The 129275-nt window shown below is 44.3% G+C and overlaps 2 protein-coding genes across 2 annotated transcripts; both read right to left on the reverse strand.

Annotated features, from left to right (window-relative positions):
• Nucleotides 1–5267: 5267 nt before the first annotated feature.
• LOC141107814 (4-galactosyl-N-acetylglucosaminide 3-alpha-L-fucosyltransferase 9-like) lies at nt 5268–82272 on the reverse strand. The gene is made up of 2 exons (XM_073598803.1): nt 81623–82272; nt 5268–6892 (listed from the first exon to the last, which is right to left on the reverse strand). Exon 2 carries the CDS (start codon nt 6883–6885, stop codon nt 5794–5796), a length of 1092 nt encoding a protein of 363 aa, XP_073454904.1. The 5' UTR covers nt 6886–6892; nt 81623–82272; the 3' UTR covers nt 5268–5793.
• A 4240-nt stretch (nt 82273–86512) lies between these two features.
• Nucleotides 86513–119949, reverse strand: LOC141107179 (4-galactosyl-N-acetylglucosaminide 3-alpha-L-fucosyltransferase 9-like). Its single transcript, XM_073597918.1, has 2 exons — nt 119801–119949; nt 86513–88260 (listed from the first exon to the last, which is right to left on the reverse strand). Exon 2 carries the CDS (start codon nt 88251–88253, stop codon nt 87162–87164), a length of 1092 nt encoding a protein of 363 aa, XP_073454019.1. The 5' UTR covers nt 88254–88260; nt 119801–119949; the 3' UTR covers nt 86513–87161.
• Nucleotides 119950–129275: the final 9326 nt, after the last annotated feature.

A 129275-nucleotide genomic window follows, 5' to 3' on the forward strand; every position in this document is an offset into this window, starting at 1 on the left:
AAAAAATGATACTCGGATGAGCATTGCAACGTAAGTATCTATATCCTAATCCTAATCCCACTAGTCCCAAATCCCTAACCCTAATCCCGCTCCCACTAGTCCCAAATCCCTAACCCTAATCCCAACCCTAATCCCCCTCCCACTAGTCCCAAATCCCTAACCCTATTCCCGCTCCCACTAGTCCCAAATCCCTAACCCTATTCCCGCTCCCACTAGTCCCTAATCCCAACCCTAATCTCGCTCCCACTAGTCCCTAATCCCAACCCTAATCCCGCTCCAACTAGTTCCAAATACCTAAGGCCCCTTTCACACTGGGGCGGTTTTCAGGCATTATTGCGCTAAAAATAGCGCCTGCAAACCACCCCTAAACAGCCTCCGCTGTTTGTTCAGTGTGAAAGCCCGTCACACTGAAGCAGTGCGCTGGCAGGAGAAGAAAAAATCTCCTGTCAGCCGCATCTTTGGAGCGGTGAAGGAGCGGTGTATTCACCGCTCCTAAACCGCTCCTGCCCATTGAAATCAATGGGACAGCGCGGCTATATCGCGGTAATACCGCGGCTATAGCCGCGCTATACGAGGGGTTTTAACCCTTTTTCGACCACCAGCGGGGGGTTAAAACCGCACCGCTAGTGGCCGAATACCGCGGTAAAACAGCGCTAAAAATAGCGCTGTTTTACCGCCGACGCCCCCTACCGCCCCAGTGTGAAAGGGGCCTAAGACCCCTTTCACACCAAGGCGTTTTTGCAGCATTTTAGCGCTAAAAACAACACTCATAAAACGCTCATAATACGCTCCCCATGCATCTCAATGGACCCTTTCACACCGAGGCGTTGCGCTGGCGGGGCGTTGAGAAAAGTCCTGCAAGCAACATCTTTGGAGCAGCTTTTGGGCGTTGAAAAAAGCGCTTCAAAAACGCCCCTCTCCATTGAAATGAATTGAAAACGCTGTAAAAACGCCTGAAAAATGCCTATAATCCGCCCTGAGCTGTAGAAAAGTCACATGATCTCACAAAAAGGTAAACATTGCAAGCAGAAATGAGAGCATCTACAGCAACAGGACTGAAATTGTGGGAAGGTCAGAATGATTAAACAGACCATCAAAGGGATTTGGGACTAGTGGGAGCGGGATTAGGGTTCTGGTTTTGGGACTAGTGGAAGTGGGATTAGGGTTAGGGATTTGGGACTAGTGGGAGAGGGATTAGGGTTGGGATTAGGGTTAGGGATTTGGGACTAGTGGGAACGGGGTTAGGAATGTGGGAGTGGGATTAGGATATAGATACTTACGTTGCAATGCTCATCCGAGTATAATTTTTGAACTTGTCTGGGTGCACTCTCAAGTCCTTGTATAGCAATGCAAATTGTCCAATTGAGGTGTGCGCTTGGAGGACACGGTGCTGCCTCTGTTGGTGGATATTCTCCCAATAGAGTAGCACAAATAACAAAAACAGCTCCATCAACTCCATCTTCTTTATGTACCCTCTTTCACGTTAACGAGATACCAGGAAGTACACAGGAAGTGATGTAGGGAGGTGGAGTTGTCCTTTGACGCCGATGCTTCAATAACACTTGAAAAACGCTGTTAAAATGCCTGCAGCGTTGCGTTAATTTTACTCCCCTAAAACACGGTAATAACGCTATGGCGTTTTTAGGGTGTTTTTGAAGCGCCTTGGTGTGAAAGGGGTCTAACCCTAATCCTGCACCCACTAGTCCCAAATCCCTAACCCTAATCCTACTTCCACTAGTCCCAAAACTAGTCCCAAATCCCTTTGATGGTCTGTTTAATCATTCTGACCTTCCCACAATTTCAGTCCTGTTGTTGTAGATGCTCTCATTTCTGCTTGCAATGTTTACCTTTTTGTGAGATCATGTGACTTTTCTACAGCTCAGGGCGGATTATAGGCATTTTTCAGGTGTTTTTACAGCGTTTTCAATTCATTTCAATGGAGAGGGGCGTTTTTGAAGCGCTTTTTTTAACGCCCAAAAGCTGCTCCAAAGATGCTGCTTGCAGGGCTTTTCTCAACGCGCCGCCAGCGCAACGCCTCGGTGTGAAAGGGTCCATTGAGATGCATGGGGAGCGTATTATGAGTGTTTTATGAGCGTTATTTTTAGTGCTAAAATGCTGCAAAAACGCCTTGGTGTGAAAGGGGTCTAAATAAGCCTCTGTGACTCAGGCAAACTATGTTAATCAACTTTTTAAAATGTTGCTGTCTGTGCGGCTCTGTTTAGCAGAACAGCTACTACCTAATTCAGGCAGACCTTCAACTGCTAACAATAGTATATACTATATTTCAAAGGTATTAAATTATAATTCAGTCAGTAAAATTTTCTTCCAGCAGAGGTCCATATCACATGTTTGTGCGATAACTCAGATCCTTCACATCATCCCCCCCAAATTTTACTTCACACTCCCCACCTTCACATCAGTGTCCTCCGCCCCCCTTCACATCAAAGTCTCCCTTCACATCAGTCCCCCCCCCCCTTTACATCACCCCCCCATGTTATAGTTTCCCCACTTTACTTCACAATATCCCCTTTGTGTCATAGGTTACCCCACCATGTCAAAGTCCCCACCCCCACATCACAGTTTCCCCCACTTTACATCACACCCCCCCTTTACGTCACAGTTCCCCCACTCATAGCAGTGTCCTTAGCCCCCTTCACCCTCCCCCCCCATAGCAGTGTCCTTAGCCCCCTTCACCCCCCTTATTAACAGTGCCCTTAGCCACCCTTAACCTCCCTTCATAACAGTGTCCTTATCTCCCTTCAACCCCCCTTCTTAGCAGTATCCTTAGCCACCCTTAACCCACCTTCATAACAGTGTCCTTGTCCTTAGCCCCCTTCATCCCCCTTAATAGCAGTGTTCTTAGCCCCCCCCCTTCATAACAGTGTCCTTAGCCCCCTTCACCCCCCCTTCATAACAGTGTCCTTAGCCTCCTTCATAACAGTATCCTTAGCCCCCTTCACAACCCCCCTTTATAACAGTGTCCTTATCCCCCTTCACACCCCCCTACATAACAGTGTCCTTAGCCCCCTTCATAACAGTGTTCTTAGCCCCCTTCACACCGGTGTCCTTAGCCCCTTTCACCCCCCCTTCATAACTGTGTCCTTAGCCCCCACCATAACAGTGTCCTTAGCCCCCACCATATCAGTGTCCTTAGCCCCCTTCACACCCCCCTTCATAACGGTGGCCTTAGCCCCCTTCATAACAGTTTCCTCACCACTCCTTACATTTTACGGCACTGTTTGAAGCCACACATGCAATCCTTACTTATACAGGGCAAACTTTTCTTGTTAACAAGTTAGTGACTGGCTGAAACAAAAAAAGCCGCTCCAGGTGAGTGAATCTCTGGGTAATCCCCACACACACTAGTCAGGTTCTAGCCCAGCTCACATGCTGCGTAACATAAGGAAATTATTTTGGACGGCTGCACTTCTAATAATCCTTTTTATTGAAGCTTCATAGGACAAGTGGTTGACAGATGGAGCAGGGGACAAAGAGGTAGATATGTTTCGTGCAAATGTTAACGCTTAGTCATTACCTATTGGAACTAGTCACCACAATCACCTATATTCTGCTCTAATGTGTCATCATTAGGTTACAGGTGAACTAACCAATTAAAATCAGGACTCAGCCGGTATCACAGGGAAAACCAGGCTGCAGTACACAGTACATACCTTCAAATCTTATGTGAAGAGTTCGGTCCACATCCACTGCCAGAAAAGATCTGACACACCAAATGAACTCGGAGCAAACTCAACACATCATTCAATATCATTGTATAGTAGCAACAACATATACAAAATAAAAAAAATAGAAATATATTATATATATTCATACACACATCAAGTTGATCTTAAGAAACAAATGATTTTAAAAGCAAAGTGTTAGAACATCATGAGGACCAATACTGAAATATTCTCAAAATGTATATATATGTGTATAGCCTTGAATGAATGTCTCACACTATATAAAACTGCAGGAGATCCATTGAGACACAGGAAGGGAAACATGCACTAATAGGTTGCAAGAGATGCACTAGAGGAAGGTTTAAAAAAAAAAAAAGTGACTGGCTTCTAGGACCGCTCAGTGTCCTAAGCCAGTGGTCATCAACCCTGTCCTCAGGGCCCACTAATAGGCCAGGTTTTATGTATTACCTTGGGGAGATGTGGACTAGAATACTTCAATCACTGAGCAGTAAATGATATCACCTGAGATGTATTTCAGTTGTCTTGCAAACCTGGCCCGTTAGTGGGCCTTGAGGAAGGGCTGTCTATTCGCATGGGCATGCTGGGCAGTTACCTGGGGGCCCCACTTGCCTGGGGGGCCCCACCTGCCCAGCAACCCCAGCACTGGGCCCTGTAGTTCTGCCAATTCAGGGGGGCCCGCCACCCTCCCGTTTGCCCGTGTGAGGGGCCCGCCTGACTGGCTTACTGTCCTGTCACTGTGTGTCCACAGTCCACTGTGGCTGCTGTTTGTCCGCCGCGGGAAGGGGGGCTTTCGCCCGCTGAAGGGAGACGGAGAAGGCAGAGGCAGCGCTGAGACTGTGGACCGCTCTGCCCCACCTATCCAGAGACATAGTGAATGTAGGGAGGCGGGGCGGACACTAAAAAATTAAGTCAGCAGACCTGCTGACACAAAATGAGAGAAGGTGGGGGAGGAGCTCTCCCCTCTGCGGCTGCATGGAGTACCTGTACCGGCGTCTACCCATGAGGCAAGGCATCCTGGCGAGAGAAGGCACGGTGACGGAATTCCTAGGGAATAGATTGATTGACGGTAAGTCATTCAAGTGACATTTTGCAGAGCTGAGCAATTGATCCCAACCTCCACCACCTGTGCCTCTTACTGATCCTATCCCCCCACCACTGATCTCATCCCTATCACCCCCCATCACCTCTGTTGTAGAAGTGATGGGGGGGATAGGGATGAGATCAGTGGTGGGGGATAGGATCAGTAAGAGGCACAGGTGGTGGTGGGAGAGGATGGCACCACCACTGCCACCCCCCATCAAGTTCCACCCCTGTCACCCCTCCTCGAGTACCACCACTGGCCACCCCCCCAAGTACCACAGTTGCCACCCCCCCAAGTACCACTGCTGCCAACCCCCCAAGTACCACTGCTGCCACCCCCCCAGTACCACCGCTTGCCACCCTCCCAAGTACCACCGCTGCCACTCCCTCAAGTACCACCGCTGCCACCCCCTCAAGTACCACCGCTTGCCACCCCCCTCAAGTACCACTACTGCCACCCCCCTCAACATCACCGTTGCCACCCTCCCTCAAGTACCACTGCTGTCACAACCCCTCAACATCACCGCTGCCACCCCCCTCAACTACCGCCGTTGGTAGGGCCCCAGTGCACTGTATTGCCCGGGGGCCTATAATGCTCTTAAGATGGCAGTGCCTTGAGGACAGGGTTGATGACCACTGTCCTAAGCAACCAATCAACTGCTTGCAGCTCCTGCCCTATTACCTCCCAGCCTGCCGCTTCTCCTGTCCTTGGCCATACTGTGAGGATGACAGTGCGGCAGCTGGGGAAAAGTAACATGAGCTGGACCTACAAGGTGGCCAGGCAAGGAAGAAAGAGTCCAGGCTCCTAAGTAGTGTGACTGCTGTGGTCCGGGTGGGACTGTCACAGTCCACCATTTAGTGATGCCTGCTATATTCATGCAGTACTGTAAATAAGAAAGAAAAACTATTTTTTGGTAGTGAAAGTAATAAAGAAAATAAATGAAAAGTATATATAAATAACCATCTTGCAGGCATTTTTTTTCCTACATACTAGAGCCTGCAACTAGTTTCAAAATTCCTTCATAAACCATTTGGCCACACTGTGAATGATCTGGTATTTTGGTGCTTTTCTTATTACTTCACAAGCTTGACAGTATCTATATTTCCAATCAATCAGTATATTTACACGGTAGTGAGACCTCCAATTGAAATACTTGTGGTACTTCTCGTCGTCTTTGTCTAACTCAAGGAGATAGGCAGCCAGCTCTTTAGCACTTGGAAAGTCATCGACATGAATGAAGGCATCACCTGGGATAAAACGTTCATAGTTTTCCCGCGAAGTCCCCAACACAACTGGCACAGCCCAGGAGCCAAAAGCATTTGACCACAATTTCTCAGTGATGTAATCCTTGTAATTAGAATTTTCAAAGGCCAAATAAAATTTGTACTGAAATATAGTGGAATGGAAATTGTCCCAGCTGAGCTTTGTATGTTTAGCCCCATAAACATCAATAGGAATATATTTTTGTAGTTCCTCATAATAAGCAATTCTTCGGACACCTGGATACCACTTGCTGACCACCCAAGCCACTAGTTTGGACTTTTCAGGAATGGTAAAGGTTTGCGGCTCCTTTAGTGTTTCGATTTGACCATATGGGACAAAAACATCTGAATCCTGACGAAACGTTAATGTCATGTTGAATAAGTTGTCCAACATGTCCACATTTTTAATAATCATTGGTGGCTCCACATTGGCCCACACCCAGTATTGGAAAACAGGTCGTGGCTGTTGAGGCAATAGGTTTTTGTTATACATTATCTCTGCATGATGTATAATAACACCATCAGCAATGCTATATAGACTCCTGTCTGTTGTCATCTTGCAGCCTGGGATACCAAAATCTTGGTAGCACCTGTCTAATGGGAATGTATATCCCCAAGGCCAGTGCCAAATCAGGATAAGAACCTCTTTCTCTTTCTTTAGATTGGGAATGATCTCTTTCTCTTTTATATTCTGGGTCGTTTTTTCTTGTATCACCGTCTTTTCTGCACATATTGTATTTCTTCTAGTTATATCCACAAAATTCCAGAAAAAGGACAGCAGAATAAGAAGCAACAGGAATATTATTAGGGTTTTCTGATTGAGACAAGCCAAATTCATTATGGTTCTGAAAGAAAGTAAAAAAGACATGATATTGGCTGTAATTTAAGCAACATAATAAATCACATTTTCTGACATAGTCCCTTTATTTTCTATTTATTCTGACATATAGTATAGGGATGGGAGTAGGCGTGAAATAATTATAACTCCACAGAGGCACTGTCCCTGGAAAATGCTAAATCTAAACTAGAAGTAGAGTAGAATGGGACTTTAAATGTGCCTCGGTGGGGTTTAAATAACAATCTGTACCACACTTTTAAAACAATGTATAAAAACTTTTTTTGCCATCCATGGATGGGAGATTTAAAACATGTCACAGTCTGAAAAAATGTACAGTTTACTGTCCCTTTGGTTCAGGGTGTGCAGGTCCTGGTATGAAGAGTCAGAGGTATGGCCTACATGTTTCGTGGGAAACCCTGCTTCGTCAGGGCCTTTAAAGTAGCACAAAAAACATATAAGTATTGAAAATAACCAAAAAATACAGTATTGACAACATTATGGAATAATAATTACTGAATATTGACATTTCATATACAACATGTAAAAAATCTTTTTCTCAATAAAAACACTGTCATTATGGGGCATTTGTGATTGCCCACTGATGAAATTCAAACACATCAACCTAAAACTTTAACAGAAATGCAGTTGCATATCATTCTATTTGGTGTTCAGTGGTGTCTCACAAACGCAAGTTTGGTCAAAAGAATGAAATGAACTGATTATACGCATAAGTAGTACATTTATTTTGAGTGACTACATTCATTTATAGTTTACCTTCAGACTGTGCAGCTAGCGTGTCGGGTCCAGAAGGAACAGTAAGCCTGGGAAGCCCGTTGGGATAACCTCCCGAGCCTTGCCAGAGAGACCAGGGCAGACCCCTATATATAAATGGTAGTACTGTGAGTGTTTATATTAACATTATACTGGTAGTGATGCTTAGATAGTGTAACAGTGTCAAGAAGGAGGGAGAGGGAGAGGAAAAGTGAGGAATGGGGGATGGAAGGGGGAAGGGGAGGGAAGGGGGAGGGGGGAAAGAAAAAGGGGGGGGGAGGATGAGAAACAGAAGCAAGGAAGCAAGAAATATAAAAGATTGACTAAATCTAAACTCTTATCTAATTCTTAGTAACAAAGTGCAAGTATGGTTACAGTTTAAGCATGGACTACTGATGCATTCAAGATTGTGTTCGATAGCAAATGGTATGTAACAAGCCAGTATATCCTTGAGGTTCAAATTGGACCCAGCAAGGCACTGTATGCATGGGCCTTGGTGGGGCCTGATGAAAGAGCCCTAAAAAGCACAGTCAAAGAAGGGGAAGAGAGATGAAAGAAAAATTCCTTCCTTAAAATAGAATGCAATAGACCAAAGCTATGATTGGATATGTAGTAGAAAGGAAAACATTTTACCTGTTTCCCTGTGTATTTTTGTCCCCTTCAGCGTCTCCGACATGGAGAGATGGACCGCCAAGGGGAGCCTTGTAATAAATGTGCTATATATAAGGAAGGGTCCGCCATGATCTGCCCGGGGAGGCGGTGGGGAGGGGTCCCTAAGGCCGCCCGGATCGTGGATCCAGAATGGATCCAAAGGATCTGGAGGGACGGGGGCAGGCTCATCTGTCCACTGACAGGCCGTGGGGATCACATGCTAGGGGTCCTGTGTATGCATCCCCAGGATCCATTACATGTGTCTGCGGAGTCCCGAAATGGAATGGGAGGCGGCCCCCCATCCCTCAGCTGTAATTGGCAGCTGAGGGAAGGAAAGGGCTAAATGGTAGAGAGGGGGCAGATCCAGATCACATAATGTGCATCATAGGTGCTGCGTTCCAAACAGGCAGGCATACGGGAACCGGAAGTGAGGCGACCCTCCCTCCCACTCTCTTCCTTCCCCCTCCCCTTTTTCTCACCCTCCCATTTCCCTTTTGTCCCTTCTCTCGTACCCCCCCTCCCTCCAGCCCCCTCCCCCCTTTCCCTCTCCCTCCTTCTTGACACTGTTATGCCCCGTACACACAGTCGGACTTTGTTCGGACATTCCGACAACAAAATCCTAGGATTTTTTCCGACGGATGTTGGCTCAAACTTGTTTTGCTTACACACGGTCGCACAAAGTTGTCGGAATTTCCGATCGACAACCACGCGGTCACGTACACCACGTACGACGAGACTAGAAAAGGCCGGTTCAGAACCAAGCGCGGCACCCTTTGGGCTCCTTTTGCTAATCTCGTGTTAGTAAAAGTTTGGTGAGAGACGATTCACGCTTTTTCAGACTCGTGGCTTTCAGATCGTTTTCTGCTGTTCAGTTTGTGCTTGTGGGTTTGTATCTGCTCTTCAGTGCGTGCAGTCAGTTCGTATCAGAGTTTTCTGTGTGATCTTGCCTGCTCGTTACTGTTTTTCAGGTCGCTCTTCACAGGCCTTGCTGTTCTTCAGTGCGTTCTGTTACTTCGTTCTGAGCAGCCGACCGTTTTCTAGCCATGTTTCGTATGCGTACTCCTCGTACAGTTCGTGCTGTGCGGGGGCTTGGTGTTGGGGTCCTGACCTTGACACAAGTCCAGTCCATGAACAGGGTGGGGAGGAGTTCATGGACCAAGAATTGGTTGCTCCAGCGTGACCAGTTCTCTCATATGCCTTTGCTCCGTGAGATCCGTGAGAATAATTCTGATGATTTCAGGAACTTTCTCAGGATGACGGACCCCGTGTTTCACTGTTTGTTGGCTTTGCTGACCCCTTATATTAGCAGGCAGGATACCTGCATGAGGCAAGCCATTACTGCGGAGCAGAGGTTGGTCGCTACCTTGCGGTATTTGGCCACAGGGAGAAGCCTGCAGGACCTCAAGTTCTCGACAGGCATCTCCCCCCAGGCTCTTCTTTGTGGACATTTACTGCTTGTGTTTGTTTGAGCTGACCCTGACAGAAATGTGTGGAGTCCAGAAAATGTCGTGATTGTGTAACCTTATACAAAGCACTGTTGGCTGTTATTTACTAAATGCAAAGACACTTTTCACTACAAGTGCACTTGCAACTGCACTGAAACTGCACTTGTAGTGCAAAGTGGATTTCCCCTTAGGAAATAACCCCCATTTTCTCATAAAACAACAATTACATCACCCCAAAAGTGTTGTAGCGTTGAGACAATAATCCACACATTCTTGATGAACAATCTTTTTAATACCTGCACAATCACATGTGCATTTACCAAAGGTTTTTCTGACAAACCAACATGTTTGTTGTATAACAATTTTTGTGGTGTCATTATCCAAAATCAAAATGTCCATTTTATAGAAAACAGGCCTGTGTAAAACCAACAAGAAAGACACAAATCTTTTGATTTTACAAAGTTCACATTTGGTAGAACTTGAAGGCAATATCAGACATGAGTATTTATAAACTGTGTTTGATATTGCGTTCAGAGGGGGGAAATCACCCCTGGAAAAGCCAAATTTGGAAGATGCACACAAATTTCCCAATGTCAACGTGTGCTATCTGCCATCAGGGGGGATCAAGGGACGTGTTTTGGGGGAGAAAGCCCTTCCTCACCGCTACTTTATTATTGAGGAAGGGGTTGCACCCCCAAAACGCGTCCATTGATCTCCCGTGATGGCAGATAGCACATGTTGACACACTGTGTGCATCCTCCAAATTTGGCTTTGGAAAAAATCACAAAAACATTTAGCACATTGTAGCACACAAAAGAAGAAAGTGATTTGGAGGGGTTTTAAACTCGCCCCAAAACATCAATGATGTTTTTATATTTTGGAATAACATCATTGATGTTTTGCTTGATGTTTTCCAATTGTAAATTACACCCCATGATCTCCCCGATCACGATCTGGGCACTTTCGGATGTGAAAGGATCTGGATCCACAACCTCACGATCACCTAAAAAGAGAGGAACCCCAAAATAAATTAGGTTTCAAAAAAATGCCGCAATCCATCTCTTATCTGAGCCTGTGGTCGCAGACACTCACCTGTTGTGGTGACTAGTTCCACCACATCTTCATCCTCCTGCTCATCTTGTGTTGGGTGGATTTCCCCTTCTTCCAGAGGGGGGAGGGCTCTGGTCTCCTGGGATGAGGGGTGTCCTCCGAGTCTTTTCTCCCCTATGTAAAACCAAAATGGTATAATTAGCACACAGATATTTAATGTCAGAACTATAAAGATGAAACATTGCTTGGAAGTGGGGTACAATTGTCTATTTTAGCAGAGTTCCAAGATGTAGCTTTTTTAGTGTCCTTTGTCAAGCTGCAATACTTTACCTGTTTGGTAAAAGCTTCACAGATGTAGCCCCCCCATAGTATACACTGGAGCACCTGTGTGGCCCCCATAATAAAAATGGTGTTCTTGTGTCCCACACTAGTGCTCCAGTGTCCAGATGTGAAAACAGCTGCTGAGTGTCCTCTCCTTACACACAATCTAGTTTGCATTTCATTCTAGTAACAAAGCCATTTACGCAACCCAATTCTTTGAAGACAAGTATAGGGCGTCAAAATGGTGGCCAAATGCATATGGCCTAAACAATGGTATTTTATCGTCCGAAATAGCAATGTGTGATCCGAACGAATAATGTGCCCATGAACATGAAAGTTGCCATTTTAAACTGTACAACAGTTCCTAAAAGCACATGGAGCAGCACGAACGTAATAAACACAAAAAGAATAGGAACACAGCACAAATACTTACTTTTTTGCAGCACTCTCCGGATCTTTCTGTACTGCTCGTGTTCTCGTAATTTCAGGTCCGACCACCGCTTCCTGAGCTGATCTTTCGATCGTCGTACCCCGAATTTCCGGTGCAGACTCCTGACCACTTTCGCCATGATCTTGGCCTTTCTGACATTGGGGTTGGGGTAAGGCCCATACTTTCCATCATAGTCGGCCTTCTTCAGGATGTCCACCATCTCCAACATCTCCCCAAAGGACATATTTGAGTCCTTTAATCTCCTTCTGGATCGGGACGTTTCAGGCTCCAGCCTTTCCTCCTCCTCCTCCTCGTTGGTACAATTAGCACGATCCTGCTGTCTATCTGCCATGTGCTCTTCCCCCACTGCGCCGAACGAAAAGGGGTGGGGAATAGACTAGAAAGAACGTCAGGGGCGGGCGGAGTTATACGCATGCGCAGTGTGTATAAATCGTAACGCGCGCGTCTTACGTACGATCTGTGAGCGGAGGAAGGAGCATCGGAGACGCCGAGCGTGCTAACGAAGGTAGGATCTAAACTTGGGCCTATACTGCTTCGAAATGGAAGCCTATATTGTAACAAGATTAGGGGAGTTTGGCCTGACATTAGGCTTTGTCTTGTGTTGTGTCTTGCAGAGAAAATGGATGGGTTCAACGACCACAATTTCCTGCCCCTGTTCATAGACAAGTACAGGGAGCTGCCCTGTCTGTGGCAAGTGAGACACCCCCACTATAATCACAAACAGAAGAGGCAGGCAGCGCTGGAGAAACTGCTGGAGTTGGTGAAGCCGGTGGTCCCCACAGCAACCATCCCTTATTTGAAAGCTAAAATTGGTGGCCTGAGGAGCACTTATCTTAGGGAGCGCAAGAAGGTCACAGATTCCCAGAGGTCCGGAGCTGCAGCAGATGACATTTATGTCCCCAGGCTGTGGTACTATGAGAGACTGCGATTTCTGTCAGACCACACTGAAGTCAGGGAATCCCTCTCCACTCTTCCTTCCACCCCAGCTGAGGCTTCCGATGTCCAACCTGGGCCTTCCAGCCAGGAAGAAGTGGAGGAGCCCAGCTGGAGTCAGGTATAGCATTTTTCAACAGATTTCTGGGCAATAAAGAAATAATGTTTACTAGATGTTATTATTGATCACTAATTGCTGATTGAAAGTGTTTTACATATCAATAGACAGTAGTGGGCACCCAAAATTGGTAAAAGAATGAAAACTGCTGGGCTCAGAAGGATAGTCTGTTATATTTGTTAACATTCAATTTGCAGCAGTCAGGAGGTGAAAATTGTGTGTGATTGATGAATAAAAAACTAAAACTATGTCCCTTTTTCATACACAGGAAGACCTCAGCCAGAAGGAGGCTGTGGAATGTGGCAGTGAGGAGGAGGCGGGGATTATTAGTGTCAGCCAGGAGGAGGCGGGGATTAGTGGCAGCCAGGAGGAGGCGGGGCTAAGTGGCAGCCAAGAGAAGCCTGGGACAAGTCGCAGCCTGACTGAGTCTCAGGTCCCTCCCCTCCGCCTGCCATACAAAAGAGCCAGGAAGGCCACTCCGAGTCCCGTGCAGGATTCAGCGTACAGGCTGATCCAGGAGGCTTCTGCGTCCCTCAGAGCCTTCCCCAGTCCTGAAGAAGCCTTTGCCTGCATGGCTGCCACAAAATTGCAGGGCATGCAGGAGGGTCAACGCAAGATCTCTGAGGACCTGGTTTATAAAGTCCTTCGTAAGGGGGAGAGTGGGGAACTGACACACAAGACGGATGTCATTGAGAGGGACGATCCTCCTCCTCCTCCTCCTCCTCCTGCTGCCACAACTCCACCACCACAGCCAAAGCCTGTAAGGAAGCGTGGAAGGAAGACCAAAGAGTGATGACCCTGGGTTCAGTCTGGTCTGACAGAAGATGCAGTCTCTCGTATGACCACAGCCTGGGGACACAGATGTCATCTGCTGCTTTCCAGATCTCTGGGACTTCTGGACCAGACTGCCCTCCCTTATGATATGGACTCCTCAGGCCACCAATTTTGCTTTTAAATAATTGATGTCTGCCCTGGGGGTCCCAGGCTTCACCCACTTCTGCAGTTTCTCCAGCGTTGCCTCCCTCTTTGTTTAGTTGTGAGCCCTTACTAAAATTTTTTTGGGTAAATTATACTCTCCTGTGTGTGTTTTCATCCAAAAAGGACAGTTTGTTGGTGACGATTCAGGTACATTTCTAAAGTACAATGTGAAATTAACAAGGGACAACAACACCAAACAATCTCCTACAGATTAAATAGAACAACATATTAGTGGTGTTGTGGGAACTTGTCACCAAAAACACACACAAACATTTTCGGGAATACAAATCAAAATCACCAAAAAAAAATAAAAAAGAGAAACACAAAAAAAGAATCTACATTAAAGTCCAAAAAAAATAAAAAATTTTGTTGTCAGATGTGAGAAATCAAAATATATTGAGGGAATCCCGATAAATAGTAACAAAATAAGTTTGTGAGAAGTGTATGTGAATACGAGCAGCAAAACTACTTAATTCTTGTCACATTATAAAGAAGAAGAGAGTGCGCTGTATTAAACCATTTTGAACATTGCAGCGTGACGAAAGTGCTGTATCCATTCCGAACGCTACGTTTAATAGAACGAGCTGTCCCGTGTCGGAATTTCTTCTGAGCATGCGTGGCACTTTGTGCGTCGGAACAGGCCACACACGGTCGGAATTGACGCGATCGGATTTTGTTGTCGGAAAATTTTATCTCCTGCTGTCCAACTTTGTGTGTCGGAAAATCCGATGGAAAATGTCCGATGGCGCCCACACACGGTCGGAATTTCCGACAACACGCTCCGATCGGACATTGTCCATCGGAAAATCCGACCGTGTGTACGGGGCATTACACTATCTAAGCATCACTACTAGTATAATGTTAATATAAACACTCGCAGTGCTACCATTTATATATAGGGGTCCGCCCTGGTCTCTCTGGCAAGGCTCGGGAGATTATCCCTACGGGCTCCCCAGGCTTACTGTTCCTTCTGGACCCGACACGCTAGCTGCACAGTCTGAAGGTAAACTATAAATGAATGTAGTCACTCAAAATAAATGTACTACTTATGCGTATAATAAGTTAATTTCATTCTTTTGACCAACTTTGCGTTTGTAAGGCACTGCTGAACACCAAATAGAATGATATGCAACTGCATTTCTGTTAAAGTTTTAGGTTGATGTGTTTGAATTTCATCAGTGGCCGATCACAAATGCCCCATAATGACAGTGTTTTTGAGAAAAAGATTTTTTACATGTTGTATATGAAATGTCAATATTCAGTAATTATTATTCCATAATGTTGTCAATACTGTATTTTTTGGTTATTTTCAATACTTATATGTTTTTTGTGCTACTTTAAAGGCCCTGACGAAGCTGGGTTTCCCACGAAATGCATAGGCCATACCTCTGACGCTTCATACCAGGACCTGCACACCCTGAACCAAAGAGACAGTAGACTGAAATTTTTTCAGACTGTAACATGTTTTAAATCTCCCATCCATGGATGGCAAACAAAGTTTTTCTACATTGTTAGATATAGATATACAGTGTAAAAAAACTGTCCTTTTATTCTCAAAGTAATACTATGCTATCACAACTTAAAAGTTGTCATGTAGTTCTCATGTTTACAATGAATACTACAGCATACAAAGACATTAGTTCACTTATTTACGATAAATGCTAATGCTACAGTGTACAAATACATTTTAGAAAACCGGGTGCTGTTCCAACTCTTTATTGTTGAAAAATGACTGTGCCCCTGTGCACAAAGCCAGCTCCAAAAAATCCATGGTTTTACAAGTTTGGTGTGTAGGAACTCAAGAAAGCTGCACAGAGCTCTGACCTTAACCCTACTGGACACCTTTGGGATAAATTGCAAATTCTGAATGCAATCCAGGTCTTCCTGTCCAACATTAGTACCTGATCTCACAAATTATCTTTTGGCTGAATGGGGGCAATTTCTCATTGACCCTGTCCAACATCCTTTGAAAATCTCTATAGTAATTCCTATGGCTTTGGAATTTAATGCTCAACAAACTCATATAGGTCTGATTGTGAAACTTCCTCGGTGCCTTGGAGCCCTAAATCTTGAAGTGTCCAATTATACAACCCTGGAATTCAGCTCATAAAGTCATGTTCTGGTTCCCCACCTCCAATCTCCTGCATGGGGGAACTAGGGGTTCCATAGTTTAATAGACGGGTTCACTAATCGATAATGTAGTTTGAGGGGTGTTCAACCTTCTGTGCTGGAATTAGGATTTTCCTTAATGCATGCCTGGATTTCATGGATCTAAGGGTACTCGTAAACATACAAGCAGGCACATTTAGGTGTCAAATTTTTATTCATGACAGGCATCTAAGGTAAGAACAAGTTTACATTAGTAAAGAACTGTAAGAAAAGCATAAAACGCAAGATTAAATGCATAAAATGTAAAAAAGAAAAAAAATTGGTTTTGCATTTTCTTTGGATGCACTGACATTTCAGAACAGTAGCAAGGAATGAAACAGGTCTATTCATTTTTATTACATTGAAAGCCGCACACTTGCAGAGACCTGATGTGTAACCTTCAGTACAGATTTTGTTGAATCTCACAATAAAAGTGGACTTAAAGTGGTTCTAATTCACCTTAATGCATTAAGGTGAAAAACCTGTGCTGCAGCTCCCCACATACCTCCCCTTTTTCTTATCTGAGCCCGATCCGATCCAGCTATGTGCACAAGCGCAGTGGCTCCAGCCACTGTCTCTCTTCTCATTGGACAGATTGATAGTAGCGGGAGCTGGGGGCCAAGTCCCGCTGTCTGTGTTAATGGACGCAGCAGTGGGGCTCTGGAGCGCACACGCACGGGTGTCCCCATGGAAAGCGGCTTTCCATGGGGGCATCCAATGAAGAGGAGGGGCCTGGAGTGCTGGCGGGGAACCCCAGAAGAAGAGGATTGGGGCTGCTTTGTGCAAAATAATTGCATAGACCAAGTAAGTATAGATATGTTTGTTATTTTAGAACAAAAAGCTTTACAACCACTCTAACATGACAGAGTGTAGTCTTCCTATAATATGGTCAGCAAAATAGACAGGTGTATAACATCTAAATGCAAGACAAAGCGTTAACCCTTAGTTAACGTGTATCTATACCCAAAACTTTTGCACCAGCAAAACAGACAATAAAAAAAGCTGAGAGAGGTTCTAGCACCCCTCTACTTAACATAAAGAAGTATTTTTACTTGTGTCTGTGTTGCTGTTAGAGAAGTTTCTCTTCACTTCCCAACCCATGGTCAGGAAGTGAAGGAATCTCTTCAATAGTCTCTTCAAGCAGAAAAACCTGTCAGGAGCTTGAATCTTCTTCCACTTTATCTAAGACCCTCTTTAATTATAGCTAGTTACCTGTAAATTAGACATGATAATTACCCTATTACCATAGCTCCCAACTGTCCCTGATTTCGAGGGACTGTCCCTGATTTGGAGCAATGTCCCTCTGTCCCTCGTTCCCCCTCATTTGTCCCTCATTTTGGTCTGACCCTTATTTGTATATAAAATGCACTTTTTATCTTTCAAAAAGTGTTTCCCAGTGCTAAACCTTTCATCCAAATTCTAAATTGGTGCATTTGTAAATTTTAAAAGCCAATATAAAAGAATAGTAGTGGTAAAAAAAAAGTTCTTGTGGATTTAATTAACCTTTTGTTTTGGTTAATTCTCCTTTAAGAGGGTGTGGCAGGGGGCGTGTCCTATGCCTACATGCCTTTGCTAGTAGGTGTCCCTCATTCACATCTCAAAATGTTGGGAGGTATGCTACTACATCCTTAGGGCTCGTTTACACATGCTTTAAAACATGGCAGTGGACACACTTTTACAAAGAACTCTGAATGCCAATCAAAGCCCCTGTCACTAAATAAAATGGTTAGCTTACAGTCCTGTACACACATTGCATTTGCTTTGCTTCAAAAATGATACCCCATGTCGCTTTAGTGGTGACTGAGAAAAGGGGGTAGTCTCTAAGTATGTCCAATGAATATGACATCAGGAAAAAGAAGTAGCAGTGAGTGCCTCAGGCAGTTCTGCTCTGCCTGTATGGAGTGTTACATAGTCAGGTTGAAAAAAGAGACAAGTCCATCTAGTTCAACTAATAGAAAAAAAAAAACAAAAAACAAAAAAAAAACCCCACACACGCACCCCCCCCTCCATATACTGTACATGTTGTGCGGGCTGGAACAGCTGTGTGATCCCCCACTCACCCCCACCTGCCACCATAAGCAGTGCCAGAGTGACTGTTCAGCACTGGGACTCTGTATCTGCAGGCTTTGTGTGGAGCGGGCTGAGGACTTGTGTGTGTGTGTGCTCAATTTTCCCCTTTGTCCCACACCCTCTGCTAGCTGAGAGCGGGCAACTGCTGCAGGAGCTGGATCTGTGTACAATCCCCCGCCAATCAAAGGGCATGGGAGTCAGAGCCAATGGGAACATCAGAGAAAGAGCCTTGCTGTGCAGAAGGGCATCTGTAACATCTACAGTAGTACCCGGGCTGCATTATGAAGTGGAAGTGAATGATTTCAAGAACTACAGGAGCCAAAATCCCTGCAGAAGGAGGAGAGACATGAGTTTTTCACAGACATTCTGGAAAGATCAGGGCTTTTGGCAGGTGGAAGCCGAGCTGCACAGGTGTGTTGCCTTTGCTGAGCTTGTCCTGAGATGGGATGCTCATGCTGTGTCCATAAGAACCTAAGGACTGAGTTGCTGAAGGATCACTTGCTATGCCTTGGGACCAGAACTAAAAGACCCATTGCCATGCATGCCTACACTAGAGCTGAAAGACTGAGCCTTCTGAGGATCTGTACTTACATACTGAGCCCTGTGGGACTTGACTTCAGAGGACTGTAGATGGCCTAGTGATCTGAATCAGATCCTTTTGTACCAGAATGGGTGAGCCTAACATCCGTACATATCTAAACACTGATGCAGTGAATGCAGGAGAGAATCCCCCTTGTTTAGTAGCCCACTACCCATCCGCTGCACACTCTTAAAGGGACAGCTACATGTGCACCCCCTACAGAACAGCCCCAATGAAAACCAGCTAACACTGACAGGCACTGGGTGCTTGCAGTCACCTCCAGGGGTTCCCTTTAGTAAGAAATGCTTACACCCACCTGCTATTGGAGCTACAGTATCTCACAAAAGTGAGTACACCCCTCACATTTTTGTAAATATTTTATTATATCTTTTCGTGTGACAACACTGAAGAAATTAAACTTTGCTACAATGTAAAGTAGTGAGTGTACAGCTTGTATAACAGTGTAAATTTGCTGTCCCCTCAAAATAACTCAACACACAGCCATTAATGTCTAAACTGTTGGCAACAAAAATGAGTACACCCCTAAGTGAAAATGTCCAAATTGGGCCCAATTAGCAATTTTCTCTCCCCGATGTCATGTGATCTTGTGTTTTGTTACAAGGTCTTAGGTGTGAATGGGGAGCAGGTGTGTTAAATTTGGTGTTATCGCTCTCACTCTCTCAGCCCGGGTTCACATCTATGTGAATTAGATGCGGCTTACACCGCATCTAATTCGCAGGACATTTTAAAATACATTCATATGAATGCATCTGGTTCACATATGTGCGTTGCATTCGCACTGCGCATTGCACAAAAAACGTGTGCGTTTTCTGGGCATTGCGGTGCAAATTACGAGCCCCTTATCGTCTATGGGAACGCATCTGCTTCGCAGATGCATTGCGTTCTGAACATGGATTTTCTACTTCTCCTCACTACACCTCCCCCTCTCCCCCCCTCTCCCTCCCTCTCTCCCTCCCTCTCCCTCCCCCTCTCCCTGCTCACTGATCCTGAGCTAAAACGCAGTGATTCCTTTGAACAGGAGATTTTTATCTCCCCAGTGAAACCTGAGCTTCAATTCGCACATGTGTGAAACCGGGCTTATACTGGTCACTGGAAGTTCAACATGGCACCTCATGGCAAAAGCACTCTCTGAGGATCTGAAAAAAAGAATTGTTGCTCTACATAAAGATGGCCTGGGCTATAAGAAGGTTGCCAAGACCCTGAAACTGAGCGGCAGCACGGTGGTCAAGACCATACATCGGTTTCAAAAGAAGAAATGGCCGCACTCTGTACTCGATCAAAATTCTTTTATTCAGAACATTTCAAAGTGTTGACAGAAAGCTGGTCTACCAGCTTTCTGTCAACACTTTGGGATGTTCTGAATAAAAGAATTTTGATCGAGTACAGAGTGCAGCCATTTCTTCATTTGATTATATGCGGGGGCGAGCCGAGGTGGGCACCTGTCCAGATCATCAGGCTTTCAAAACCTCACCTGGAACAGCAAGTCTTCTTGTTTGGATACCATACAGCGGTTTAACAGGACAGGTTCCACTCAGAACAGGCCTCACCATGGTCGACTAAAGAAGTTGAGTGCACGTGCTCAGCGTCATATTGAGAGGTTGGCTTTGGGAAATTGACGTATGAGTGCTGCCAGCATCGCTGCAGAGATTGAAGGGGTGCGGGTCAGCCTGTCAGTGCTCAGACCATACGCCGCACACTGCATCACATTAGTCTGCATGGCTGTACTCCCAGAAGGAAGCCTCTTCTAAAGATGATGCACAAGAAGGCCTGCAAACAGTTTGCTGAAGACAAGCAGACTAAGGACGTGGATTACTGGAACCGTGTCCTGTGGTCTGATGAGACCAAGATAAACTCATTTGGTTCAGATAGTGTCAAGCGTGTGTCATGGCAACCAGGTGCGGAGTACAAAGACAAGTGTGTCTTGCCTACAGTCAAGCATGGTGGTGGGAGTGTCATGGTCTGAGTGCTGCCGGCACTGGGTAGCTACAGTTCATTGAGGGAACCATGAATGCCAAGATGTACTGTGACCTACTGAAGCAGAGCATGATCCCCTCCCTTCGAAGACTGGGCCGCAGGGCAGTATTCCAACATGGTAACGACCCCAAATACACCTCCAAGACGACCACTGCCTTGCTAAAGAAGCTGAGGGTAAAGGTGATGTACTGGCCAAGCATGTCTCCAGACCTAAACCCTATTGAGCATCTGTGGAGCATCCTCAAACGGAAGGTGGAGGAGCACGAGGTCTCTAACATCCAGCTCCACAATGTCATCATGGAGCAGTGGAAGTGGACTCCAGTGGCAACCTGTGAAGCTCTGGTGAACTCCATGCCCAAGAGGGTTAAGGCAGTGCTGCAAAATAATGGTGTCCACACAAAATTCACACTTTGGGCCCAATTTGGACATTTTCACTTAGAGGTGTACTCACTTTTGTTGCCAACGGTTTAGACACTAATGGCTGTGTGTTGCGTTATTTTGAGGGGAAAGAAAATGTACACTGTTATACAAGCTGTACACTCACTACTTTACATTGTAGCAAAGTGTAATTTCTTCAGTGCTGTCACATGAAAGTATACTGTATATGAGTAGTGTGCACACAAGGACCTTTGTCCAGGGTTTTTTTCTCCCCATAGCAGCTGTCAGATTTAAAATTGGCTCCTCCGGCACAGCCTGATCAAATTACAAGTCTCCTTTGCCACTGCAGCAGACAGATTTGTACTTCTTAGTTGAATATAAGTGTGATGGTCATTGTACTCCTAGGCCATTGCACCCGCAATCCACTAATTATATGGTTGCAATGCCTTACAGGCTCATTTTCAAAAGATAAATAAATGCAGAAATGCATTAATTATTTGTTTGCAAAAGGTGGAGTTAGCCTTTTGTATATTTAGTTACTGTGAGCTAGGTCAATAGGTCACAACCTTGGCACACCCAAGTAAGACTGACCAGATAAACAGGTCTGCTGGATGGCCAAGAAAATAAAGTGTATTGTGAGGATACTTTTCTAGCTACAGGGTGACGTGACACAGTACATCTTTTCAACTGTAGCTTGTCAACATGACAAAAAGGCTAATCCTGTTTGTTCTTTACTAAGAACTGAATTTGCATATAGATCACGCCAATATAAAATAGATCCATTATCAGTAAAAAAAAAAAAAGTCAGGAGGGGTTAACTAGTCCAAGTTAAAGATAAAAGGTGTGGGAAGTAAAAGTTAGTCAGATTCAGCTGGACTAGTTCTGTAATGGTAAAGAAATCTCATTACACATCAAAGAGGCTTCCTCAGTCCAAACGAGTGTCAGAATCATACCCCAGCATTTATAGCCACACAATATTCCAATCACCATGGTGTCATAAAATGTGGCTAGGCAATGTGGAAATCAAAAGACATCATATGCCCCCTGAGTCTTCGCTCCCTGAGAACCCCTTCTGCAATGGGCATCCCAATGGGCATCTGTTGTGCTGTGCTGTCCAAGGGCTGGTTTGCTGATATCACTGGTTCTTTCTTTTCTCTTTATGCCTTACATAATGATATGTACAGTGCAGTAGTACTCTCATCTCAGACTGTGTAATGATGTCACCCCCAAGGGGCATGTCTATGACAGTCTGGGGTCAGAGGAAATGGGATAAACCATGCTGGCCATCATTCAACTAGGAAGACTGGTGATATCTAGTGGCAGGAAAGGAATAACTGCAGAGGGAAATTATGGATTGGAGGTTAGTATTGCAGCAAAAGCTTCTTTTTTTTTTTCACTATTACTGGGCTAATATTTTTTTTATTTTCAGCAGGAGTTCTGCTTTAACTACTGCTATCTATACCCTGACCTGGATAAGTGTAAACCTTCAGAGACATATTTATAGTTAGTTACTATGCTACAGTCATTACAAACCTTGTATTGGGGAACCAAATTTAAAAGGTTATGTATTATGGTTCTTTATATAATTTTTAAGTTTTGTATTTTTTTTCTTTATATACTATTCTTTATTTATTATATTCAAAACCAAAAACACATTTTTTCTGAGATCTGTATACAATGTTGCATATGACCAGGGCTTTTTGTCTCAGAGAATAGGTGCAGGTACTCATCCCCTCTCCCTAGTCACCCTTTGTCTCCATCCCCAATCCACCTCCCTGTACACACAAGGTGTATTCCGTTCTGATCAGCAGGGGATCTGTGAGCTGTTCTCCTCTATGGGTGGCCGGGAGTAGAAGGACTCCACTGTCCTTTTACACCCAGCTGCTGCTGATCTGCTCCACCAAAACGAAAGAGGATAGAGTCCTCTTCTGTATTTTTCAGTGGACTTGATCAGACCTGGAGGTACGCTGGTATAAGCAAACACAAGTCCATGTACACCCACCTGTCCATAAGAATGCATAAACTTTTCGAACGGGTCTGCCTGAAAAACTGATAGATGGATCTGATTGGAATGCCCATCTAAAAGGGGCCTTATGGTTTTTAACCACTTGCCGACCGCTGCACGCCGATATACGTCGGCACAATGGCAGCGGTGGGCAAATGGGCTTACCTGTACGTCCCTTTTAAGTGGCGGGGACAGCAGGTGCGCGCACCTGCCGCATACAGCGTGACCATGCCCGTGGGACCGGCGATCATGTCACGGAGCCGCAGAATGGGGAAGTGCCTATGTAAACAATGCATTTCCCTGTTCTGGCTTGTGTCATGACAGAGATCACTGCTCCCTGTCATCGGTTGAAGCCCACCCCCACCCCACAGTTAGAATCACTCCCTAGAACACACTTAACCCCTTCATCGCCCCCTAGTGGATAACCCCTTCCCTGCCAGTGTCATTTACACAGTAATCAGTGCATTTTTATAGCACTGATCGCTGTATAAATGACAATGGTCCTAAAATAGTGTCAAAAGTGTCCGCCATAATGTCGCAATCCCAATAAAAAAAATAAAAAAAAATCGCAGATAGCCACCATTACTAATAAAAAAAAAAAAAAACTAATAAAAATGCCATAAAACTAACCCCTATTTTGTAGATGCTATAACTTTTGCGGAAACCAAATCAATATACGCTTATTTCAATTTTTTTAACCAAATATATGTAGAAGAATACATATCGGCCTAAACTGAGGAAAAAAATAGTTTTTTTTATATATTTTTTGGGAATATTTATTATAGCAAAAAGTAAACAATATATAATATATATAAATAAAAATAATATTTTTTTTTTTTTTTCAAAATTGTCGCTCTTTTTTTGTTTATAGCGCAAAAAATAAAAACCACAGAGGTGATCAAATACCACCAAAAGAAAGCTCTATTTGTGTGAAATAAAAGACATCAACTTTGTGTGAGTGCAATGTCACACGACCGTGCAATTGTCAGTTAAAGTGACGCAGTGCTGAATCGCAAAAAGTGCTCTGGTCAGGAAGGGGGTAAAATCTTCCGGCGCTGAAGCATTTAATGTGACTTCTCTATAAAATTATGGTAGAACATTATCTTATCACAATAAATGCTCTTCTATTTAATAACAAAAATTGAGATTGAGCACAACTAACATTTATAGATACTCTCTATATGGTAGCATATTTTCACCTTTTTGGTTCAGGTTCGCTTTATTTGTGAGACATTTTTTAATACAAAGTACCAAACCTGATAATTTTAATATAGGGTTAACAAGACAGGACCTGTTAAATAAAAATCTTAGATAATTCATCTAATTGTTGAATTGTATCTGAGTCTACTACAACCAGGCTATTAAATGCATTCAAAACTTTTTTCAATTAACTGCATCTAGAATTTTGCAGAGAAATAATATGATCTTGTATTTAGCGTCTGATCTTGTATATTTAAATACTTTGTTTTGATGGCAGTCTCAGAGCCTAACATAAAGAAATATGTGCAGTATACCAACAATTTTAATAAATTAAAAACACGCGCTTCCAAAGTGAACCAGAAAAAATATACTATACAGGATAATATAATAAACTAATTTAGATAAATAAAATAAACAGTATATGCTGGTGCTTACCAGATGGTGAGACCTTGTTGCTATAGAAGTCAAACTGTGCATAGGGGTAAGCTGCCTTGGAGTTTCTGGTTGCCAATATACAGTCTTGTCTCACTTGAAGTGTCCTCATTCATTATTACAAGCAACAAATGGACACACCTTTCCTCCAGAAACCAGCTCAGTCACTAGATTATATCTACAGTTAAATCTGATGTCTGGCGCAACTTAAATTCTTTACACACATGTTAAAATCACCTTTTTCTGCTAAACAATGACTTCGAACCCCCAAACATAATATATTTTCTGAAAACTGAGGCCCTGGTGAATAAATTGGTGGGTGTTGCTATTTTATACAGTATGTCACACAATATTTGTGCAGCCATTTATCAAACGCAAATTTCCAGGAAAAACACACTAAAATTAATCTTTGTACACACAAACACAGTATAATGCCCAATTTTTTTGTAAAATTTACAAGATGATGTTGCGTTAAGTAAATAGATACCAAACATATCAATATTTAAAGTAGTGCACACTCATGAAATTAAAAAAACGACGGTAACTAAAATTGTCCTTAAAAGCCTTTACAGATTATCAGTTTAAAGTTGATCGTAAATTATGGTGCTTTAACATTTTTTAAATGTATTTTTATTTATTTTACTTTTTAAACACTTTTTTGTTTTACTTTATTGCTATCACAAGGGAGCCAACGCCCCGTTGTGATAACTTTGTGCAGTAGACAGGAATTCTTTAACCACTTCAGCCCTGGAGGATTTAGCTGCTCAATGACCAGAGCACTTTTTACAGTTTGGCACTGCACTGATTTAACTGGTAATTGAGCGGTCATGCAATGTTGTACCCAAACATAATTTATGTCCTTTTTTTCCCACAATTAGAGCTTTCTTTTGATGGTATTTGATTGCCTCTGCAATTTTTATTTTTTGCGATATAAACGGAAAAAAACGAAAATCTTGAAAAAAAAAATGATATTTTCTACTTTTTATTATAAGAAAAATCCAATGAACTTCATTTTAGTCATACATTTAGGCCAAAATGTATTCAGCCACATGTCTTTGGTAAAAAAAAAAAAATGTCAATAAGCGTATATTTATTGGTTTGCGCAAAAGTTATAGCGTCTACAAACTAGGGTACATTTTCTGGAATTTAGGCAGCTTTTAGAATATGACTGCCTATCTCATTTCTTGAGGTGCTAAAATGGCAGGGCAGTACAACCCCCCCCCCAAATGGTAGACACCTCAAGCTATTTGCTGAGAGGCATTTGGTATCCTTGTACTCAGGAGAAGAAGCAGAATGTATGAGCAATGTTTGAGCAATATATCATTAAGACCCCTTTCACACCAAGGCGTTTTTGCAGCGTTTTAGCGCTAAAAATAACTCTATTAAAATGCTCATAAAACGCTCCCCATGCATCTCAATGGACCCTTTCACACTGAGGCGTTGCGCTGGCGGGGCGGCTTTTGGGCGTTGAAAAAAGCGCTTCAAAAACGCCCCTCTCCATTGAAATGAATTGAAAATGCTGTAAAAGCGCCTGAATGATGCCTATAATCCGCCCTGAGCTGTAGAAAATTCACATGATCTCACAAAAAGGTAAAAATGCAAGCAGAAAAGAGAGATCTACAACAACAGGACTGAACTTGTGGGAAGGTCAGAATGATTAAACAGACCATCAAAGTGCCAAAAAAACAAAATTAACCACTTACCAACCGGCCCATAGCCGAATGACGGCTGCAGGGCGGTTGGATAACTCTGGGAGGACGTCATATGACGTCCTCCCGGAATTCCCCTCTCGCGCGCCCCCTGGGGCGCGCACCCGAACACATCCGTGACCGCCGGGTCCAGAGGACCCGGCGCATCACGGATCCCGGTAAATGGCCGCTGATCGCGGCCGTTTACCATGTGATCGCGCCGTCAAATGACGGCGCGATCACATGTAAACAGACCGGCGTCATCTGATGACGCCAGTTCCTCTCCTCCCCTCCTGTGTACCGATCGGTACACAGTGAGCGGGGAGGGGGATGGATGGATGTCTGTAGGCTGGATGTGTAGTGCCCACAGCGCTGCACAGAGACATCCATCCATCCATCCATGCTCAGCCATCCCTAACGCTCTGCAATGCTGTGTAATACTCTGCAATACCCCCACAATACTCTGCAATGCTGTGCAATACTCTGCAATACCCCCACAATACTCTGCAATGCTGTGCAATACCCCCACAATACTCTGCAATGCTGTGCAATACTCTGCAATACCCCCACAATACTCTGCAATGCTGTGCAATACTCTGCAATGCTGTGCAATACTCTGCAATGCTGTGCAATACTCTGCAATGCCCCCACAATACTCTGCAATGCCCCCACAATACTCTGCAATGCTGTGCAATACTCTGCAATACCCCCACAATACTCTCCAATGCTGTGCAATACTCTGCCATGCCCCCGCCATACTCTGCCATGCCCCCGCCATACTCTGCCATGCCCCCGCCATACTCCGCCATACCCCGCCATACTCCGCCATACCCCGCAATACCCCGCCATACTCCGCAATACCCCGCCATACTCCGCAATACCCCGCCATACCCTGCCATGCTGAGCCATGCTCAGCTGTACTCGCCCTCTGTATGTGGCCAGGCTGTGGAAGTCTCACACATGTGGTATCGCCGTACTCAGGAGGAGCAGGAGAATCTATTTTGGGGTGTCATTTTTGGTATGTACATGTTATGTGGTAGAAATATTGTATAAATGGACAACTTTGTGTTAAAAAAAAAAAGCGTTTTAACCACTTCCCGCCCGTCGGCCGTCATACAATGTCCTTGACTTTGTGCGGGGATATCTGAATGATGGGTGCAGCTACAGGCATCATTCAGATATCAGCTTTTTCAGCCGGCGATTCCCTACACCATAGGAATGATCATAGCGGCTGTTCCACTGCTTGATCGTTCTTACAGGAGGCGAGAGGGGATGTCCCCCCCCCACGCTTCTACCGATTCACCGCTACGATCGAAGCCAGGATCGTTTTTTTTTTTTTTTTATTTCAGGCTTCCCAGCCTAGAGGTGAGATGTGGGGTCTTATTGACCCCATATCTCACTGTAAAGAGGACCTGTCATGCCATATTCCTATTACAAGGATGTTTATATTCCTTGTAATAGGAATAAAAGTGGTCAAAAATTTTTTTTTTTGGAAAAAAGCATCAAACTAAAATAAATAAAGTAAAATGAACAATAAAAAAAAAAAATTTTTTTAAAGCGCCCCTGTCCCTGTGTGCTCACATGCAGAAGCGAACGCATACGTAAGTCCCGCCCACATATGAAAACGGTGTTCAAACCACACATGTGAGGTATCGCTGCGATCGGTAGAGCGAGAGCAATAATTTTGGCCCTAGACTTCCTCTGTAACTCAAAACATGTAACCAGTAAAAAATTTTAAAGCGTCGCCTATGGGGATTTTTGAGTAGCAAAGTTTGGCGCCATTCCACAAGCGCGTGCAATTTTTAAAGGTGACATGTTGGGTATCTATTTACTCGGCGTAACTTCATCTTTCACATTATGCAAAAACATTAGGCTAACTTTACTGTTTTGGTTTTTGTAAAGCACAAAACAGTTTTTTTTCCAAAAAAACGCGTTTAAAAAATTGCTGCGCAAATACCGTGTGAGATAAAAAGTTGCAACGACCGCCATTGTATTCTCTAGGGTCTTTGCTAAAAAAACATATATAATGTTTTGGGGTTCTATGTAATTTTCTAGCTAATAAATGATGATTTTTACATGTAGGAGAGAAATGTCAGAATTGGCCTGGGTGCTCCAGAACGCCTGAAGGTGCTCCCCTGCATGTTGGGCCTCTGTATGTGGCCACGATGTGTAAAAGTCTCACACATGTGGTATCGCCGTACTCGGGAGTAATAGCAAAATGTGTTTTGGGGTGTAATTTGTGCTATGCATATGCGGTGTGTGAGAAATAACCTGCTAATATGACAATTTTGTGGGAAAAAAAAAAGTAAAAAAAAAAACCTTGATTTTGCAAAGAATTGTGGGAAAAAATGACAACTTCAAAAAACTCACCATGCATCTTTCTAAATACCTTGGAATGTCTTCTTTCCAAAAAGGGGTCATTTGGGGGGTATTTGTACTTTTCTGGAATGCTAGGGTCTCAAGAAATTAGATAGGCCGTCAGTACTTCAGGTGTGATCAATTTTCAGATATTCGCACCATAGCTTTTGGACTCTATAACTTTCACAAAGACCAAATAATATCCACCGATTTGGGTTAATTTTACCAAAGATATGTAGCGGTATAAATTTTGGCCAAAATATATGAAGAAAAATTACTAATTTGCAAAATATTATAACAGAAATAAAGAAAAATGTATTTTTTTACAGATTTTTCGGTCTTTTTTCTTTTACGGCGCAAAAAATAAAGAACCCAGCGGTGATTAAATACCACCAAAAGAAAGCTCCATTTGTGTGAAAAAAAGGACAAAAATTTCATATGAGTACAGTGTTGCATGACTGAGTAATTGTCATTCAAAATGTGAGAGCACCAAAAGCTGAAAATTGGTCTGGTTAGGAAGGGGGTTTAAGTGCCCAGTGGTCAAGTGGTTAAAGTGCCAAAAAAAAAGAATTAATCCCAGAAAAATGAAGATTTGAAGTAAAACAAGACACTGCTTGTTACTTTACAAGACACTGCTTGTTTTACATGATATCACAAAAGGATAAACATGCAAGCAGAAAGATAGCATCAATAACACATGCTTCAATAACGCTTGAAAAACGCTGTTAAAACACCTGCAGCGTTGCGTTAATTTTAACACTAACGCCCCTAAAACGCTGTAAAAACGCGGTAATAACGCTAAGGCGTTTTAGGGCGTTTTTGAAGCGCATGATGACTTTGTGTAAAAAAATTTTTAAAAATTGTCATTTTCCCGCAACTTGTGGCAAAATATAAAATATTCCATGGACTCAACATACCTATCAGCAAATAGCCTGGGGTGTCTACTTTCCAAAAAGGGGTCATTTGGGGGGGGGGGGGTTGAACTGTCCTGGCATTTTATGCACAACATTCAGAAGCTTATGTCACACATCACCCACTCTTCTAACCACTTGAAGACAAAGGCCTTTCTGACACTTTTTGTTTACATTAAAAAAATTTATTTTTTTGCATGAAAATTACTTTGAACCCCAAAAAATTATATATTTTTTTAAAGGAAAGGACCTACAAATTAAAATGGTGGGTGTTGCAATTTTTTATTTCACACAGTATGTGCGCAGCGATTTTTCAAACGCAATTTTTTGGGAAAAAACACACTTTTTTAAAATTTTAATGCACTACAATACAGTATATTACCCAAATGTTTGACGAAATAAAAAAGATTATCTTATGCCAAGTACATGGATACCAAACACAACATGCTTTAAAATTGCGCACAAACCTGCACCAGCGACAAAATACATACATTTTTAAAAGCCTTTAAAAGCTTTTGCAGGTTACCACTTTAGATTTACAGAGGAGGTCTACTGCTAAAATTACTGCTCTCGATCTGACCTTCGCGGTGATACCTCACATGCATGGTGCAATTGCTGTTTACATACAACACCAGACTGACGCTTGCATTCGCCTTTGCGCGTAAGCACGGGGGGGACAGGGGTGCTTTTTTTTTTTGTATTATTTATTTTGCTTTTTTAATTTATATTTAAACTGCTCCTTTTTTTTAGATCATTTTTATTGTTATCTCAGAGAATGTAAATATCCCCTATGATAACAATAGGTAGTGACAGGTACTCTTTTTTAAAAAAATTGGGGTCTATTAGACCCTAGATCTCTCCTCTGCCCTCAAAGCATCTGACCACACCAAGATCGGTGTGATAAAATGCTTTCCAAATGTCCCAATGGCGCTGTTTATATACGGCAAAACCTAAGTCATGAAATGCTCAAAGAAGTTTACAGTCTTCAGAACAGGCACAGAACATTCCGGAATGGGATTAGGCAGGAATGATAGATGGTACCCACAGTTGGCAAAGAAAGAGGTTTGTTTTATGGTGGATTGGGTAGAGTTGTTGTAAGCAAACTCAGCTACGGGAGCAGGGAGATCCAGTCGTCTTGAGAACAGGAAGAAAAAACAACGTAGGTACTGTTAGAGGGTCTGGTTGGTCCTCTCCGTCTGCCCGTTTGTCTGTGGGTGGTAGGCTGAGGAAAATTATAATTCAATGCCAAGGGACTCGCATAATGCTTTCCAGAACCTGGAGGTGAACTGTACTCCCTTGTCTGAGATGATGTTAGCCACCACTCTGTGAAATTGAACAATTTCCCTGATGAAGACTTGCACTGTTTCGGGGGCTGAAGGTGTTCCTTTCATTGGAATGAAGTGTGCCATCTTGGACAGCCGATCCACCACCACAAAGATGGCGGTATGGCCCTCTGCAGGGGGAAGTTCTACAATGAAGTCCATGTATATCAGTTTTCAAGGCCTATCTGAAACAGATAATGGTTAAACCAAGCCCCAGGCCTTGGTTCTATAACTCTTGCTTCAGATACAGGTGGTGTAAGATTCCACATATTTTTTACAGTCTTTTGCTACTTGAGGCCACCAGAATGTGCGTTGTACCAGATCAGATGTCTTGGATGTGCCAAAGTGACACATGGTCATGACAGAGTTCAAGTATGGTGACCTGGAGACTCTCAGGTATGAAGATTTTGTCTCGTGCCAAAACAGGCCATCTTTTGCTAGCAACTTTGCTTCAGGGGAGGAGGAACTTTAACGGAAGCCTGTTTGACCCGGGATAGTAGATCTTCCTGTATTAAAAGAAAATTTTCCGTGGGCAGAATGGTATCTGGGGATACAGTTGTTTTAGAGTCATTGAACATGTGAGACAAGGCGTCTGGTTTCGTGTTCTTCGAGCCGGGCCGGTAGGTGACATGGAAGGAGAATCTGGAAAAGAATAATGCCCACCTGGCTTGATGTGGCCCTAATCTTTTTGCAGTTCTCAGGTATTCCAGATTCTTAAGGCCAGTATAAATCAGAATCGGGTGAGTTGCCTCTTCCAACAGAAATCACCACTCCTCCAATGCGGCTTTTATCACCAACAGTTCTCGGTCCCCCATGTCATAATTCGTCTCAGCGGCAGATAGCTTGCGGGAAAAGAAGGCAATGGGGAACAGAAAAGCCTTGGATCCCTGTTATTGCAAGAGCACAGCACCAACAGCAACTTCAGAAGTATCAACTTCCAGAACAAATGGTAAGGTAGAGTCAGGGTGTTTTAACACAGAAGCAGAGGTGAACAGTCTTTTGAGGGCATCAAAGACAACTTGAGCCTCAGGAGTCTAGTGGAACTGGACTCCCTGCTTGGTCAACTGCATAATAGGGGAGATGATGGCTGAGAACTAGGGATGAGCCGAACACCTCCCGGTTCGGTTCGCACCAGAACCTGCGAACGGACCGAAAGTTCGCGTGAACTTTAGAACCCCGTTAAAGTCTATGGGACTCGAACGTTCAAAATTAAAAGTGCTAATTGTAAAGGCTAATATGCAAGTTATTGTCCTAAAAAGGGTTTGGGGACCCGGGTCCTGCCCCAGGGGACATGTATCAATGCAAAAAAAAGTTTAAAAAACTGACGTTTTTTCAGGAGCAGTGATTTTAATGATGCTTAAAGTGAAAAAAAAAGTGAAATATTCCTTTAAATATGGTATCTGGGGGGTGTCTATAGTATGCCTGTAAAGTGGCGCGTGTTTCCCGTGCTTAGAACAGTCCCTGCACAAAATGACATTTTTAAAGGAATAAAAGTCATTTAAAACTGCTTGCGGCTTTAATGTAATGTCGGGTCCTGGCAATATGGATGAAAATCAGTAAGACAAACGGCATGGGTACCCCCCCAGTCCATTACCAGGCCCTTTGGGTCTCGTATGGATATTATGGGGAACCCCGCACCCACATTAAAAAAAGGAAAGGCGTGGGGCCCCCAGGCCCTATATACTCTGAACAGCAGTATACAGACGGTGCAAACAAGACAGGGACTGTAGGTTTGTTGTTAAGTAGAATCTGTTTGTAATTTTGAACTGGTACATTTTTAAAGTGTAGCTCCACCCAATCTATTTTTAAGCTTTTTGGAAAACATAGGGAAGGGTTATCACCCCTGTGACATTTGTTTTGCTGTCTGTGCTCCTCTTCAGAAGATTTCACCTCACTTTCTGTCCCAATGAAAAATGTTTTTTGAAAATTTGGGCTTTTTAGTGAAACAAGGATTGGTGATAAACAGAGACCTTCAAATGCCACATTGCCATAATAAAATGCCAATTTTGCCCATTTTTCGGTGAAATGCCATATTTCGCCAATTTTCGGGAAAATGCCACATTTTGTGCCATATTGTGCCTTATTTGGGCCATGAAAAAAATAAAAATATTCTATTATTCTTCAAGTGGGACAGTAATATTTGTCAGCAATGTCTTCATACAGAAATATGAAGATTTAATACCACCTTACACAGTGGGGGTCGTTTACTATAGAGCTGCGGCGCTAATTAGCGCGAATAATCGCTAATTTGCAATAGTTTGCGGTAATTAGCGCGAAAACGGTATTCACTATTGCGCTGGTGAGAAAATACTCCCAAAATCGAATTTACTATAGTTCCCTGAAACCAAATAACGCCCAAACCCTTACTCTGCTAAAACCTGGAGTAGTGCACATGGAAATAATGTTTAGAGCATGATATAATTGCCTAAATGGTACTGAAATATACGGTATATTTTTTAAAGATAATCTGCTTTTAAACTGTGTGAAAAAGTGATTTCTACACTGAAATATCTTTAAAAGTCTGAGAAGTGAAAAATTCCTCGGTTTGGACAACTAGGTGCCAAAACAACTGAGCATGCTCAGACCTGAAAATAACTCTCATTTTAACTCAAGTGTCTTTTTTAGCCAGCGCTATAGTAAATACCAAAATGAGAGCTAATTAGAGAGCATTTTTTAAAAATGAAAATCTGCCCTATTTTAGTCAAAATGAAGTTTCAGTTATTGATTCTAATGGAACAATTCTAACTTTCACAAAAAAAAACTTTTAATGTTGAGATAAAATGTATCTTTCTGTGAAATAAATTTTCCTTTGCAACATTGTTGCCTCTACTTAAAATATTTTGTTTTTAAGAATACTAGAATGTGGAATGTTTTGATGTTTTGGTAAAATATATTTTTCTTTGTCACTTTCACTTGTTACTCTCAATCTCACAACCATCTTTACCCCAAACTCACACAGGTGTCTTTATAATCCACAAACAATACCATTGCTGATGCACATTTAAAATTAATCACAATTTTTTGTGCTTTTTCTTATTTCCAAATATTCATAATTTGAGGCCAAAAAATGTGATATGTGTACCAACATCAGAAAGCAAAATTTAATTCCCCAAAATTTAAGGGTGATATTCTACTCTCACCCACAAAAAAAACACCAAATATCACAGAATAAATCAAGAAGAATAACTTTTGAGTAATGTAATTCCATCACTTGTATGTCCAAAGAAATGCAGTATTTATATATATATATATATATTTACGTGTAGGAGGTTCTCACACTGTGGCTTAGAGGTTAGAACTTCTGCTTAGTTATCCCTGAGGGTCTGGGTTCAAATCCCAACCATGTTACTTCATGTAGAGAAGTTGTCTCATCTCCCAGGTCCTATAACTATGTCTAAATGTAGTATTTATGTGTAGGAGGGTTCCACCACCATTGTAAGTCTTTTCCAGATACACTATTTAGCCAAAAGTATTGGGACGCCTGCCTTTACACACACATGAACTTTAATGGCAGCCCAGTCTTAATCCGTAGGGTTAAAATTTGATTTGGTCCACCCTTTGCAGCTAGAACAGCTTCTGGGAAGGCTGTCCACAAGGTTTAGTGTGCCTATGGGAATGTTTGTATTCTTCCAGAAGTGCATTTGTGAGGCCAGGTACTGATGTTGTATGAGAAGGCCTGGCTTGCAGTCTCTACTCTAATTCAGCCAAAGGGTGTTCTATCGGGTTGAGGCCAGGACTCTGTGCAGGCCAGTCAAGTTTTTCCACCCCAAACTTGCTCATCCATGTCTTTATGGACCTTGCTTTGTGCACTGGTGTGCAGTCATGTTGGAACAGGAAGGGGCTTTCCCCAAACTGTTCCCACAAAGTTGGGAGCATGAAATTGTCCAAAATGTCTTGGTATGCTGATGCCTTAAGAGTTCCCTTAACTGGAACTAAGAGGCCAAGCCCAACCCCTGAAAAACAACCCCACATCATAATCCCCCCTCCACCAAATCATTTGGACCAGTGCACAAAGCAAGGTCCATAAAGACATGGATGAGGGAGTTTGGGGTGGAGGAATTTGACTGGCCTGGACAGAGTCCTGACCTCAACACAACAGAACACCTTGGGGATGAATTAGAGAGGAGACAGTAGGTCAGGCCTTCTCGTCCAACATCAGTGCCTGACCTCACAAATGCACTTGGAAGAATGGTCAAACATTCCCATAGACACACTCCTAAACCTTCTGGACAAGAAGAGTTGAAGCTGTTATAGCTGCAAAGGGTGGGCTAAATGAGTTTTGAACCCAATACAATATACTGTATATTGCTTGTGACACTGAGCATGGCTATGGACTTAGGGCTGGTTCACAATACAGAGGTGCAGAGAACACATGTGGGGCTACCTGGTGGCTAAGTGGGTAGCAGTTCTGTCTAGCAGCACTTGGGATGTTGGTTTAATTCCCCAACATGCTAAGCCTTGTGTTGAAGTTTATATGTTCTTCCTGTGTAGGTTTCTCACCACAATCCAAAGACATGCTGGCAACCTATTTGTCTCCTGTCAAAATAGGTTCTAATGTAAGAAAGTTAATTTTGGAAGCTCATTGCTGCCAGGGACTGATGTTAATGTTTATTAGAACTAATCATGCCCAGGGACATTTCAAATTTTAGGGTTTACACTGCACGGGTACATATGCTTAGAAAACTGTTGCTTTGTTTATGTGGAGGCAAATGGACTTTGATCTTTGTCCTGTAGTTGGAGATTTGATGCACATAGCCAAGGGCTAACACAGTTGCAAATACTATTATGTGTTCCTGCCCATCAGGTGTAATCACTTACATGAAGAGACAGATTGAAAGATACTGGTGGACGTGTCAGTGTGCTAACAATACAACCTCTCTTATATAAAGGCCTGCAGTAGGGGGGTTCGTTTGGCCTGAGAAGGTCAGGTTTTTTGCTGGGATTTGTGGGGGAGAAGGAATGATATTGGGAGATTTGATGAAATGCTTGTGCATTTTTTCAATCAAAAGTGGGTTTATGTGGCCATGCTGTCAATGTTGTGCGTGTATTGTTCCTGTCTGATCATGTAAACATCGTTTGGAAGCATCTGCTGACCTACTCTTTTTGATCTCGTTTAATTGTGTACACCGAAATGCAGCTTCCAGCGGAACATGGTCACCAACGTATGTATGTGTGGATTGTGGGTTGGTGGTGGGTGTTTTGAATAAGTCTTTTAATATTATGTTGGAATACTTTGTAAGAATGACTGTTAAGTATGTTTCTATAATCTTGCAGATAAAAATGTGATGTGTTGCCCATTATACACTGAAATTAAAGCTGTGTCCACTCTAAGGTATTGTCAAATTTTAGATTGTAAGCTCGTATGAGCAGGGCCCTTAAAATCCCATTGCTAAATGTAGCACCATATATCCTGTCCAAAATTTTTTGAAGCTAGTAAATGAATGTAATTTTTTTTTTTTTTTGTTTTGCCCTTGGCATTTATACAGTATCCCAGCATGCATTAAGGCACTTTCCTCAGCCAATAGCCAGGGCTGTGACAACACATATGCCCTCACTTGCCAGGTCCCCTTCCACTGTACAATATGCCTCCCTATTGGAAACTATTAGATAAGCACCTGATCGACCACAACATACAGGGATATACAAGGTAATACTGACATATAATCACACACATAGGTTGGACTTGTGTCTTTTTTCGACCTCACCTACTATGTAACTATTGGACCAGTGTGGGACATTCAGACAAGCTGAGCTGCACCTGAGCACAATGACATATAATCACACACATAGGTTGGACTTGATGGACTTGTGTCTTTTTTCAACCTCACCTACTGTGTAACTATGTTTTTTGTTTTTCTGCTGGTAAAAATAAAAGTACATTATTGAGCTTTGTTGTGGTGTTTTTTTTTTTCTTCTACTTTTCTTTCTCTTTAGTTTTTGTGGGTGGTGGTTTTGCAATATCTCTTATATTTTATTTCAATATGTATTTGTGCACCAAAAAACTAATCTCTTTGCCCTGGTTCATATTGATGCTACTTTGAAATCGCGCTACTTCACTTGAAGTAGCACTATTTCAAAGTAGCAAGGTCAGCGTGATTTCAGGTGTGACTTGATAGACATCCATGCGGCTTCATACACAAATGTCTATTGAAGTTGCACCTGAAATCGGCAAAAGTAGTGCAGGAACTACTTTAGCAAATTGGTGCGCCACAAAAAAAATGTGGCATCGAGTGGAACAGTGCCATTGCTGCCAATAGTCATGCGATTTGATCTCTCAAAACGCATGACAAATCGCTCCAATGTAAACCTAGGCTTCTGCACACCTGTAAGTTAATGATAAAGGTGATAGATAGATGTGGAGAATTGCAGGTAATTAATTCAGCTGGTGGATAGGCAGTGTTGTATGTGTCAGCTTTAGTTCAGATTGGTGCGATTTGACATGTCAAAGCGGTGGCAATTGCACTGTTTTAATTGGTGCAACTTTGGGGTGCAATTTGTATTGATATCAGTGCAGAAACCTGCACCGATGTCTCTGAATTTCCCCCTGCAGTCGGGACTGACATGCGGGAATGAAAGTGTGTGATTTCAGCTGAACGATTTCCTCCCTCTGTCAGTGTGAACCAGGGCTCAAACTAGGCTTTTTGTTTTTATCATTCACCTGCTGCTAACCCAGGAACACCATTTCTTATCGAACACCTTTAAATATCATAAGTAGAAATACAAATTTGCATATCTGCAAATAAACAAAAATAATAAAATTCTAATAGTGGTTGCGATCAAAAGAGTGTGGTTTTGCCTTCTGACCCAGAAATAAGTAATTGTAATCACCCGGAAGTCCCTGTGCTGGTCAAGATCTCCATCTAAGTGGACATGGCGAGGTCCCTCTTTAGCAAAGAGGAGGTGCTGCTCATTTACCGGATAAGGGAATGATATGTACTTAATGTGGGGTGGATTGAGTAGTTAGATTTGGTGTGGGTGAGGTTCATTGATTTGTTTGGCATCTCCACACATTTGCTTCTGGCCCATGTGCACACATCACTTCCTGCATTTGTTCTGCTTATGTAAATGAAAGTATAAATGAGAGCTACTTTCTATTAAAATATATATGACTTGTTTCACAGTTGGGCGACTTTGGACCTCCGAGTTGCTGACAAGTTGTACCCCGTGATTCTCAATGATAACTAGGGATGAGCCGAACATCCCCCCTGTTCAGTTCGCAGCAGAACATTCGAACAGACAAAAAATTTGTGCTAACACCGTTAAAGTCTATGGGACACGAACATGAATAATCAAAAGTGCTAATTTTAAAGGTTAATATGCAAGTTATTGTCATAAAAAGTGTTTGGGGACCCGGGTCCTGCCCCAGGGGACATGTATCAATGCAAAAAAGTTTTAAAAATGGCTGTTTTTTAGGAGCAGTGATTTTAATAATGCTTAAAGTGAAACAATAAAAGTGTAATATTCCTTTAAATTTCGTACCTGGGGGGTGTCTATAGTATGCCTGTAAAGGGGCTCCTGTTTCCCATGTTTACAACAGTCTGACAGCAAAATGACATTTCAAAGGAAAAAAAAGTCATTTAAAACTACTCGCGGCTATTAATGAATTGCCGGTCCAACAATACACATAAAAGTTCATTGATAAAAACGGCATGGGAATTCCCCACAGGGGAACCCCGAACCAAAATTTAAAAAAAAAATGGCGTGGGGGTCCCCCTAAATTCCATACCAGGCCCTTCAGGTCTGGTATGGATTTTAAGGGAAACCCCGCGCCAAAAAAAAAGGCTTGGGGTCCCCCCAAAAATCCATACCAGACCCTTATCAGAGCACGCAACCTGGCAGGCCGCAGGAAAAGAGGGGGGATGAGAGAGGGCCCCCCTGAACTGCACCAGGCTGCATGCCCTCAACATTGGGAGGGTGCTTTGGGGTAGCCCCCCAAAACACCTTGTCTTGGCCTCATCCCCACAACCCTTCCCCGGTGGTTGCGGGGGGCTTATCAGAATCTGGAAGCCCCCTTTAACAAGGAGACCCCCAGATCCCGGCCCTCCCCCTGTGTGAAATGGTACCCCTACCATTTCACAAAAAAAGTGTCAAAAATGTTAAAAATGACAAGAGACAGTTTTTGACAATTCCTTTATTTAAATGCTTCTTCTTTCTTCTATCTTCTATCTTCCTTCGGTTTCTTCCTCCATCTTCTTCTTCTGGTTCTTCCTCTGGTGTTCTCGTCCGGCATCTTCTTCAGCGGCGTCTTCTTCCCTTCTTCTCCTCGGGCCGCTGCGCATCCATGATGGCATAGTGGGAGGCTCCCGCTGTGTGACGCTTCTCCTCTTCTGACGGTTCTTAAATAACAGAGGGTGGGGCCACCCGGTGACCCCGCCCCCTCTGATGTCATGGGGAATGCCACAGGGAAGTCCCTGTGCGTCAGAGGGGGCGGGGTCACCGGGTGGCCCCGCCCTCCATTATTTAAGAACCGTCAGAAGACAAGAAGCGTCACACAGCGGGAGCCTCCCACCATGCCATCATGGATGCGGAGCGGCCCAAGGAGAAGAAGGGAAGAAGACGACGCTAAAGAAGATGCCGGACGAGAACACCGGAGGAAGTACCAGAAGAAGATGGAGGAAGAAACCGAAGGAAGATAGAAGATAGAAGAAGCATTTAAATAAAGGAATTGTCAAAAACTGTCTCTTGTCATTTTTAACATTTTGGACACTTTTTTTGTGAAATGGTAGGGGTACAAAAGTACCCCCTTACCATTACACACAGGGGGGAGGGCCAGGATCTGGGGGTCCCCTTGTTAAAGGGGGCTTCCAGATTCCGATAAGCCCCCCACCTGCAGACCCCCACAACCACCGGGCAAGGGTTGTGGGGATGAGGCCCTTGTCCCCATCAACATGGGGACAAGGTGTTTTTGGGGGCTACCCCAAAGCACCCTCCCAATGTTGAGGGCATGCGGCCTGGTATGGTTCAGGAGGGGGGGCGCTCTCTAGCTCCCCCTCTTTTCCTGCGGCCTGCCTGGTTGCGTGCTCGGATAAGGGTCTGGTATGGATTTTTGGGGGGACCCCACGCCATTTTTTAAAAAATTTTGGCGCAGGGTTCCCCTTAAAATGCATACCAGACCTGAAGGGCCTGGTATGGAATTTGGGGGGACCCCCCACATCATTTTTTTTTAAATTTTGGTTCGGGGTTCCCCTGTGGGGAATTCCCATGCCGTTTTTATCAATGAACTTTTATGTGTATTGTCGGACCGGCAATTCATTAATAGCCGCGAGTAGTTTTAAATTACTTTTTTTCCTTTGAAATGTCATTTTGCTGTCAGACTGTTCTAAACACGGGAAACATGTGCCCCTTTACAAGCATACTATAGACACCCTGCAGGTGTGAAATTTAAAGGAATATTACACTTTTATTGTTTCACTCAAAGCATTATTAAAATCACTGCTCCCGAATAAATGGCCGTATAAAAAAAAAAAAATGGCATTGATCCATGTCCTCTGGGGCAGGACCTGGGTCTCCAAACACTTTTTATGGCACAGAACTTGCATATAAGCCTTCAGTGAGAACTTTGGATTTTGCAGGTTCGAGCCCCATTGACTTCCACTATTCCAGCATATGTGATCTGACAGACATTATTGCCACAATAGCGCTGCTTTCCATTTGCATTAGCGCTGACTTTCTGAGAGTTGAAGTCTTTCTGGCCTCTTTTGAGAATTTATTTTTGGTACTGCAGGAGAATTTTTTGGAGCTATAGTAAATGACCCCCAGTGTATTCCATGTGCTTGTCTGTGAGAGACACACACAGGGGGTCATTTACTAAGATGAATGTGCTGCGCCAGTTCATACCTTAATTGGTACGCCGGATAAATCCTTAATTGAGCGTGTGAACCGGCGCACGCACAGCAGTACCTGCCCGTGAGAATGTTTCCAGCACAATCCCATCGCGCTGGTTCTCGGCGAGGTACATCACGCGCTCGCTGCAATAGGAAAAACACATCTTCCTATTAAAGCAGCGCGAGAAAAACCGGCATGGGTTCCCCCTCCAGGGGTATACCAGGCCCTTCGGTCTGGTGTGAATTTTAAGGGGAACCCCCTACGCCGAAAAAACGGTGTAAGGGTCCCCCCAAAATCCCCTTATCCGAGCACGCAGCCCAGCCAGTCAGGTGGGGACGAGCGAGCGCTCCCCCTCCTGAACCGTACCAGGCCGCATGCCCTCAACATGGGGGATGGGTGCTTTGGGGAAGGGGGTGCGCTGCGGCCCACCCACCCCAAAGCACCCTGTCCCCACATTGATGAGGACAAGGGCCTCTTCCCGACAACCCTGGCCGTTGGTTGTCGGGGTCTGCGGGCGGGAGGCTTATCAGAATCCGGGAGCCCCCTTTAATAAGGGGGCCCCCAACCTATGTGAATGAGTATGGGGTACATGGTACCCCTACCCATTCATCTGGGAAAAAAAAGTCAAGAAAAAAAAACACACTAGACAGGTTTTTAAAGTAATTTATTAGGCAGCTCTGGGGGTCTTCTTCGGACTTCGGGGGTCTCTTCCACGCTCTCCGGCCTCTTCTCCGCATCTTCTCCTGGTGTCCGGTTCTTCTCCTGCTCTCCGGTCTCTTTTCCGCTCTCCAGTATCTTCTGCCGGACTCCCCCGCTCTCTTCTTCCAGCTCTTTTGCTAGCGGTGGCCCGGTCTTCTCCCACTGTCCAGTTCTTCTGACGCTCTCCGGTATCTTCTGCTGGACTCCCCCCGCATCATGCCCCGGGGCATGATGGGACTGTGCCGTCATAAGGGGCGGCGACCACACCCCATGCCTATATAAGTCGGCACACACCTCGCAGACAGCATTACAGCGGAAGAGAGCGCCGTGTCAACATCGGAAGAAGAGTCCGGCAGAAGATACCAGAGAGCGGAAAAGAACTGGACAGCGACAAAAGGGCCGGACAGCGGGAGAAGGCCGGGCCACTGCTAGCAAAAGAGCTGGAAGAAGATAGCGTGGGAGTCCGGCAGAAGATACTGGAGAGCGGAAAAGAACCGGACAGCGACAGAAGAACTGGACAGCAGGAGAAGACCAGGCCACCGCTAGCAAAAGAGCGGCAAAAGAGCAGAAGATAGCGGAGAAGCCCGGCAGAAGAACCGGAGGCCTGGAGAAGTGGCCGGAGAGCAGGAGAAGAACTGGACACCGGGAGAAGATGCGGGGAAGAGGCCGAAGAGCGCGGAAGAGACCCCCGAAGTCAGAAGAAGACCCCCAGAGCTGCCTAATAAATTACTTTAAAAACCTGTCTAGTGTGTTTTTTCTTTTGACACTTTTTTTTTACACTTTTCCCAGGTGAATGGGTAGGGGTACCATGTACCCCATACTCATTCACATAGGGTGAGGGGCCGGGATCTGGGAGTCCCCTTATTAAAGGGGGCTCCCGGATTCTGATAAGCCCCCACCCGCAAACCCCAACAACCAACGGCCAGGGTTGTCAGGAAGAGGCCCTTGTCCTCATCAACAAGGGGACAAGGTGCTTTGGGGTGGGGGGGGCCTCAACGCACCCCCTTCCCCAAAGCACCCATCCCCCATGTTGAGGGCATGTAGCCTGGTACGGTTCAGGGGGGGGGGGGGCGCTCGCTCGTCCCCACCCCCTTTCCTGACCGGCTGAGCTGCGTGCTCGGATAAGGGTCTGGTATGGATTTTGGGGGGACCCCCACGCCGTTTTTTCGGCTTAGGGTATTCCCCTTAAAACCCATACCAGACCAAAGGGCCTGGTATGCTCTTGGAGGGGAACCCATGCCGGTTTTTTAAAATTTGGCGTGGAGTTCTCCCAAGATTCATACCACAGTGCCTGGCATTGGCAGGGATTCAAGTCGGATCCCTGTGCTTGTCGCTCATTGGGAAAGGAAAAAACATTTTTTTCTTTCCTGATAAGCAAGCCAGCTCGGCGCTGCTATCTGCAGCTGACACAGTGCACTGTGATTAGAAAATAGCTGCGCTAAATCGCTCCTGGACGCAGTCAATTCTATTTTTTCTATCCGCACCTAACCGCATGTAATCAAAATGCAGCTAAACGCAGTGTGTGAATGTGGCCATAGGAAAGCATTGTGTGCGTTTAGCTGCGGTAGAAAACGCAGCTAAAAGCACAATTCTATCCGTCCGTTTGAAAGGGCCCTAAGGCCCCTTTCACACTGGTGCATTTTTCAGGCGCTATAATCGCTAAAAATAGCCTAAGGCCCCTTTCACATGGACATACTGTGGGTCGGATGTCAGTGGTGACATGTCCGCTGACATCCAACCCACTCCAATCCGAAAAAGTGTAATGCCCCGTACACACGGTCGGATTTTCCGATGGACAATGTCCGATCGGAGCGTGTTGTCGGAAATTCCGACCGTGTGTGGGCTCCATTGGACATTTTCCATCAGATTTTCCGACATACAAAGTTGGACAGCAGGAGATAAAATTTTCCGACAACAAAATCCGTCAATTCCGACCGTGTGTGGCCTGTTCCGACGCACAAAGTGCCACGCATGCTCAGAAGAAATTCCGACACGGGACAGCTCGTTCTGGTAAACTTAGCGTTCGCAATGGATACAGCACTTTCGTCATGCTGCAATGTTCAAAATGGTTTAATACAGTGCACTCTCTTCTTCTTTATAATGTGACAAGAATTAAGTCGTTTTGCTGCTCATATTCACACACACTTCTCACAAACTTCTTTCGTTACTATTTATCGGGATTCCCTCAATATATTTTGATTTCTCACATCTGACAACATATTTTTTTTTTTTTTTTTTACTTTAATGTAGAATCTTTTTTTGTGTTTCTCTTTTTTAATTTTTTTCTTTGGTGATTTTGATTTGTACTCCCGAAAATGTTTGTGTGTTTTTTTGTGACAAGTTCCCACAACACCATTGATATGTTGTTCTATTTAATCTGTAGGAGATTGTTTAGTGTTGTTGTCCCTTGTTAATTTCACATTTTATGTTAGAAATGTACCTGAATCGTTACCAACAAACTGTCCTTTTTGGATGAAAACACACACAGGAGAGTAGAATTTACCTAAAAATATTTTATTAAGGGGTCACAACTATAAACAAAGAGGGAGGCAACGCTGGAGAAACTGCAGAAGTGGGCGAAGCCTTGGACCCCCAGGGCAGACATCAATTATTTAAAAGCAAAATTGGTGGCCTGAGGAGTCCTTATCTAAGGGAGGGCAGTCTGGTCCAGAAGTCCCAGAGATCCGGAAAGCAGCAGATGACATCTGTGTCCCCAGGCTGTGGTCATACGAGAGACTGCATCTTCTGTCAGACCAGACTGAACCCAGGGTCATCACTCTTTGGTCTTCCTTCCACGCCTCCTTCCACGCTGTGGCTGTGGTGGTGGAGGTGCGGCAGCAGGAGGAGGAGGAGGATCGTCGATCTCAATGACATCCGTCTTGTGTGTCAGTTCCTCACTCTCCCCCTTACGAAGGACTTTATAAATCAGGTCCTCAGAGATCTTGCGTTGGCCCTCCTGCATGCCCAGCAATTTGGTGGCAGCCATGCAGGCAAAGGCCTCTTCAGGACTGGGGAAAGCTCTGAGGGACGCCGAAGCCTCCTGGATCAGCCTGTATGGTGAATCCTGCACAGGACTGGGAGTGGCCTTCCTGGCTCGTTTATGTGGCAGGCGGAGGGGAGGAACCTGAGACTCAGTCAGGCTGCGACTTGTCCCAGGCTTCTCTTGGCTGACACTTAGCCCCGCCTCCTCCTGGCTGCCACTAATCCCCGCCTCCTCCTGGCTGACACTAATAATCCCCGCCTCCTCCTGGCTGCCACTAATCCCCGCCTCCTCCTGGCTGACACTAATAATCCCCGCCTCCTCCTGGCTGAGGTCTTCCTGTGTATGAAAAAGGGACATAGTTTTAGTATTGTTTTCATCAATCACACACAATTTTCACCTACTGACTGCTGCAAATTCAATGTTAACAAATATAACAGACTATCCTTCTGAGCCCAGCATTTTGCATTCTTGTCCCAATTTTGGGTGCCCACTACTGTCTATTGATATGTAAAACACTTTTTTTAATCAGCAATTAATGATCAATAATAACATCTAGTAAATATCATTTATTTATTGCCCAGAAATCTGTCGAAGAATGCTATACCTGACTCCAGCTGGGCTCCTCCACTTCTTCCTGGCTGGAAGGCCCAGGTTGGACATCGGAAGCCTCAGCTGGGGTGGAAGGAAGCGTGGAAGGAAGAGTAGAGAGGGATTCCCTGACTTCAGTGTGGTCTGACAGAAATCGCAGTCTCTCATAGTACCACAGCCTGGGGACATAAATGTCATCTGCTGCAGCTCCGGACCTCTGGGAATCTGTGACCTTCTTGCGCTCCCTAAGATAAGTGCTCCTCAGGCCACCAATTTTAGCTTTTAAATAAGGGATGGTTGCTGTGGGGACCACCGGCTTCACCAACTCCAGCAGTTTCTCCAGCGCTGCCTGCCTCTTCTGTTTGTGATTATAGTGGGGGTGTCTCACTTGCCACAGACAGGGCAGCTCCCTGTACTTGTCAATAAACAGGGGCAGGAAATTGTGGTCGTTGAACCCATCCATTTTCTCTGCAAGACACAACACAAGACAAACCCTAATGTCAGGCCAAACTCCCCTAATCTTGTTACAATATAGGCTTCCATTTCGAAGCAGTATAGGCCCAAGTTTAGATCCTACCTTCGTTAGCACGATCGGCGTCTCTGATGCTCCTTCCTCCGCTCACAGATCGTACGTAAGACGCGCGCGTTACGATTTATACACACTGCGCATGCGTATAACTCCGCCCGCCCCTGACGTTCTTTCTATTCTATTCCCCGCCTCTTTTCGTTCGGCGCAGTGGAGGAAGAGCACATGGCGGATAGACAGCAGGATCGTGCTAATTACAGCAATGAGGAGGAGGAGGAGGAGGAGGAGGAAAGGCCAGAGCCTGAAACATCCCGATCCAGAAAGAGATTAAAGGACTCAAATATGTCCTTTGGGGAGATGTTGGAGATGGTGGACATCCTGAAGAAGGCCGACTATGATGGAAAGTATGGGCCTTACCCCAACCACAATGTCCGAAAGGCCAAGATCATGGCGAAAGTGGTCAGAAGTCTGCACCGGAAATTCAGGGTACGACGATCGAAAGATCAGCTCAGGAAGCGGTGGTCGGACCTGAAATTACGAGAACATGAGCAGTACAGAAAGATCCGGAGAGTGCTGCAAAAAAGTAAGTAGTTGTGCTGTGTTCCTATTCTTTTTGTGTTTATTACGTTCGTGCTGCTCCATGTGCTTTTAGGAACTGTTGTACAGTTTAAAATGGCAACTTTCATGTTCATGGGCACATTATTCGTTCGGATCACACATTTTTATTTCGGACGATAAAATACCATTGTTTAGGCCATATGCATTTGGCCAGCATTTTGAGGCCCTATACTTGTCTTCAAAGAATCTGGTTGTGTAGATGGCTTTGTTACTAGAATGAAATGCAAACTAGATTCTGTGTAAGGAGAGGACACTCAGCAGCTGTTTACACATCTGGACGCTGGAGCACTAGTGTGGGACACAAAAACGCCATTTTTATTAGGGGGCCACACAGGTGCTCCAGTGTATATCTGTGAAGCTTGTACTAAACAGGTAAAGTATTGCAGCTTGACAAAGGACACTAAAAAAGCTACATCTTGGAACTCGGCTAAAATAGACAATTGTACCCCACTTTCAAGCAATGTTTCATCTTTATAGTTCTGCCATCAAATATCTGTGTGCTAAGTATACCATTTTTGTTTTACATAGGGGAGAAAAGACTCGGAGGACACCCCTCATCCGAGGAGACCAGAGCCCCCCCCCCTCTGGAAGAAGGGGAAATCCCCCCAACACAAGATGAGCAGGAGGAAGAAGACGTGGTGGAAGTAGTCACCACAACAGGTGAGTGTCTGCGACCACAGGCTCAGATAAGAGATGGATGGCGGCATTTTTTTTAGACCTAATTTATTTTGGGGTTCCTCTCTTTTTAGGTGATCGTGAGGTTGTGGATGAAGATCCTTTCACATCCGAAAGTGCCCAGATCCTGATCGGGGAGATCATGGGGTGTAATTTACAATTGGAAAACATCAAGCAAAACATCAATGATGTTATTCCAAAATATAAAAACATCATTGATGTTTTGGGGCGAGTTTAAAGCCCCTCCAAATCACTTTCTTCTTTTGTGTGCTACAATGTGCTAAATGTTTTTGTGATTTTTCCCAAAGCCAAATTTCTCTCACCAAACTTTTACTAACACGAGATTAGCAAAAGGAGCCCAAAGGGTGCCGCGCTTGGTTCTGAACCGGCCTTTTCTAGTCTCGTCGTACGTGACCGCGTGGTTGTCGATCGGAAATTCCGACAACTTTGTGCGACCGTGTGTAGGCAAAACAAGTTTGAGCCAACATCCGTCGGAAAAAATCCTAGGATTTTGTTGTCGGAATGTCCGAACAAAGTCCGACCGTGTGTACGTGGCATAACAGAGGAAAAACCTATTTTTCCATCCGTCTGCGCATCGGATCGGGTGACGACAGACTCTACGGTCCGTCATCATCCGATCCCCCATAGAGGAGAGCGGCACTCTGACAGGTCTGTCCCTGCACAGTGTGCAGAGACAGACCTGTCATCTGCCTGCTCAGTGGGGATCGACGAAGTGATCCCCCGCTGAGCAGAGCGGGCTCCGTACACGGACACGTCTGTGTGAAAGAACCCTAAGGCCAACACCCTTTGTACAAAAATCTACGGGAAAATTTGTACAAAGTCCCATCATGTGTATGAGGCTTAAACACCAGAAATTCAAGTTGTCATATCTTTAAAGGTCACCATACACTGGCCAATCAGTTAGATCTTCCATAAATTAGACTCAGTGCAAGAGCCTGTTTGATTTTCTACAATTAGAAGTAATTCTTACAGTGCATCTTCCTATTACCACTTTAGCCTAATGCTCTGTTTCCACTATTTCAACCCCAAAGTTGCGTGATTTACAATGTGCTTTTTCGGCTTGTTTTCCACTATTGCGACATGTCATGCCACTAGGGACTGAAAAGTTGCATCACAAGTTCTACCCCATGATTTACAATGAGTACCATTCATATGTGTGCGACTTCAAGTCGCAGCAACTTCAAAGTAGTCCCTGCGCTACTTTGGTCCCACTTTGATGCGACTTGAGGTCCATAGACCTAAAAAATACACAGGCATTGCTTCAAGTTTAGGCAAAAAGTTGCGTGAAACTGGCGGCAAAAAACACGCAACTTTGGGCTTGCAATAGTGGAAACCGAGCCTTAATGCCATGTCATGCGACTAGTTCAAAACATCTGAGAAAAAGTCGCACGGAAGTTGGAACAAAGTAGTGCAAGAACTTTTTTTTGGAGTTGCACCAATTAGAACGGGGGAACATTGAAATATATGTGTTTTGACTTGTCCTGCGACTTCACAAGTGTCAAGTCGCACAACAACTCGCAGTAGTGGAAAGAGAGCCTAAGGCCACTTGGGACTGAAAAGTTGCATCACAAGTTGTACCCCATGATTTACAATGAGTACCGTTCATATGTGTGCGACTTGCTTACGCCCATGCTGTATACACAGCGGGCACACATCTTTATTACAGAAATCCATATTTGGCATGGAATTTGTGCAGACCAATTTTCAGTGCTGTTGCACTTTGAATGACAATTGCGCGGTCATACTTAGCCAAATGTTTTTTGTTTTTTTTTGTTTTTTTTTAAAGTTCCCACAAATAGAGCATTCTTTTGGTGGTATTTGATCACCTCTGTGGTTTTTATCTTTTGTTCAAATAAAAAAAAAAAGAAGAAAAGACAGGCTTTTTATAAATAATTTTGTATATTTTTGTATATTTTGATATTAACTTTTGCAAACAGGTAATTTTTATCCTTCATTGATGTACACCGAGAGGCAGCACTGCTTGGGACCACAGGTGGGCATTGATAGGTGGCACTGGCAGGTGGTACTGGTGGGCACAGATGAGGCAGAATTGCCTCTTCATGACCAGTGTCCCTTGCACCTAAGCCGGTTATTTTTATCCTCATACTGTCAGCGTGAGGAGAAAAAATAAACAATTACCGAGCTTTAGTTTACATCATGTGATCAGCCATCATTGGCTGATAGCTAATCGCGTGATAAGGGGCCGGCCCTTATTTCGATCTGTGATCACCTGAGTCTCGGTGACTTAGTGCGCCCTGCAGGAAGCACACGGGGAGCCCGTCCTATGACAGCCTCCCAGAAATTCAGGTCCATGCTGTGGCCGTCGTTTGGCTATAGCACAGAACCAAGTGGTTAATAGAAAAACATATGCAGATTTTTAGGATTGGCCAAAAATAATGTTTAGAGTCAAAGGCAACTGATGACTTTCTATTAAAGGTCTAAATGGGCCATTAACATGCATCACAATTGAACTTAGGAATGTGTCTTTGCAAAGTTAAACTAATTAAAATCCTTTCTTATTTTTGCTTGGGGATAGATTGCAGAGGGATTAGAAGTTTTGTCAGATGTCTACACCCCTGATAAGTTGAAGACACCTCCCAAATTTTGCCAATTTCTCATTCAAAATTATTCACTTCCTGTCACATAGCCAAACAGGACGTGAGGGTAAAACCCTACCAATGTATGTCCTTGGGGACACACAGGTCAATCTAAATAGTTTCCCCATTCGGGAAATTGCACTCTAGCATTTTGCCATGTACATCTCAAATTATTATGTATCTTGGGGTTTATTTACTAAAAGGTAAATCCACTTTGTACTAAAAGTGCACTTAGAAGTGCAGTTGCTGGAAATCTGAGGGGGACATGCAAGGAAAAGAAAAAAAACAGCATCTTTGCCTCTACATGCTTGGATGATAAAATCACCAGTACTACCCCTCAGATTTTCATCAACTATACTTGTATTGCAGAAAGGATTTGCCTTTAATAAACCCCAAAATACCTAATAATTTGGGGTGTACACAACAAAGTGCTAGAATGCAATTTGCATAGTGGGGGCACTAGTTAGATTGACCTGTGTCTCCCCAAGGAAAAATATTGTTAGGGTTTTACTCTCACTTCCTGTTTGGCTATGTGACAGGAAGCAAAGCCTATTTTAAGAAAAGGGACGGACACAAAACCCAACCTTAAAAAAAAGTAAAAATAAATAAATAAAAAATAAAAATCTTGATTTCCCTCAAATGTCCACAATTAGAATAGGATTGTCTTCAGCTTGATTTTAGTTCAGTGCTCTAAATCGGTGCTTCTCAACCCTGTCCTCAAGTATCCCCCAACAGGCCATGTTTGCAGGTTTTCCTTCATCTTGCACAGGTGCTTTAAATCAAAGTCAATGGCTTTGTATTTTGGACAGCTATTTTAGATAAGATAACATTTCCTAAACATGTCCTGTTGGGGGGGTACTTGAGGACTGAGGCTGAAAACCACTGCTCAAAAAAAAAAAAAAAAAATTGAATACTTACCACTCTGAAATGTTACTTTCCTGGTCACTATCCATGGCAGCATATGCACAATCCATGCATGTGCTACCATGACGGCACCAGGAAAGTAACTTAAAACTAAAGAAACATAAAAAAGAGATTTGTCTAAGACATGCCAATCAGCCTAGTTAAAGTGGTGTTCCACCAAAAAAAAAAAAAAAAAACATGAATGTGCCTAAAAAAATAAAAAAAAAACATTTGGAAATTTTTTTTTTTACTCACCTCTAAATGTCTGTTGCTAGGGGGTCCCTCGTAGTCTGCCTCTTTCAGTGCCTGGGCTAGTGACATCACTTCCCCTCACAGGAAGGACTCAGTTCTGCTCCCTTCCTCTTGTCAATCATCTGGGACCCATTACAGGTCCCAGATGACTGAGTGGCCAATCACGGTGCGCAGCGCCGCTCGCGCATGCGCAGTGGGTGCCCGGCTGTGAAGCCACAGCCTGGCGCCCACAGTTGCAATACCGGCACTGTCGAACGGTGGGGGAGACGAGCGGGGCTTCGATCCCCCGCATCGCTGGACCCTGGGACAGGTAAGTGTCCAATTAAAAGTCAGCAGCTGCAGTATTTGTAGCTGCTGACTTTTAATTTTTTTTTTTTTTTTAAATGGGAACTCCTCTTTAAGCTGCAGCTGGGAAATCAGTTGCATGAAAAGAACACACATAAAACCTAAAAAATTTGAAACAATGTTATTGGTCCAAAAAAAAACAAGGCTTGGAAAAGAAGCAAGGAAAGCAAAATACACACATGTATGTTAATTTGAGACACTAACAGAATATGTTTGAGGTTTGACCCTTTTGCAGTGTAAATTAACTGGAGTTAAAAGGAGTGCACCCACAAATGGACATCTATTAAGGATTAAAACAACATTAGGCACAACATCTTGAAAAAGAATTTTAAAAATAATGCAGCACAGACAGTTAAATCAAAGTGAACAACGTAAAACGGAAACTTGTATCATACTTACCGTAATTTTACTTTCCTGACGCCAATCCATGGCAGCATGCTAGTGATAGGCTCCGCCTTTCTCCCCTCCCTCAGGACCAATGAAATAGCATAAATTAAAGGCCAGTTAGGCCCCGCCCCATTCTTTGTAATTAGCTAGATACCGAAACGAAAAAAAAAAATAAAGTGATTTTGCGCAAATATTAATAATAATAAGTAAATATTGTCAAATTCATACGTTTAAGTATTTCAGGAGAGTAATTATTTGTTGCTGTAAAAATTAAAACAAGTGATGCATCCAGTGTCTATCTACAATAATAAAATGAAAAAAGTTTTTTTGCGGTAATAGTATCCTTATATAAAATCACAGTGTTCTTCATAAATTAATGACAGTGATGAGTAAATAAATATACCTTAGTGAAGAAATAATATACGCGTTACGTTGTTTCACACAACTTCATCTGTTTTTCCCCAGATGAAGTTGTGTGAAACAACGTAACGCATAGGGATTGGCCGGATAGAGCCGTGACCGGAAGTGACGTGAGAAGGCGAGGAACAACGCCTAATTTGTTTCCTGTGATTTTAAACTTTGCCTTGTGTAAGAGTATATGCTTTTTAAATCACTTAATATACTGCACTATCGGAGGTCCCTTCTTCTTTCTGTCCCCTCTCCATTGAGGTACCGCCCCACACTACATAAGCACAGATCGCAATCATCGGAAAGACAACAGAGTTGTATTACATCATCCAGAGGAGGCACGATCAGAACACAGAGAAACGAAAGGATCCCCCCTGTGGAGACGGCGGGTACTGCATGTTACAGCCAGCATCGAGGAAACAGAGCTTGAATGCATCAATCAGAGGAGGTATGACCACGATGTAAGAAAACTAAAGGATCCACCCAGCGGTGACGGCCGGTACTGCATGTCATAGCCAGAATTGAGGTAAGAGTCCTGTGAGACCTGACAGCTAAAGGAGCCACAATAGGAATATTGAGAACAACTACCTATACCTGGTCTAATACACACAGAACTTGATAATCCTCCATCCAAAACTATCCTTTGGACTTCCTGTTATTGTTCCCTAATTTTGTCTCCGTTTTATACCATTTAAAGTGAACCTGCATTGAGCACAGTCACATAAGGTTATTTGTACTCCACCTATATATATTATTTCTTCACTAAGTTATATTTATTTACTCATCACTGTCATTAATTTATGAAGAACACTGTGATTTTATATAAGGATACTATTACCGCAAAAAAACTTTCCCTTCCCGTCTTTCAGGACAGCCACATTGAGAGACCTTGGCTCCTCCTCTTCCAGGGAAACACTGCGCCAGCCCCCATAAATTTTCACCTCCCCCTGCCAGCCTCAGTTGTTTGTGTTTCCCCTGGGTGGGGAGACACTGCGTCTGGAACCAGGCCTAAGCAGTCAGGGAGACTGGGGGCTATATTACTAAAATCCCTAACTAAAGAGACAGGGGTCTCGGGGTCAGCGGCAGGCTACATACCGGCCGCATCTCGTCCGCCTCCTCCACTTTACCGAGTGCTGGTGGAAGTCTGGGGGGGTCCTCTTTCACAGCCACAGGGCTGTTAGCAGGATACACCTCTGTTCCCCCTGTACAGGGTACAGGCCGCAGTGGAGCCGAGCGGGCCGGACGGCGGGTGACGTCATTTCCGGCGGGGGGGGGCGGAAGTGTGTCCTTTGACCCGCGGCTTCTGGTTCCGGGTCGTGCGGCGCTGATAGAGGGCCGGGCACAGGCTGGAGAGGAGTTGTTCACTGCACAGGCAGTGTAAAGACTCCACAGGCCGCCCACCAGCATGTCGGAAGCAGATGCTCAGACGGCGCTCAGCGATGCCAGCTCCAGCCAGCCTAAGGTAAGGGTACCCTGGGGAAGGGTTCCCCCTCTACCTAGGCTTCCCGTCCCCCCTTAGGGTTCCTGTATGGGGGGGTGGGGAAGAAACCCCTCTAGGTGGGCAGAGGGGGGGAGACCAGGTCCCTCAGTTGTAAAGGAGGGACTTGAATCTCCCCAGGATTGTATTGCTGTGTCAGGCTGTGTGGGGATATTGATTGGTATTTGTTTTTTTTCTATGTTTTTCAGAAAGCTTCTGAGAAAAAGCCCCCACATAGCTCTAAGAGAAAGTGTGCCTCCTGTAGGGACACCCTGGGGGAGGCTTGGAAAAAGGTCTTATGTAAAAACTGTATAGATGCTCTTGTTGACGAAAGAACTTCTGAACAGGAGTCAGGGTTAGCAGCATCAGTTAAGGAATTATCTTCAACCTTCCAATCATTTAAGACCCTGTTTGAAGGGTTACAGGTTCCCCTTAAACCCTCACCTGCATCGCAGAATACAATCCCATGTTTAGCACAGGACTCTGCATCTTCCCAACCAGGGACCGCCACCTCAGCTGAAGTGGCAGGCACTTCCAGAGAGGAAGCAAGGGAGGAACCTGACAGTGCTACCTCAGGGTCTCAGGACGACTCGGAGGAGGAGAGTAGGGAGGGGGAGTGCAGGAAGCCCTCAAGGTACAAGTTGTCCCTTGATGAGGTAGAGGACCTCTTAGGGGCTATCCACACTACCCTGGGTATCCAGGAGGATAAAAGGACCCTATCTCTCCATGACCAAATGTATAGGGGCTTGAAAGAACAGAAAAGAAAGGTATTTCCTGTTCATGAAGTCCTAGTAGAAACGGTCAAAAAAGAATGGCAGGATCCCGAACGAAAACCCTTCTTTTCTGGGGCCCTAAAAAGAAGATTCCCTTTTTCGGACGATCCTGCCTCAGTCTGGAACAAAAACCCCAGATTGGACGCAGCATTCTCGCAGGTGTCCAGACACACAGATCTGGCCTTCGAGGATCTGGGAGCTCTGACAGATACCATGGACAAGAGAATAGATTCCCTGTTAAAAAAGACCTGGGAATCAACTCTAGGTAATCTGAAACCAGAGATGGTGGCCCGAAACCTCGAGCACTGGCTTACGCAAATCCAGGCTCATATTGAGGCAGGTACGGCTAAGGAGACTATTTTAGCGTCCTTTCCAACTATACTGAGAGGCGTAGCATACATAGCGGATGCTTCGGCAGAGTCAGTGCGCATGTCAGCCAGGACTGCGGCACTTGCCAACTCAGCCAGAAGAGCTCTCTGGCTCAAAACGTGGCCAGGCGACAATGCATCAAAGGTCAAGCTGTGTGGCATTCCGCTGACCGGTGATCTGGTCTTCGGCCCAGGTCTAGAGACAGTATTAGACCGTACCGCTGATAAAAACAAAGCATTCCCAGTTAAACGGAAATCCCCAAATCAACCCAGGAAAGGGTTTCGTCCACAAAAGAGTAGGCCTCCCAAGTCACAGGGGAAAAAGACAAAGGGGTAAGGGCAAAGAAGGTGCAATTTTTCGCCCTCCTGAACAGCCCAATAACTCAGGGGTCACAGTGGGGGGAAGATTGGGAGCCTTCCTTCCACAATGGGAAGTAATCTCCCCCAATCAATTTATACTGGGGATCATACGAAGGGGGTATTGTCTGGAATTTACAAAGCACCCTCCACGTCGAAGCTTAATAACGCTTCTCCCCAAGTGTTTGGCAAAAGCAGAGGCCCTCCTAGGGGCATTAAGGGAACTAGAACATCAGAATGTGGTGTGCAGAGTTCCAAAGGAAGAAGAAGGGACAGGCTTTTATTCACACGTTTTCGTGGTGAGAAAGCCTTCGGGGAGTTACAGGTTAATTCTAAACCTGAAACCTCTGAACAAAGTGATTGTTTACAAAAGATTCCGGATGGAATCAATATTCACTGTCAGGGCGTTACTTCCCCAGGACTGTTACATGGTGTCGCTAGATTTGAAGGACGCCTACCTCCACATCCCCATTGCGGAGGCCTTTCAAAAATTCCTACGCCTGGCAGTAAAGGTGGAAGACGAAACTATTCACCTACAGTTTCAGGCGCTGCCATTTGGCCTATCCTCGTCACCCCGAGTATTTACGAAAGTCATGGCGGAGGCCATGGCCTTTTTGCGAATCAGGGGGGTATCAATTATTGCCTACCTAGACGATCTTCTTCTCTTCGCACCATCCTCAGAACAACTAATCAGGGATTTGGAACTCACAAAGACAACCCTGAAAGAGCTAGGATGGCTGCTAAATCTGGAAAAGTCCAGCCTTATTCCAGCTCAACAGATTTCCTATCTGGGATACCTGCTGGATTCTACTCGGCTAAGAGTTTTTCTCCCACCAGAAAAAATTCGGAAGCTAGATCAAGCAGTAGCATGCCTTCAGAGCAGTCGGCAGGTAACAATACGGGTGGCTATGTCAACCCTCGGCCTGCTGACTTCTGCCATCCCGGCAGTCCAGTGGGCAGGCCTTCACTTCCGTCCCCTGCAGGCACTGATTCTAAAGGTGTGGGACCACAGCCAGCAGTCTTTAGACACGCTGCTTTCTATCCCTCCTCGGGTCAAAAGGTCCCTCTGGTGGTGGAGGAAGCAGATAAATCTGTCTCAGGGGCGCCTGTGGATCATTCCAGTCTCCAGAGTGATTACTACGGACGCAAGTGGCAGAGGCTGGGGGGCACATCTGGGATCCCAGTTGGCGCAGGGGACATGGAAGGAAGAGGAGCTCAAAAGGTCCTCCAACTGGAAAGAACTAAAAGCAGTAGGACTGGCACTCACAGCTTTCAGGGAAGACCTACTGGGACAACATATCCAGGTACGGTCCGACAACTCTTCGGCCATTGCTTATATAAACAAGCAAGGTGGCACGAGAAGCGGGGGGCTGTTAAGCCTAGCCACAGAGGTTCTAGGCTGAGCAGAGGCCAATGCTCTGTCCCTTTCAGCAGTGTACTTAAAGGGGAAGGAGAATGTAGTGGCCGATTTTCTCAGCCGAACACAGCTGAGAGAGGCGGACTGGGTACTCAATCAGGAGGTGTTCGACCTCATAGTCAGGAGATGGGGCCTCCCAGAGGTAGACCTATTTGCCTCAGGAAGCAATACAAAGTCCCCATACTTCTTTTCTCTCAGCAGATGGGAGAACGCGTTAGGAGTAGACGCTCTGACACAAAGTTGGCACTTCAGAGTTTGCTACGCCTTCCCACCCCCGGTGCTTCTGCCAGCAGTTCTAAGAAAATTCCAGGTAGAAAACACCACACTAATTTTAGTGGCTCCGTACTGGCCCAAGAGAGCTTGGTTCTCGATTCTCGGGCAGTATGCGGCGGAACCGCCCTGGCTCCTTCCGTCCAGGAGGGATCTCCTGTCGCAGGGCCCAGTTCTCTGCCCCCAGGTAGCCCGCTGGAACTTAGCTGCTTGGCTTCTGAAGAAGAGATTCTAAGAAGCAAGGGCTTTTGAGATCAACTGGTAGCCACCCTCCTCGATAGTAAAAAGGAGGAGACGCGCCAAATCTACCAAAAGGTTTGGGGGCGTTTTAAGGCTTGGTGCCTAGAAAACTCCTTTAAGGTGCAGAGCCCTATAGCAGTCCTGGAGTTTCTGCAGTGCGGGGCTGTTAAGGGGTTAGCCATCAGTACCCTTAAGAGCCAGGTTTCAGCACTTAGCACATATCTTGAAAAATCCCTGGCCACCAACGCTTGGGTGGTCAGGTTTTTCAGAGCCCTGGCAAGACAAAGACCAGTGCAGGGTCCTTCCTTCCTTCCTTTCCCTGGTCTTGCAGGTTTTGACTGAACCCCCGTTCGAACCTTTAGAGGAGTGTACTCTAAAGGACCTAACATATAAAGCTGTTTTTTTGGTGGCTGTAACCACAGCCAGGAGGGTCAGTGAGTTAGAGGCTCTTTCAATTAGACCCCCCTTTTGTGTTGTATTTCTGGATAGAGTCGTTTTTAAGACTGACCCGGCTTTTCTACCGAAGGTGGCTTCAAAATACCATAGAAGCCAAGAGGTAACTTTACCAACCTTTTGTCCTAATCCCTCAAGTGAAAGGGAATTCAGGTTTCACACTTTAGACGTCAGGAGATGTATCCTACGTTATTTGGAACTGACAAAGAATTTTAGAAAGTCAGATTCTCTCTTTATTTCTTTTTGCGGAGCAAGAAAGGGACAGAAGGCGTCTAGACGCACCATTGCCAGGTGGCTCAGAATAGCTATTAGTCAGGCCTACAGGCTAGCGGGTAGAGAGGCCCCCATGGGAATTAAAGTACACTCTACCAGAGCTATGGCGGCTTCACAGGCGGAAAGAGCTGGAGCAACGCCAGAGCAGATTTGCAAAGCAGCCGTATGGTCTAGTTTCACTACTTTTGTGAAACACTACAGAGTGGATCTGGTATCAGCAAGTGAGCAATCCTTTGGGCGAAAGGTATTGCAAGCTGTTGAAAGGAATTGATTAGGGGTGGATGGCGCTACCTTATCAGGGTACCTTGATTTATAATTTAATGAACCTCAAAAGGAACCAGAAACTATATAATAATAAATACACACCTTTATCCCTCATTAGGTAGTGGATCTAGAGGAGACATTGCTGGAAGAAGTAGCAGAGGAGGATACACTGAAGGAGACCTCACAGCTTTAGCGGTGGACCCTGATGACCCATACACATCTTACTGGTGCCTACTATTACATGCCTATTACCCCTGCAGGGGTGCAGGGAGCTGGTGAGTGGGGATCTTTGAGGGGGAGCACCGCAAGTCACTGGATTTGATCAGCTGTTTTCGCGAAAGTCACCGATTACAGACGTTTTCATTTCCTGCTATTGGACTTTATTATACTTTTTACACTATATATATATATATATATATATTCTTTTCATCAAAAAAAAATTTTCCACTAAGTTGTTCATCAATTTTCATTATTTTTCCATCAGTTTTATATTATTTAATGTGCAACCCTGCACTATATGTCTAATGTTGGGACTATTCAAATTCACCTTTTTGCTTATAAGCACATTTGGACACATTTGGGGATTAATATAAGTTTGTACTGTGGTGTTTTATTTAACTTTATTTTGTCTGGTTGTCACTATTGATTTTTTTATCAATTGTCACTTATTTTTGTATCAATTGTCACCTATTTAATTTGTGTTGATTAATCACATGGTGTACACCTGCATGTAGGTATGAGACTGACCTGCTATTACAGTCCACTCAGGTAACGGTGGACATTTAGATCCACTACCTAATGAGGGATAAAGGTGTGTATTTATTATTATATAGTTTCTGGTTCCTTTTGAGGTTCATTAAATTATAAATCAAGGTACCCTGATAAGGTAGCGCCATCCACCCCTAATCAATTCCTTTCATTATTTAACTCACCCCTTCGGGGGTAAGTGCAAGGGGAGGCTGCAAGCCTCTAGGTCCGTGAGCGCGGAAACCCTTCCCTTATTTTTATTGCAAGCTGTTGTCCCACCCTAACTGGTAAGTGCTCGTCTATCCTCTCAATGTGGCTGTCCTGAAAGACGGGAAGGGAAAATTAAAGTTACGCTTACCGGTAACGTCTTTTCCAGTAGTCTTTCAGGACAGCCCTAGTACCCACCCGAGGTTTTGGGGGGTCTTGAGGAAGACCTAAAAGAAAAAAGGGCACAATAGTAATATGTGATAGTATGTTATTAATGTGTGCTTGTGTCTCCCCAGCTAACCAGAGGTGCTCTAGAAAAAACTGAGGCTGGCAGGGGGAGGTGAAAATTTATGGGGGCTGGCGCAGTGTTTCCCAGGAAGAGGAGGAGCCAAGGTCTCTCAATGTGGCTGTCCTGAAAGACTACTGGAAAAGACGTTACCGGTAAGCGTAACTTTAATTTTTTTCATTTTATTATTGTAGATAGACAATGGATGCATCACTTGTTTTAATTTTTACAGCAACAACTAATTACTCTCCTGTAATACTTAAACGTATAAATTTGACACTATTTCCTTATTATTATTAATATTTGAGCGAAATCACTTTATTTATTTTTATTTCTACTGATTAGTGATTTGTGGTACACTATAGATTTTGCTGCATTTATATTCATATATATTGATTTATATATCACTTATTACATTTACTTATCCATAGTAGCGCAAAAGCAATTTTTTCACTATTTAGATACCGAAACGCACAAGGGTGGGTCTGTATGCTGCCACGGATTGGCGTCAGGAAAGGAAAATTACGGTAAGCATGATACAATTTTCCGTTTTCCTGACGCCACCATGGCAGCATACTAGTGATACATATCCTAGCTGACAGGGTGGGTTCTACTTAACAAACCAAAATAATAATTTTATATATATTATATACATATATTTTTAAATGGGATAGAAGTCTGAACAGTCATTCCTCCGAAGCCCACTGATGACAAGGCACCCAGATGTATTCTGTAAAGGTTGAAAAGGTATGCTGGGAAAAGCATGCCACTTTCCTGTAGAATGGATCCATGGATGCTTTTAACTGGGCCGCCTATAAATACTGGTTAGAAAGCGATGTCTTAAACTGAACACTGCCCTGTTGGAGTAAGCAGTTGAAATAAACCCCAACAGCATCGAAAGATTTTAATTGTGAAAGATTCTCTCTCATGGTTGACAAAACCTCCTGACTGTCTTCAAAATTTTGCAAACTAAAGGGCCTTTGGCTAAATTAAACCTTAAAAGAGTATAGGGTAAGGTTCATGTCCCATCTGACCTACAAGAAGACCAGAACAGCTGCCACCAGAGGTGCAGTAAGAATAATATCTTGCCATGCAAAATAGAAAAAAAAGACAAGTTTGTTCCAGATCTTGGCATAGAAGTTAGTAGAGTGCCTTTCGCACCCCCAAAGTAGAGCTCGCTCTTGGAGCAACACTGGAGCAATCTAGGTTCTGTGGCTTCCCCATCCCGCCATTATGCTTGCATCTCTAGTGTGTGAGTGTGTGAGGGGGAATCGACTTCTGTATTCTGAAGTAGATAGCCAGGAAGCACTGAAACCTCTGTGAATATTCTTAGAGATATTCATAGGCTAAAAGGTAGGCTGATAAAGCGGAGATGTGTCCAACCAATTGCCAAATTTACTTACTTTCGGAATAAAAAAGAAAAGAAAAAAATTTGGGGATGTAAGGCTAAGAATCCTGACGATCTAGCGAAAGCCTCCAGCCATCTGCTGCAAGCGAATGCTTCTCTCCAATCCCTGCTACCTACAAACAGGGGTGGGTAGAAAACCTACAATCTCTCCTGTGAGATGGGACCAGGATAGCTCTCCTCTGAGTCTGAAGTGTCTGTAAGTATTGTAACTGCCGTGGTTGCAGTGGATCTGGCAGCTCCAAGGGGGAGAAAAAGGTCCGGAGAAGGAACTGTGAGGAATCCACCGAAGTGACCATGAGTGCCTGTCCTCCAAGGATCTTCACAATCCGCTGTCCAGTAACCCGTGATGCGTGCCCACTGGGACTTACCTTAAAAGTCTGGGCATGCGCCCGGTAAAAGGGTTTTGTGGGTACCTGTGGTACACCCAAAGATTTTCATTTATGGACCTTATGAAAGGTTGCCCCTAGAGGAGCGGAACCTAGCACCAGGTTGAAACTATTGCTGCTTCCGCAGTGAAATTTGCTGATACATCTTGGCCGGGTCACAAGATTTTTATCAGCCCTAAGGATTTCCTCCCCAACCATATCCTGGGAGCAGAAACCCAAAGTACCCGTCACCAAGGTAAGGGCCTCTGTTGAGTGGCAGGCCCTTCCCAGCCGCCACCCTATTGGACAACAGCGGGTCCCACTGTAGGCATGGATTTCAGCTATGCTATATCTGCCTTGAATGAAACCAGTTTCCTAATGGAAAAGTGATTGCTCATTGAAAGGGTAAATATGACTTTGTCTTTTAACCCATGTAATGGTCTGCATGACTGCCTGGATACACAGTTCTCCAAAGAAAAACTGACACCAAGTAGCTCCAGATCTTCCTCTGGTGCAAGGGAGCTAAAATCATTTGCAGGCTGTGCCCCCTCATCAGGAGTACTGAGAGGATGAGTGATCCATGAGGCAGGCTGTTCTGCTAATGGCTAGACCTGAAACAAGGGGGCTGACTAGCTAGAGTAATTACAGTGAGTTTAAAACAGAAGTTTTGTGCCACCTTATAAGTAATAAAGACATTCGGTATTACCTGTGAGCTGCAAACTTCAACCAGGCCGACTTCACTCACCAGCCTCCTGGGCATAGGCACTGCTCCACAGGTCCAGCAAGACTCTTGTTGGGGTGCGGGGTCTGGGAAAGAAGAGCTAAGACGTTTTCCTTGGAACCTCTCTCCTGAGTGGGAGCGGCATCCGAGCTATGCTTCTCTGAAGAACGTCCGCCTTTCTTTGGCCTCTGGCTCTGGCCTTTGAGAGCGTGGGCGCGCGGAGCTGAAGCAAATCAAAGCAATCCGCATGAGAGCGAAAACTTACCGACACGTTGGCCCCCACCCTAAGTGTTGAGGGTCTTTTGTATGGGTGGTGACTGATACTCGAACCGTGGAGAAATGGGACGACCAGCTGAGAAACGGACAGCCGCAGAACGATTGAGAAGAGGAAAAATAGATAAGGCAACTGCGACTTCGCTTCTCCCTCTATTAATGTATATCTAAATATATACATACACATATATACATCTACACACTCTCTCCTTTCTCTCTCTCTTTTTTTTTTTTTTTAAATAATATGCATGTATATATAAATATATGCACATACCGCTCCATATAACACCCCCCCCCCACATACATACATACCAACCAACAAAAGAACAAACACATGTATACACAAACATATATATATATATATATATATATATATATATATATATATATACTGCAGAGGGTCAGCCGGGGGCAGGGTCAAGAAAGGGTTAATCGAAGAGGGCAGATATTTCCCCTTCAGACCTGCTAATTGTCAGCTGGGCTGAAAGACTCAGAGAGGAGCTGTTTGAGTAGGAGAGAGAGAGACACAGCCGCATGCTGTGAAAATGTCCATTGCTGGATGGTGTGCTGGGTGAGCTTAACCACAAAGACTGTAGCTCTGATTGGAGCCATGAACTATTATCTATAAGCCTGTGTGCTGCTGAACTGTGAGCTGTACCTGTGTGCACAACCGTGTGACAAGACAAGTCTGTCTTATCTTATGTTTATTTTGCCATTTTGCTGAATAAAGCCACTTTTGTTTTAATGGACTGTCTATGAGGCAGTTGTCCACCCCTCTGATCCCCTACAATACACATATATATATATATATATACACATATACACACACACACACATACATATACACACATACACAACCTACAAACATAAGCTATACCTACAGCTGGCCCTGGACAGCAAAGGACAGAGAACCTGTCTAGGGGGAGTAATGTACTCAGACCAGTGCCACTGCAGGAGGAAAAGAATCGGAGGTGCAGAAAATGACAGGAGACAAACAAAGGCAAAAGGTAAGAAGGATGCAAAGCTGGCCTCCCCAAACCCAACAAGCGTTGCAGACACCAACCTTAAAGGCAGATTTCATTCCTAAATAGGAAAAACAGCTCAGCTCCATCGAGACCCACAGAAGGAGCTCCCAAGCTACTCTGGCGCTTTTAGCAGCCTGATAGTGGGACTTCGCACTGGGAGAGGCTTAAAGCGGGGGTCCACCTATCTATCTTTTTTTTTTTGAGTTCATTCACAAACTTTTCTTCTCAGCATTACATACTCACATATTGTGTGTAATATGTCCGCCTGTGTCAGATTTCGTCAGAAAGAATAACTTATATTATTCACTGCAGGCGGTTTCCATCTTCATTGTGGGCATTTGAAGCCCACAAGCATTTATTTCCTGGATGCGGTGAATGCTGTGCTCCCAGCATTCACCGCTCATTCCCGCACATGCTCAGTGGCATCCTGGGAAGCTTGAGACTAGCTCCCAGGAGTCTGGGAGAGGCTAGAAACACGCCTACTCCCACGGGAGGAGAACCAGGAAGTGCAAAGAAGAATAGAAAAATAAAAGGTAATTACGGCGATTTAAATTTTTTTAAACGGCATGTCAGCATCTAGGCAAGGAAGAGAATACATACAGATATTGTTCAAAATGTGGGTGGAACCCCACTTTAACCCAGGAAGCAGAGGGGGGAACATAGTACTGCTTACTCTTCACTGGTGCGTGGAGGTATGAGGACAAAAAGAAGAATGGGGCGGGGCCTAACTGGCCTTTAATTTATGCTATTTCATTGGTCCTGAGGGAGGGGAGAAAGGCGGAGCCTATCACTAGTATGCTGCCATGGTGGCGTCAGGAAAAAAGATTTCATGGTAAAATAACCACCACCACCCAAAGAAATACAACAAACCAAAGTAACAAATAAATTGCATAGAAACACATCTGTTTTGCAACAACATAACAAACAATATAAAAAAAGAAAATACATGTGTTAGAGACTCAATAAGGACACCCAAATGTACTTTCCTGGTGCCTCCATGGCAGCATACCAATGGTTGTTTGCTCCGCCCCCTACCAACCCACAGGACCACTTTAACTCTATAAAAAAGAGTTGCTCTCCTCAGTCAGTATTTTTTTCTCTGTCCTCATCCCAGCAGGATCATTATCAGCCTTACCTCACCGCTTTATGGTGTGACCGTTGCAGGTTCATGCTCTCCTGCAGTATGGAGTCCCATTGCTTGGGCTGCTAAATGCGCCAGATAAGGATGGGAGGCCGTTTTTTCTGTGGATCTTTTTTTGGCCTATTTGGGAAGATGAACAGGAGCCTGTCCTTCTCCTCTATTTCCTTCCCTGATGGCATGCCTCATAGCTGTGTGTGAGCAGGCTGTTACCTGCTTTTCAGCGTTCCTCCGTGGCTATTGTCCCTTCCTCCTGTAGCAGCGTGCGGCGCCTCGCGCGCGCCGATCTGCTCTGTTTTACTCGGCGGGGGGGCGGAGTCACGGCGTGACGTCATGTGACGCTACGGCGCATGCGCCGTAGCGGATTGAGGCCGTGGGCGGCCATCTTGGTACTCCCAAAGCGCTCGCAGCATAAATGGAGAGCCTGGGATTCAGTACACAGCCAGCTATCAAGGAGAAGACATCTCCCTAAGTGTCTTCTCTACTGTGTAAAGCAATGGAGCCTGGCCAATTATTTGGGGGGCATTACTGGCTGGATTGAGTATACATATATATATATGTATGTGTGTATGTAGAGAGATAAAATATATTAATATATATATATATATATATATATATATATATATATATATATATTTGAAAAAAAAATCTCTATCCTTTTTTTCTTTGTTCCAGCTGCCCCTAATGTCTTTATGCCGCAACAAAAAGATCCTCATCATACCACTAGGTAAGGGGTGCAACAAATCAGGTAAGTTTTTTCTTTTTGGGAACAAAAAAAAAAAAAAGAGCACTCCGGGCAACTTAGAGCATATTTTTTGTTTCTACAGCCCGCACCGGGGATCATCCCGCAGATCATCCCACCGAAGCTCTCCAGATAGGAGATCAAAGGGTCATAGGAGCTCGGGTCACTCACATTCATCCTCAGCTCATGCCTCTCGCAGTGGCCAGAGGTCACCCCGACATACCCCTAGCAGACACGAATCCCACAGACCGGTGCATCCAAGAGAAAAAACCTGTTGGGTATGTGGAGGACCAGATTACCAGAGTCACAAGGGGAAAAAGTGGTTTAATTCCCCAGGACAGGGGCAGGAGGAAGAGATTCGCTACTCACCCAGCGGGCCAGCTAAGAGGGAAGGATTCCAGATCCTACCGCCCAGGAAAAGAGTACAGAAGGGGCTGGAAAGGTTCACAAGCTACTTTTCTGAGGTCAGCAAAACCAAAAGCCTTTACATCCATGGTTGAGAGCCAGAAGTCCTTTTGACGCCTTCCCCACCCAGGCTGGTCCGGTGGGAGCCCGTCTAAAGGCATTTGCCCAAGTTTGGGTGGAAGATTGCGTAGACCAGTGGGCAGTGTCCTGGATCAGTCAAGGCCATTTCTGGAAATTCAAAAGGCAGCCCCCCTCTATTCCTTTCAACCCACCAAGATTCCAACCTCCAGAGAAAAGAAGGAGGCCCTTCTGCAATATGTCAAAATGCTGGTTCTCCAGCAGGCAGTGGTACCAGTTCCAGATTCGGAGAAACACTTAGGCTTCTATTCCACGGTCTTCTTGGTCCCCAAAAAATCGGGGGGTTGGAGGCCGGTGCTAGACCTGAAGAGACTGAACAGGCATATCTGTGTGGAACATTTCAAGATGGAGTCCTAAAACACGGTCATTCTATCCGTTCAGCCAGGAGATTGGATGGCATCCATAGACCTTCAGGATATGTATCTTCATATACCTATCCACCCTCAGTTTCAGCCTTTTCTTCAGTTCAGGATAAGCGACTTACATCTTCAATTCCAATGCCTTCCCTTCTGAATTTCAACAGCACCCAGAACCTTCCCCAAAGTGCTAGTAGCGATCTTAGCTCCTCTTCGAGAGAAGGGGATTCGAGTACTACACTATTTGGACGATATTCTAATTCTATCCCAGCACAGACAGACCTTGGTGATACATGTACAATTGGTTCTAGACACACTGATAAAGTTTGGTTGGCTAATCAACTACACCAAAAGTCAACTTACGCCCACACAGGAGATAACTTACTTAGGAGCATTCTTCAACACTCCAGGAAGAGCAGTCTCACTCCCGTCAGAAAAGATCCCTTCATTGATAGGGAAGGTGAAAAGGGCACTAGCGAGCCATTCCATGTCAGCGTCAGACTGATCCTGCTCAGTTCCCTCTCTTCATGCATACCCATGGTCAAATGGGCCAGATGGCATCTACAGACTTTCCAGGTGGGCTTTCTATCACAGTGGAGCAAAAATCGCCTAGATCAGAGGATATCAATTATGCCTGCAATGAAATACAGCCTTTGGTGGTGGACAAGGCCATCCAACCTTCTGCTTCACTGTCCCCTTGGCCCCCTCCCATGGAGTGTTCTGACGACAGACACGAGTCAGTTAGGATGGGGGGCACATTACCAAGACCAGTTGGTACAGGGCAGATGGCAATTCAATGCAACAGAAGTAGTGTCAAACACCTTGGAGCTAAGGGCGGCTTGGTTGGCAATCTTGTCTCTGGCCACCTTCCTCAGGGGCAAATCCATCCTTCTCCAGATGGACAACAGCGGCAGTGGCTTATGTTCAGAATCAAGGGGGAACGCACAGCAAGTCCCTCCTGAACGAAGTGACACCCATTCTGACATGGGCAGGGAGGAATTTAGTCAACCTTCGGGCCTCATATATCCCAGGGCCAGAGAATCAGTTAGCCGATCAGCTTTCAAGATCTTTCAGCCACAACAACGAGTGGTCTCTGAATCCGAGGGTCTTCCTCTGGATATGCCAGCAATGGGGCACTCCCCAAATAGACCTATTTGCCTCCCCGCTCAATGCAAAGACACTGCTTTTTTTTGAGATCCCCATCTCCGAAGTCAGCAGGGGTGGATGCTCTAACCCAACCATGGAACTTTCAGATGGCATACGCATAACCCCCAACTCCACTGATACCGAGGTTTCTCCAACGCCTAACAACAGAAGCGATCACAATTTTGGCAGTGATTCCATACTGGCCCAAGAGAGACCGTGGTTCACGCTGCTAGTCAAGATGGCCTTGTGTAAACCGCTTCCCCTTCCACGCATAGACAACCTTCTGTCTCGGGGCAAGTTCTGTCACCCGCACCTGGAGATCCTAGACTTGAGGGTTTGGAAGTTGAACGGAAAAGGTTGGGCGAGTTAGGGTGTTCGCATAATGTCATTCAAACACTACTGCAGGCCAGAAAAGCATCTACGAATTCCACATACAGTAGAATTTGGAGAAAGTTTACAGAATTGGCAGAGACTAACTATTTCGATCCTCTAAACCCCGGAATCCAGAACATACTCCTCTTTTTACAGAGTGGATTGGACTTAGGACTTAGGTTTAGGCCTCAATACGCTTAAGGTCCAGGTTTCAGCCCTTTCCGCTCTAACAGATACCCGGTGGGCACTAGACCCTCTCGTGGAACGTTTTCTAAAAGCAGTTCTAAGATTGAGACCTCCCAGAAAGACGCTATACCCCAAATGGGATTTGACTGTCGTGCTTACTGTCCTTTCAAAACCTCCGTTTGCTCCCACAGAAGAATGCACCTTGGAGGATATTTCTCTGAAGGCAGTCTTTCTAGTCGCCATCACTTCAGGTCGCAGGGTATCAGAGATCCAAGCATTAGAGTATCAAGAACTCTACATTACCTTCTTCCCAGACAGGGTGGTGTTGCAGCCTATTCAACAGTTCATTCCTAAAGTACCTTCAGTCTTCCATCTGAACCAAGAGTGGGTTCTTCCAGCATTCGGGGAGGATCCAGCCTCCTCAAAACTGCATGAGTTGGATATAGCCAGAGCCTAAGTCACTACCTAAGTTTGACGCAGCAGTTCAGGAAGGATCAGCGGCTATTTGTCATCCCAAAAGGTGCCAGGAAGGGAATGGCAGCATCCAAGATGACCTTGGCAAGCTGGATTGTAAGGTTAATCCAAAGAGCATATCGGGCTAGTGGTCTTCTATTTCCAGATGCGGTCAATGCGCACTCAACCCGTGGAATAGCCTCCTCCTGGGCAGCTTTGGCGTGGGTCTCCCGGCCAGCTGGTCGTCCTTCAGCACGTTCATGTCCCACTATAGTGTAGACCCAGCAGTCCTTACTTCCCGAGAGTTTGGGGAAAGGACCTTGCAGTCAACTGTACTGTAGTTTTTCTTATTAAATTTCTTTATTGCAGTACCCTCCCTGTAAGCGAGTTATTTACCATTGGTATGCTGCCATGGAGGCACCAGGAAAATGGAAAATTGAATACTTACTTTTCCGCAATTTTCCTTTCCTGGTGCCTGCCCATGGCAGCATACACCCTCCCTTCAATGATCCTTAACGTTATGAGATCTAGTTACAAGAATACTGACTGAGGGGAGCAACTCTTTTTTATAGAGTTAAAGTGGTCCTGTGGGTTGGTAGGGGGCGGAGCAACCAACCATGGGTATGCTGCCATGGGCAGGCACCAGGAAAGGAAAATTACGGAAAGGTAAGTATTAAATTTTTCGTTCTCTTGCCGGCCCCACACATACAATCTTGGCTCTTTTCAGGGCAAAGTAAAGAATGCTGTCTGCAAGCTTTATATAATATAGGTTTGTGTGCTATCTAATGAGGCAATTTCAAACACATGGACAGACCATGAAACACACAAAATGCAAGTTCACCCAATGTAGAGAGAACTTCAAAGTGGGTACACCTGTTAAGGATGTCCTTAAATTACAAACCCAAAAAAACACACTCTGAGCATGCCCAGAAACATCCAAGTGCTGTTCACACACAAAAAGCACCACCAAAAAAAAACAGTCCCTGAGCATGCCCAGACCAACCCAAATGCATTTCACACACCAAAAGGCACAGGAAAAAAACAAAGTCCCTGAGCATGCCCAGAACAACCCAAATTCAGCTAGCACAAAATAAGCCACCCCCCTGTCCAAAATGAAGCACATCATCCAGCATGCACCAAAATTACATATGGGACAAAACACCCCCCAGTCCAGGGGGGCAACTAAAGAGCCTAACGTGCAAAAGTTATACAACAAATACCATTGCAGTCTAAGGGAACTGACTTGGCAATTTTACTAGTCCCCACTTGGCTGGCTTATCTTCTAGTTATTGGCCTTAAAATGGGCATGGGGCCTAGGTCCCACCCTAAGGGACATATATCAATGTCACCAATTGGACAACCCCAAAAACGAAACAAGGAGAAATGCCTTTAAATATGCCAAATTGCTTAAGGGCCAGTTCACACCAATGCAGTCCAGTGCATATTTTATGTATCAAAAATGCATGGAAATTTGATTATGTTTTTCAATGGCATGGTTCACACCAGTGCTTGCAGTTCCAGTTCCAGAAAAAAAAAGTAGAACATGCTTCATTTTTTCTGCACTGGACTGTACTGGAAAGCTGTAAAACGCATCAAAAACGCACTGGAATGCACTTGTCCTTATTTAAGGTTAAGAAAAAAGAGGGGGGAAAAAAAGCACTGGACTGCATCAAAAATGCACCAAAAATGCACTGGAACGCATCAAAAACGTGCATGCAAAAAAGCATCTGGAACGCGTCCGGACTGCATTTCTATGATGTGAACTGGCCCTAAGGGCCCTAAGGGCCAGATCACACCATAGAAACGCAGTCTGGATGCGTCCCAGGTGCTTTTCTGCATGCACGTTTTTGATGCGTTCCAGTGCGTTTTTGGTACGTTTTTGATGCAGTCCAGTGCTTGTTTCCCCCCTCTTTTTTCTTAAGCTTAAATAAGGACAAGTGTGTTGCAGTGCGTTTTTGGTGCATTTACGTGAGTTCCAGTGCATTTTTGATGCATTTTACAGTGTTCCAGTACAGTCCAGTGCATAAAAAATGCAGCATGTTCTACATTTTTTCTGGAACTGGAAACCCACTGGAACTGCAAGCACTGGTGTGAACTATTCCATTGAAAACCATATAACCTACTTTCCGTGCGTTTTTGATGCAGAAAAAAACGCAGTGGACTGCATGTGGTGTGAACTGGCCCTTAAGGAATAAAAGTTATTTAAAACTACTCGCGGCTATAATGAAATGTCGTTCCGGCAATACACATAAAAGTTCATTGATAAAAACAGCATTAAGACAAAAAACAAAATAAAAAAAAAAAAAAAAAAAGTGTGGGGGTTCCCCCAAAATTCCATACCAGGCCCTTCAGGTCTGGTATGGATATTAAGGGGAACCCCGCACCAAAATAAAACAAAAAATGGCGTGGGGGTCCCCCTCAAAATCAATACCAGGCCCTTCAGGTCTGGTATGGATTTTAAGGGGAACCCCGTGCCAAAATTTAAAAAAAAAATATGGCGTGGGGGTCCCCCTCAAAATCCATACCAGGCCCTTCAGGTCTGGCATGGATTTTAAGGGGAACCCCATGCCAAAATAAAAAAAAAATGGCGTGCGGTCCCCCCAAAAATCCATACCAGACCCTTATCCAAGCATGCAACATGGCAGGCCTCTGGAAAAGAGGGGGGGACGAGAGAGCGCCCCCCCCTCCTTACCCGTACCAGGCCACATGCCCTCAACATTGGGAGGGTGCTTTGGGGTAGCACCCCAAAGCACCTTGTCCCCATGTTGATGAGGACAAGGGCCTCATCCCCACAACCCTTGCCCGGTGGTTGTGGGGGTCTGCGGGCGGGGGGCTTATCGGAATCTGGAAGCCCCCTTTAACAAGATCCCACCCCCACCTGTGTGAAATGGTAAGGGGGTACCTAACATTTCACAAAAAAAGTGTCAAAAATGTTAAAAATGACAAAAGACAGTTTTTGACAATTCCTTTTTTTAAATGCTTTTCCTTTCCATCTTCTATCTTCTTTCTTCTATCTTCTATCTTCCTTCAGTTTCTTCCTCCATCTTCTTCTTCCTCCGATCCTCTGCTTCTTGCTCTCGTGTTCTCGTCCGGCATCATCCTCTGCGTCGTCTTCTTCCCTTCTTCGTTCTCGGGCCGCTCCGCATCCATGATGGGAGGCTCCCGCTGTGTGACGCTTCTCGTCTTCCGACGGTTCTTAAATAACGGAGGGCGGGGCCACCTGGTGACCCCGCCCCCTCTGACGCACGGGGACTTCCCCAAAGCTTTCCCCGTGATGTCAGAGGGGGCGGACAGGGAAGTCCCCGTGTGTCAGAGGGGGCGGGGTCACCGGGTGGCCGCCCTCCGTTATTTAAAAACCGTCAGAAGACAAGAAGCGTCACACAGTGGGAGCCTCCCATGGATGCGGAGCGGCCCGAGAACGAAGAAGACGCCACGGAGGAGGTTGCCGGACGAGAACACTGTCTCTTGTAATTTTTAACATCTTTGACACTTTTTTTGTGAAAAGGTAGGGGTACAATGTTACCATTTCACACGGGGGGGGCGGGATCTGGTGGTCCCCTTGTTAAGGGGGCTTCCAGATTCCGATAAGCCCCCCGCCCGCAGACCCCCACAACCACTGGGCAAAGGTTGTGGGGATGAGGCCCTTGTCCTCATCAACATGGGGACAAGGTGCTTTGGGGAGCTACCCCAAAGCACCCTCCCAATGTTGAGGGCATGTGGCCTGGTACGGTTCAGGAGAGGGGGTGCTCTCTCGTCCCCCCTCTTTTCCTGTGGTCTGCCAGGTTGTGTGCTCGGATAAGGGTCTGGTATGGATTTTTAGGGGGACCCCACGCCATTTTTTAAAAAAATTTTGGCACGGGGTTCCCCTTAAAATCCATACCAGACCTGAAGGGCCTGGTATGGATTTTGGGGGGCGCCCCCACGCCATTTTTTTTTTTGCGTGGAGTTCCCCTTAATATCCATACCAGACCTGAAGGGTCCACTGTGCCCGCAGATTGTGGGTGGTAGACACAGTGGTTTTTCTAGGTCAATATTGTACCATTTACCAATTTGTTGTATTGTTCGGTATACAAAATGGGAGCCGTTGTCACTGTAAATCACAGAGGGGATCCCTTGACGTGGAATCACCTCTTTGATTAGTACTTTGGCTACTGACTGCCCATCTGAGTGTGTCATAGGAAGAGCTTCCACCCATTTTATAAACATGTCAACAATAATCAGACAGAACTTTTTATTCTCACATTTGTTCTATTCAATAAAATCCATGCATATCGTGTGAAAGGGATAATGGGGGTTGTGGGAAATGCCCCCTTAAGGGTCTTAGGGCACCTTGGGCATGGTATCTGTTACAAAGCGGACATGTGAGGCAAAAATTTCTAGAGTAGTTCGGAAACCCATATGTTGTGAACACCTTGTTGATGACCTGTACCATCCCTCCTTTTGAGACATGGGCTTGCCCATGGCTCAATAACGCAGCATATCTAAATAATGATGTGGATAAGATGGGTTTACCTTCTGTACTTGTGTATAAACCATTGACCAGCATTGCCCCTTTAGATAACCACTTTTGTTTTTTATCTGCCGGTGAAGTTTTCTGCATTTCTGATAACCATGTTTTATCAATAGCTTTACGTACCTCACCATTTTCTTGGGAACCTGTATAGTACTGTATATGTGTCTTATTTGCTGTCCTTTAGCAGCTTCCTTTGCGGTCTTGTCTGCTAGTGCGTTCCCTAGAGTAACTGGATCTGGTCCCTTTCTGTGTGCTGTATATTTACAAATAGCCACTTGTGCTGGTTTTTGTACATTTTCTCTATGTGAGATTGGTTTACCTGTGGACGTGATAATACTCCTATTTTTCCATTGCTGGGCAAATATGTTTATAGTAAAGAAAGCGTATTGGCTGTCTGTATAATTTTTTTTTTTTCCTCTAGACTACAGGCCCTGGATAGGGCAATAATTTCAGCTTGTTGTGTAGAGTAAGAACTGGGAAGGGTTCTGGCTTCAATGACCTGGTCATGAGTTACTATAGCGTAAGCAGTTTGATTTACCCCTTTATCATCCTTTTTACAAGACACATCAACAAAAAAGGTAATGTCAGCAATGTCAGGTAATGTCAACATCAGTGAGATCCTTCCTAGGGAGTACCCGTTCATCAATTTGAGCTATACAATCATGTGGATCCCCGTCACTAGGTGTTGGTATCAGTGTGGCTGGGTTCAATGTGGTACACCTCTCGATTGTAATATGCGGCTGTCCCACAAGAGTAGTCATACATGATAGATGCCTGGCTGGAGATAAATAGGAGATTTTGTCCTGTAGTAAGATTACTGAAATGGCATGTGGGACCTTAAGTACCAGGGGGTGAAACAGTACTATCAATGCAGAGGACCGTATGGCCAATGAGGCTGCTACTACGGCTTGTACACAGTGGGGCAAACTCTGGGCCACTGGATCTAATTTAGTTGAATAGAATGCAATTGGTTTGTGCTTGTCCCCATAAACCTGTGTGAGAACAGAAGTCATATACCCTTCCTTACAATCTACAGTCTAATAAAAGATTTTACTGTAATTGGGAAGGCCAAGCACAGAGGAACCCACAATGAGATGCTTTACCTTCGTAAATGCATCCTCTGCTTGAACATTCCACTGGATGGGATCTTTTGCAGACATTAGTGAACCATAGATGAGATCAGAAAGAGGCGCCACCTCTGTAGCATAATTTTCTATCCATGCTCTACAGAAATTTGCCATGCCAAGAAATGGCATAGTTTATTTTTTGGTAAGTGGTTTGGGGGCTTGAAGGATGGCCTCTTTTCGCATCTCATCCAAATGCCTGCTTTCTTGAGATAAAATATAACCCAGGTATTTCACCTTTTCTTTCCACAGTTGTAATTTGTCTTTGCTGACCTTGTGACCTTGTTCTGCGAGGAAATGCATCAGAGCCAAGGTATCAATTTTACATTATCGCTCCGAAGGAGCCGCTACCAGAATGTCATCCACATACAAGACAATTTGGCTCCCACTGGGAGGTACAAACCGAGACAAATTATTGGACACTTCTCGTGAGAAGATAGTTGGACTTTCACAATATCCCTGGGATAACCTAGTGTATGTGTACTTTTTTTTTTCTTTTTCCTTGTACATAAATGCAAACCAGAACTGACTGTCTTTGTGTAACGGAATGGAAAAGAAGTATTACTGATATCGATGACAGAAAATACCTTGTTCTATGGGTAGAGGTCGTTCAGCTCCCTCTGTGCTGACACTCTGTGCTGACACTCTGTTGAGCAGACCTCTGTCTAGCAGCTCCGTGAAGAGCTCCGTGAAGAGCTCGGCCACTGGCCGCCCCTTCCTCGGCTCCCCCCTCCCCCCTTCCAACCCACCCCCCCCTCCTATCCCCCTACCGTCAGATCTACTTCAGACGCCGTTCTTAGTCGGCCGGCCGCTCAGGACACCCCGCGGCTCCGGCCCAGCCCCCCCTGGACCACCACGCCAGTCCCTCTCCCCTCTGACTCTCCGGCGGCCACCTTCAGCAGCCGGTCGGCCGCTCAGGACACTTCGCGGCTCCGGCCGCCCCCGGCAGGCTAGCCCGCACCTCTCCACTTCTCCCCCTGCAGCATTCTGCCGGTCCCCCCTACCCATCCGGTCGCCGCCTAGTCAGCTGCTGTTCTGCCTAGTCAGCCGGCCGGCCGCTCGGGACCCTCCGCAGGTACAGCACTTACCGTCCCCCTCTACTGACCAGCCGCTCCGGCGGATCCGCACCCCTCCCTACTGACCATCTTCACCGGACGGGTCGGGCAACAACGCCAGGACAGCCCGCGGCTCGGGCCTAGCCGGCGGCCATCTTGGTACTCCCTCTACCGGCCAGCCACGGCTTGGGCCCAGCCGGCGGCCATATTGGTACACCCAGTGCCAACGGTGCAGCATCCGAGGACCCCCTCCTGAGGCCATCAGCCCCCAGCCACACCACCGCCCGATTGGACCTACTACCCCCTAGTCCATCCACTCAGCAGACCCCCCCCCCTCTGTTGGCCCCACCGCAGCCCCGGTCTCAATCACCACGTTCTAGCCGCTAGAGTCGGTGAGACAGACCACGGCTGCAGCCTAGCCCAGTCAGCTTGCCACCACAACCCCCTCACTGTTGTTCAACAGAGCCCCGTCCCCCTCTGCACCGGGAATCACCCCTCCTGCTACTGGACCACACTGCGGGGGCACTAGAGATTCACCGGGGGCCAGTCTACCTCAAATCGCCTGAGACCCAGCCACTGCACCACCTACCGCACCAGGTCCCCCTCCTTCACCCTCGGGACTTTCAGCACAGGTAAGCTCCGGGGGCACTCGAGAAGTTGATCCAGGGGCCCTTGTCCGATCGCCCCTCGGGGGGGTCAGGAAGGAATTTTTTCCTCGACTGCACTATTGGCCTACGCAGCCAGGGGTTTTTTTTGCCTTCCTCTGGATCAACGAGAGGGAGGTGGGCAGCCCACCGCCCTCTAGTACCTCCGCTCCAACACTCAGCCGTCACTCTCACCACTCCAGAGCAGTGGTCAGCCATCCGATCCCTCCATCCCCCTGCAAGGCTATCATCGCCACACCAGTGCCTTCGTCATACAAATTTCTTTTCTAGCAACGCCGCCTTCAGCATCATGTGCAACTTCAAGTACACAGCAGACACCCTCCACAGGCTAAGAAACACGGCCGCAACTTTACCAACCACCACGCAAAAAAGACTAAAAAAAGAACAATTACTAAGGACCAACCCACAATCAACCATCAAAGGCAGAGAGACACCGATCCAACCACAACAACTATCATGCGCCCTGATCAACACCAGATCTGCAGTCAAGCACAGGCTGGAAATCCGCGATTTCATCATCGAAAACAACATAGACTGCCTCTTTATTACAGAAAGCTGGCTAACTTCCGACTGCAACACCATCCTGACTGAATTGGTGCCCAAGAACTACAGTATCATATCTGAGCATAGAATTGGAAAAAAAGGAGGAGGTCTTGCAGTGATTTTCAAATCGCACCTGGGGTTCACCAAACCAAACTTACAGAACTCAGTGCCTTTCATGGAAACACTCTCACTGCATCTTCAAACAACACCTCAAGACACCATTCACATACTACTATGCTACAGACCACCAGGACCAAAGACCAATCTCCTCACACCGCTCACTGAATTCTTCTCAATGCACACCTTGAAAACCAAAAACCTTCTGGTACTTGGGGATTTCAATCTGTGGGCAAACTCCGCCCAAGACCCTATTGCAACCGCCTGCGTTAACCAAATGGAAGAACTTGGCCTGCAACAACTGATAAATGCTCCTACGCATGGTTCAGGACACACTTTAGATCTCATCTTCAAACAGAATATGGACATCGACGTATTGAACAACACCCCACTACCATGGACGGACCACCATGCTATCAAATTCAAAATCACCACTAACACCACCCTCCAAAAACAGAAACGGGCAATAGCAACACACTGGAAAAGATCTCAGAAGAAACTACACTCTGAACTCTTCAAAACTACATTGTCGAGCAAAATTCTTCTGCTAAACCCAAACCTCTCAACGGAACAAACACTCAACTCCCTAAACAATGTTTTACTACAAACAGCAGACTCCGTGGCGCCAAAACGCAGAACACCCGTCCGCACAAAAAACTCGAATTGGTTTAATGGCACTCTCACCCTACTCAAGCAAGAACGCAGAAGATCTGAGAGAACTTGGAGAAGAAATCCCACCAAGGAAAACCATGCTAACTACAAAGCACTCACGGTGAAATACCACAAGGCAATCTTCAAAGCCAAAAAAGAACATTTTGCAGACACCATCTCATCCGCCTTAAACCGCCCACGTGAACTTTTCAAAATAGTTGCTCAATCAATGAACCCGACCTGCCTAGAGCCCCCTGCAAACGATACCCAAGAATTCTGCAATGAGTTATCAGATTTCTTCATCGACAAAATCGACAACATTCGGAAAGCAATTCATCAGAAAATAACAACCAACCTCACCCAACCAATGCAAAAAGAGGATATCGACACGAACATCACTCAACCACCGAAGTTCTTTTTGGCCCCAATCACCACGGACACGACTAAAAACATCATCGGAAGCCTTCGCGACAGCACATCACCGAACGACATCATCCCCACCAAATTGTTCAAAGAATGTTCCGACATCCTGGCCCCCACCCTAACACATCTCATAAATCAATCATTCAAAGAAGGGACTGTGCCAACCTCCCTCAAGCAAGGCATCGTCAAACCCCTGCTAAAGAAACCTAATCTCGACCCTAAAGACCCTAACTGCCGCAGACCAATAACAAGCCTCAACACCATCTCCAAGATTATAGAGAAAACAGTAGTACAGCAGCTACAACACCACCTGGAGACACACCACCTCCTGGACCCTCTGCAATCAGGCTTCCGCCCAGGCCATGGCACAGAAACAGCACTTCTCAAAATATGGGACGACGCCCTCGAAGCAGCAGATGACGGGGAACCGAGTCTTCTGGTACTGTTAGACCTCAGTGCAGCATTCGATACAGTGGACCACAATACTCTACTTGTCCGCCTCTCAGAAGTTGCAGGAGCCACAGATTCTGCCCTAAAATGGTTTACATCCTTCTTAGAGAATCGCTCTCAGACAGTGAAACTGGGAACATTCACCTCGGAATCTCGGGCAGTCTCCTGTGGAGTCCCTCAGGGCTCACCCTTGTCACCAGTGCTATTTAACATCTACATCCGCCCGCTTCTCAATATCATCAGGAAAACGGACCTCTGCTTCCACTCATACGCAGACGACACCCAACTCTACCTTCGCATTAATGGACAAAAAGATCATCATCAGCAACTACAGAAATGCCTCACTTTAATCTATGACTGGATGACCGCTAGCTCCCTCAAACTTAACGAATCAAAAACAGAACTTCTTCTCCTGCAAGCCAACAAAAATTCCAAAATTAAGACTCCGTGGACACCACCCCCCATCCTCGGACAGACCATCTCGCCCAGCACCAAAGTCAAGAGTCTCGGAGTCATCTTTGACTCAGGAATGACAATGGATGCACAAATAGGATCGGTGGTGAGCGGATCCCACCACCTCCTCCGCCTGCTTCGCAGACTCATCCCCTTCATCCCAGAAGAGGACAAAGCGGCAGTTGTGGGAACGATCATCAATTCCCGACTCGACTACGCAAATTCCCTCTACGTAGGTCTACCCCAATATCAGCTTGCGCGCTTGCAACTCATGCAGAACACGGCGGCAAGACTGTTAACAGGAAAAAAGCCCTGGGAATCCATCTCCCCATCCCTAAAAAGCCTACATTGGCTAACTGTGAAGAACCGGATCATATTCAAGACCCTCTGCCTCACCCATAAATGCATACAAGGAAACGCTCCGCAATATCTCCGGGAAAAAATAAAACACTACACACCGATTCGCAGTCTTCGATCAGCTAACCAAAACCTCCTCCTCATTCCCAAATACCGCTACAAAGCAAAGGGAGAACGTAGATTTGCAGTCCAAGGACCTCGCCTATGGAATGCTCTCCCAACCAACCTCCGCATGGAAGAAAACCACCAGGCCTTCAGGAAAAAACTAAAGACCTTCCTTTTCTAGAAGCTGGCTACAGAGAATACATCTAGCGCCTTGAGGCGATTCAGTTCGCAATTGCAGCGCTCTACAAATCATTCATTCATTCATTCATTCAGGAGGACATGCGGGTCTGGGACCACCGGGGCCCTCGGTAATACAGCCCTATTGACCACCTGTAAATCCTGCATGAGTCTCCACCCATCTTTCCCTCCCTTATGCTTCCTATACCTCCGAATCCGTCAGGATTTTAGTTTCTCATCCGTCAGTTGTACCCAGTTCGTGATAAGTTCTCCTAGCTCATGCTATGATACCTTGGGGTTCCGGGTGACCGAAACACGAGGTACAGTATCCTGCCTGTATATTTGCAGAATAGGCTGTGATAGGAGACAAGTAGCCACGCTTTTTCCTTCCTGATCACAGTCCAGGCTTTTTAAGAGCACTTCAGTGTTAGCGAGACTCAATAACTGTTTCTCATAGGACTTATCTGGCCCAGAGATCCTTCTGTAGTACATGGTGCAATAGAGGTTTGTCTGGACAGTATACCCTTTTCTCACAGGCTCTTCTTCAATTATTTCTGCCTGGGTTTTGGGTATATTTAATCCCTCAGTTTGCAAATCCAGGCTGTACCAGTATCGGGGCTTATTATCCATAGCTGTGATTTGTTTTTCACACAGCCGATGGGCTCTGAGAACTCCCTCCACTGGTACGACAGAAATATCAAGAGCATGTAACATGTCTCTACCCATCAAATTCACAGGACATTTAGTCGAAATTACAATTTTACACTGAGCCTTTTTACCTGTCTGTGGATCTTCCACAGTAAGGCCTTCAGACACGGCCTCCTGGTGCATCAACCCATTTGCAGATTTTACATATACTACACCTTTTTTCTTTACCCCTAGGGGCATATCCAGCGGGTGTATTAGGATCCTACAAGCCCCAGTATCACAGAGAAATGTTACCCATCTACCCTTCACAACCAAGGTTATTTCTGGCTTGACTTCAGCATGCAAACAAGTTTCAACAGTGCACACATCCAAAATTTCAGATTCTTTCTCATCATTTTCTTCTGTATCTCTCTCTCTGCAGACATACCAACATCTTCTAGTCATGCTTCTTCCTCTCTGTTTGACCTGCATTCTTTTGCCAAATGCCCTCTTTTACTACACAGGAAACACTCCCCCCTCTTCTTTTCCCCCCTCATAATCCTAAATTCGGGGCCTTGTTCGAGTGTTTCCCATCCTTCTTTTCTCCTTCTCAATGACATACACATCATTACCTTCACCTACCATAAACACCTTCCCTTGCTTTACTTTCTTTTTTGATTGGAAGTGCCGTTCAGCATGGCTCGCATCAGCTCCTGAAGTCTACAGATCCTATGGTTGATCATGTGTTTGGTAACAAAACTTGATATAGGGGCAAGCAGCCCCTTCAGATTGCATTCATTAGCTGTTGCTCATATGGGCTATCGTTCATTTGATTTACTGGGACTTCTATCCCAGAGTGATTATTGAATATCTCCCCCATCCTAACAATGAAATTGCCCACTGTTTCCTCTTCTCCCTGCACACACTGATTTATAATGGACCAGTCGGCTCGACGTATCCATCTATTCTCTATCCTTGCTATAAGGGCATTTCACCTGTTTTCGAGTGCTGTATCATCATGAGGCAACACCACTCCCTGTTTGTTCAATCCACTCCAATCTCCCACTACATGATGCCAGTCGGGACCCAAGATCTGTCTGATAACCTGCTCTATTTCCCTCCCATTGAGATGATAGCTAGCAATAATTCCCATGATACCATCCCTGAATTGAGCTATGTTGACCTTGGGATGTGGCATCCCTTCAGTAGCTTTTTTAACATCCTCGGGGGTCCAGGGGCAATAGACCATCATATTGTTAGGGACTTCTACACCACCTACATCTTGTCCTGCCCTAGAGTTGGAAACTTCAATTAGTGGAAACTCTTCCTCTCCACATCCTGTTAGTTCCCCAGCTGAGGTGGTTATCAATTTGTTCACCAGGTCCCCGAAAAGTTTTTGTAACCGTTGCGGTAAGGGGGGTCCCTTGTGGACTTCTCTGGACAGCAAGAGTCATCTTGAGAGGGGGGTTAGCTGCAGCCATAGGAGAGTCGGGTGCATCTGAGGGGGACCCAGGTGACCACGGGGGAACAACAAACAAACAGTGGAGAGGCAGGTTGCATGGTAAAATTGTTATTCGTCGATAGTCGGGGGGTCAGTGGGGGTGGCTTATTGCATGCCTACGTCCCAAACAGTCGTGGGGACTGCAGGTCTGCGATAGGATATAGGGAGTTAGGAGCGGGTGCTGAAGTCAGAGGAGGAGCAGCGACTGTCGGTGGGGTTGGAGAGTTCTCCAAAGTATGTGCGGGGGCTGTCGGGTGCATTTGGTTTGTTGCGTTTTGTTCAGCCAATACTTGCTGAACTAAACTTCGGAGGACGGTCATATTATTGTCCTCCTCTTTGTCCAAAAACATAGTCTTTTTATGGTTTTCTGAATTTAACCTACAGTTAGCCTCCTCAAGGAATTTCTTTGCCTGGGGAAGACCTCATTTCTTCTGTTTCCTTATTTTCGTGCCGGCATAATTTTTAAGTTTTCTACATAGTATTACACAACAATCCTTACTTAAAAATGCAAGAAAATCATACTTTGTTTTCCACATCTTAAGAAATTTCACATTCTTTTTGTCTAGACTACACATATACTTAGCATCTTCATTCATACCAACAGATTTTCCATGGCTCATACCTATTTCGTTTATTGTGCACACAGAACTCTTTTTTTGTCAATGTCTTTTCACAATGACACAACACACGCACACAGTATCTTATCACTTGCAGTCACTCAAAGACTTTGTAGCCGTGATATATCACTTCTAGATTATTGATCACATGTCCTGCTAAAACACTGGTGTCTTGTTACTTAATACTTCACTAACTTGTAGAGAGCATTTACAGAATTGCAAGGAGACTGAGTTCACCTAACTGTTCTTTCATGCTATCAAAACATTAAATATTTCAGTCCTTGATCCAAGGGTATTTATGTGCCTGCTCAGGGTTTTTACAACATATGAGGCTGGTTTGGACGCTGGGGTCCACCAAAATGTCCTCTGTTACCTGGAAATCTATCAGGCCACACCCTTGTATCAACAGGGGAATCTTTAGGTTTTGATCTAGGAGTATTTATGTGTCCCCATGGGAATTTTCTGCAGCTTACAAGGCTGTCAGGATCTAAGATCCAATCGCCAAATTTCCTTTATCTACACCTGGATATTAGTATGGGACCAGACCCCTATATCAAATGACAATAAACCAGGAGAAATAAACAAGAACACACAAGAGAGAAAAAACCCGCAGTGCTCGACTGCCCTAAGCGCGTCTTCCCAAAACGTGGGCTAGTCACTAGGTCTGCCCATCCAGGATGGCCACAGACGGATCTATATGGGGAATACGTGACCATTTATTTCCCCTCAACAAGGGTAAAGCAGATAGAACAAAACAGATAAACATTTGATCAATCTCTATATTGTATGTATGTATTAAAATCCATTATTCATTAAATTCCTAATCAAGTCTAACCCAAAAGGTTAATAATAAAATAAAAAACTTACCTTGTCCCGAGAGCGGTCTCTTGTGCTGATCCGATAAGTCGCTGCCCGGGAGGCACTAGTTTAGCAGGCCGGCCTCTCTTTAACCTCTAATTTGAGACAGAGGACTTAAAGTTTTGCCGTACAGTCATCGGTCACTGAGTTGATCCAGTGCGGCTCGGGAACTTGGACTTCCGGCTCTCGAAGGACCAAATTGGTACGGAAATACGTCACTGTCTCAGGAATCAAGATAACATTTATTGCATATGCAAGAGAAATTAATTACATTTGCATTACAGAATCATGAGGTGTCATTTCATTTCTGAGGAAAATATTGTAGTACATGTCTTTTTTATAGGCCCTGGACACCCCCCCTTTCATGTTAGAAAAATGTCCAGTCATATGTTATTTTCAACTTTATTCTGAACACAACAGGAAAGGTGGAAGTATCTGTCACAGACTTTTACATTCACAATTGTTATACAGGATACTGACTTGGAAACTCCCTAAGCCATTTGCAAACAACAGGATGTTTCAAATAATGCAAGTCTAAGCATATTATAACTACAGCTATAAGGTCATATTCATATCAAATGACGTTTTCATAGAGGACATTTAAAGTATAATTTCTCTAACACACCCCCCTTCATAACAGTGTCCTTAGCCCCCTTCAACCCCCCTTCATAACAGTGTCCTTAGCCCCTTTCACCCCCCATTCATAACAGTGTCCTTAGCCCCCTTCATAACAGTGTCCTTAGCCCTCTTCACCCCCCCTTCATAAGTGTCCTTAGCCCCCTTAATTCCCCCTTCACCCCCCTTCATAACAGTGTCCTTAGTCCTTCACCCCCCTTCATAACAGTGCCTTAGCCCCCTTCACCCCCCTTCATAACAGTGTCCTTGGCCCCCTTCACTCCCCATTCATAACAGTGTCCCTAGCCCCCTTCACCCCCCCTCATAACAGTGTCCTTAGTTCCCTTTACCCCCCCCTTCATAACAGTGTCCTTAGCCCCCCTATCATAACAGTGTCCTCACCACTCCTTACATTTTATGGCACTGTTTGAAGCCACACGTGCAATCCTTAGTTAAAGGGCAGGAGCTGCCAAACTTTTCTTGTTAACAAGTTAGTGACTGGCTGAAACAAAAAAATCCGCTCCAGGTGAGTGAGTCTCTGGGTAATCCCCACACACACTAGTCAGGTTTTAGCCCAGCTCACATGCTGCGTAACATAAGGAAATTATTTTGGACGGCTGCACTTCTAATAATCCTTTTTATTGAAGCTTCATAGGACAAGTGGTTGACAGATGGAGCAGGGGACAAAGAGGTAGATACTAGGGAAGAGCCCGATGTTCGAGTAGAATGTCGTAAGTTCGACTTAAACATCGGATATTTGCCTGTTCACCGAATAGCGAACAATTTGGGGCGTTCGCGGAAATTTCGAAAGCCGCGGCACACCCTTTAAAAGTCTATGGGAGAAATCAAAAGAGCTAATTTTAAAGGCTTATATGCATGGTATTGTCATAAAAAGTGTTTGGGGACCTGGGTCCTGCCCCAGGGGACATGCATCAATGCAAAAAAAGTTTTAAAAACTGATGTTTTTTCGGTAGCCGTGATTTTAATAATGCTTAAAGTGAAACAATAAAAGTGAAATATTCCTTTAAATTTCGTACCTGGGGGGTGTCTATAGTATGCCTGTAAAGTGGCGCATGTTTCCCATTTTTACAACAGTACCTACACAAAATGACATTCCTAAAGGAAAAAAAAGTCATTTAAAAGTACTCACGGCTATAATGAATTGTCGATCCCGGCAATACACATAAAAGTCATTGAAAAAAAACGGCATGGGATTCCCCCACAGTCCATTACCAGGCCCTTTGGGTCTGGTATGAATATTAAGGGGAACTCCGAACCAAAATTAAAAAAAAAAAAAAAAATTGCGTGGGGGTCCCCCCAAATTTCATACCAGGCCCTTCAGGTCTGGTATGGATATTAAGGGGAACCCCATGCCAAATTTTTTTTTTTAAAAAATGGCGTGGGTGTCCCCCTCAAAACCCATACCAGACCCTTCAGGTCTGGTATGGATTTTAAGGGGAACCCCGCACCAAAATTTAAAAAAAAAATGGCGTGGGGATCCCCCCAAAAAGCCATACCAGACCCTTATCCGAGCACGCAACCTGGCAGCCACAGGAAAAGGGGGGGACGAGAGAGCGCCCCCCCTCCTGAACCATACCAGGCCACATGCCCTCAACATGGGTAGGGTGCTTTGGGGTAGCCAAAGCACTGTGTCCTCATGTTGATGGGGACAATGGCCTCATCCCCACAACCCTTGCCCGGTGGTTGTGGGGGTCTGCGGGTGGGGGGCTTATCGGAATCTGGAAGCCCCGTTTAACAAGGGTACCCCCAGATCCCGGCCTCCCCCCTGTGTGAAATGGTAATGGGGTACAAATGTACCCCTACCATTTCACAAAAGTGTGAAAATGGTAAAAATGACATGACACGGCTTGGGGACAAGTCCTTTATTAAAAAAATTTAAAAATAACCGGGTGGCCCCACCCCCTCTGACGCTACAGGGAAGCCATAGGGATGTCCCTGTGCGTCAGAGGGGGCGTGTGGCCCCACCCTCAGTTATAAAAGAGCTGTCACCTGAGAAGGAGAGCAAGAGCAAGAGAAGAAGAAGACTTTGTGAGACAGTTTTATTTTTACATTTTCTATTAAAGGACTTGTCCCCAAGCCGTATCATGTCATTTTTACCATTTTCACACTTTTTTTGTGAAATGGTAGGGGTACTGACTTATGTGTATTGCTGGGACCGACAATTCATTATAGCCACGAGTACTTTTAAATGACTTTTTTTCCTTTAGAAATGTCATTTTGTGCAGGGACTGTTGTAAACACGGGAAACATGCGCCACTTTACAGGCATACTATAGACACCCCCCAGGTACAAAATTTAAAGGAAAATTTCACTTTTATTGTTTCACTTTAAGCATTAATAAAATCACTGCTCCTCCAAAAAACGACCATTTAAAAAAAATTTTTTTTTTTGCATTGATACATGTCCCCTAGGGCAGGACCCAGGTCCCAAACACTTTTTATGACAATAACTTGCATATAAGCCTTTAAAATTAGCACTTCTGATTTTTCATGTTCGTGTCCCATAGACTTTAACAGTATTCCCGTGTTCGAACAAATTTTTTGCCTGTTCGCATGTTCTGCTGCGAACCAAACCGGGGAGTGTTCGGCTCATCCCTAGTAGATAAGTTTTTGTGCAAATCTGCTCTAATGTGTCATCATTAGGTTACAGGTGAACTAACCAATTAAAAACAGGACTCAGCCGGTATCACAGGGAAAGCCAGGCTGCAGTGCACAGTACATACCTTCAAATCTTATGTGAAGAGTTCGGTCCGCATCCACTGCCAGAAAAGATCTGACACACCAATTGAACTCGGAGCAAACTTGACACATCATTCAATATCATTGTATAGTAGCAACAACATATACAAAATGATAGAAAAAAAAATATGTATGCATACACACAATCACTTTGCTTTTAACCACTTAAGGACCAGCCTCGTTTTGGATTTTAGGTGTTTACATGATTAAAACAGGTTTTTCTGCTAGAAAATTACTTAGAACCCCCAAACGTTATATATGGTTTTTCTTCTAACACCCTAGAGAATACAATGGCGGTCATTGCAATACTTTTTTTTGCACCGTATTTGCGCAGCGGTCCTATAAGCGCACTTTTTTTGGAAAAAATTCACTTTTTTGAATAAAAAAATAAAACAACAGTAAAGTTATCCCAATTTTTTTTTATATTGTGAAATATAATGTTACGCCAAGTAAATTGATACCCAACATGTCATGCTTGAAAATTGCGCCCGCTTGTGGAATGGTGTCAAACTTTTACCCTCAAAAATCTCCATAGGCGACGTTTAAAAAATTCTACAGGTTGCATATTTTGCGCTACAGAGGAGGTCTAGGGCTAGAATTATTGCTCTCGCTCTACCGGTCGCGGCGATACCTCACATGTGTGGTTTGACCACCGTTTTCATATGCGGGTGCTACTCGCGTATGCGTTCGCTTCTGCGCGCGAGCTCGTCGGGACAGGGGGGTTTTAAACATTTTTTTTTTTTATTTTTATTATTTATTTTACAATATTTTATTTATTTTTACACTGTTTAAAAAAAAAAAAAATTGTGTCACTTTTATTCCTATTACAAGGAATGTAAACATCCCTTGTAATAGAAAAAAGCATGGCAGGACCTCTTAAATATGAGATCTGGGGTCAAAAAGACCTCAGATCTCATATTTACACTAAAATGCAATAAAAAAAAAAAAAAAAAAAAAAAAGTCATTTAGAAAAATGACATTTGAAAAAATATGCCTTTAAGAGGCGTGGACGGAAGTGACGTTTTGACGTCGCTTCCGCCCAGCAGTGTCATGGAGACGAGTGAGCGCCATCTTGGCCTCACTCGTCTCCAGACACACCACGGCACAGGACGCGATCGCCTCCGCCGCTACCGACTGCTCCGGTAAGCGGCGGAGGGCACCGGATCGCGGCGGGAGGGGGGGGCCCCCTCTACCGCCACCGATAAAAGTGATCTCGCGGCGAATCCGCCGCAGGGACCACTTTTATCTGAAAGCCGGCCGCCGCACGAAAGCAGGGATACCGGGGTTATGGCAACTAGCTGCTGCCATAACAACGATATCCCCGTTCAAACTTAGGACGTACATAGTCGTGCGGCGGTCGGGAAGTGGTTAAAATCATTTGTTCTTAACATCAACTTGATTGTGTGTATGTATGCATACACACAATCAAGTTGATGTTAAGAACAAATGATTTTAAAAGCAAAGTGTTAGAAGATCATGAGGACCAACACTGACATATATATATATATATATATATATATATATATATATATATATATATATATATATATATATATATATATTCTCTCTCTCTCTCTCTGTCTATACACACACCCATATACATATACACATACATACATACATACATGTGTATAGCCTCGGATGAACATCACTCGCTATATAAAGCTGCAGGAGATCCATTGAGACACAGGAAGGGAAACATGCACTAATAGGTTGCAGGAGATGCACTAAAGGAAGGTTGCAAAAATCGGGAAAAAAAAGTGACTGGCTTCTAGGACCGCTCAATGTCCTAAGCAACTAATCACCCCCTTGCAGCTCCTGCCCTAGGACCTCCCAGCCTGCTGCTTCTCCTGTCCTTGGCCATGCTGCAAGGATGACATTGTGGCAGCTGGGGAAATGTAACAGGAGCTGGACCTACAGGGCGGCCAGGCAAGAAAGAAAGAGTCCAGGTTCCTAAGTAGTGTGATTGCTGCGGTTCGGGTGGGACTGTCACGGTCCACCATTTAGTGATTCCTGCTATATTCCTGCAGTACTGTAAATGGTCCTGATTTAAAAAGAAAGACAAACTATTTTTTGGTAGTGAAAGTAATAAATAAAGAAAATAAATGAAAAGTATATATAAATAACATCTTGCAGGCATTTTTTTTCCTACATACTAGAGCCTGCAACTAGCTTCAAAATTCCTTCATAAACCATTTGGCCACACTGTGAAGGATCTGGTATTTTGGTGCTTTTCTTATTACTTCACAAGCTTGACAGTATCTATATTGCCAAGCAATCAGTATATTTACACGATAGTGAGACCTCCAATTGAAATACTTGTGATACTTCTCGTCGTCTTTGTCTAACTCAAGGAGATAGGCAGCCAGCTCCTTGGCACTTGGAAAGTCATCGACATGAATGAAGGCATCACCTGGGATAAAACGTTCATAGTTTTCCCGCGAAGTCCCCAACACAACTGGCACAGCCCAGGAGCCAAAAGCATTTGACCACAATTTCTCAGTGATGTAATCTTTGTAATTAGAATTTTCAAAGGCCAAGTAAAATTTGTACTGAGATATAGTGGAATGGAAATTGTCCCAGCTGAGCTTTGTATGTTTAGCCCCATAAACATCAATAGGAATATATTTTTGTAGTTCCTCATAATAAGCAATTCTTCGGACACCTGGATACCACTTGCTGACCACCCAAGCCACTAGTTTGGACTTTTCAGGAATGGTAAAGTTTTGCGGCTCCTTTAGTGTTTCGATCTGACCATATGGGACAAAAACATCTGAATCCTGACGAAACGTTAATGTCATGTTGAATAAGTTGTCCAACATGTCCACATTTTTAATAATCATTGGTGGCTCCACATTGGCCCACACCCAGTATTGGAAAATAGGTCGTGGCTGTTGAGGCAATAGGTTTTTGTTATACATTATCTCCACATGATGTATAATAACACCATCAGCAATGCTATATAGACTCCTGTCTGTTGTCATCTTGCAGCCTGGGATACCAAAATCTTGGTAGCACCTGTCTAATGGGAATGTATATCCCCAAGGCCAGTGCCAAATCAGGATGAGAACCTCTTTCTCTTTCTTTAGATTGGGAATGATCTCTTTCTCTTTTATATTCTGGGTCGTTTTTTCCTGTATCACTGTCTTTTCTGCACATATTGTATTTCTTCTAGTTATATCCACAAAATTCCAGAAAAAGGACAGCAGAATAAGAAGCAACAGGAATATTATTAGGGTTTTCTGATTGAGACAAGCCAAATTCATTATGGTTCTGAAAGAAAGTAAAAAAGACATGATACTGGCTGTAATTTAAGCAACATAATAAATCACATTTTCTGACATAGTCCCTTCATTTTCTATTTATTCTGACATATAGTATAGTAATGGGAGTAGGCGTGAAATAATTATAACTCCACAGAGGCACCATCTTTGGAAAATGCAAAATTCAGACTAGAAGTAGGGTAGAATGGGACTTTAAATGTGCCTCGGTGGGGTTTAAATAACAATCTGTACCACAATTTTAAAACGATGTAAAAAAACTTTATTTGCTATCCATGGATGGGAGATTTAAAACATGTTACAGTCTGAAAAAAAGTACAGTTTACTGTCCCTTTGGTCCAGGGTGTGCAGGTCCTGTATAAGGCGTCAGAGGTATGGCCTACACGTTTCGTGGGAAACCCTGCTTCGCCAGGGCCTTTAAAGTAGCAAAAAGGAAAAACATATAAGTATTGAAAATAACCAAAAAATACAGTATTGACAACATTATGGAATAATTACTGAATATTGACATTTCATATACAACATGTAAAAAAATCTTTTTCTCAATAAAAAACAGTGTCATTATGGGGCATTTGTGATTGCCCACTGATGAAATTCAAACACGTCAACCTAAAGCTTTAACAGAAATGCACTTACTAGTATAATGTTAATATAAACACTCACAGTACTACCGTTTATATATAGGACTCCGCCCTGGTCTCTCTGGCAAGTCTCGGGAGGTTATCCCTATGGGCTCCCCAGGCTTACTGTTCCTTCTGGACCGACACGCTAGCTGCACAGTCTGAAGGTAAACTATAAATGAATGTAGTCACTCAAAATAAATGTACTACTTATGCGTATAATCAGTTAATTTCATTCTTTTGACCAACCTTGCATTTGTGAGACACCACTGAACACCAAATAGAATGATATGCAACTGCATTTCTGTTAAAGCTTTAGGTTGATGTGTTTGAATTTCATCAGTGGGCAATCAGAAATGCCCCATAATGTCAGTGTTTTTATTGAGAAAAAAGATTTTTTTATATGTTGTATATGAAATGTCAATATTCCGTAATTATTATTCCATAATGTTGTCAATACTGTATTTTTTAGTTTTTTTTAATACTTATGTTTTTTTGTGCTACTTTAAAGGCCCTGACGAAGCGGGGTTTCCCCGCGAAACGTGTAAGCCATACCTCTGACGCTTCATACCAGGACCTGCATACCCTGGACCAAAGAGACAGTAAACTGTACTTTTTTCAGACTGTAACATGTTTTAAATCTCCCATCCATGGATGGCAAATAAAGTTTTTCTACATTGTTTTAACTCCTTTAGATCCCTGCTATAGCCGAATGATGGCTACAGTGCAGATCTGCTTTGCTGGGAGGGCATCAATAGATGTCCTCCCCTTTGCATACTCACCACACCCCCCTGAAGGGCGCGCGCTGTGGATGATCACAGATCGGAGTAAGAGGTTGATCCCGACCCCTTACCATGTGATCCGCTGTCAGCCAATGACAGCTGATCACGTGATGTAAACAGAAGATCGGCAATAGTTTTTATTTTCTTCTCACACTAATAGCGTGAGGAGAAAAAGAAGCAGATCACCAGCTTCTGTTGAACGGACATTGATCCCGAAGAAGAAGAGGTGAAGCCGCCTCATATGTGCCCACCAGTACCATGAAACGGTGCCCAAAGTGCCCACCAGTACATGAGGTGCCAGCAATCAGTGCCACCTATCAGTGCCCACAAGTGCCACCTATCAATGCCCACCGGTGGTGCCAATCAGTGCCACCTAGCAGTGCTGCTTATCAGTGTCACCTACCAGTGCTCATCACTGCCACCCATCAGTGCCCACCAGTGCCACCTCATCAGTGCCCACAAGTGACACCTCATCAGTGCCCACCAGTGACACCTCATCAGTGCAGCCTATCGGTGCCCATCAGTGTAGCCTCATCAGCGTATATCAATGAAGGAGAAAAATTACCTGTTTGCAAAATTTATTAACAAATAGATAAAATTTAATTTTTTAAAATAAATGTGATCTTAATTTTTTTTTAACAAAAAATAAAAAACCCAGAGGTGATCAAATACCACCAAAAGAAAGCTCTATTTGTGGGGAAAAAATGATAAAAATTTCATTTGGGTACAGTGTTGTATGACCTCGCTATTGTCATTGAAAGAGTGACGGTGCTTAAAGCTGAAAATTGGTCTGGGCAGGAGGGGGGTTTAGGTGCCCAGTAAGCAAGTGGTTAAAATTGTGGTACAGATTGTTTTTTAAACCCCACGAGGCACATTTAAAGTCCCATTCTACCCTTCTTCTATTCTGACATATAGATATACAGTGTAAAAAAAACCTGTCCTTTTATTCTCAAAGCAATAATATGCTATCACGACTTAAAAGTTGGCATGTAGTTCACGTGTTTACAATGAATGCTACTGCTAATACTACAGCATACAAAGACATTAGTTCACTTATTTGCAATGAATGCTAATGCTACAGTGTACAAATACATTTTAGAAAACTGGGTGCTGTTCCTACTTTTTTTTTGTTGAAAAATGACTGTGCCCCTGTGCACAAAGCCAGCTCCATAAATGCATGGTTTGACAAGTTTGGTGTGGAGGAACTCAAGAAAGCTGCACAGAGCCCTGACCTTAACCCTACTGAACACCTTTGGGATACATTGTAAATTCTGAATGTGATCCAGGTCTTCCTGTCCAACATTAGTACCTGATCTCACAAATTATCTTTTGGCTGAATGGGGGCAATTTCTCACTGACCCTATCCAACATCCTTTGGAAATCTCTATATTAATTCCTATGGCTTTGGAATTTAATGCCCAACAAACTCATATAGGTCTGATTGTGAAACTTCCTCAGTGCCTTGGAGCCCTAAATCTTGAAGTGTCCAATTATACAACCCTGGAATTCAGCTCATAAAGTCATGTTCTGGTTCCCCACCTCCAATCTCCTGCATGGGGGAACTAGGGGTTCCATAGTTTAATAGACAGGTTCACTAATCGATAATGTAGTCTGAGGGGTGTTCAACCTTCTGTGCTGGAATTAGGAATTTCCTTAATGAATGCCTGGATTTCATGGATCTAAGGGTACTCATAAAAGATACAAGCAGGCACATTTAGATGTCAATTTTTTTTTTTTTAATCAAATCCTTTTTATTATTTTATATGAAAACAACACTGACACGATACAGATAAAACCACAAAAAATAGAAATCACAACAAACCCCACTATCCCTCCAACCCAAACTGAAGCCCCCCCCCCCCCCCGCTCACTCGGAGTATATATGACACAAAAAAAAAGAAGAGGAAAAAAAAAAAAAGAATAACAATAATTGCAAAGTACACAGTACCCATTGGTTGACATTATACCCAAGACATAGATTGAAGCCATCTAGACCAGATAACATGAAACTTATTCAGGGAGTTCCTTAGGGAACATGTATGCCTTTCAAAGAGAATAATCCTATTGAGATCTACAATCCAATCAGACACGGTCGGTGGATGTGGAGAGGTCCACTTAAGAGCAATCTGTCTACGGGCAACAAAAAGTGCCCGCCTTATAGTGTTACCAGTAGGGGAGGTGTAGATAGAGGTATCACAGTAACCCAATATACATATAAGCGGTTCAACCAGAATGTTAATATCCAGTACCCTATTTAAAGTACCAATCGCCTCCACCCAGTATCTTTGGAGTTTCAGACATCACCAAGCCCGAATTTATCAAGAATGGCCCACAGATATGGCAATTCGAAGGCCTTGATTGCGTCTAATGCTAAAAAGGCATGGTTTGAATGGCCCGGCGCCAGAACCTGCATATTTAAATATACACGTCTGATATTAAGTGCGGTTGATTTGTTGGACATAAATCCTACCTGATCTGGATGAATAATACTGTTAATAACCTTATTTAATCTAGTTGCAAGCATCTTCGCAAGAATTTTTACAACTGTAGATAATAGAGAAATTGGTCTATAAGATTTAGGGTGTAGCAAATTTTTATCCTTTTTGGGTATGACTACTATTACGGATTGTCCCATAGAGTCTGAGAGCCGACCCATATGAAAAGCCTCATTTAGTGTGAAGAAGAGTGGGAAGCAATACTTTATTATATTTTTTATAGGTCTCAATGGGGAGACTATTGGTCCCTGGGGCCTTGGCATTGGGAAAACTATCCACCGCATTTTCCATTTCCATTAAAGTAAGTGGAGCTTTGAGAATTTCTCTCTTCTATTGAAATAGCAGGGAGATCAATACTGGCCAAGTAACTAGATAGCTCTGCAAGGGTGAAATCCACCCTGGAAGTATATAAATCTTGACAATAAGACTTAAAGATAGATATAATTGAACTAGTCTGGTTACAAACCTCTCCCTCTACATTTATTAAAGATGAAACATGTGTAGGGTTAGATTGGGACCTTACTATCTGAGCCAATAATCTACTGTTCGCTTCTCCCTCCGCCCAGCTAAGTTGCTTCTGAAAAAAAGAGTTTATTCCTGGCCCTAGATTCCAATAGTTCATTCAGCTTATTTTGAGTTGAAAGCCATTCCTGTTGAATATCTGGAGAGGGATTTTGAATATACAGTATATGGCTTCCGCCGCGGAGGTGTCATCCTTCACCAGCTCGAGCCCTCTACGGGAAGTACTTTTGATGATACTTATATTCTGGATTAACAATCCCCGAAGATAGGCCTTTAAAACATCACATACAACTTGTATGGAAGCAGATCCTAAGTTGAGGGACCAAAAATCCAGGATACGGGTAGGAATGACATCCTCCTTGGGGAATAATTCCAACCAAAAGGGATTCAAGACATATTAGACGCCTGATGCCCTGATGTTAAAGTAACTAACAGAGGAGAATGGTCTGAGATACCTCGAGGTTCGATATTCACATCCAGCACATATGGTATAAAATCAGCTGAGCACAGAGCCAGATCTATTCTTGATAGTGTGTTATGTGTTTTAGAATAGTATGTATAGGCATTTCTTCAGGGTGTAGCTTCCTCCATATATCATACAGTCCCACTTCCCGACATAGTCGTCCAAAGGGGGAGAGACACCCATTGGTCATTGACCTTGGAGCTGGACTTCTGTCACACCTCATATCGACAACACTATTGAAATCTCCAAGAACCAATAATGGTATCTGAGGAGAGACCCCTGCAAAAGAAAAAAAACTGACAAATTATTTCTGAATTATATTGGGGGGGGGGTATATAAATAGCAGCAAGGATCAACTCAAGATCACCCAGCTTGCATTGTAAAAAAATATATTTGCCATCATCGTCTACCATAGTCCGACTGCAGGAGAATACAACACCAGCATAGACCAGGATTGTAACCTCCCTTGAGTGAGAGGTATATATTACGAGTAAGTCTCTCTAACCGATCGGCGCTTCAGAAACTTGGTCATGTTGGATGTGGCATGTGTCTCCTGCAGACAGACGAGGGCAGGATAAAAAGAAGCAATATAGTCAAATACAGATTGTCTTTTTAACCACATGCTGACCGGGCCATAGCCGAAAGACAGCTACAGCGCGGTCGGCTTATTCTGGGTGGACGTCCTCCCAGAATCCTGCTCTGGGGCGCGCACCCGAGAACATCCGTGACCGCTGGCTGATTGCGGCCGTTTATCATGTGATCGCGCCGTCAAATGACGAAGCGATCACATGTAAACAAACAGGCGTCATGTCATGACGCCGGTTCCTCCCTCCCCTCTCTTTACCGATCGGTACAGAGGGGGAGGAGAGAGGGAGGGATCGGATGACAGCAGCGTTGTGGGCTGCATCTGTAGTGCCCACAGCACTGCTCAGTGACAAATACAGTCACATCCAGCCATCCATCCATGCTCAGCCATCCCTCCATACTCTAATGCCCTGCAATACCCTGCAATACTCTGCAACACCCTGCAAAACCCTGCACTACTCCGCACTACCCTGCAATACTCCGCAACACCCTGCAGTACTCTGCAATACCCTGCACTACCCTGCACTACCCAGCCATTACCAGTCATACTCAGCCATACTCGGCTATACTCGGCCTCTGTATGTGGCCAGGCTGTGGAAGTCTCACACATGAATGATGCTTGCAGCTACAGGCATCATTCAGAAAATACAATGGAGATTTGGGACTTTAAATGAGGCCATAGACAGTGTGGAGGTAGATAGAAATGGAAGTACATATACTTTATTCATGAAACAGCGTACAAACATAATCAATACCAGAAACCACGTAAATGAAAAGCATTGTAGTGAATGACAATTCATCAATATTTACACTCACATATGTATGTGTATGTGCAATACAAGCATCCAGGGTACATAATGTATAGTAACCATGAGCCCCATGGCAATCTGATTGGATAAGTGGACACATATTACAAGTAAATTCATATATGTACATATGATATAAAACAACACTAGCCGGAATAAAAGTCACAAAAACAATAAGACCATAATTAGTAGTTAGACTAACTCGGGTAGTCACCATCGGCATACTATCCAGTCTCTTCAGATTTACTAACAACTTGTTTGCCAAATCCTGGGGAGGCCTTTCCACTCTGCACCTTGTTAGCGCACTGCCTTTTCTTACCTCAGCTCCCGGTAGAGACCATGTGGCCCTGGCTCCATACTCAATACATCTCAGCACAAATGACCTTCTGTAAGTATCCAGGGCAGGCTTATTTTGTCCTTCCCTGTCATGTTTTATTACATTCCCATTAATTACGTTTCGTTATCCCCTGTAGATGTCCCCAAGCATCCGCCCCTGATGAGTGTGTCATCACACGAAACGCGTCGGGCATTGTGGGGATGCAGACACATGCCCCCCATCCAACCACCTATTCTGGGTCCTTGGGAATTGTCATACATCTTGTTTCAGCTATCTACTTTGAATACTATCCTTCTACTAATTATGGTCTTATTGTTTTTGTGACTTTTATTCCAGCTAGTGTTGTTTTATATCATATGTACATATATGAATTTACTTGTAATATGTGTCCACTTATCCAATCAGATTGCCATGGGGCTCATGGTTACTATACATTATGTACCCTGGATGCTTGTATTGCACATGCACATACATATGTGAGTGTAAATATTGATGAATTGTCATTCACTACAATGCTTTTCATTTACGTGGTTTCTGGTATTGATTATGTTTGTACGCTGTTTCATGAATAAAGTATATGTACTTCCATTTCTATCTACCTCCACACTGTCTATGGCCTCATTTAAAGTCCCAAATCTCCATTGTATTTCCTGCATTAGGGATGGAGGCACATATATACACAATATATACACACATATATATATATATATATATATATATATATATATATATATATATATATATATGTGCCTCATTTAAAGTCCCAAACTCCCCCCTCTCTCAGGCATCATTCAGAGATCAGCTTTTTCAGCCAGCGATTCCCTACACCATAAGAACAATCATAGCGGCTGTTCCACTGCTTGATCGTTCTTATGGGAGGCGAGAGGGGACGTCCCCCCTTCCCGCCGCCCTCCGGTGCTTCTATCGACTCACCGCTACGATCGAAACCAGGATCGTTTTTTTTTTTTTTTAATTTCAGGCTTCCCAGCCTAGAGGTGAGATGTGGGGTCTTTTTGACCCCATATCTCACTGTAAAGAGGACCTGTCATGCCATATTCCTATTACAAGGTATGTTTACAGGCTCATTGAAGTATTTCCAGTTACTGTACTGTGTACCCCGCACAGTCTCACCTAGAGTATAGCTACCTGCAGCCAGGTGCTTGTGTAGGCTCATTGAAGTATTTCCAGCTACTGTACTGTGTACCCTGCACAGTCTCACTTACAGTATAGCAACCTGCAGCCAGGTGCTTGTGTAGGCCCATTGAAGTATTTCCGTCTACTGTACTGTGTACCCTGCACAGTCTCACCTACAGTAACGCTACCTGCAGCCAGGTGCTTTTGTAGGCTCTTGATGTATTTCAAGTTACTGTACTGTGTACCCTGCACAGTTGCACCTACAGTATAGCTACCTAAAGACAAGTGCAGGTGTTATCATACTAATAATACTACAGGCAGGCAGTTGATTCTGCTAGCTGCAGTATAATTATATATATATATATATATATATATATATATATATATATCCCAGTTTTGTGCAGCTCACTGCAGGCCAATAGTATGTCTGGAAGGCAGACAGTCACAAGCCAATAAAAGAGGGCATGCAGGCTCTGTGTCTAGAGGCAACAGTGCTGGTCATGGACACGGTGCATCCTCATCAGCACGTGGCCATGGGACACGCTTGGCCTGTTTTTCGGCAGCTGGCCATGTTGAGCTGCAACATGTGGAAGACTTGGTCGAGTGGATGACCAAGCCGTCCTCATCCTCTCTCACCCAGGCTCAGGGTTCTTTGGCAAAGCAGCTGCCAATGTGGCCTCTTCTCTCGGCTCAATGGCATCAGTGACTTCTTCCCTAGCCCCACCATGTCCTCCTGAGGAGTCCCTCAAAACTGTTTGACCACAGTGTTGGGTACATGCTCCAGGAGGATGCCCAGCGTTTTGAAGGCTCTGATGATTACACTGAGCTAGATGAAGGCAGTAATGTGAGCACGGACAAAGGGGGTGCCCAAGAAGGACAGCAATCTGGCAGTCATGTTCTCCCTGCTGCAGCATACTGCCAGGTTTGTTCCAGTGATGAGGAGGGAGGGGATGATGAGGTCACTGACTCAACATGGGTGCCTGATAGGAGAGAGGAGGAGGAGGAGGCACATCACCAACGAGGCAGGATGCCCTCCAGGGGCCAGCCTAAGGGCAGCACACTGACTGCATCACACCGCAGAGCTCCGCATGTGCAGGGCACTGCTGTCTCTGCGCGCTATTCCAAAAGTTCTTTGGTGTGGGCCATTTTTGAGACGAGTGCATCAGATCGCACCGCTGCTATTTGCAACATAAGTCTCAAGCGTATCTTGCATAGCCAAAACATCTCCCGCTTGGGCTACCACATGCTTGACCAGACATATGTTGACCTGCCATGCAGTTCGTTGGCAAGCGTACCTAAAAGACCCACACCAAAGAACAAAGAGGACCTCTCCTTGCTCCTCATCAGCTGGGATCTCCAACCCCACTATACCTTCAGTCCTCTCTGAGACCTGCACTGAGAGGAATGAAGGTGTAGAATTAGGTGTGTCACAGCCAAGTACTTGCGGGCAATCTGCTATCAGTACATCGACATCAGATTGTACCAGGCAAAATTTCCCTGACCCAGCTGCTGCACCAAAGAAAGAAGTTCGCTCCCAGCCATCCACATGCCCAGCGGTTGAATGCTAGCTTGGCAAAATTGCTAGCACTTCAACTGCTACCTTTTTCAGTTGGTAGACTCTGCCTCCTTCCGTGAGTTTGTGGAATGTGCGGTTCTTCAGTGGCAGGTTCCCAAACGCCACTTTTTTTCACGGAAGGCTTTTCTGGCTCTCTACCGGCATGTGGAAGGCAATGTCTTGGCTTCGCTGGACAGGGCGGTCAGCGGTAAGGTGCATATTACTGCTGGCTCATGGTCCAGCAGGCATGGACAGGAACATTACCCAAGTTTCAGGGTGCATTGGGTGACTCTGCTGGCAGCTGGGAAGGATGCAGGACAAGGTGCAGTAGTGTTGGAGGTTGTTCCACCACCACGCCTCCAAAATGCCACTACTGGTGATTCTGACACACCTCTCTCCTCCACCCCCTCCTCTTCTTCTTCTTCCATGGCCTCTTCCTGTGCTTTGTCCTCGGAACCAGCGCTGCTCCGTAGGCGTTCAAGGGGCTACGCAAGTACGCAGGCCAAAAGATGCCATGCAGCGCTTGAGCTGGTGTGCTTGGGGGACAGGAGCCACACTGGGGCAAAGGTTCTGTCAGCTCTGCAGGGGCAGGTTCAGAGGTGGTTGATGCCATGCCAACTTAAGGCAGGAATGGTGGTTTGCGACAATGGCACCAACCTCCTCTCCGCCCTCCGACAGGGACAAATGACCCATGTGCCCTGTTTGGCTCACGTCCTTAACTTGGTGGTGCAGCGGTTCATGGGCAGGTACCCGGGCTTACAGGATGTCCTGAGGCAGGCCAGGAAAGTCTGTGTGCATTTCCGCCGGTCATATAATGCCAGTGCTCAGCTGGCAGACCTCCAAAAGGAATTTAACCTGCCCAAGAACCGCCTAATCTGTGACATGCCCACCAGGTGGAACTCAACGTTGGCCATGCTGCAGCGGCTGCACACGCAGAAGAGGGCCATCAATGAGTACCTGTGCGACTATGGCACCAGGACAGGGGAGCTTGTTTTTTTTACCCAAAGCCAGTGGGCCATGATCAGGGATGCATGCACTGTCCTGTCACCATTTGAGGAGGCCACGAGGATGGTGAGCAGTGACAGTGCATGCATCAGTGACACTGTCCCCCTTGTCCACCTGTTGGAGCACACTCTGCGTGGAATAATGGACAGGGTACTTGAGGCAGAACAGAGGCAGAAAGAGGAGGACTTCCTTAGCTCTCAAGGCCCCCTTTATCCAGACAGTGTTCCTGCGTGCCTGCCGATCACACAGGAAGAGGACGAGGAGGAGGACGAGGAGGATTGTGTCAGCATGGAGGTGGAGCCTGGCACTCAGCATCAGCAGCAGTCTTTAAGGGATCATTTACAGTCCCAAGAAACCCATGGACTTGTACGTGGCTTGGAGGAGGTGGCTGCGGATCATGTCGTCCTTAGTGACCCAGAGGACTCCGGACCGAATGCCTCAGCAAACCTACGCTGCATGGCCTCCCTGATCCTGCAAAGCCTGCGGAAGGATCCTCGTATTCGTGGTATCAAGGAGAGGGATCAATACTGGCTGGCAACCCTCCTTGATCCACGTTACAAGGGTAAGGTTGCGGACCTTATCTTGCCGTCGCAGAGGGAGCAGAGGATGAAACATCTTCGGGAGGCCTTGCAGAAAGATCTGTGCAACGCGTTCCCAGAGACTGGGAGGTTACAAACTCCTGTCCCTGGACAACGTGTTGCTGAGGCTTCGGTCAGTCAAAGAAGGAGCGGTGGAGAAGGTGGCCGTCTGACCGATGCTTTCAGACAATTTTTTACTCCGCAGCCCCAAGGTATGATCGGTTCCAGCAACCATTACCAGCGTCTGTTTTACATGGTGCAGGAATACCTAGGGGCAAGATCTGACTTGGACACCTTTCCCACCAAAAATCCTCTGGGTTACTGGGTCTTGAGGATGGATCACTGGCCAGAGCTTGCACAGTATGCAGTTGAGCTACTGGCCTGTCCTGCATCCAGCGTTCTTTTGGAATGCACATTCAGTGCTGCTGGTGGCTTTGTAACCAATCACAGGGTGCGTCTGTCCACCAGCTACCAGGCACCTGATGCTGATGTAACCAAAAAATTTTTTTTGAAATGTCAGATCCCTTCAAAGACTGCCTATGCTGATGCTGAGTGACTATCCTGTTATGCTGAGTAATTATCCTCTTCCTCCTCAATGATCATACTGATAGCTTGTAAGAACATTTTTGGTTCTGGGCGCCGCCACCAGTGCCCAAGGCCCAATTTTTCAGTGCCTGTTTAACAGGGGCGTGTAATTACAATTTTTGATGCAATTCTTTGCAGCAGGGCTAGTTCCTGCGCTCCAACTAGAGTATCTGTGAGGGGTTGCAGTGTTGTGGCACCAGCACCAGTGCCTAAGGCCCAATTTTTCAGCCCCTGTTTAACAGGGGCATGTAATTACAATGTTTGATGCAATTCTTTGCAGCAGGGCTAGTTCCTGCGCTCCAACTAAAGTATCTGTGAGGGGTTGCAATGTTGTGGCACCAGTGCCTAAGGCCCAATTTTTCTGCCCCTGTTCAACAGGGACATGTAATTAGAATTCTTGATCTAATATTTCACAGCAGGGCCCGTTTCTGCGCCCACCAAGAGTAACTGTGAGGACTTACAGTGTTGTGGCACCAGCACCACCACCAAAGGCCCAATTTTTCTGCCCCTGTTCAACAGGGGCATGTAATTACAATTCTTGATGTAATATTTCACAGCAGGGCCCATTGAGGGCTTACAGTGTTGTGGCAACACCAACACCTAAGGCCCAAATTTCTGCTGAGTATATAAAGGGCAGGCCCCTACTTTCAAACATCCAACTTACAAACGACTCCTACTTGGAAAAGGAAGGAGACAACAGGAAGTGAGATGAAATCTACCCCTAGGAAGGGAAATTCTCTCCTGTAAGAGTTAATATGGGAAAAACGTTTCTCCTTTCCACTGATGCTTTATAACCAATCCTTGTTTCACTAAAAACCCCAAATTTTCAAAAAACATTTGTCATTGGGACAAAAAGTGAGGTGAAATCTTCTGAAGAGGAGCACAGACAGCAAAACAAACGTCACAGGGGTGATAACCCTTCCCTATGTTTTCCAAAAAAGCTTAAAATAGATTTTTTTGCTGGATCTAAACACGTTAAAAATGTACCAGTTCAAAATTACAAACAGATTCTACTTAACAAATCTACAGTCCCTGTCTTGTTTGCACCACCTGTATACTGCTGTTCAGAGTATATAGGGCCTGGTGGCCCCATACCTTTCCTTTTTTTAATTTGGGTGCGGGGTTCTCCTTAATATCCATACAAGACCCAAAGGGCCTGGTAATGGACTGGGGGGTACCCATGCCATTTGTCTCACTGATTTTCATCCATATTGCCAGGACCCGACATTACATTAAAGCCGCAAGCAGTTTTAAATGACTTTTATTCCTTTAAAAATGTCATTTTGTGCAGGGACTGTTCTAAGCACGGGAAACACGCCCCATTTTACAGGCATACTATAGACACCCCCCAGGTACGATATTTAAAGGAATATTTCACACTTTTTTTTTTTAACTTTAAGCATCATTAAATTCACTGCTCCCGAAAAAACGGCCGTTTTTAAAACTTTTTTTTGCATTGATATATGTCCCCTGGGGCAGGACCCGGGTCCCCAAACCCTTTTTAGGACAATACCATGCAAATTAGCCTTTAAAATTAGCACTTTTGATTTTGAACGTTCGAGTCCCATAGACGTCAATGGGGTTCTAACGTTCTTGCGAATTTTCGGTCCGTTCGCAGGTTCTGGTGCGAACCGAACCGGGGGGTGTTCGGCTCATCCCTACTGACCATCAAGCCAGTCCTGTGCATCCTGTGGTGTTTGGAATATTTGTACATTGACTTCGTAATTCACTCTCAGACGGGCAGGGTATAGCATTGAATATTTAAGCCCTTGGAGTAACAAACGTTTCTTCACTTCTAGAAAATTTTCCCTCCGTTTCGGAACCTCTGATGAAGAGTAAAAAAAAAAAAAAAACATAAATCTGGCTCCATTATATTTTATATCGTTTAGGACTCGTGCCTGCCGCAAAATATTTTCTTTATCTCTATAATTTAGAAGACGTATTAAAAAAGGTCGAGGTGTTTTTCCCATTTTCTGAAAATGGGAAGGGATCCGGTGGGCACGTTCTATTACAAGTAGTGAAGAGAAATGTTCCTTGCGGAAAATTTCAATGAGCCATCGTTCAGCAAAGCTAACTGGGTCATTACCCTTGGCATTCTCTAGTATGCCCAGCACTTGGACATTATTAGCGTGTAAACGGTTCTCCATGTCTTCAATTTTAGAGATAGTAGTATTTAACTTGCGGGTATCTGCCTTCATCTCTGTTATCATGGGAGGAAAAGTATCCTCTATGCCACTAACCCTGTTTTCTAGGATCTTAGTGTGTTCTTGTACTTTTTGGAGGTCCCGACGTATAAAGACAACTTCTTCCCGTATGGCCTGAACCTGGCCTGTGAGCACAGAGAGGGAGGAAGAGCAGTGTTGTATCAAAGAATAAACATTTCTTAACAACTTCAGCCCCGGAAGGATTTACCCCCTTCTTGACCAGAGCACTTTTTGCGATTCGGCACTGCGTCGTTTTAACTGACAATTGCGCGGTCGTGCGACATGGCTCCGAAACAAAATTGACGTCCTTTTTTCCCCACAAATAGAGCTTTCTTTTGGTGGTATTTAATCACCTCTGTGATTTTTATTTTTCCTCAGTTTAGGCCAATACCTATTCTTCTACATATTTTTGGTATAAAAAAAAAAAAAAAAAAATCGCAATAAGCGTTTATTGATTTGTTTGCGCAAAAGTTATAACGTTTACAAAATAGGGGATAGTTTTATGGCATTTTTATTAATAATTTTTTTTTTTACTAGTAATGGCGGTGATCGGCGATTTTTATTGTGACTGCAATGTTATGGCGGACATTTCTCACATTTTTGACACATTTTTGGGACCATTGTCATTTATACAGCAATCAGTGCTATAAAAATGCATTGATTCCTGTATAAATGACACTGGCAGTGAAGGGGTTAACCACTAGGGGGCGGGGAGGGGTTAAATCAGTACTAGGGAGTGTTTTCTAACTGTAGGGGGGAGGGGCTGTGTGTGTCACTACACTGATCTCTGCTCCGATGACAGGGAGCAGAGATCCAGTGACATTGTCACTAGGTAGAACGGGGAGATGCTGTTTACATCAGCATCTCCCCGTTCGTCCTCTCCATGACCCGACTCACGGAGTTCGCAGCAGGCGTGCGCACACGGCGGCAAATTCAAAGTAACGTACGGGTACGTTACTTTGCGCAGCCGTGCCATTCTGCCGACGTAAATGTACAGGAGGCGGTCGGGAACCAGTTAATGTGGGTTCAAAAGACACTATGCCGAAATCAGGAGATAGGGTCTCCTCCAGCCTCTCCCACTTCACATTACTCACCAGTCAGCTGACCTCTAGTCTCTGCCCCCCACCCATGCCGTGAACTGAATGGGCGGCAGCGAAGAGGCTGAGTGGGCGGCCGCGGGCTCCAGGAACAGCCCAGCTGGGGGGCCACAGGTTCTAGGGACAGCCCTGCTGGGCGGCCGCGAAAAGGCTGGGAGGGCAGTGCGGGCTTCAGGAACAGCCCAGGATTGGGTGACCCCTGGCAAATCGTCTTTTGACCCCCAGGTTGAGAACCACTGGCGTAGAAGAAGATGAACTCAAGGGGGGGCATTCATTGTCACCACAGGGATACGGCGTAGGCTGGGGATCCATCTTGATGGTTTGCATGGAGGGCGCTTCTGTGCGAGAGACCATCCTGCAGTCCTCCAGTTGTCCATCGGAGATAGGAGATATCGCACCCACAGGTAGTTACTCTCCAAAAAAAAAAATTAGGAATTTTAAACAATCTGTAGGTCTCAGCTTCTCTGCGACTCTGCTTTGTAAACTTTGGTATCAGCTCAGTAGGAAACAGTACCCAACTCCCCCATACAGCACCCGGTCAGCAACCACAACTGTCCAAAGTGTGGAGGAGGGGGTGTGGGCGGCAAAGGGTGAGGAAAAAAAAGGGAAAGCCGACCAGTCAACCAGCCAGCTAGCTAGTCATTCCAGTGGGATATTTATCACAATGTCTATCTCTCAGCAAAAATCACAAACTTCACGGCTGCAGATGGATTGAAGAGGGAAAACCACCCATCACAGTCATCCACGAGTCCTCTGGAGACCCTCCGAAAAGCAATAAGGCAAAAAGCCAGCAGCCAACTACTCACAGCCCCAACACAGCACAAGAGGCACAAGGACAGCGCAGGCACAGGAAGCCAGCGTAGCACAAACACAAGCAGGACAAACCGTTCAGGCGTGCAGGTTCAGGTATGCAGTGGGGATGGACATGAGAATGAGGACACGAACACCGCCTCGGTCACAGCTTTATCGCAGCCCCCACGCCTCTCTCCTGTTTCTCCCGCCAGTCCAGTCAGTGCAGTAGGCAAGGCAGCAAAAGAAGCGACTCAAACAGCGGCTCGATCAGCGGCTGAGTCAGCCTTTCGGTTTCGCTCAATATGCCTCAGACAGCCTAATATGGCTCAGAGAGCATGCGGCACTCGATATGCTCATTTTATGGAGGTATCACAGGGATAGAACACGGCATGAGACACGAGGACAGAGCACTAAACAATGATCAGTCAGCCAGGCATCAGAGCTCAATCAGCTGTGAGTGCTCACAGCTGCACACATCCTCCTCCCTCTGTCAAATTTTTATTCATGACAGGCGTCTAAGTTAAGAACAAGTTTACGTTAGTAAAGAACTCTAAGCAAAGCATAAAACTCAAGAATAAAATGTAAAAAAACAATTATTGGCTTTTGCATTTTCTTTGTATACACTGACATTTCAGAACAGTAGCAAGGAATGAAACAGGTCTATTCATTTTTATTACATTGAAAGCCACACACTTGCAGAGAACTGATGTGTAACCTTCAGTACAGATTTTGTTGAATCTCACAATAAAAGTGGTTCTGAAGCCTTAAGGTTTTTCACTTTAATGCAATCTATGCATTATGGTGAAAAACCTTCTGTGCTGCAGCTCCCCCATAGATCCCCCCTTTTTCTTACCTGAGCCTGATCCAATCCAGCGATGTGCATGAGCGCAGTGGCTCCAGCCGCTGTCTGTCTTCTCATTGGGCAGTTTAATAGTAGCGGGAGCTGGGGGCCAAGTCCCGCTGTCTGTGTTAATGGACGCATGCACGCATGGGTGTTCCCATGGAAAGCGGCTTTCCATGGGGGCATTCTATGAAGAGGAGGGGCCTGGAGTGCTGGCGGGGGACCCCAGAAGAAGAGGATTGGGGCTGCTCTATGCAAAATAATCGCACAGACCAAGTAAGTATAGATATGTTTGTTATTTTAGAACAAAAAGCTTTACAACCACTTTAACATGACAGAGTATAGTCTTCCTATTATATTAACCCTTAGTTAACGTGTATCTGTACCCAAAACTTTTGCTCCAGCAAAACAGACAACAATAAAAAATCAGAGATTCTAGCACCCCTCTACTTAATATAAAAAAGTATTTTTACTTGTGTCTGTGTTGCTGTTAGAGAAGTTTCTATTCACTACCCAACCCATGGTCAGGAAGTGAAGGAATCTCTTCAACAGTCTCTGCCAGCAGAAAAACCTGTCAGGAGCTGAATCTTCTTCCACTTTATCCAAGCCCCCCTTTAATTATAGCTAGTTACCTGTAAATTAGACATGACAATTATCCTATTAAATCCTTAGGGTTCGTTTACACTTGCTTCAAAACATGACAGTGGGTGCACTTTTTTAAAGCACTCTGAATGCCAATCAAAGCCCGTCACTAAATAAAATGGTTAGCTTATGCCTCATTTCCACTGAGCGGATCAGTTCGGGTCGGTACAGTTTGAATGGCCTAGAATGGTCCGGTCTATTCTGGTGAGCGCTTCCACTGCAAGTGGGACCACAAGGGGCCATACAGGGTTTAGAAAAAATGCCTCAGCATAGCACAGCAGAGGGTTTTTTGTCAGCCAATCAGTGGAATGTATCATAGCTCCGCCCTAACCGAACCGTTCCATTTTCTATGGCCCCACATCTGAAGCAGGACCCTGAATGGAGCGGTACGGTTCGGTTGTATGGGCCGCTTTCATAATAGAAACACCCAAAATAGCGTACCGTAACGAACCGAACCGATCCGCTCAGTGGAAACGAGGCATTACAGTCCTGTTCACACATTGCGTTTGCTTTGCTTCAAAAATGATACCCCATGTCGCTTTAGTGGTGCTTCAAAGCATCTTCAAAGCCTCCATAGAAGTCTATGAAAAAGCTCGCTTGAAGCACCTGCAGCTTTTGAGAGGCTTTTATTCAGTTTTAGCATCACTTTGTTTTGAAGGTATTGCAGGTATGAGATATCAACACACACATAGGGCATCTGCCAAGCTTCAGTAAAACTTAAAAAAAAGCATAATCGAAGCATCATCAAAGCATCAAAAACACATAAAAAAAGCATGTTGAAGCAGTAGGAGCTTTATTGTGTGTTGAAGTCAAAGCAAATGTAAATGAGCCCCAAAAGAAACTTGTCCCTTATTGCAAACTTAAAAGATTGCTCGTAAAAATGCAGAACGATCAAATATTTTAAATGCTTACTTGCAACTTTTTCTTTTCCATAAAATATTTTTTATACAATAAAAATGTGTCTCTTTCTAAGGAATTCATAAAGATTGGAATCCCTAGTATAGCCGCAGTTCCACCTTCCTCCTGATATATCATAACCATACCTGGAAACTTTGGAAAATTGTAATTCCTGAAACTGGGGGTGGAATAGGAACAGTAGACTTAGTGTAGGTGGCAGCCAGGTGCGCTGTCATTGAAATGGTGAATAAGTTGGAGACAGGTGCACTGTGTGTACACCATTCCAGTGACACTTACAGTGTACCTACCTACCCCCCCCCCCTCCAATATTTAGTGACATATCCAGTGTATCAGTCTGCCATCAGGTTAGTGATCCATTTACCTAGGTCCCTTGCTGGTTAGCCCAGGTTCTTCACTTGTCCACTATGACACCCCCTTGGGCCACAGACACACAGCACTGTAGGTCTTCCTAACTTGCTGAGCTCTTACCCTGTTTCTCTGGCAGCGCCCATGTTCACCCCGATCAGGAAGGGCCATAGGTGGTTGTGTACACAAGGACTTCAAGCCACTCTGTCCTCTGCAAAGCGCTCCATCCTTCTCCCTAGGCAGCCTCTCAATGCACACTGATTGCCACCATAACAGACAGAGAATTGTTTCCAGCCAGTGCAATGACAGGATAGTGAGAGCCTCCAGCCAATAAGATTGCAGCTAAAGAAACTTAAGCCATATAATATTGACATATAATCACACACATAGGTTGGACTTGTGTCTTTTTTCAACCTCACCAACTATGTATATGTACTATGAATAACTTGTTGCACTCTGTCTTCCCTGTTCAACCAGTGATAAACCTGTAAAGGCTGACTGAGAAAAGGGGGTAGTCTCTAAGTATGTCCAATGAATATGACATCAGGAAAAAGGGAGTAGCAGTGAGTGCCTCAGGCAGTTCTGCTCTGCCTCTATGGAGTGTTACATAGTCAGGTTGAAAAAAAAGAGAGTCCATCTAGTTCAAGCAATAGAAAAAAAGCATGCACGTGCAAACGCATGCGCACACACACCCTCCATATACTGTACATGTTGTTGTGGCGACTGGAACAGCTGTGTGATCCCCCACTCATCCCCCCTGCCACCATAAGCAGTGCCAGAGTGACTGTTCAGCGCTGAGATTGTGTATCTGCAGGCTCTGTGTGGAGCGGGCTGAGGACTTGTGTGTGTGTGCTCAATTCCCCCTTCGTCCCACGCCCTCTGTTGGCTGAGAGTGGGCAACTGCTGCAGGAGCTGGATCTGTGTAAAATCCCCCGCCAATCAAAGGGCATGGGAGTCAGAGCCAATGGGAACATCAGAGAAAGAGCCTTGCTGTGCAGAAGGGCATCATGGAACATCTACAGTAGTGCCCGGGCGGCATTATGAAGTGGAAGTGAATGATTTCAAAAACTACAGGAGCCAAAATTCCTGCACAAGGAGGAGAGACACAAGAGAGTTTTTCAAGGACATTCTAGAAAGATCAGGGCTTTTGGCAGGTGGAAGCCGAGCTGCACAGGTGTGTTGCCTTTGCTGAGCTTGTCCTGAGATGGGATGCTCATGCTATGCCCATAAGAACCTAAGGTCTGAGTTGCAGAGGGATCGCTTGCTATGCCTTGGGACCAGAGCTAAGAGACCCGTTGCCATGCATGCCTACACTTGAGCTAAAAGACTGAGCCTTCTGAGGATCAGTGCTTACAGACTGAGCCTTGTGGGACTTGATTTCAGAGGACTGCAGACGGCCTAGTGATCTGAATCAGATTCATGTGTACCAGGATGGGTGAGCCTAACATCCGTACATATCTAAACACTGATGCAGTGAATGCAGGAGAGAGCCCCCCTTGTTTAGTAGCCCACTACCCATCCGCTGCATACTCCTAAAGGGACAGCTACATGTGCACCCCCTACAGAACAGCCCCAATGAAAACCAGCTAACGCTGACAGGCACTGTGTGCTTGCAGTCACCTCCAGGGGTTCCCTTTAGTTAGAAATGCTTACACCCACCTGCTATTGGAGCTATATGCGTAGTGTGCACACAAGGACCTTTGTCCAGGGTTTTTTTTTTCTCCCCATAGCAGCTGTCAGATTTGAAATTGGCTCCACCGGCACAGCCTGATCATTCATTCAAAATCTGTAAATGAATAAATTAAAAGTCTCCTTTGCCACTGCAGCAGACAGATTTGTACTTCTTAGTTAAATATAAGTGTAATCGTCACTGTACCCTGAGGCCATTGCACCCGCAATCCACTAATCATGGTTGCAATGCCTTACAGGCTCATTTTCAAAAGATAAATGAATGCAGAAATGCATTTATTATTTGTTTTTCAAAAGGTGGAGTTAGCCTTTCGTATGTCACAACCTTGGCACACCCAAGTAATATTAACCAGATAAACAGTGCTACTGGTTGGCCAAGAATATAAAGTGTATTGTGAGGATACTTGTTTATCTTCAGTGTGACATGACAAAGTACATAGAAAAAACAAAGCATTTTTTCAACTGTAGCTTGTCAACATGAAAAATAGACTAATCCTGTTTGTTCTTTACTAAGAACTGAGTTTGCATATGGATCACGGCAATATCCATTGTCAGTAAAAAAACAAATCTCATTCCGTTCTCCGGGAGGGGTTAAAAACAGACTAGTCCAAGTGAAAGATGAAAGGTGTGGGACGTAAAAGTTAGTCAGATTCAGCTGGACTAGTTCTGTAATGGTAAAGAAATCTCATCACTCATCAAAGAGGCTTCCTCAGTCCAAATGAGTGTCAGAATCATACCCCAGCATTTATAGCCACACAATATTCCAATCACCATGGTGTCATAAAATGTGGCTAGGCAATGTGGAAATCAAAAGACATCATATGCCCCCTGAGTCTTCGCTCCCTGAGACCCCCTTCTGCAATGGGCATCTCAATGGGCATCTGGTGTGCTGTGCTGTCCAAGGGCTGGTTTGCTGATATCACTGGTTCTTTCTCTTCTACTTATGCCTTACATAATGATATGTACAGTGCAGTAGTACTCTCATCTCAGACTGTGTAATAATGTCACCCCCAGGGGGCATGTCTATGACAGTCTGGGGTCAGAGGAAATGGGATAAACCATGCTGGCTGTCATTTAACTAGGAAGACTGGTAATATCTAGTGGCAGGAAAGGAATAACTGCAGAGGAAAATTATGGATTGGAGGTTAGTATTGCAGCAAAAGCTTCTTATTTTATTTTTACTATTACTGGGCTAATATATATATTTTTTTTTTCCAGCAGGAGTTCTGCTTTAACTACTGCTAGCTATACCCTGACCTGGATAAGTGTAAACCTTCAGAGATATATTTATAGTCAGTTACTATGCTACAGTCATTACAAATCTTGTATTGGGGAACCAAATTTAAAGGTTATGTATTATGGTTCTTTATATAATTTTTACGGTTTTGTATTTTTTTTCTTTATATACTATTCTTTATTTATTATATTCAAAACCCCAAATAATTTTTTTGTCTGAGATCTGTATACAATGTTGCATATGACCAGGGCTTTTTGTCTCAGAGAATAGGTGCAGGTACTCATCCCCTCTCCCTAGTCACCCTTTGTCTCCATCCCCAATCCACCTCCCTGTACACACAAGGTGTATTCCGTTCTGATCAGCAGGGGATCTGTAAGCTGTTCTGCTCTATGGGTGGCCGGGAGTAGAAGGACTCCACTGTCCTTTTACACCCGGTTGCTGCTGATCTGCTCCACCAAAACGAAAGAGGATAGAGTCCTCTTCTGTATTTTTCACGGGACCTGATCAGACCCAGAGGTATGCGGGTATAAGTGAACACAAGTCCATGTACACCCACCTGTTCATAGGAATGCATAAACTTTTTGAACAGGTCTGCCTGAAAAACTGACAGACGGACCTGATTGGAATGCCCATCTAAAAAGGGGCCTTATGGTTTTCCTTTAATATGACTTCTCTATAAAAATATGGTAGAATATTATCTTATCACAATAAATGCTCTTCTATTCTTCAGGAGAAATTAAAAACAAAAATTAAGGTTGAGCACAACTAACATTTATAGATGCTCTCTATATGGTAGCATATTTTCAATTTTTCGGTTCAGGTTCGCTTTATTTGTGAGACATTTTTTAATACAAAGTACCAAACCTTCTGATAAATTTTGACATAGGGTTAACAAGACAGGACCCGTTAACAAATAAAAATCTTAGATAATTCATCTAATTGTTGAATTGTATTTGAGTCTACTACAACCAGGCTATTACATGCATTCAAAACTTTCTTCAATTAAAGGGGTTGTAAACCCCCGTGTTTTTTCACCTTAATGCATCCTATGCATTGAGGTGAAAAAACACCTGGCAGATACCGGCCCCCCAGTCCCCCCATTTTACTTACCTGAGCCCCTTCATCTCTTCGGCGGGGACGCGCTCTCCCTCTCTTCACAGGGTTCCCGCGTCTTGATTGGATAGATTGATAGCAGCGCAGCCATTGGCTCCTGCTGCTGTCAATCAAATCCAATGACGTGGGGGGCGGGGCCGAGTCCGGCATTTGTGTTTATGGGCACAAATGCTGGACTCAGGAGCGCGCCCGCAAGGTAACCCCCTCGGGAGAGCGCTTCTCCTAGCAGGTTATCTGATGCGGGGAGGAGCCGCAAGAGCCGCCGGGGGACCCCAGAAGAGGATGTTCGAGGCCACTTTGTGCAAAATGAGCTGCACAGTGGAGGTAAGTATAATATGTTTGTTATTTAAAAAAACAAAAAAAAAAAAAACACCACGATCCTTTACAATCACTTTAACTGCATCTAGAATTTTGCAGAGAAATAATATGATCTTGTATTTAGTGTCTGATCTTGTATATTTAAATACTTTATTTTGATGGCAGTCTCAGAGCCTAACAAAGAAATATGTGCAGTATACAAACAATTTTAAAAAATTAAAAACATGCGCTTCCAAAACGAACCAGAAAAAATATACTATACAGGATAATATAATAAACTAATTTAGATAAATAAAAATAAACAGTAAATGCTGGTGCCTACCAGATGGTGAAACCTTGTCGCAGGGCATCCTTGTGGCGCTATGTTTCCGGTGGTGTGTCGCTGTTCGGTGGACACACTGGGGAGATGATTTGGCGCTAATCGCTGCCCAGGTGAAAGTGCTCCACTCTCAGGTGTTGTCTGTTGACTTGATGTGGGGGGCTGGGCCATGATGGAACACCTATATAGGCATCTCCAAGGCTGGCCTTCACACACTCCACTTTCCTTCCTGTTCAGTAGGGATGAGCTTCGAGTTCGAGTCGAACTCATGTTCAACTCGAACATGGGCTGTTCACCGAACAGCGAACAATTTGGCAATTCGAATGCCGAGGAACACCCTTTAAAAGTCTATGGGAGAAATCAAAAGTGCTAATTTTAAAGGCTTATATGCATGGTATTGTCATAAAAAGTGTTTGGGGACCTGGGTCCTGCCCCAGGGGACATGTATCAATGCAAAAAAAAGTTTTAAAAATGGCCGTTTTTTCAGGAGCAGTGAATTTAATAATGCTTAAAGTGAAACAATAAAAGTGTAATATCCCTTTAAATTTCGTAACTGGGAGGTGTCTATAGCATGCCTGTAAAGGGGCGCATGTTTCCCGTGTTTCGAACAGTCTGACAGCAAAATGACATTTCAAAGGAAATAAAGTCATTTAAAACTACTCGCGGCTATTAATGCATTGCCGGTCCGACAATACACATAAAAGTTCATTGATAAAAACGGCATGGGAATTCCCCACAGGGGAACCCCGAAACAAAATAAAAAAAAAAAAAAAAAAAAAAATGACGTGTGGGGGGGGTCCCCCTAAATTCCATACCAGGCCCTTCAGGTCTGGTATGGATATTAAGGGGAACCCCGCGCCAAAATAAAAAAAAACGTCGTAACGGCGTGGGGTCCCCCCAAAAATCCATACCAGACCCTTATCCGAGCATGCAACCTGGCAGGCCGCAGGAAAAGAAGGGGGACGAGAGAGCGCCCCCCCTCCTGAACCGTACCAGGCCACATGCCCTCAACATTGGGAGGGTGCTTTGGGGTAGCCCCCCAAAACCCCTTGTCCCCATGTTGATGAGGACAAGGGCCTCATCCCCACAACCCTGGCCGGTGGTTGTGGGGATCTGCGGGCGGGGGGCTTATCGGAATCTGGAAGCCCCCTTTAACAAGGGGACCCCCAGATCCCAGCCCTCCCCCCTGTGTGAAATGGTAAGGGGGTACAAAAGTACCCCTACCATTTCACTAAAAAACTGTCAAAAATGTTAAAAATGACAAGAGACAGTTTTTGACAATTCCTTTATTTAAATGCTTCTTCTTTCTTCTATCTTCTATCTTCCATCGGTTTCTTCCTCCATCTTCTTCTTCTTCTGGTTCTTCTGGCTCTTCCTCCGGTGTTCTCGTCCAGCATCTCCTCCGCGGCGTCTTCTTCCCTTCTTCTCGTCGGCCGCTCCGCATCCATGGCATGGAGGGAGGCTCCCGCTCTTCTCTTCATCTTCTTCATCTTCTTCTCCGGCTGCTCCGCATCCATGGTGGCATGGAGGGAGGCTCCCGCTGTGTGACGCTTCTCCTCTTGACGGTTCTTAAATACCGGGGGGGCGGGGCCACCAGGTGATCCCACCCCCCTCTGACGCACGGGGACATGACGGGACTTCCCTGTGGCATTCCCCGTAACGTCACAGGGAAGTCTCGTCAAGTCACTGTGTGTCAGAGGGGGGCGGGGTCACCGGGTGGCCCAACCCTCTTTATTTAAGAACCGTCAGAAGAGAAGCGTCACACAGCGGGAGCCTCCCTCCATGCCACCATGGATGCGGAGCGGCAGGAGAAGAAGATGAAGAAGAGAAGAAGATGAAGAGAAGAGCGGGAGCCTCCCTCCATGCCATGGATGCGGAGCGGCCTGAAGAGAAGAAGGGAAGAAGACGCCACGAAGGAAGATGCTAGACGAGAACACCGGAGGAAGAACCAGAAGAACCAGAAGAAGAAGAAGAAGAAGATGGAGGAAGAAACCGAAGGAAGATAGAAGATAGAAGATAGAAGAAAGAAGAAGCATTTAAATAAAGGAATTGTCAAAAACTGTCTCTTGTCATTTTTAACATATTTTTAGTGAAATGGTTGGGGTACTTTTCTACCCCCTTACCATTTCACACAGTGGGGAGGGCCGGGATCTGGGGGTCCCCTTGTTAAAGGGGGCTTCCAGATTCCGATAAGCCCCCCACCCGCAGACCCCCACAACCACCGGCCAGGGTTGTGGGGATGAGGCCCTTGTCCTCATCAACATGGGGACAAGGGGTTTTGGGGGGCTACCCCAAAACACCCTCCCAATGTTGAGGGCATGTGGCCTGGTACGGTTCAGGAGGGGGGGAGCGCTCTCTCGTCCCCCCTCTTTTCCTGCGGCCTGCCAGGTTGCGTGCTCGGATAAGGTCTGGTATGGATTTTTGGGGGGACCCCACGCTGTTTTTTTAATTTTATTTTGGCGCAGGGTTCCCCTTAAAATCCATACCAGACCTGAAGGGTCTGGTATGGAATTTAGGGGGACCCCCACATCATTTTTTTTTTTAATTTTGGTTCTGGGTTTCCCTGTGGGAAATTACCATGCCCTTTTTATCAATGAACTTCTATGTGTATTGTCGGACCGGCAATGCATCAATAGCCGCGAGTAGTTTTAAATTACCCTTTTTCCTTTGAAATGTCATTTTGCTGTCAGACTGTTCTAAGCACGGGAAACATGCGCACCTTTACAGGCATACTATAGACACCCCCCAGGTAAGAAATTTAAAGGGATATTACACTTTTATTGTTTCACTTTAAGCATTATTAAAATCACTGCTCCCGAAAAAACGGCTGTTTATAAAACTTTTTTTGCATTGATCCATGTCCCCTGGGGCAGGACCCAGGTCCCCAAACACTTTTTATGACAATAACTTGCATATAAGCCTTTAAAATTAGCACTTTTGATTAATCATGTTCGTGTCCCATAGACTTTAACGGTGTTGGCGTGATCGAACAAATTTTTTTCCTGTTCACATGTTCTGGTGCGAACCGAACAGGGGGGTGTTCGGCTCATCCCTCCTGTTCAGCATCACACTCACATGCTTGGAATTGTCCACTCTGTGTACACCAGGTATCATTCCTTTTTCCCTCATTTTTCTTTTTCATCAGTCTTTATTGTTCATGTTCTTTCTTGGCCTCATTTTTTTCTTTTTTTTTTCTCCACTCCATCCTATCCCACTCTCTCTCCTTATTTCCACGTTGTCACCACATCACTCTTTTCACATTTTCTCATACTTACACATCAACACATATCACTAGGATTTGTTTCATATAGGTTTCCCACATGGAGGTCCGCATCCTACACTCATTGCAGCCACCAGCAATGGTTTTGCCTATGGCCGTTGTTCCCGTTCCCGCAGATCACCCCTGCGTTGGGCGGCTTTGCATCTCTCTGCAATTCTGGATGCTGTTTCACTGGATCACTGATGTAGACGTGAGTTTTGGACGCACAACCTTTAATTCATTCTATAAAAGTAAAATATTTGTATACAAAACCTTTTTTTCATTTCCTGCTTATTTACTGAAAATTGTATTTTTTATTTATTTTTTTTTTAAATAAAAATATTTTTTAGAATCATTCCATGACGTATGCTCCTGATGAGCGGTTGCTATACTGCAAAACGCGTAGAGCTTTGATTAATACCAACCTTCCCATATCATGGCATACCGAGATTTCAATGATTCCACTTACCTCCACAAGTATCTGTCATGGCATTAAATCTCTTTTATTATTATAACTATTTGTCCTCATTTTCGTGGCTCTTTTTGGGTCTAATCATAGTAACAAATGTACACATGCATATTGATATCTTTGCTCTCTGTGTGACAATGGATCTTGACTTATTGTGTAATTTATGTGTATTTTATGTATAATCAATCCATGGTTTATTACATAGAGGCTTGATGCCCACAGCATTTTAGAGGTTGGATGCCCAAAATGTTTTTTACATACCATGGATTATACCAAATAAATGAATTTTGGTCACTTGACCTGCGTTGTGCTGCTGTGTGCTTCATTTAAAGTCCCACTTCTCTCTCTTTTTCTTTTTAACTTGTTGCTATAGAAGTCAAACTGTGCATAGGGGTAAGCTGCTTGGGGTTTCTGGTTGTCAATATACAGTCTTGTCTCACTTGAAGCATCCTCAATTGTTATTACAAGCAATAAATGGATACACCTTTCCTCCAGAAAGTCAGTCACCAGATCACTCTGTTAAAGTTTAACTATCTGCTGTCCAGCGCAACATAAATTTTTTACCCACATGTTAAAATCTCCGCTGCTTTAACTGGTATCAGTCTTGGACTCAAGGCCTGTGGGATAACAGGACTATAAACACCTGGCAGTTCAATGTCGTTTTGAGGAATAAGAACTCCTACCAGCCGGATTTCCTGGTGTGAAATATTCACCCTGATCCCTCTCTATATAGACGCAGGCACACACCATCGTACCGCAAGGGTCTCTGTTGGAGAGTCGATTTGAAACGACGGTATGATGCTAGTTTGACCCACCGCTGTATGGCGTGTGTGTCCACCTTTTGGGGTAAGAGTATTACATAGTAGGTGAGGTTGAAAAAAGACAGAAGTGCATCAAGTCCAACCTATGTGTGATTATGTGTCAGTATTACATTGTATATCCCTGTATGTTGCGGTCATTCAGGTGCTTATCTAATAGTTTCTTGAAGCTATCAATGCTCTCCGCTGAGACCACCGCCTGTGGAATGGAATTCCACATCCTTGCCGCTCTTACAGTAAAGAACCCTCTACGTAGTTTAAGGTTAAACCTCTTTTCTTCTAATTTTAATGAGTGGTCACAAGTCTTGTTAAACTCTCTTCTGCGAAAAAGTTTTATCCCTATTGTGGGGTCACTAGTACGGTATTTGTATATTGAAATCATATCCTCTTTCAAGCGTCTCTTCTCCAGAGAGAATAAGTTCAGTGCTTGCAACCTTTCCTCATAACTAAGATCCTCCAGACCCTTTATTAGATTTGTTGCCCTTCTTTGTGCTCGCTCCATTTCCAGTACATCCTACCTGAGGACTGGTGCCCATAACTGGACAGCATACTCTAGGTGCGGCCGGACCAGTCTTGTAGAGTGGGAGAATTATCATTTTATCTCTGGAGTTGATCCCCTTTTTAATGCATGCCAATATTCTGTTTGCTTTGTTAGCAGCAGCTTGGCATTGCATGCCATTGCTGAGCCTATCATCTACTAGGACCCCCAGGTCCTTTTCCAACCTAGATTCCCCCAGAGGTTCTCCCCCCCAGTGTATATATTGCATTTATATTTTTGCCACCCAAATGCATTTATTTACATTTTTCTACATTGAACCTCATTTGCCATGTAGTTGCCCACCCCATTAATTTGTTCAGATCTTTTTGCAAGGTTTCCACATTCTGCGGAGAAGTTATTGCCCTGCTTAGCTTAGTATCATCTGCAAATACAGAGATTGAACTGTTTTCTACTTTTTGTTATAAGAAAAATCCAATACACTCAATTTTAGTCATACATTTAGGCCAAAATGTATTCAGCCATGTCTTCAGTTAAAAAAATGTCAATACATATATATTTTTTGGTTTGCACAAAATTAATAGTCTGCAAACTATGGTATATTTTCTGGAATTTACGCAGCTTTTAGTTTATGACTTCTATCTTATTTCTTGAGGCGCTAAAATGGCAGAGCAGTACACCCCCCCTCCCCCAAGTGAACCCATTTTGGAAAGTAGACACCCCAAGGAAATTGCTGAGAGGCACGTTGAGCCCATTGAATATTTTATTTTTTTGTTACAAGTGATTGAAAATGACAAAAAAATAAAAAATTACACAAAGTTGTCACTAAATATATATTGCTCACATATGCCATGGCTATATGTGAAATTACACCCCAAAATACATTCTGCTGCTTCTCCTGAGTATTGGGATACCACATATGTGAGACATTTTGGGAGCCTAGCCGCGTACAGGACCCTGAAAAAAATCCAATCACCGCCTTCAGGATTTCTAACGGCGTAAATTTTTGATTTCACTCCTCATTACCTATCACAGTTTCGATGGCCATAACATGCCAAGATGGCACAAAACCCCCCCAAATTACCCCATTTTGGAAAGTAGACACCCCAAGCTATTTGTTGAGGGGCATGTTGAGTCCATGGAATATTTTATATTTTGCCGCAAGTTGCCGGAAAATGACAAATAATTTTATTTATTTTTTTTGCACAAAGTTGTCACTAAATGATATATTGCTCAAACATGCCATGGTTATATGTGGAATTACACCCCAAAATACATTCTGCTGCTTCTCCTGAGTACGGGGATACCACATGTGTGAGACTTTTTGGGAGCCTACCTGTGTACAGGACCCCAAAAACCAATCACCGCCTTCAGGCTTTCTAAGGGCGTAAAATGGTGATTTTACGCCTCACTACCTATCACAGTTACAGAGGTCCTGAAATGTTCAGATAGCATAACCCCCCCCCAAATGACCCCATTTTGGAAAGTAGACAGCCCAAGGTATTTGCTAAGAGGCATGGTGAGTATTTTGCAGCTCTCATTTGTTTTTGAAAATGAAGAAAGAAAAGAAAAACATTTTTTTTTCTTTTTCCAATTTTCAAAACTTTGTGACAAAAAGTGAGATCTGAAAAATACTCAACATGCCTCTCAAATAGCTTGGGGTGTCTACTTTCCAAAATGGGGTCATGGGGGGGGGGGTGTGCTATCTGGGCCTTTCATGGCCTCCGAAACTGTGATAGACAGTGAGGAGTGAAATAAAATATTTACACCCTTAGAAAGCCTGAAGGTGGTGATTGGTTTTCGGGGTCCTGTACGTGGTTAGGCTCCCAAAAAGTCTCACACATGTGGTATCCCCATACTCATGATAAGCAACATCCCTATCAGCAAATAGCTTGGGTGTCTACTTTTCGAGGGGGTTTTTAACTGTCCTGGCATTTTATGCACAACTTTTAGAAGCTTATGTCACACATCACTCACTCTTCTAACCACTTGAAGACAAAGCCCTTTCTGACACTTTTTGTTTACATGAAAATTTTTTTTTTTCCACACAGTATTCATGCAGTTATTTTTCAAACGCGTTTTTTTTTGCAAAAAAAACAATTTTTTTTATTTTAATTTTTTTTCCAAATAACATTTTTTGTTAAAATTTGTAGTTGCGATACAAAATAAAGAGGTACATAAATTCAAAAGGTACAGATCGTACTGTGTAACAATACTTTTAGGTATTTACTCATGAGTACTAATGCTAAGCTCAAGGACTGGTGTAGGTATTTATCTAACATTACCATTTTGTCTAGCATGCATAGCAGATTCATTTAATAAACTGTAACATCTCGTATGTGGCTATAAGAGCCACAAGAATACTCTATATGAAGGGAGGGAAGGGAAAAGGGGGAAAGAAGTAATCAAAGTAGCTGTTTTCTTTTTTTTTTTTACCTGTTTAAGATGGATCCTCCCGAAGGTGCCATAGCTCCCAGACCTTATTATGAGCCTTCAGTCTGTCTTGGATCCTAGCCATCATTTTCTCCATCAATTCCACATCTTTAATTCTGGAGAAAAGGGCCTCAGAGGTAGGGGGTGCAGTGTTTTTAGTTTAGGGCTATAAGCAGTGCCGATCCTGACCTCCCTGGGGCCCCAAAATTCTGCTAAGGGGCCCTCTATCTGACCCGTGATGCCGTGAGCTATGTAAACCATTTGCCATAGCCACACAGTCACACCTGACACTTCAGTGCTCCCAATACAATCCTCCCTCCTTTGAACAAAACAGTCAGTTTTTACACAATATATAGAACAGAATGAGGTTCAAACAAACAATATTTATTGAATACATCAGGGTCCCCAGAGATCCCCCACTTACATCAGGGTCCCCAGAGAGCCTCCCCTTACATCAGGGTCCCCAGAGAAATAAATTCATGGGAATTTTTTAACATGGGTTCCTATGGAACATGTTCACATCAATGCATTTTTGTGCCTCTGTGTTTTTGGAAAGGGTCGGGGACTTTTTTTCATGCAAAATGCAGCGTTTTGCATGTAATAGAATTCAATGGACCCGCATCCAAAACGCAAGTATCGCGTTTTGTTTTCTCTCTTTTTTTTTTTTTACACTGTATACAGTATAAAAAAAAACCACTGTAAACAAAAAAAAAAAAAAAGCAAAACGCCACAAAAACGCATGTTCAAAAACGTGGCAAGCACCACAAAAAGCACTGCAGAAACGCTCAAAAGCAACATGCATAGATGTGAATCGAGCCTTACAATCACTTTAACTGCATATAGAATTTTGCAGAGGAATAATATGATCTTGTATCTAGCGTCTGATCTTGTATATTTAAATACTTTGTTTTGATGGCAGTCTCAGAGCCTAACAAAGAAATATGTGCAGTATACCAACAATTTTAATAAATTAAAAACATTCACTTCCAAAGTGAACCAGAAAAAATATACTATACAGGATAATATAATAAATTAATTTAGATAAATAAAATAAACAGTAAATGCTGGCGCTTACCAGACGGTGAGACCTTGTTGCTATAGAAGTTAAACTGTGCATAGGGGTAAGCTGCTTGGGGTGTCTGGTTGCCAATATACAGTCTTGTCTCACTTGAAGTGTCCTCAATTGTTATCACAAGCAATACATGGATACGCCTTTCCTCCAGAAAGTCAGTCACCAGATCACTCTGTTAAAGTTTAACTATCTGCTGTCCAGCGCAACTTACATTTTTTATACACATGTTAAAATCTCCTTTTCTGATAAAAAAAATGACTTTGAACCCCCAAACATAATATATTTTCTGAAAGCTGAGGCCCTGGTGTTGCTATTTTATACAGTATGTCACACAATATTTGTGCAGCCATTTATCAAATGCAAATTTCCAGGAAAAAGCACATTAAAATTAATCTTCATACGCACAAACACAGTATAATGCCCAATTTTTTTGTAAAATCTACAAGATAATGTTGCGTCAAGTAAACAGATACCAAAGATATCAATATTTAAAGTTGTGCACACTCATGAAATGGCAAAAAAACTACGGTAACTAAAATTGTCCTTTAAAAGCCTTTACAGATGATCAGTTTAAAGTTGATCATGAACAGAGGCGGCTCTCTAATTAGGCGAAATAGGCGGTCGCCTCAGGCCTCGCAGTCATAGGGGCCTCGCACAGCTGGATTGTTTACCTAATCAGAGAGCCGCCTCTTCCAGCAGCAGAGGTATCCGCCATCACACAGTCCTGAGTCCCCTCGTTTTGTTACAGGGAGAGATAACAAGGCTGTGAGTGAGATGTGTGATCGGAGCTCACGTACATCTTATGCCGCGTACACACGGTCGGACTTTTCGTCTACAAAAGTCCAACGGACGCTGACGGACTAAAGCTGGCTGGTAATCCGATCGTGTGTGGGCTTCTCCGGACTTTCAACGGACTTTTTTAGCCTCAAATCCGACGGACTTTAGATTTGAAGCATGCTTCAAATCTTTACGTCGTAACTACGACGGACCCCGAAGTCCGCTCGTCTGTGTGCTAGTCCGACGGACAAAAAAACGACGCATGCTCATAAGCAAAAACTAAACGGAAGCACTCGGTCTAGTAAAACTAGTGTTCGTATTGTAGGTAGCACATTCATCACGCTGCAAAATCTGTGATCGTTGAATGCAGCGCATTTTATTTCTTCTTTACGAATGCTCTAAAGAACAAAGGTGTTTTGCTGTTCATATTCAGAGTTCTCCCAAACTGATTTCTGGATTCTTTTTCTCTTTGATCTCATGAATGATATAGTATGCATTTTAAAAACAATGTTTCCATACTAATAATACTTTTTCCCCCTTTTTTTTTTTTTTTTTTTTTAGGTTTGTAAAGTTACCACAAAGAACCCATTATTCTTTTTTTTTTTTTATAGTGATTATTTTTTAGTTTTTAGATAAAGTTAACCCAAAGCACCGTTTTTGGTTATGTAAATTTTTTTATTTTCAAGACTTACCACTTGAACATTATTAACATTAGTAATGTATTTTTGGTGTGTTTTTTCCAAACTCAATGAGATTGTTGTCCCTTGTTAATTTAACATTGTGTGTAAAATCAATGATTTCAAAGAAAACACATAAAGTCTTTTGCTAAACTCAAAAAAGATCCATTTATTCATGGTCAAAATAAAATAAAGAGGAAGTCAACGCTGGAAAAAGTCGGTGTACCAGAAAATTGGGATCTTGCGGAGTCCATATAAGAGGAAGCACAATCTGGTCCAAGAATCCCAGAGATCAACAGCACCAGCAGATGATCTAGATGTCCCCAGACTGTGGTCCTACAACAGCCTGCGTCTTCTGTCAGACCAGACTGAACCCAGGTCATCACTTTCTTCTCTTCCCTGCAGCCTTTCCCCCACGCTGCCCTGCAGCCTTCCCTGTAGCCTTCTTTTGAGGCTGTGGCTCTGGTGTTTCAGTTGTGGCAGGAGGAGGAGGAGGAGGAGGAGGAGGAGGAGGGGGGGCTGCCTCATGTAGTTGGGTGTTTTGTGTTAGCGTGCCCTGCAGCCCCTTATGGATTGTTTCCCCAAATAGGCGCTCACAAATGAGGCGCTGCTCCCAATCCATCTGAAGAAGCCTGCTGGCTAAGTAGCAGCCATAGGATTCTTCCGCTTCGGGGGGGCATCTTAAAAAACGGGTGGCCTCTTGCATGAGGCGCAGGGATGCGTCCTGTGTGACCATCCCCTTCCTGGCCCTTTTTTTGGGAAGGTGGAGGGGAGGCACTTGGGATTCGGTCAGGCTCCTACTGGGCCCAGCCACCTCACTTGGCCCAGCCACCTCACTTGGCCCAGCCACCTCACTGGGAGCAGCCACCTCACTGGGAGCAGCCACCTCCTGCCTGACACTGGGCCCAGCCTCCTCCAGGATGATGGTGAATCCGGCCTCCTCCAGGCTGTCCATGGGCCCGGTCTCCTCCTGCCTGCCACTTTCCCCACATTCCTCCTGGATGGACTCATCCTGTGTATAAAAAAAGGACAATAGTTTGAGTATATTTTTTTGGGTTCATCAATGACACACAGTTTGCTTCTCATGAATAGCAAATTCAATGTGAATACATCTCTTTAATAAAAGAGTCTAATCAGACACCCTAATTATTTCAAGCAGGTGCCAAACATATTTAGCCACTACTGTCAATTGATATGTATACACAATTTTGAGTGCAAAATTATTTTAGACAATTATAACATCCAGTTAACATCATTAATATTAGTACAGTAAATATTTGTTAAAATAATTTACCTGACTCCAGATGGTCATATCTGGTTCATCCAGGATGGAAGACCCAGCTTGCTCCTCATCAGCCTCTGCTGGGGTGGAGGGAAGGGTGGAGGGAAGGGTGGAGGGAAGGGTTGAAAGTGATGGCCTGGCTTCATTCTGGTCATCCAGAAAACGGAGTTGATTGTAGTACCACAGCCTGGGTACATAAACATCATCTGCTGATGCTCCTGATCTCCTTGATTCCTGGATCTTCTTATGCTCCCTCTTATACATGTTCCTCAAGACCCCAATTTTCTTGAGCAATGTCTCCATTGTTGCTTCCGGGATGGTCGCCTGGACAAAGGCCAGAAGTCTCTCCAGCGTTGACTTCCTCACATGCTTTGCATAATACTGAGGGTGTTTCACCTCCCACAAATTCCTCATCTCTCGATATTTCGAAATAAAAGCTGTAAGGAACTCTGGATCCTTAAATAGGGGATTCATTATATCTGGAAAAGATGAAGTCACAAGACAAAAAACACTTTTATTATAGGTTTCTGCTAACCCCTCATCATCTTCTCCCTATGTAGGCCTCATCAATCTATCAAGCCATATAGGCCGCTTGCTACAAAGTCATGACCATAAAACCCAAAAAATATATATCTAAAATTACCTTCGTTTTGTAACGTCCTGGTCCACTATCACCTACCACAGAACGTACGTACGACACGTGCGCAAGGCTCTTTATACACTACGCATGTGTGAAACTCCGCCTGCGTTGCCCGCCCCTGACGTTCGAAATTAACTCATGTTCTCCGCCCCCTAATTCGACGCACAGAACGTACGTACGACACGTGCGCAAGGCCCCTCTTTATACACTACGCATGTGTGAAACTCCGCCTGCGTCGCCCGCCCCTGACGTTCGATTTTAACTCATGTTCTCCGCCCATTTTTTGTTACGGCGCGTAGTGGAGTTAAAGAATGGCGGAGACACCTGAAATGTTGACGACCTCAGGTAGTGGAGACAGCCCGGAGGCTGGAACGTCAACGAAATCTATGAGGCCTAGATTTAAGGCCTCTAATATGAGTTTTAAAGAGATGGTGGAGATGGTGGCCATTCTTCACAAAGACGACTATGATGGCAATTATGGGCCGTACGCACGGCCAAATTTGCGCAAGGCCAAAATAATGGCGAAGGTCGTGGAGACTTTGCAGGCATCTTTTGGGGTCCAGCGCTCCAAAGATCAATTGAGAAAAAGATGGTCTGACCTGAAACTCAGGGAGCCGGATCAATACCGACGTATCCGGAAAGTTCTTAAAAAAAGTAAGTACTTGTCGTGTTTTTCTCTTGTGTTTATTACCTTGTATACTGCTCCATGTGCTTTTCCTTCCTATACGATTTTTTGTTCATCGTTTTAAACGATCTTTTAATAAACCTCGTTACATATCCATATATATATATATATATATATATATATCTATCTATATATATATATATATCTATATTTATATATATCTATATCTATATCTATCTATATATATAGATATAGATATATCTATATATATATCTATATATAGATATATATATCTATAGAGATATATATATCTCTATAGATATATATATCTATATATAGATATATATCGATATATAGATATAGATATATATATAGATATATATAGATATATATATATAGATATATATAGATATATATAGATATATATAGATATATATATAGATATATATATATATATATATATATATATATATATATATATATATATATATATATATATATAGATATAGATATAGAGAGAGAGAGAGAAATATATAGAGAGAGAGAGAAATATAGAGATAGGTAGATAGATAGATATAGAAATGTAAAACATTCTTTTTGAATATTTGAAGTTATCTTAATTTTTTTGCTTTACATTTAGTTAGATATTTAGAGATTTTGTTCCAGATATAGAGAGAGATCAAAAGATTATTAACTATATTTTGAGATATTGATATCTATCTATCCGATATGTCTTTCTAATTTTAAATATTGAGGTAAAATAGGAACTCTACACAAACCACTTCACTACAAATGTTGGAAAATTACTATGTCCTAAAATATCTGTGTGCTAATTAGATTAATAATTTTTGGTTTCACATAGGGGAAAAATCACTCAGCCAACAACAAGAAGACAGTCCACCCCAAGCAAAACATGATTGGGAAATCAGCCCAAGTCCCATTGAGGATGTGGAGGAAGGAGAGGTGGGCGACATGGGCACCCCACCAGGTGAGTGTCTGACACACCAGCTTACGTTAATCTATGCATGGCTGCCTTTTGTTTAATTTAATTTGTCTACTCTATTTTAGGGGATCTGGTTGTGCTTCATTCAAGCAACAGTGCCACCCCCGAGGATGTGGAGGAATTAGGCTACATGGGCACCCCACCAGGTCAGTGTCTGAGACAACAGCTTTATTTATGGTAAGGTAAACTATGTATGTGTGCATATTTCTAAAGACATTTTTTGGTTTCATTCCACTTTAGGTACAACAACAAGAAGTGACTATTTCACCTCTGAAAGTGCCCAACGGCTAATTGGTCAAATAATGGCCTGGAATAAAGACATTGATGAAATGCGTAATCGGCTGGATCGTATGCAGCAGGAAATGAAGGACATGATTGATGTTTTGGGTCGAATATAAATGCCCTTTTTTAAACCCCAAAACATCAATCATGTCCTTCATTTCCTGTTTTGCTGACCCCATTCTGGGTCTCCTCTTTCTTTTTTTGGCAGAACATAAATGGCTGTTTAACCTAATGTCAAAAAGGAGGGCTGTTTCTCGTATATACCTCAAAAATCCACAAAAAAATAAAACTTGATTTTCTAAAAAACACAAAAAAAAAAAAAAAAAAGTGATTTTAAAAAACCAAAAAAAAAAAAAAAATTGATTTTAAAAAACCCAACAAAAAAAAAAAAAATTAATTTTAAAAAAACCAAAAAAATAAAAAAATTGATTTTAAAAAACCAAAAAAAAAAAAAAATTAATTTTAAAAAACCAAAAAAATAAAAAAATTGATTTTAAAAAACCAAAAAAAAATAAAAAAATTAATTTTAAAAAACCAAAAAAATAAAAAAATTGATTTTAAAAAACCAAAAAAAATAAAAAAATTAATTTTAAAAAACCAAAAAAATAAAAAACTTGATTAAAAAAACAAAAAAAAATAAAAAAAACTTGATTTGCAAAAACAAAAAAAAAAACTAAAAAAACTTGATTAAAAAAAAAAAAATAAAAAAAACTTGCTTTTAAAAAAAAAAAAAAAAAAACAAAACTTGATTTTCCAAAAAAAAAAAAAAGCCTGTTTGTGAAAATCAAAAAGCCAAAAATATTTTTTTGTGGATTAGGTAGAAATATTTAAATATAATTATATTTTGCTACATTATTAAGATATCATTATATTTTTGTCTATGAACATTTTATACTAAATGCAGAACTGAATGCATAACAACCATTAATAAAAACATCTCCTTATAGGATTTTAAAAAATGTGTGGTTTGTTATTTCAAGGCTCAGTATCAGTTTGGTTATAATTGTAAAAAAGTTGTTTACAGTGGCAATGGAGCTTATTTAGACATTTTTAAAATTCAAATACAGTTGGCACTACAACTGCTCGACCATAACCTAGGAGACAGCCCAAAAGAAAGGCAAGCAATAAATATAATGCCAGATTTCAGCAATATTTTTTTTATTGTAAAAAATTATATATCCTGGCCCATTGCAATGGCCCCCCTACCCATAAAATAATTAACATATTGCTGTCTAACTTGACGGGCACTTTGGGGGGCCAAGCCAGTACGGACAGTATCCAGGCCTGTAAGGTTGGCTTCTATTTGTCCGGCCTCAGGCCCAACTGTGCCTATATAATTGGTAGAATGCTTGTTTAAAAAGTTGTGCAGAATGCAGCACGATAAAATGATAAAATTAAGTTTGTATTCCGCCAAATTAATGGCTGTTTGAAACAGGCGGAACCGGCTGGCCAGAATTCCAAACGCATTCTCAACCACTCTTCTAGCTCTGGCCAGCCGGTAATTAAAAACCCTCCTCTCCGGGGTGAGGGTTCTTTGGGGGAATGGCCTCATGAGGTGCTTGCTGAGAGCGAAGGCTTCATCGGCAATGAAGACAAAGGGGAGTCCTTCCACGTTATCCTCATCAGGTGGCAATCCCAGGCCACCACTCTGGAGACGCTGGCAGAACTCCGTCTGGGCAAATACTCCTCCATCCGACATCCGGCCATTCTTCCCCACGTCCACATATAAAAAATCATAGTGTGCCGACACCACCGCCATTAAAACAATACTGTGGAACCCCTTATAATTAAAATAATATGACCCCGAATGGGGTGGTGGCACAATGTGGACATGTTTCCCATCTATAGCCCCTCCACAATTGGGAAAGTCCCAACGGCTGGCAAAATGGGATGCCACAGTCTGCCATTCCTGTGGCGTTGAAGGAAACTGGGGAATCAAACAAGAAAACCAAAATCAATTAATTTGGAAGCTAACATTGCAAGAAAATTAGACAATTAAAAACATTATTCCCCAGCATCAGTATAACATTCAATAATTTAATTCTTCTGGAATAACTAATATGGAAAGGCACACTTATCAGATTGCTCACCCCCTCTGATGGAACATTGATTACATTTTAGGGGGTTGTGAAATCCCTAAAAAAAATTACTTTTAGGACACGCAGGAATTTAGGGACTAAAAAGGCTACAAGACTGCAGTTGTCGCACTCTGCAGGTGCAGTTGCTAACCAGCTTACAGTAAATGAGGTAATGTAAAAAGGCATTCATGTTGCAAGGAGTACACAATCACAGGCAAGGGCAATTAATGAAAACACTTTGAGGCTTGCATATGATTTGATGAAGGAAATCAGCAGAGCTTCTGCTCATTTACTAAAGCACTGGAACAAATGCACTTGTAGAGTGCACATGCATTTTGCAAACTGCAACATATATTTGCTTTAGACAAATCAACACCACAGAACATTCAAGCAAATTTTAACGAGGGTGGGGGTGGGGGGGTTGTGAAATCTAGATAATTGCTCATTAGCAGCACACTATTTAGAGTGAGTTTAGGTGGGGGGGGGTGGGGGGGTTGTGAAATCTAGATAATTGCTCATTAGCAGCACACTATTTGGAGTGAGTTTAGGTGGGGTGGGGTGGGGGGGTTGTGGAATCTAGATAATTGCTCATTAGCAGCACACTATTTGGAGTGAGTTTAGGTGGGGGGGGGGTGGGGGGGTTGTGAAATCTAGATAATTGCTAATTATAAGCACACTAAATACACTCCAACAAAATACATTCAAAATGAGTAGACTAGGTGGATATGTTCCCATCACTTCATGCTGGGAAGGTTATTGAAGGAAAATATACATGCATGACAAAAAATAACAGAAAAAAATTCCAGCATGTGTGAGGATAAAAAGGGGACATTCACACTATATTGCAATGATGGTAAGTAGTGTTTGAAGCAAGAAATACATTACATTATCAAAGATTACATAAAAGAACATGTGATGCTAATAAAAGAAAAATATCTTACCTTAATATAGTCCTTCTGCAGGACCTGTATGATGGCAGAACAGGTCTCTGGGATAATGATCCCCAGAGCCTGGGGGGAGATGCCTGTCGAGAACTTAAGGTCCTGCAGGCTTCTCCCTGTGGCCAAATACCGCAAGGTAGCGACCAGCCTCTGCTCCGGAGTGATGGCTTGCCTCATGCAGGTATCCTGCCTGCTGATATAGGGGGTCAGCAAAGCCAACAAACGGTCAAAAACGGGGTCCGTCATCCGGAGAAAGTTCCTGAAATCCTCAGGATTATTCTCACGGATCTCACGGAGCAAAGGCATGTGACAGAACTGGTCACGCTGAAGCAACCAATTCTTGGTCCATGAACTCCTCCTCGCCCTGTTCATGGACTGGTCTTGGGCTGAAGAATAAACTACAGCACCAAGCACATACAATGCACGAGCTCTACGACGAGTACGTACAGGTAACATGGCTTCAAAACGGTTGGCTGGTCAGAACGCACTAAACAGAACGCACTGAAGAACAGCAAGGCCTGTGAAGAACGACCTGAAAATCAGGAACGAGCGGCCAATAAAACAAAGATTTCTCAATGCCAACTGACCAAACGCACTGAAAAGCAGGTACAAACCTCACAAGCACAGACTGAACAACAGTTAAAACGAACTGAAAAATACGAGTCTCACAAGCGCGAATCGTCTCTCACCAAACTTCTACTAACACGAGATAAACACGAGATTAGCAGAAGGAGCCCAAAGGGTGTCGTACGGGCTATTGAACTTCCGTTTTATAGTCTCGTCGGACTTGGTGTACGTCACCGCGTACTAGGCTGTCGTACTTTTGTGTGGTCGTGTGTGTGCAAGTCCGTTCGTAAGAAAGTCTGCCGCAAGTCCGCCGAAGGTACGTCGGAAGTATGTCGGACAGGCTGTCGGACTTTTGTAGGTGAAAAGTCCGACCGTGTGTACGCGGCATTAGGATCACAGACAGGGAGAGCCGCTCAGCATAGCCTGTTCTGACAGATCTCCCCCCTCCCCCTGCTGCCCGCACAGCCAAACAGAAGAGGAGAGAGAGCTTCTGCTCCTCCTCCTCCCGCCCTCTCCTCCTGTGTCTGCCCCGCCCACTCTCCTCGGCAGTGTTCTCTGCTCTGCCTCAGAAGGGGATGTGTGGGCAGGAAGATTCAACCTGAAGAA

This window comes from Aquarana catesbeiana, linkage group LG09 (assembly GCF_042186555.1).
Source record: "Aquarana catesbeiana isolate 2022-GZ linkage group LG09, ASM4218655v1, whole genome shotgun sequence".
In the NCBI taxonomy this organism is placed as follows: domain Eukaryota; kingdom Metazoa; phylum Chordata; class Amphibia; order Anura; family Ranidae; genus Aquarana; species Aquarana catesbeiana.

Excerpts from the sequence above, each read along its gene's own strand:
- LOC141107814 (XM_073598803.1), bottom strand. The coding sequence starts at position 6,885 with ATGAATTTGGCTTGTCTCAATCAGAAAACCCTAATAATATTCCTGTTG.
- LOC141107179 (XM_073597918.1), bottom strand. The coding sequence starts at position 88,253 with ATGAATTTGGCTTGTCTCAATCAGAAAACCCTAATAATATTCCTGTTG.